This window comes from Gavia stellata, chromosome 7 (assembly GCF_030936135.1).
Source record: "Gavia stellata isolate bGavSte3 chromosome 7, bGavSte3.hap2, whole genome shotgun sequence".
In the NCBI taxonomy this organism is placed as follows: domain Eukaryota; kingdom Metazoa; phylum Chordata; class Aves; order Gaviiformes; family Gaviidae; genus Gavia; species Gavia stellata.
Genome location: NC_082600.1, coordinates 10,130,674 through 10,274,852, shown reverse-complemented (window position 1 = coordinate 10,274,852; position 144,179 = coordinate 10,130,674). Strand labels below are relative to the sequence as shown.

General features: G+C 41.7%; 1 protein-coding gene across 1 annotated transcript; it reads right to left on the bottom strand.

Moving 5' to 3' along the window:
• Positions 1–23,454: 23,454 nt before the first annotated feature.
• NUDT14 (nudix hydrolase 14) lies at positions 23,455–83,962 on the bottom strand. Its single transcript, XM_059819735.1, has 5 exons — positions 83,882–83,962; positions 55,662–55,705; positions 40,891–40,955; positions 35,844–36,081; positions 23,455–25,395 (listed from the first exon to the last, which is right to left on the bottom strand). The coding sequence occupies exons 1-5, from the start codon at positions 83,960–83,962 to the stop codon at positions 25,140–25,142; spliced, it is 684 nt and encodes a 227-aa protein (XP_059675718.1). The 3' UTR covers positions 23,455–25,139.
• Between the last annotated feature and the right edge of the window lie 60,217 nt (positions 83,963–144,179).

Here is a 144,179-nt window from a genome sequence, read left to right as displayed (position 1 = left end):
GCTGGCAGAAATCATACCTGGGATCCTGACCCAGGTATAGCATTACATCGTACTTCGAACAGGTTTGATTACTCACGATGTCCTCGCTAGGTTACCCAGCACTGTCACGTACGGTGAGGCTCTCAGAGCTAAAACAAGCTTTGATTTTGTCATCGCAGGCAGAGCATTGTGTCCTGGGTGCACACAGTGTGTCTGATGGTGCTTTGGGAGCACGGGGTGCAGTTTGCTGGGCTGCCAAGCAAAGAGTGGCCCATCACCGCTACCTGCGGCATAGAGGTGGGCACCCCAAACAAATTCCTGGGATGCCGTTCTCCCTGGGGCTACCCCTTCTCCTGGGGAGCCCGGCCAAAACGTCCCCTCTCAGGTGCCAGGCGGGTGCAGCGGCAGGGCTGCCAACCCCGGCTTGGCTGAGGGGACCAAGCCAAAACCGGGGTGACCCCATGATTTGCCTCTGTGCACATCTCGTCACCCCCTCCACCCCTCAGTCCCTACAGCAAGGAGTTTAAAGTCCCTTCTTTTGCTCTGGTATCCTCGCATCTTCTCTTGTTTTCATTTGCAGTACACAAGCGTGCTGATGATTGTAAGTGGGGACAGCAGACCTTCAATTCTTCAAACTTTTTACAAGAAAAGAGTGCACTTTGCCTAATATGGGCTGCTCCCTGGGCTCTTTGCTTACATCTACAATTTTAAACAGAAGGAGTGGGTTTTGCAGTGGCTTTTATTCCCTCCGTGCTCTCGTTTGTTTTACTGTAAGGAAAATGTGGCCACGTAGTCTTACTTTTTTGTGCAAAGGGTTCGCGTTCAGACAACAGGTGAGATGTAACAATTTAAGTTTGATAGCACATTTTCATAGATTTGATATGCAAATGGTAGATACACACTGAAAAAGCCAGATTCTGCCTTCAGTTCCCGAGCCAGACTGAAGTAGGTGGGCTAACCAAACTAAAGATCTAATTCAAACCTCTAGCTTTGTTTATAGCAGCTACTTTTTCCATCCCGAATGCTCTTAACATAAATTGTTACTCTTTCTTTTTTTTTTGGTAATGCTTGTCTTTTATGTTTACATCCTAATGCAGCTGGGAATTTATTGGCAATATCTCTTATCAGAACTTCTTGCATTGTGCCAAACATTTATTGAGGGATTTTGTAGAGACAGAAAAAATAACTTCATCGTGCAGGGACTATTCTCTGTCCTGTAGCTTAACTTTTTATTAGAGGTCATGGAATCAAGATATCAAGCAACAAAGTGGCTAATGGCTAGAGTGGACTAGGAAAATCCTCTCCTTATCTCTCTTCCTCCCCTTTTCCAACTGAGATAAGTTTTGACAAAATGAAGTTTTAGCTGCATTGAAGCATTTTGGATTTCCTTAGGAAAACCTGGATTTCTTTTATGGAATAGAGAAATGCTTTTTTATGTAAAAAATATTGTTTCTGCTAGCAAAAATGTCTCAGCAGAAATGTTTCAACTATATTTACTAATAGCAGTCTGCCCTCTGTTCCTATCTATTAGTACTTGAAATTAAATAGACAGCTATTAATATAAAGAAGTTTCAGGCTCCGAATTCTTATGTTCAGAAGATTTAGTCTGAATTTTCTTTGTTCATGCAATAATCCTTATTTTCCTGTTTGGGAGATGCACTTGGTTTACCTTCAATGTCCATTTTGCACTGAAGACCTAATCAGTTGCCAGATGTGAACAGCATAAACATGCAAATGCTTTTCAGCATCTCATCCCTCTGTTCCTGTACTGTAGCAATACTCAGGTTGTCATTATAAATACATATATGGCCTGCTGTTGTGATAAACAGCAACAGCTAATGGAGCATCAGGCGGTGCAAGGGAGGGGAGGCCACCACCACGTTGTCTCTTTTGGAGACTTTGAAGGCCTGAAGGTGATGCCTGCATGGCTCAGCGTGGTGGCCCAGGTACCGGCACAGTACGGGATGGTGTGACACCCTGCCTGGATGCACTGGCCCAGGTCAGCAACCCGTCTCCAGGCTCATTAGCTCCAGCCACACTGAGTTTCAGCCAAATCAACTCTTCACACCCCTCCCAGCCACTTGCTCCCGCCCTGCTCCATCCTCTTGGCCATGCTTGTGGGAGGGTACCACCTCTGCTGTCTGGTGAGGACAGCAGCAGAGATCAGATTTGGCCACGGAGAAAATATATTTTGTTTTCTCCTTCCCTGTGTTATTTTCCATCTGGATCACTTTCCCGGGCTGGCTCACGGAGATGCCGCAGAGGCAGGTATGTGTCGGGAGGGTTTCCCTGGCGCTGGTTAGGGACGAGGCGGGGAGAGGTGCAGGGACGCCAAGAGCCAGCCGCGCTCTTAAACGGGACCCCTCACCCCGTCTCTTGGCCCAGGTGGCTGGAGCAGCCTCTGGTGAAACGGAGCCCAACTGCCTCCAAGAGGCTCTTGATTAAGCCATTCTGTTTGTGACTAATTTCTTAAATATCTGCTTTCCTTCTTATGTTCTCTCAAGAGCTTCCCGCTCTGCCGTTGACTCACACGTGAGCAGGTGCTGCTGGCAGAGACGGTGCGTGCCGGTTTCTCCACCCCTGCCTCCGTACCGAGCCCCAGCGCTCCTTGCCTGGCATCCCCCATCCCCAGCGTCAGGGACGGATTCTGCCCAGACCTGTCCTGCTGCCGGTGGGGTCAGAGAAATGACACTGTGAAGTAGCTCACAACACCCAAACACCCATCTAGGTGAAAAAAAGAGCAATTTTGCTGTTTGCTTTACCTCTCGATGAGGAAGAAAAGATTTTGCCGTGGACAAGGGGAGTCTGGCATCAGAAAACAAAGCATTTGCCACCCCAAAACTGTCTCGTCATTTCTGTGATAGATCCATATTTCTAAAGAAATCGCCGTTTTCAGTGCTGAGTACTGCATGGAGCAGGTTATGGTATCGCGGCCAGGCGGTCAGGCTAGGCCTGTGAACAAGTCGGTCAGCTGCATGGCAGGGTTGAGAACTGGATTTAACTGCAGCTGTTACACCACTGACAAATGAACCTGCCCTCCTAACTGAGTCAGTCTTTCTTAAGGGAATGACAGGAGGGGCCAAACTCACATGATGCTGTAATGAAATAATCAGCGGAGCACTTGTTCAAAAATTGCAGATCTTGCATTGCCTGAGACTAAAGTAATTGGGCAGCCTCAGCCCTGTGTGTACAGCTCACCATGCACTGAGACAAGGCATGGACACCAGAGCTGGACCTTGCTTTGCATTTAGGGAGAGGTCAAGGAGGAAGGTAAGGGAAGGGGTTGCATTTCCTTGTGTCAGGCATGGGCAAGGGGATTTTGGCTGCGGTGCTGCTGCCGGGTATGTCCTCTGTCTTCTGGCAAAGCCCTGCCATGATTAAGGCATGATTTGGGGTGCCGTGGGCTATGGGAGAGGAGAGCAGGCAACCATGTTTCACACACCCTCTTTGTGGTGAGGTTCCCTTGGTGGCCCATAGGTCACATCCTGGTGCAGCAGTTCCATCAATCTGGAGACGACAAGGAAGGGTTGTGGAAGCAGAGAACACTGCCCAAACAGCTTCCCAATTGCTCTGCATGGGTGCTGGGTTTGGCCCACTGAGACCAAAAAGGCACAACCCAACTATTTGGGGAGCTACAGCTGCTCCTTTGCTCCTGCAAGCGGTTTGCCAGCCTTGCTCTGCCCTCTCCGCTGCCGGAGGCCCTGCACGGTGTCAGCGAGGGCCATGAAAACCAGCCGTCCCTGCAGCAGCGAAAAACATCATCTCAGAGAGCTCTGCAGCAGGAGGAGAAAGGGCAGCAGTTGCCTGTCTGCAAGGACCTCACAGCTCGTTATTAACGTTTGGTGGCAAGAAAAACATCACCGGGAAGGACTTTCCTCCCCAGCGCAGGGGCATGGCTGTGCTCTGCATTGGGGCTGTGCTGAGCCAGCTGGTGGATCTATACAATTTCCAGACCCTTCCTTGCTCGTCCTTAGCCTGTGAGAGCAGATGCAGCACCACTGAGCTCATTCCTGCTTTTCCTTCCATATTAGGCAGACCCCTAAGTGTCGTGCCCTTCGCAGAGCTAACATGATCTCCAGATAGCAGCAGATGGCACTCGACGGCTTGTGTTGTGTCCACAACTCCTCACGCATGTTTCATTCCGGGCTTCGATTCCACCCCCAACATTGTGCCCCATCACATCATCTCTTGGGGGTGCAACCGCTGGACCATGCTCTTTCTCCTGTTTAAAGATACCCAGCTGCCAACAGTGGATGTGGGCTCCTAATGAGCGGGTACCACTTGGATCAAGCTACTGATGCTGTGGAGAAATGTTCCCCAAAGAGGCGGCAGAGCTGTCTCTTTGCCTTGGCCAGTGGCCTCCCTGTGACCTGTACCAAATAATTAAAAAGACAGCAGAATAACTGAAAAATTACATATATCCTTTGTTCGCCTTGGCCTCCGCTGATGCCTCCTCCTCCCCTCCCGCCCAGTCGGGCTGCAGGGGAGTGAGATCATCCACGCTCTTCACTTGCAGCGGGTCAGCCCTCGCTGGCCCACCTGGTGCTCCTGTTGCTAAATATAACGAGGATGAGTGGCACCGGCAAACACATCTAATTGTCATACGGGAGATTTTTACAGTAGATGTCTCGTGCTGATTTAGTAGCAGTCATCTGAAAGATGGAGCGTGCACAAGATAAAAGCCTTGGAGACGCCTTACGGACACTTGTCTGTAACAAGTGAAACTCGTACAGAAACTCGTCCTGGAAACAGTTGGATTTCGAGCCATTGCAAATGTTTGAAATATCTACGCAACATATTTATCTTAGCTTGTGGCTTCAGCACTGAGTGTGTTCTGCAGTCTGTAACCACGGAGCAAGGGAGTTTTGCCTCTGCCTGGCAGAAGAAATGGCCTGGCAATCGGTTTTGTGTGATTAATGTAACCAAACATTAAGTGTGTGCATGAAATGGAACAAGGCGTTGCTCATGCAACACCCCCCCCCAACCTGGCAATCAATCTGGCTCAAGAGTCGTGAATTTATTTTCTGGTGGGCAGATAGATAAAACCTGTTTTAATGCACAGAGAAGTGACTTAACCCCAGCTATGCAAAAACAAAGGCTTGATTTCATGTGGCTGATTCCCACAAATGAATCCATCATTTTGGCACTTGGTATAAACCAGAAGATGGGAAACAATAGGCTTGCTTGATAACGAAGAGTAGATTACATGGGTCACCTTCTTGGGCTGAAATATACCCTCCGCCTGTGTGGATTATCTTTATTTCCCAGCTGCTCAGGGGGGATCCTCAAGCATGGATCGTGGCAAAGACCAGCTGGCATAGCTCCCATGCCTCCTCTCCTTTGCAAACCCTGCCAGCCCCACACAATCCCCTGACTTTTTGCTTTCTCTTCTCTGAGGGTATTTGGCCTCAACACCCGTTTCTTCAGAGCCTGGGCAGAGAGTTTCACTGCTACCTGCCGAAACTCCCTGTCTTCCCTCGCTGTCGGGGAACGGTGGTGGCACCCTGAGGTCTTCCAGCCTAGTGGGAAGGTCATTTCACATCTCGTCCTTAATGCCTGCAAGGCTAGCTTCAACGTGGATGCTGTGCAAGCAGGAATAATCTGATATTTGGGATAGCGTTCAGATTTTTGCTTTCCCCTCCCATTAGAGAGCAGCCTTTGCAGCCAAGAGGAGAAGGTGTGCACTTAGCTCATAAAAATAAACAGTGTTCTCTGCTGCATTCCTGGACGTAATGTTTGCAGATCTGATACTCACTTGTGCCACTCCGGCAAGCATTAGTTGGCTTAAATACTAAATATTTACATAGTGTGTGTCACGTGCAGACTATGAGGAGGGAAAGCATCATCGCTCCCTCTTACAGGGGAGTTAAGTGACTTGTCCATGGCTGCTCTGGAAAGACCCTAGCAGGACCTAAAAGCCAGCAGACCCCCATGGCACAGGGCTGCTCTCTTTCTCTGAGACTTGGGGAGCCGTCCTTTTGGGGAAAGGTGTCCCTTGCCAATGGGAAAGGAGCAATAGGGAATTCAACACAGGCAACTGGATAAACCTTTGGGTGCCCCATGGAAAATCAGGCCCTTGAGTACACTGCAATGGCATCATCGAGACCAGGCGGCTGGACCTGGTGCACGGCTTAATTTCACGCGGGAGACGATGCCAGAGGCTTTAAAGAAGCAGCTGGCCCCTAACTCCAGAAATGACCCCGACTTCTGAGAAAACTCATCTCTTCCCGCCTGCACAGCAAACAAATTTTTGCTCTTTCTGTTGACAACAAGCCATAAATTATCCTGTTATATAAAAGCGAACAGCAGCCCGAGGAGCTGCGCTCCGGCCAGCTCGCAGGCATTTTGTTTTAGCAGGGAAGGGCAAAACCCTCGCGTTCAAGTGAGATGCCCCCAGTTTACCCAGGTTGTTGCCCAGCAGCCTGCTGGCTTTCTATAGGTTTCTACAGTAAAGGTCGCATAGATGGCTTGGGAATAATGCACTCCCCTTGCTGCATGTCATGCGGATGGAGCTGAAAGTCTCTCAGGACTGGTTGTCTCCTGCATGTTTATTCTATTCAGTGGTATCATGTCAGTGTGTCTGCCTAAATATAGCTTCTGTGAAGAGCATTTCTAAGTTTCCTGTTACAGTTTCACTCGTAGTTACCTTACAGTAAATGGAGGAAAATCAATGTAATCTCCATTACACGCCGCGTCTAAATGTGCCTTGCTGGAAATTCTGCCCGGATTGATTCTCCTCTCATGGAAACGCCTGTCCTCTCTGCCTCTCCCTCTCCCTCGTTTTTTGTTGGAATAAACCACAATTTTATCATTTAAAACCCCCCACTCTCCTTTGTCTGATGTGCCCTGCAGATAAAGCTCTCACAGGAACTGACAGTGCAGAAACCATGGAGTCCCTGCGCAGAGTTGCAACTGCAAAGCCCGGATTAATTGGCTCTGGCATTTGGACATGACCATTTCAGCAGCTTCTACAGAGTAAATTGAGCAGGAGGGTCAAATTCAAGGTAGCCTCCAAATGGCAAACTTTACACTAGAACTTGCTTCTTTTGTCTTTTACAGACTAGACAATCCTACAAGTAGAAAGAAAATGATTGATTTAAAAATGTATTCCCTTTGCTGTGGTGTTTAAATACAGCTTTTTTACCTGTCCCCACTGCCTTCCAGTAACATGCATGTATCTACAGATACACAGAAAAAATACTATTACCAAATCCCTGCAGTGTCGGTGTCAGCCAGTCACCAGTAAACAATCACAGCTATAAAATGATCCAACAGATGTTATGCTAGAGATGAGTAGTCCGAAATAGAAAGTCTAAAAATACATCTGCAGGGCCAAATCACACCCTATTTTTTATGCCGTGCTCTGCCATTTTTGGCCCACAATTGGCTCCTTGGTTCCAAATGTGGGTAGTGCCGTGGTCACCAGCACATGATGGGATGGGGCAGGACAGGGGGATGTTGTCGTGTGGGGCCCAGCCTGCAGCGACGACCCAAGGAACAGTCATTACCCTAAACCGGGTCACTTGAGGTTTAGTATTATTATTATTATTATTATTATTATTATTATTATTATTATTATTTGCCCCTCTAATATCTCTGTAATCCAACACCAGGGGCTTTTCCAATTCCAATAGACGTTCAGAAATGGTGCATATTGATATATATTTTTAAACACTGGGACCTGAGGTAGGATTTAATACCCAGAGGGGATGTGTTGGTACGTGCAAAAAGCAAAGCATCAAAGCTTCAGCTGCTGTCACAAGTCACAAAAGGAGATGACACCACTGTGCTGCCCATGGCAAGGTGGGGCTGGAGCTGGGGGTCCTGCACTCCTGTCATGGGTCCCCAGTCCCTGAGTCCAGCCGAGCCATTTCATCAGGAGATTTTGGTTTTATCTTGCTTCCACATCCTGAGACTGAGCCAAAAGGAGAGCACAGAGCCCTCAGGGGTTAAGCAGCTGCTTTACGAAACAATATCTATCAAAGCCTGGAGACAAATGCAGGGTTATTTTGTGCTTTTTTAAAAGGAGGGACCTAGAAGATCTATCAGCTACATCCTCTCTGCAGAGAAGGGTGCTGCAGACAGGAGGACCGCAACGATGCACCCTACAGAACTGCCACCATCGGGTCCTTGGGGGCTCATTCCTACAAGTGAGGAGCAGATGACACCACTCATTTTGGCCTGCGGTTGTACTATCTCAGGCTGTGATCCTATCAGACCTCGTGAGCCAAACAAGACGAGGCCACGGCAGCAGCTGGCTGGGAGATTTCCAGGAAAAAGAAGCACGCAAGCAGCCTTTACAAATCTGCCTTAACAAACCTGACCCGCTGCTCAGTTCAGGGCCCATGCAAGGAGATTTGGACATGGGGCAGGATGGGGCATTAAAGCCTCAAATCCGGGGTTCAGAGACCCCAGTCCCAGCCCAGCTCTGTGACATGGCCTGGGCAGGAGGTAGCATTTCCCAACTCTCCTGGGCTGTCAAAAGAGTTTCCTGTTTAAAGGTTGTGTCTTCTGCTTGCACTACCATGGAACAGAGATGGATGGAACCGACATAATCCTTAAGCAGAAATGGGACCTGCACAGCCAGAAAGGAGGGACAGGATCAGAGGAAGGGGGAGAAACAGAAAACTCCTGGGAGAGAGTAATATGTTCTACTCTGGTCTCCACAGCGCGTGACCAGCTGCCTTGATAAGAAACAGGGATGGCCGGAGAAGCCCTGGCAGCTTCCATCAGTGCCAACCTCCAGGGCAGGAGGTATGATCCAGAGGACACAGGCAGCTGGCACAGGGGATATCCCAGTGCCCAGGGATGGGGCTGGCTGCCCCTCCAGCCTGCTCAGCAGGACTGCTGTGTGATGGGCCTGAGCCTCCGGGAATATTGGTCCATGCTGGGGCGGCACATCCATCAGCCATGAATCCACGGAGCAGCTGCCCTGTGTGCTGCCGCTTCCCTGGAGCAGACGTCTCTGCTAGAGGAGGTATGGGAGGGCAGTGCCTGTTCCCTTGGGCTGCAAACACTCCCCTGTCTCCATGGACAGGAGAAATGCAAATTACGTGTTTTGATGGCTCTGGGAACATTTGCCTGTAGGAGATTGTCACTGTTGTTCCCCCCAGCCTGTAGTGCAAAGACAACCCTCACACCCCTAAGCTTGGGATGAGATGGGGGCCAGAGACTTACTTATAAGCTCTCTGCAGACATTTCTTCAGCAAGTGCTGATTTCTTGTTTCACAGCATTAACAGACAATTTGATGTGACCACAGGGTCCCCCCTTCTCCACTGCCTTTGCCTGGTGGTGAACATGCTTGTGTCCACTCGGTTTCAGAGACTGAACCATGGGACTCCATCTCTGTGGGGCAATTCAGGAGCTACCAAAGACATGGAGGTGGCTTTGTAACAGACATGTCTTCTAACACACATCACCTGGAAGGGTCCTGGCTCAGCCCCAGCACAGGTGATGGTCCTTCGGTGCTGCCTGGCACAAGCGTTACATGAGCTCTCCCCTGCCCAGAGGACAGCACTGCCAGGGACGCTGCGTTTGTCTGCATCCTCCATCCAATGCCTTCTTGACCTAGGGCACAGGGTGCTGGCTAGGATGCTCATTTTCCTGTGTGAAAGAAAATAATAAAACCAGAGCAAGTTTTAAGGGATGCCTAGCCTGTGTTTATTTTCTTCTAAGAATGCTCATACATCTCTAATTTTTCACAGATAAATTCTTGCTCTCTGTGGTGTTGTTTTTTCAATTTTACAGAGACTTGGAGCAGAACTCATTTGCTCTAGAAAGAATGCTTCTTGCCTCAGCTTCCCGACATGGGTTAAAATCAATAACATTAAAGTTTATTTTAAACACTTTAGTTTATCAAAGCAATTTTCTCGGCATTCCAGCCTGCTGTCAGTTTTTTCACTGTTATTTGCAATGCATTAGGTGTAGTAAAAGAGTGTTTCACAATCCCATCTGCTTTCAAAGACCTTTCTAACAAATGCTGCAATGAGGATATACTTCATTTGATGACCTTGGTCAAAAACAAACACAGGCCCCAAGGTGCAGCATGTGCAAAGGAGTGGATACACTCACAGGTTTTGTTATAAAAAAGGTTTTATGTGTCACTGTCTTGCCAAAGCTGGCTGGCCTTGTGTACACCCAGCAGGACTGCTGCTGCTGGCTAGGAAGCTAACTATTTATTTGGCTCATTTTAAAACCATGAAATATATTTATGCTTTTAAATAAACCCCATAGCCTGGCAAATTTCTGTGCCCGTGAGCTGATGTTTGCAAATACATTAGGCTGTTGTCTCATCAGCTGAACAAATGCATGTGCAAAGTTGCTCAACTGCAGAACTTGAAAGGGATGACCAGACATTTTTGTGAGTGAGAAGAGTTTGGAGGAGGTAAGGTGGGCTTATAAATTTGCCACAGATGAAAAACCTCTGCAGGTAAGTCCCCTAATGAGAGGGCAGTTGGGGTTTATGTGCATGGTGTCCTTCCGTGGTGCAGACCTGCCCGACTGGTGCAAAACAGGATTTCAGCAGCTGATTCAGAGCTGCTGCAGACTTCCGTGGAGTTACCAAGCCATACATGGACCAGGCTTTGAAATTTCCCCCCACTTCTGAAAACCAGGTCACCTCTTGGGTGCTGGCTGTGACATTAGAAGTCTAATTTTAGGCTCTTGGCTGCAACAAGCATCCCTGTAAATGCTCAGGTCCTCTGCCAAGCTTCTGTAGGCTGGAGTGGGAATTTGCATCAGGGAGGCTTTATGATCTGCACTCCAAGTTGGGAATAAGAAAACAAGACACAGAAGGATCATCTGGATAGAGCTACATCTGAGAGGGCAGTACATGCAATAGAAACAGCATTAGTTATATTGGTTTTCAGCACAAATTTTGGGGTCAAACCTGTGACTTTCCCCCATCATTCCACCCTCCTCACAGCAGCTCCCGGCGGCTGCAGGCTACCACCACGCTGAGCATCCCCTGGAGCCTGCGGAGTGGTCCATGCTCGGTGCCAGCACCAGGAGTTACATGTAGAAACAAAACTGAACCAGAGGGTAGGTGTGAGCAGCGTGAGACACTGTTGGCCCTGTTGGCCCTTCTCTCACATCTGCACACAGGGGGAGGGAGATGGGGACCGCAGAAAACACGTCTTCCTGCGGGAAGGAGGTGGGAGCAGGACCCGATGGTGGAGACTTAGAGGAAGGAGAGGACGGCTACAAGCCACCCTATACCCATGGTTTCACATACATAACTGATACTCTGAGATGACCCCTGGGTTATCTGAGGATGCAGATTAGCTAAGTACTTGTTTGCAAAGGACAGTTCTTTTACAGTGGTGTGAGTTATCTGAGATGCAGGCTATATGCATGAAAATACAATACTTTGAGCTCCTCAATTCAGAGCACTGTGATGTAATAGTGAGATACATATTATAGGGTCTTAAATCATGTCTACAGCACTGATTACAAATTCACATAGTCCTGTCTCAGCATGCACCAGGATCAGGGTCAGACCTGGAAAAGATTCTTTGGGCATGGACTATTCAAGTGCTCCAAATTCCTGCTTGGTCTCTGGGAGAGAATGTTGCTTAAGTGCTACCTTCATTTTCCAAGCATTTCAGCTTGGGGAAAGCCTGTGCCACTTGCAGAAGAGGTCCTGCAGATGTTTGGGACACAGCAGTTACATCCAGCCACTGCCACACTCCTTACACAGCATTATAGACACAGGGCAGCAGGCAGAGAGTCAGATCCTGGCCCTACCAAAACTACTGGATTGACTTGCGCAGGCCAGGGCTTCACCAGGCACATTCCTGCTCTACTTCATACCCTTTTTCATTGTTTGTTAGAACCTAAAATCCAGCTGAACAGACCAGCCAGGTACCACTCAGAGAAATGCAGATGTTTTCCAGTGTTCGGAGGAACAAGGACCCCCCATGTCCCTTCATCCCAGGTCTCTTATACCTATTTGCTAGGCAGTGTCTCAATAGCTAACCACAGCACTAACTTCACTCCAGCTGTTTATTCCACATTTTACAGGGAACATCTGGACCACTCCTCCATTTGCCCTCACTGAGGGAATTGTGCCTCTCCAGGAATTCTGGAGGATGAATTGTGCCGCTCCAGGAATTCTGGAGGATGAACTTGCAACTGAGCTACCTCGTGTGAACAGGTGGGCTGATTTCCAGAGGATGTGGTTTTTAATATCGTCTTTATATTTAAATGGCAATATTGAACTTTTGCCGTAAGTTCTGGTCCAATGTGTCATATCCAGGGGGGAGATCCATGAGATGTTTGAGCCAATCACTCTGATAGAGGATCCAGAGACAGCAGGTAAGGAAGGTGCTGTAGGCAATAAAACCTATCCACGGAGAGAAGTTAAACAACCATCCTGACATCATGTATATGCCAATACAGACCCATGCACAGGGATTGCTTTCAGCAGCTGCGTTTTCCAGGGCATATTTCTAATGGAGAGAAAAGCACTCAAACCTGAAGATTGTGACCTAAGGGCAAAAATTCTCCATCTCCCCAAGCCTCTCTGAGAAAACCCTGAATGTATGAGGCTCAATACTGCTAATGAGCTGCTCTTTTTCAAATGAGTCCTACCTAAAGAAGACCCAGTTAGTGTACTGAAGAAGACTTTAGATAGGGGAGTTAATTAGTTTGCAACCCACAGCTGCGAATATCAAACGTTGGGAAAAGCTTGTTGTTCTACCCAACTACAGAGGAAATAATGGCCATGCATTGAAACTGAGAATTACTGGGGTAGCCTCAAGCCAGGGCTGCTGATAAGCAGCAGCAGCAGCAGTAGGGTGGTAAGGCAGGCAGACAACATCTCAAGGAGCCGCAGGGCAGGGCCTCCCAGGGGCAGCTACCGACAGATGCTGGAGACAGAAAAAGGTCCTGGGGGAGCTCAGAGACAGGTACGGCTCTGGAGGGAGGGAAGAGCAATTTTTCTTGCATGTTTCCATCCCCATGTCCTTTTTCTGGTTGGTTCTGTGGTCAGAAGTCCTGGAAACCCTGCGAGTGCTCCTTTTCCTCAACAGCAGATCTGGAGTTAGGTGTTGACAGTTCCTTGTAAGCCGGACACGTCGCTTCAGGAGCCGTGCCAAAACAATCAAGGCAAAGAAAAGTCATGCTATCTTCCTGTGTAGTGTAAATCAACGTAGATCCTTCTCTGACAACAATGGAACTGTATTTATTTGCATCCAACCTGATTTGGCCCCGCGGTTGCAAATAGAGCCATATCATTTCCATCAGGACAGTAAGCAGCTGAAAATTACCCTCTGCTTTCGGAGACCTCTTGAAACGGGAATGCCTCATATTTCCAAGAAAATTGCTGAAACCTGAAAGGGTTAAGCCACAGTCCTTTATCATTACAGCGTGGGACACCTGGACTTCTTGTGGGGGTGGCAAGAAAAGGGTATAATTTGAGATGATCAGAAATGCAACAATGGTTGCTAAGGCCATATACATGCTGCAGTTGAAGGTATATGGACAAGCCTGCACCAGGCTCAGGCTCCCTGGGCTGATGCCACTGAACCTGCAGGCATGTCTGTGCTGGGCTCAGTGGAGCCACCAGCCCCATGGCTGCTCCAGCCTGGGTACCTCCATCCTGCAGGAGCCACACTTCCACGTGAGGATGGAGGAAAGGCTTTCATGGTGGATATTTATGGAGTTATGATCCTTTCTGGGGCCCTCGGTGGCGGGGGATGCTTCATTTGTGCTGTAGCACAAGTCCACCTCCTCTTGGACACCGCAGGGTGACGATGACAGAGAGCTGTGTGCCACCGAACGCTTTCCTCCCATCCCTGCTTGAGCGGACCCCATCCTTTGGGATCTTGTGTCTTCTTTTGTGATGATTTTCATCAGTGCTGACAAGCAGCTATACAATGAATTCAGTGTAAAAACATCCCCTTAGATGGGTATCAACGCGCAACTTACTGGGGAAAACACCTTCCTGAAAAAGAGCCTTTTAAACACAGCTTGGTTTAACCCTGCCCACTTTGAGTGCAGCAGCAAAGCTGCTGCTGATGGCTGTGAGCAAAATGAAGAGCTTTTGGCTTCTGCGTTTATAATTAGACTGAGCAGAAGGAAAAATATTCTGTTCTGACAACTTCAGAGTTGAAAGAAATAGATCTGAGCAGATGTGGATTTGCAGGATAAACAAATTAATTCAATTCAATTTAGTCCCCTCTACTGTTTTAGTCCTTTGTTCCTTGATTTAAAATGTCAAATACAGCACTCATGCTGTATGCATGACAAAAAACACATGCCAGGACAGACACATAAATCTGCAAACAGAAAATATATCCAGTATCCTTGTAGGTCTGCTCTATTTCCCTATCGTCCTTTAACCTTCAGGACCTTGGCTGTTACCCAGCGCTGGTGTTCTACAAAGAAATACTCCATTTACAAAGCTTTAGCAGCTTGCAAGTGAAATGGTTGCCTTTGATGCAGACACCTCTCAGGATTACAGTGCTGCGTTAGGTTGTACTAAATAAGCAGGTTGAGCCTCCCGGTCTGCAAATTCTCAGGTGAAAACAACGTCCCTCATAAAAGTCTGTTTGATGGCGTGATGTTGGGAGGGCGTCGGACCCACGGGCTGGGCTGGGCACTGAGTCCCTCCCTGCACATCCCATCTGTTACCACCCAGGACGGCACAGTCCTTGAGGCTGTGACTTTTCTTGAAGGACTGGAGAGCCCAAGCCCATAAAGCGTGTTACTGGAAATCGCTTGGAAATAAGTTTGGTTGAAAACAAACGAACAAACAAATAAATAAGGGATCGGTCCTGAAGTGGCATGCTCTTCCTGAAAAGTTGAGCTTGGGTTTAAAGGACTTTACTTCCTTTAGAGGTCTTGGAGAGGTCTGTGGCTCCTCTGGCTTCCAAGTTTAGACTGAGACGTAATTCAGCCCTTTTAATAATTGAAAGGCATTTGAGTCTTCTTAGACCAAGGAACAGATAAGCAGCTTTCTGAGTACTAAAACTCAGGCTGGTTTTATAAGGGGCATTAGTGCAATAGTCTTTCTGTGCTTAACAGTGTGTTTTGTAGCCTAATAGGAATATTAGTGTACACATAGGCTTAGAGGAATCGTCTAATATTTTTATTGTTTGGCATTTACATGTCTTTATATGTGAACGCCAAACTATTGTAAGCTGAGATAGTATTATGAGCTGAGATGCATGATCTTTGTTGTGAATATGTGAATACACTGGTACACTAAACAGCAACAGCTAAATGTTTTAATTCAGTAAAGAGGAGGTGAGCACATTCAAAAAGTCAGTGCTCAAACACAGATCCCATGGCAGAGTGTAAATGGATGGATCAAAGAAATGGGTAGAGAGGAAAACGGGATCCTGACCTTCGTGCTGCAACACAGTTCCTGAAGTCCTGGTGCTCTGCTGACCACTTTGTACTTGTTGGACTTATGTACATAAGTGTTGAAAATTTTAGAAATTTTAGAAGAATTAATTTCACCTAGAGCAGCTGTGATCTGCACACAAAAGGCTGGTGGGTGGGCTAAGCACTGCCTCAATTTAATGACCGGGAATACCGTTGAGCAGCTCTGTATCGGATGCGGCTGCACAGGATCTAACATCTCTGGGTGGCACGAAGGGTCAGGCACACATCCCTGCGCCCCAGAACAACCCAGCTGCCCCACAGCCAGTTAAAGGGAAGGAAGAGTTCTTACCCTGTGCCGATGGCTCCCGCTGGCTCCCTCGTCTCACCCCTATAGCTCAGCCTGGTGTTATGTGGCAGAACGTGTGCTGCTTTGCTGCCAAAACGAGAGGAGCTGAGAAGTGGCCCAAGGTGCAGTTGACTGCTTTCCTGCAGTTACTTATTTTCCTATCAAGAGTAAATGCTCTGTGTTAATTCTGCACTGCTGTAGGCTTATTCTGCACGTGCTTTATGAAGCCAGTGAGGAAAAACCAGCCCTGCAAGCACAAGTCCTGCAAAGCTAAACTGCCACACTCAGCTCCGACCCACGAGACCCTCTTTGATCTTTTCCAGAAACCGGACCTTAGAGAACAACATGTTTTACAAGGAAACAACTTTGCTAGGTAAAAATGAGTCACTTGCTGTTTAACGTTAAACTAGTTGTGTTGCACGTTTCCATCTCCTCTCTCTCCCCGCCGGGCAGCCCTCGCTGGGTGCGCGGGTGAGAAGGGCAGAAGAAACGCTGGAAGAAATGTGTTGCTCTGGAAGAAACATGTCGCTCTGCGAGTAGCAGAGCTTGGGGGCCGGGTCTGTGGGATGCTCGTATCTTGGCTCCATGGGCTTGCCCTCTCCAATAGCATTGTTAAACCCATCCTGGAGCAACTACCCCATCCAAGAGGCAGAGGTGCTGGGGGTGGGCAGTAGCCGGAGCCCGGGTGCTCGGAGGCAGGCTGCATAAGCCCGGTTTCTCTGGAAAAGCAGCTAAAAATAGCCGGGGGAGATGTGCCACAGGCTGTGTGCTCCCGATGCCAGATTTGTTTGATATTGCAGCAGCGCTGGGACTCGGGCCCAGGCCATGCACAGCAGCCCGGGGAAGAGGTCTGGGGATCGGGGGGGTGCAGGGCCAGGCAGCCGCAAGCCAGCCACCGCAGCTGGGCTGGGGCCAAAGGCGATGCCCTGCGCTCTGCACCCCTTCCCTGCGAGCTGGGTGCCAGCCTGGCTCCCGTGGGACCCTCCATCCCCCCGGCCCGCACTGAGAGCCGCTCGGGACAATCGTTAGGTCTGAGGAGGTAACGAGGAGGATCGAGGCGGTCTCGGTTTCTTTATCCCTTGTAAGAGGGTTTGCACTATAAGATGATACCTTACTCCAGAGCAGCCTGGTCAAGTGGAAATCAACACTAGCTAAGAAAATGCTGATCATCCTGCTTAGAGACTTGAATTAAAAAGCTTTGCCGATCATCAGCCTTGATTGATAGAAAAAGGACAGGGCATTAGGATCAGTCATGTGGCTTTAGAAGGCAAGACCTTCACCTCAATTTTTTTTGCTTCTTTTCATGTTTGCTTATACCTTCCCCATTAATCCAAGTAGGAGCAGACCTGTATCATTAACTGCAGAGTATTCACACATCACTTTTGTCAGTGAGAAAAAACAAATCTACACTTTAGTGCCCATCTAGGAGCTAAATCCTGTGCTAGAGAGAGCTGTCGCTCTGCTGTGATCAATAAAGCTGTTAGCCTTTGCTCAGTGCCTTGGCTCTGTGAGAGCCCCTGTAATCAGATTTTATTATTTTGATGTATTGGTGTTATTTTGACTGTGCTCATCTGAAAGACTGGGATCGGATTGTGTGGAAGAGCAATAAAAGAAAGAAAAAAATCGAAGAAAAAACCCCAACCCTGAACAAAGGCATTAGAGGTAAAAGAAAGCCATTTGAAAAGATGAAGCTGGCAGCGTGACGGGGAAGATGTAGCAGATGAGAACATTGGGTACGAAGCTGGTACCTGGCTTGGCTGTCTCCTGCGCGTTGCTCCAGCTGTGTGCAGCCCAGAAGCTGCTCAGCGTGATGCCGCTGCTGCAAACCGGGGCTGCTGCAGATGGGACAGCCTGCACCCTTACACTATCACCCGGTCGGGGATGCAAAGGGTCGTGGCTGCTTTGGAGGGCCAACGTGAGGCCGTGCGATTTTCATAAACACCCGGCATCAGCCTAACTCTGCTCCCTTTTTGCACTGGGAGCCCGTTGCAAGCGCCCCTCCCTGCTCTTTAAAGATATTTCATAAATGTCAGACAAAAGTATCAGAGGCAGACGTTGCTCACCACAGCAAATCGGGTTTTCTGAAGCACTTCCATGACTAAGCACAAATCTTGAACGTGACGCCAGCTGCTTTGCCCGTTCCTGAGGTGCACTGATGCTGGTCCCCAGACTTCCCCCACCATGATGGGAAGAGACGGGACAGATCCTGACACCGGTCCCAAAGACCGGGGAGACACGTTGTAGATGTCCCCCTCCCTCTCCCGTTGCCTGCGAAAGGTCCCAGCTCTGGGGGCCGCCTATAGCCCCCACACGCTCGGGGCTCCCCTGCGCTGCCACAACCCCGCTAACCCGCTGGAGTGGGAGCAAATGTGCTGCAAACCTGTCCTGGTGCTCTGCGCATGATTGATAGCAGCATGGAGCGGTGGGGCTGGCAGAGTGGATTAGCAGCTGATGGACCGCTGTAACTCAAGCCCTCGCATCCCTGCTCCACCGCCAGCTCCGGGGTCGGGCTGCGGTATGAACCCGGCCGGGCCAGCTAGCTTCAGCTTAAAGTCTGCTGAAGTTGGGAAGCTGTGGAGGGGCAAAACCCAAATCACGTCTCTGGGGAGACCCGTGGGGAGTGTTGAAGTGCTTACAAAGTCCCTCGCCTTCATACTGAATAGAAAAGAGGAGCGTGGTGTGGGCTTGTGGTACCTCTGGTTTTGTTTTCCTGATTTTATTGGAAAAGGAGCACCCCGAAACTCCAGGGCGGGAGCAGGGGGAGCCCGAAGGACGAAATGAAGGAGGTTACGAAAGGAGCAGAGAGGGTTATCGGCGTGAGTGCATTCCTGCGGGGCCGGGCGGGCCGGGCAGCCGGGGCCCCTTTCACAAACCCCGCGGAGCTGTTTGCACAGCACCCGCCGTTTATCCCAAGAACATTTCTTAAATTGTTTCTAGCACTCTCAAGTGCGTGATTGCGCCTTGTCCAGTTATTTTAGCGATTGCCGCACGAGCAAACGCGTTACCCGAACACGCCATCCCCACAAACACACGGCGGGGGTGCCGGAGGGACCCACGTGGCGGGTGGGAGCTGGAGGCGCGTTCTATTCACCGCCACCTCCGTTGGCCAGGCTCATCGGAAACCCAGTTAGTGACTGTGGCCCCGAAATCCATCCCCATCCCTGGGCTCGTAGGAGTGGCTGGAGCAGCTGCAGCCCTGGAGGGGACCAGCAGGCTGGAACACACCAGTTCCCACGTCCCCGGCCCCTGCCCGCAGCTCCTGGGCAGGCTTTGGAGGTGGCGGCCGGGCTGTGCCACTCACGGGGCACAGCGAGCACCCGGCTCAGCTCACCAGCACGCGTTGAGGACTTTGGAAAGGGCTGGGGATGGGACCGGCGCTGTGCCAGACACCCCAAAGCAGTGGGGCAAGCCTAATCCCCCGTGTTTCCATTGCAGCTGGAGCCAGGTGGGATGTTGTCCTCCTAGGCTTATTTTCAGGAGCATTAATTAACTGCTCTTTTTTTCCAAGCCCCTCTCCACAACTCCAAGGAAACAGGGTTAAAACCAGGCTGTGCTTACAGTGTGATGGACATGCACTCAGATGGCACCGTTCGGAGGGGTCAGGCTCTCACACGGGTGGCCTCGACCCCAGGAGGTCCGCACGCACACACACGCTACTCGGGGCTCATGTGGCACCTCGTCTGTCCCCGGCTGGTGGGATGTGGCCGAGCCGGGGCTGGCTCCTGGCTGCCACAAGCACGTCTGCAGTGATCACAGCAATGTTTTGCTCTTGTAAAATGATAAAATCGTCTTTATCTTACTATTGAATGCTCTGCCCATCACACCCGTACCCTGAACACTGAACCACAGGTGGGCACAAGAAGAGCCCAGGGTTTTTTTTCTGTTAACAAGGTTAGGACATGAAGGTAGCCATCAATTGACGAGGTTGACAGCCGTTCCCGCGTTGCCCATTCCCAGCCCATTTTCATAGTAACCAAGTGTCCAAAGGGGTTTCTCAGAGCACCACTGCTTTTGAATGTTTTATTAGGGACTGAAGCCAGCACAGGATATTGAGTACTTCAGCAGCAAAGCAATACAGTGCATGGCTGGCAGGCTTTAATACGTATCTGATTGTATTTCCAATTATGAGAAATGCACTGAAGCCAGTCCTGAGGCAGGCCAGAGAGCTCCAAGAGCCACAAATCTGGGCCATTTAGCTACGTTATGACTTCTTCCCCTCCCTTGTGATTCATCTGGAGAGCAATTAAAGCCCTTGTAAAAATGTGTTCCCAATTAAAGAATGAGACTGGCTCTGAAGGATTAGACGCATTGAGGAGTAACTTTTGCAGTAGCACAGGATTTGTATCAAGCAAAATCCTGTGTGAACCAGCGGGAATGAAAACTGCTGTTGGAAACCTGCTCCAAAGTCCGCAGCGTCCTTCCTTAAATTAGATTTGAACCTGGACTGGGGCTGGGGCTTTCGGAGCTCCACCTTACTGCTGTGCTGCTTGGGATGTAGCGAAGTAGAGCAAGCAAAATCCTTTTTGGAGCGGCTGAGCCCAAACAGGGGCTAGATTGCAAATGGCTGGTACCTGCTGGCCAGGCCACTCGGCAGCATCCCTGGGACTGCAGGGACTGTGCTGCACCACGTCCCTGCGCTGGCAGCAGCCCTGCCCTGCCCATCACCTCCACCCGGGCGCAGCCACTGAGACCAAAGCTGCAAATCCATCCTGTGTGCACAGGCCTTACTCTGATCCCTCTGAAGCCGCTACATGCTTCAGGCAGTGGCTCCTAACAGCTTCAAACAACCGTATTAATCTGTGACAGCCTCCCTTGCCAAAGCGCGCAGGGCGGCGAAGGCGCAGGGAGCACAGCAGGAGCTGCGCAGCCAGATTTTTATGGCCACAAAGGCCAAGTTGCACCTGCTAACGGTTGTGAATAGACTTGCAGACAGCACCAGGTGTGCCATTTCAACAGATTTCACAACTGGGTGTGCCTTTCATCTATGTATAGAGCCCTGGCGAGGGGCTGAAGCGTGCTCGGCAATTGTCCTAATTTAGCAAAAATCCTATTTGTCCAGTGGGTCGTCCTGCTCGGTCGGCACGTGTACTTCAGGAGCAATTATATCGGTTGCCCTTGGCCTGGCCCCAGCCATGGCCCTGCAGGGAGTCGGGGAACGCCGCTTTTATCGTTGGTGGGGAGGGATGGTAATGAGGGAGCGGGCGAAAAGGCAAGTGGCCGCCTGCCAGGGGAGCACGCTTCCAGCAGCGCAAGGAGCATCCCTGCCAGCCCAGGGGAGCGCGGGCGGCTGGGGGACCCCGTGCCCCATCCCTGTGCCTGCCCCCGCCTACCCACTGGTGTAATTCAGCTCATTTAAAGTGTCAGCCTCTTAGAGACAGCATTTTAATCATATCACTGTTCAGTGCTTAATACCGTGAGACCTGGGAGTAGCTCAGAGCTTGTAGATACTTCACAAATAGGGTCATAAACAACAATAATCAACAAGGTCCATGTACTCGCAAGGTGCTGGTGATGCCTTTTCTGCCACCTCACAGCAAGCCTGACAGCGACATTACGATCAAGATTTTATAATTTCAGGCTTCATTAGAAGTCTGAGTCATAATTTCAGGTTCATTAGATTATCTCTATATCCCAAAGACACATTATAAAGATGAGAGAGATGCTCAGATTTGGTTTTTAAATGCAGACCACTGGATTGCATACAATAAAAGAAAGACGCTGATCTCATGGGGATGGTTGGATGAGATCAGATAAGATTTTTGCAGGCTGGAGTCAGTATTCATTAGCAGCAAATGGGGACCCTGTTTTATTCTGAACTGTCTGCTCTCCATGGACATAAGTGTGGTGGCACGTCCGAAGGATGCGTCTAAAACAGAGACATGAATTCAAGATTCCATTAGAAGCACTGTTTTCCTGCATGGGCTCGGCCAATGTATATTGGATTTGCTCTAATTATGATCTTTGAAATGAGCCCTGATGAGAGAGGTGGCATCTGAATTGCTCTGGTTGTATTTTTGTAAATATGAATCATCTACTGTTTTGAAAAAAAGTTCAAGCCCTTCCTCCCACATTTTCAAACCTTCCTAATTCCTTATAAAAATCCCCACCAAAATTAACAGGGGAAAAGGAAAAGGATGATGATACGGTTGTATTTAATATTGCAAAGCCAAACACCAGACACAACATTGCTTATGCACAGCTTTCTCTGTATTGCATTACTGCTGTTTCTATGGAAAATTCCCAAACTGTGAAAGGAAATCAAAGTAATCCCTTGACCATTTTGTTTCTGTTTGAGAACTACAAATTGTGAGGATGGCTGGGCAGAGCACAGGGCCTGGCTGTAGCATCCCTTGGGGTGTGAAGGCTTCGGAGCCACCGCAGTCCGCCGGGGTTTTGTAGGTGTCTGCCCAGTGCACCCCTGGGGAGGAACAGACTGGGAGGTGGCGGCAGTGCTGCTCAGCTTCTCGCCTGGCCTTCTGCATCACCAAGTGCTGAGGGACTGCCCAGCTCATGCAACTGCCCTCTGTCACCGTTATCCGGAAAAGAAATACAAATTGCATAAAAAATGGTTAGTCTGAAGCCCGTAGCTTGCATCGGCATGGTCGCCTTGGAGCACAGCGGAGGGCTGGTGCTGCGTGGCTGTCCCTGTGCCCTTGCGAGGGCTGCAGCTTTCCTCTCTGCGAGCCGCTCCATGCTGCTGCCCCACGCACCCCCTCTTCCCACGCAGCGACTTCCCGCTCTCATCCCGTGCCTGGGAAACCCCTACTGCTGCTCTGGTGGTGGCAGCTCCTCCCTATCACCCTGCACGGCCCCAGGGCTGGGCTGTGAAGCAGACAGGCTTCGGGCACCTACAACTTGCAAACCCTCCATCCCGCTGTCCGAGTGGTGTGGAACAGCCTTCTGCTAAACAGCAGTAGTTTGGGCAAGATTTTGGCAAGTCTGACACTGCCCTTGGTGCTCCCGCAACACACACACACACACACACTCTTGGGGAGGGACAGTACATTAGAGGCACAGCCACAGCACCTTGGAGTGGGCAAAATATGTGTGTGTTTCAAACCGTCCAGCTCCAAGATGTGCAGCCGAGGCACAACAGGCTGGCACCAGCTGTGTGATGCACACAGAGATTTGTGATGCACACTCCATCCTCCCCCTCTCTGGGTATGGCCATGTGCTCTCTGGTGGCCCAGCAGACTGTAGTTCATGATGTGCACGTTGCATGGTGGCACAAGAGACCCAGCACTGGCTGACCTGCCTCCTCCAGGGGTGGTCTGATGAGTCCAAACTGAGTGCAGGTGCAGAGATTTGAAGGCACTTCTAGACAGACTAATCAGTGAAATGTGTATTTAGTCTGATGAATCACACCTTGAACGCTTGTCACCCACACGGGTGGGTCAAAGCCTTGGGCTCTCCCCAGGGTCGTTAATGCAATGTGAGTGCACGTTGCAAATCACCAACTCCAGGTCCTGGATGCGGCAGGGGAGGGAATGTCTGACTGGGGGAAAGTGCCCACCATTGCATGAAGAGCCTCATTAGAAGCAGAGTTTTGTCCATTTGTAATTCTGGGGCAAATGGTATAAATACATAAATGCTGGTTTGAAAAGTTTCAAACTCTGACCCCCCCCCCTCCCCCCCCCTTCACTACACGGACTTATTTTCCCAAATGACTGCATTATGCAGCAAAAAAGGCTTTTGACATGTATATGCAGACACTTATTAGCTTGACACTAAACAAATCAACAAGCTACTCTGTAATAATTTTGATGGAATCAAAAGAGACACTTTGCTAACTACAGCCTGGAATAAAAGGCATTTTTTATTATACATATTGTAGTAGTTCATAAAGCCTCAGCAGCAATCAGGACACATTGTACTCGGCACCGTAAAGATGCAGTGTAGCTGAGACCCCACCCTAAAACACCTTCCAATGTAAATACATCAGACAGACAGAATTAATTTACTTTTCACGATAACTCAGCCCTTGACTCAATGCAGACCAGGCACAGTTGAACGCAAATGTGTCTGAACTTTCACAAAAGATGTCTGACTCCCACAGATTAAGGCTGCTCTTTCTCCAGTGGCTTTCCAAGGACTTTTCCTCCTTGTCAGTACGAGAACCAGCAAATACCAGCTCTAAAAGCATTTTAAAAAAAATTATTTATTTATACACCTATTTAGATATGCAGTGATTTTAAATCAGCCACTGGATACCATCAGGCATCTGTACTGCATTTATTCCAGTTGCTATATGAAAGTTTGCATATTCATAGTACTCATCTTCTAAACATACTTAGTACCTCAGTAATCTTAGAAGCACATATAATGTAGTCATGTTAATTAACATTAACTCAGTGAATAACAGAAACCAGTGCATAACTAAATTGCCAGACTTGATTCTCTTTCATTCATGCTCTTAATGGTTTCACATGACAGTCTACATCTAAACTACGCTGATAGAACAAATAACATACGTCCTAATTAGACCACTTTATTAAATCAAATTGTGTTGCTCAGTACGTCTGTGCAGGTTGTACGGGCTTCAATGTAAACTGCTCAAATGATGATAAAGTCTCTCAATAAAGCACTTCCGATCATTCAATTTCAAGGAGCGTTATCTGAGGGGTAAGTCCCATTCTTCCCATTTGGGCGATAAGGAAACTGAGACCACAGAACACCTCAGAGAAATCACTTGTATTAGTCACCTCAGAGTCAAATTAAAGGAATTTGGCCTCTCGAGTACCGCTCTAGAGGACAAAGTTGGATCTAATTAATCAAGTATTACCCATAAAACAAAGAAGCATGTGTTCCAGTAGAAGCCCCCATCATTCATCCCTCTATCACCGTCACTGCTGCTCAGCATTACAGTGGAAAGAAACAGAAGCACATCATCTTACAGCTGGTCTATTGTCAAAATGACACATTAGCAGAAGGATTTACAGACATGTTTGCTTATGAGATAAAGGTTTGCATGTTCAGAAATGCAAACATTTTCTCTGTACAGGAGCTATGCATCACAGAGAAAGCTGCTCCCTGAAAGCTGTGCAGAACTCAGGAACATAGTTAGGATATCTGTGACTATTAAGGTTTGCTGCCTCCCCCCCCCCAAAAAAAATCAGAAACGACAGTGAATACACAGCTGCCAGTACGTACAGACCACAATGACAGGCTGGTATAGCAGCTGCACTGAGGTCCTGAGCAACTCTTCAGAACAGTGGCAGAGCAGTGCCATGGAAAAGGAGAACGGGACACATTCACTTAGCCTTTGTGTGAAAATCAACATTTGCTTCTCGGAGGCAAATCCTGGCCCCAGTGAAGCCAGCAAGTGTTTTGCTCATGATGGAAATTGGGTGAGGATTTTAATTCAGATTTTACTTCCAAATTTATTTCAAGGAAGATTTGATCTGTAAAAAGTTGAGTTGATCAAGGCAGGCAGATTTGCAGTTTTCTGTATCCACAGAACTGTCAGGAAAGCTTTTCTTAAAATCACAGTGCTTTGATTTTATTTTTTGGTAGCTTGGGTGCTATGTTGTTTTGGAACCACATGAAGCTGAAGATGACACCCATCGTCTTCGGGAGAGTCTCATCATAAGCAAACTTCATGGAGTCTTCTAAAGGTACTTCTACAACTTCAATCAGCTCTCCTTCTTCAGGCTGGCCACCTCCTTCACCAGTTCTCATCTGGTCTGTTACTTCTGCATAAAATAACGTCTGCCTAGAACCTGTCACACCAACTCCAGACCTGGAAAAAAGCAGAGAGGAAACTTTCTTTTAGATAAAAAGAAGGTAGCTAGGAACTATGAATGGAAACCTGGGTCCTTAACTTGTGTCATTTAAGCAACGTCAAAACGCAAGTCCTTACCCTCTGTTAATGTCATTTAGAACCTATAAATGCAATTTCTCTAATACAGAAATTGATTGCAACTTTCATGGAGGAATACCAACACTTTTGCATACAGTTGCATATGAAATGGATCTGTCTTCAAATATGCTCTGCAACTTTGGAAAAATGTTAGTTTGGGAGAAAGTAAAAAACCTAGGTTTTGAATTAGTGAACTGGTGTTCTATGTATACTGAAGTCAACAGAAGATTTTTCAACTGACCTTAGTGAGAGCTGGACTGCACGATGACTCATGGACATTTACAAAAAACAGAATGAAGCTCCTCAGTGTATCTCTATGCTATCATGCTACATTTTTGCTTGTTTGTACACATATATTTAGATTTTTTACTCTTAAGAAGATTGTATCCATTCACAGCTGGAGTCCTCTACTCACAGACTGTGTAGGTACAAGAATAGAAAGGCAGCCTGAGAGTCTTTCTCTATCCTTCCTGAACTTTAGCCTTGACCCAAATGGACCACTGTAAGCACGCATGTATCTGAAGTAATTCAGCCTCCCTGCTAGATTTGCTACAGTGGATTTAGTTGAGGATAGTTTAGATTATATAGTCTTTCTTCAGCTAGACTGCTTGCTGTGTATTATACTTCTTATTTGTTAATCCTCTATTTCCTTAGGACTATTCATTTAGGTATTATTAAATAAGGGATAAGTACATAATCTACTCATTTAGTCCTTCCAAGAGAATATTCACATCATAATCGCAAGGTCTTAATTTCACATGATTACACGCGACTTTTCACATTGAATCTAGATCCAAAGTTCACTGAAACTATGAATGAGGCATTAGGGCAAGCTGAAAAATTAGCTTCCATATTATTACACATACAGAGGATTCTAAGATTTGTAGCAGTGTTATGATATTACAGTGTATAGCAATACTTACTCAACCATTAGTCAACTAAGTCTTTCAGTTAATCCAGCATAAATCACACCCCATAGCAGGAATTAATCATTTGTCTCTCAATTTTCCCAGAACACTGGCAATTATTTTGTTTGGAGAATTAATAGTGATTATTGAAGTTGGTTTCTTACATCAATATACACCCTTCTTTTAAACACAGAATAGGGAGCAAACCAGTGAATTCTTTTCCTAAAATTACTACTGATACATTCTATGACTTTGGGAAAGAGGTTTCACAACTCCAGGAACATTCCTGCATCTCTACGAAGTGCTCGAGAAACTTAAGCATCTTTGGCACTTCAGGAACTTAGATGGCTGCTATGGGATTTCTTTCATTCTGGGTTCATCACTTTATTTCAGTGTCAGTAGCGGGTTTTTTGAGATACATTTTAACCAACAAAATGTAACCTACTAGGATGCAGAAAGAGGCCAGACTAACAGTTTTCCCTCTCTCTTCCACTCCTTCCTGCATGACCTCCTTCCTCAGTCAATCTGATTCAGTATTTACTTTCCCTGAGGACCTATTTTCTGCAGCCACTGTCCTTGGTATTTGTTTGCTATTCTGAAGACCATCAGAGATGGTTTGCCAATAAAAGAGCCATCCAGGGCTGACAATCATCCACAGACTGTATGTGCCACTGGCACTAGATCAAACGGTTTCTCGGGTCTCCCCGTGCCACACTCCCTTTTCCCTTTTTTGACGGGAAGCTGCCTGGAAGAGCAATGCCGTTCACCAGCCGTGCTGCCACTCACCTCACCACAGCTGAAGATCCAGCCAGTAGACAGCACAACACAAATGCAGTCTTTGAAAGCAGCAGGAGCTGCACACTGGGCCCACCATGCTGGCTTAATATTCTGATCTCATTATAAAAGTAAGGTAGATTCATTTTTCACCAAGTTGCTATCAGCAACCAGCTTGCAAAAGTTGGAATGACATTTTTTATGCTCATACACACTGCTAGTGCCCTTTCTGCTGTGAGGATGATGGCACACTTTACTAGATTCCCCTTGTGTTAAAATATAATATATTTTCCTGGTATTACCAAGCAATAATACATAATGTTAAAAAGCAACACTGGAAATTAAATACTGATTAAGAGCAAATAGATCTATTTCACAATCCATCACGGCTGGCTATTTAAGCTCTAGTCATTCAGTGAATAGTCTCCCCCAGCTTAGTCACCTTGATATCTGTCACTGACCACTGACCCGTGTGCTACCTGCTCCTCACTATCGTAGCCATGTCCATTGGAAGGAGCCTCACTGAGAGAACATGTTTATAATGGAATAGTAGATTGTTTGTTCATTTTTTTTCTCTCTTTTCTTTCTTCTTTTCTTGTGTGAGGAGGCAGAAAGGATTTTTTAATCAACTAGAGATCCGGATCTGTTTTTATATATATATATAGTGATTACTTGTTCTTCAATTGTTTCTCCAAGAATGGCATTTTTAGTAATTAAATAAACATAGGAAGCCTGGAGTTCAGAGATTGTTTTTTGGTAACCGTATACATTTCAGCAGTTTTGGGTACTCGGGGCTGGAGGAGGAAGAGAGGAGAGAGGGAGAAGGTGGGTCTGACTGGTAAAAAGGCAACAGGCTGCTATTACGTTTTCAGTATGCTTTCAGGTTTATCTGTCACTAGGACCTTCCTGTGCTTTTGCATACTTACTTGCACTTTCTAAGTACGATGTTTCAGGAATTTTGATGTGCCTTTATTCATGGTTATATTCCTCTTCCCACTACCTTCCTCTATTGCAAGTCTGTGACATATGCTTTTCCTTGCCCTAGTATTTCACATTACAAATAAAATGCTTTTGCCATGGTCTGAAATGAGTCACCTATTAACAGATTACAGGTATATTCATTAGCTTTGCATCTGTGGAAATCACAGGGGTCAGCACACCCGAACTGCAAGTGATGAGTTTCACCCTGGGAAAACCACCCTCCTGATAAAGGTGTCTCCCTTCCCAGTACACAGGAGGCTTGGTTTGGGGGAGGGCAAGCAGGGTCTGAACTCACAGGACTGGCCCAGGGTGAGACTCTGGGCTTCAGTCTCACTCCATGGGTTTAGCACCATGTTGCCCAGACCAGGCATGTCATGGCTTATACTGACCCAGACCTACTAAGCCTGGCTTGACCTAGCTGATTGTTCCAGATGTATTTTGATGTGTCTGTTCAGTGCTTGACTCTTATTTACCACTGTGGGACAAATGCAAATGATCTATACAAAACACAGCTCTGTTTTCCTTTATCGTGAGGATCAGTTTCCTATGAGAAGTTTATAGTTGTTTCAATTAACAGCTACATGGCTGACAAATACTCTTTGTCAAATCATTAGGGCTTAAGCTTACAAACCGTGTAACTTCAACAGAAAGAGATTTTTAAAACCAAAAGTCTATTATCACTAAACTTTTAGCATTGCTTCAGAGAAAATTAGAAACCTCCATTACCTTTGACAACAGCAAGTCTAAGAATGTAAGCATGTCAAAGTACAGATACCAAAGTGGTATGGTTTTCATCACAATAGTAACTTAAATGTAAGTTTAACACATCTAAACAAGATTGTATGCTGCATTCCCATACTTCATTTTAAATAAAACACTCAAACACTGTGATTAAATCATGCTATGGCTTTCAAAGCTGTGGGCGGCACACTTGTAGGCAACAGCCCAGTGGAGAAGCAGTTCCTGCAGAATGACTGGAAAGTGCTTCTCCTCACCTCCTGCCCAGGGGTGGGAGTGGCTGGCGGAATGAGGCTGCAACTAGAGTGTTTTCTACCTACTTCCTTCTTAGACCAGGGAAGACACAAGAGACAGATTGTCCCTCCAATCTGTTTTTGAAACACGACAATAGCAGCTCTCACAAAGTCTTTGTTTAGCTCTTCCCTTTTATTAAATGCATGAGGAAGTATGTAGCACATGAAAAATAGCTCACAAAACGGGACTTTTCACTTGTCACATCTAAGTTCGTAAGAATAAAGATACATTATGCACATATTTTTTATCACAAGTGGGTAAGAGTATCTTACTGCTTTTCAAAAAAAAAAGTTTAGTGGTGCCTAAAAGCCCACCTTGTCTGTTTGCTGATGCTCAGCAACAGTGAGTTTCTTCTTCAAACTGAGTGTGTGTGCACACACATGTGCGTGTATGCACACATGCACATTGGTAAGCAGGGTTGAAATTCAAAGCATGTACTCAGGATTAGCTTTGCTTCTTCTCATGTCTGGGTGCTCATCTATGCCAACCAATTATTACACTCATAATTATTACATTCATAAATATTACATTTTTAATTTGAAGGAACAAACATGTATGAGAAAACAAACAATATCTTACACTCTACTCCTCTGCTGCAACGTGGGGAACAAAGAAATTGACTTATCATTGTGAAGACTTACTAGTTTAACTCAGATTTCTGATAGACAGCAATTAAAAGCTAAATTTCTCATCATTTCTTAATATTTAACAAACATAAAATCTATAAACAATCATCATTTACCTGTTCCTATCAACACAGAAATACATTTTTTGGTTTTAATCTGACATACTTAATGTGAAAACTCCTAAATGCAATATATCCTTTTATAAGATGTAAGCTATTTGGATACAGAATTTGGGTACATAGTGAATACATAATTCATGTTTACAAATAAATGCAACACAAATCTCTGTTATTTATGCTGAAATCAAGATCTATTTAGGCATGCAACATGTAAACTGATGAACAGTGACATGCAGCTCCTATTGTCACTTCTTAGGACCTTTGTACAGTTCTGACATTATAAGCAGCAGGTGCAGGAAAAAAGCAGATAAGTAATTAACATAAAATTATATTACATTATGCCATCACCCAACAGGTGTACTAGCAGGTGATCTTTCTAATTATAATGCACTCCAACATTTTCAAGGCTATTATTCTTTCTACATAATAACCTGTGAGTACAAACCATTTTTACCTCATTGCACAGGGGCTAATAGCCATAGCACAGTAATTGGAACGTCCAATATTAATTCTCTGAATGCTCTTCTTTGTTGTATACTTTTGGAAAAAAATCAAATGTAGGAACATTAAAGTAAGTACCTATATTAATATAGTTAGGCCCTTAAACTAATCCATCAGATTTTTTTGCAGCAGGGCTGAGAACCTGCAACTCCTGTTGTATCCAATTCATAGCCAAGAGTTTATTACAAGCCCTGGGAGAAAACAAAGATGGAATGAAGGGAAAAGAAAGTTCAACCAGAGCTTCTGGTTCTTTATCCTGATGCTCTGAGGTGTTAAGTTCAAATAATTTTATAAACATTCTTCAAGAAGTTAAAACATTTCAAGAACTAAAAGACAATACTGTAAGTTCCAATGGCAATAATAACATCTTTAACAACAACATATTTCCCTGCCGCTGTCTTGTAGGGAAACAAATCTCAAGGAAGATAGCTGGAAGTACTTCAACCTAAGAAACTAACTCACAGCAGAATTTCACATGGGATTAAAACTAAAAACTACTGGGGTACCATGAGAGATAGAAAATTTATTGTATCTATCATCTGACACATGACTAAGTCCAAAGTCATTCACTTCCAAAATATTGCATTTAGGAAAAAAAAAAATGGAGGGAAGCTCACAGATTTCTTTCAGAGCTTTTAAAAATGAACAATTTAACTGGAAACCATTTTCATGAAGCCTCAGTTTAGAATTATACTACTATAGTTTTAGCTTCATTTTATCATTGAGCTAAATGGTTCCTTTACACCCACCGCATCTACCATCTATGCTATTTTTGACTGAGGCCATGCATACAGTTGACGAGAACTCAACATATCAGTAGGCGTCAAAACTTTTAGGAAACCTCCAAAACTGGATTAGCTGCTGCCAGAACAGAAAACAAACTTTTTGAAATACCAAAATGAGGTTACTTATTGTATGCCAAGCACAAAAGTAGCAATTTGTGTAGCCATGATGAGAAGAGGAAACTCAGCACACAGGTTGCAAACAATACAGATTTTTTTCAGAATGATTCCTGCCTCCATCTACACAGCAAAACGAACCATTTGCATTTAAATTCACCTTCTGGATGACATTTTTCTGTAATAGAAACAGATATTTTTGATTCTTTAACGTGTGATTTCTCTGACCTCCTCCAGTCAAGTCCCTCTTACTATGTTTGTCTTTCTCATTATCTGCCCCCAACCCAGTCTCCCTTCATTGACCCACGCCATACTGTCCTCCTGTTGCTGGAACAACTTGTTCCTAAGACTCTTGCTCAACTAGTGCACACTCCCCAACTCCTGGCTTGTTTCCTGATTTCTCACAGCTACTCTGTGGATCATTCAATGCAATGAAGCCTGAGATCTGCTTAGTTCAGTGTCTGACTTCCATCTGATGAGTATCATGTCACAGGAGTTTTGACAATGCTTAAGAATGGTGTCCAATGGCTTATTTTTATGTGCTTTTGAAATATCTGTAGCAGTATTGTAGTTAACCTTTTCTGGTTAGCTAAAAAACAAAAAAAACAAAATTCCCCCAAAATCACTACTGGAGGCTCTGATAATAAATGAGAAAAAAAATGCTATCTTTCGATTACCTCCAATCTTTACTGCACCCACTGCCTGAGAACAGAGCAAAGTTCTGTTTGAACACAGTCTAAGTACCTCCCTCATGTTCTTAAAGAGAGTTCTTCACCACCATGAACGTACTTTCCCCAAGCCCATTTAGTTCTCAGCCCATGTTTCTTCTCTGCATTGGTCCTTCATCTCTTCTTCCTCTTTTTCTACTCGAGGATTTTTCTATTCCACTTTCCCCCCTAGGAAGTTCTCCCTATACATTGTCCATGCACTCCCCTTAATCCATTAGCTACAGAACTGTATTGACCTCCATAGCCAAAACTCTTTCTCCCTTTACATTTGATGTGTCTTCTGCTTTCCGTGTCCTTCTGTCAGGTCTAGCTCAAGTCCTGCTTTTATTCCAGTAAGGCAATTTCCTTCTCATGACCATGACTCCAGAAAGGGGTGTCATTAGGAATACAAGACAACTCCTTACTTTCAGACCAAAGGGTGTGATGACACAGAAGCCCTTGTTTGTACAAAAGCCTTTTCACTGTGCACACAACTCTGAGTTTTTATCTACAAAAATCTAATAGACTTAACTCAGTAATAATTAATTATAGTTAAATATTTTAATGTGGTTTTATTTGCATCAAGAAAGGAACAACAGCTAACAGACTTGTCAGGAACATATCAAGTGAAGTCAAACAAATATCAACTCTAATAGGATAACAGGTCTTGTGGATAGGGGCAGCAACACAAACAATGTAAATTCAGTTTATCAAGGCTTTGAACGCTATCTAATGTGACAATTTCATTAAGAAATTAGGAGATCATCATATAGTCAGAGACTGAAGAAACTGTGAAATAGGTGCAAAACTAGTACGAAAATGGTACTCATGGAATGGATGTCACTGTCAAACTGGAAATACAAACTAAATAGGATTCCACTGGGGACCATCCTCCATTCAATATAATTCAGTATTTTGTTTTAGGACTTGTATGTTGAAACACAGACTTCAGGTAGCGAAGCCGAGATAGATTATTTATAAGAAGCTAGAGATGGATATTAGAATTAAAAATCATCCCAACAACTTGGAGAAATGGTCTGAAAAAATAGGATGCAATTCAGTAAAGGCAAGTTCAAGGCTCTGTGTTCAGGCAGCAATAACGAACAGCACAAATACAGACAGGAGGTGAATGACAGTGCAGTACTGCTGGAGAAAATAGTTTTGAGATAGGGGAGGCATTGTGGACCATAAGTCAATAACATAATGCCAGTGCAAAAAAGGCAAACGTGATACTACAGCATATAAACAAAGTAATCTGTAAGACTAGGGAAATGATGCTTCCAGTGTATCTGACACTGGTAAAGCCCCTGCTAAAATACTGTGCTCCACTTTGGGCACTATGTTTTTAAGAAATATGCAGACCAGATGGAGAGAAGGCAGAGGACAGCAGAAGGAATGATCAGACATCTAGAAAACACGGTCTAAAGAGAAAGCTTAAAACAACTAAGATAGTTTTGCATAGGCAAAAATAAAATAAAGGGGAGACACGTTCAAACAAGTAAGTGGAAGGTGCAGAAGTACTTCATGTCCACTGGGAAGAGGGTAGTAAGTCACAGGCTTGAAGCGAAGAAAGGGAAGTTTAGACAAGAGTAAAAACTTTCTTGTGGTATGGATAGTTAGACACTTCAGACAGAATGCTTGGAGAGGCCATGAAATGATCAGATTTTAGAGAAAGCACAGATGCACATTTGTCAGAAGTGATTTAAATCCAGCTGAGCCTAATCTTTGTAAGAGGAGCAGTCCAGGTGAGATCCTCCCCAAATTCCTTCCAATTCTCTTTTCTAAGGCTTCTCTCTGATCTGATGCACTGGAACAATAAATAATACAGAGCAACTACTACATGGATCACTGAGATGACAGATAATAATAGAAGTGCATGATGTATTGTAATAATCAATGGATGCATAGGCATTAATGTAATGCTTTATGTCAATGCTTTGTATTGACAGTCACAGCATGAAACAGCATAAACCATTTAGAAAAACATGTTACACTTAAAAAAAGCCCTGAAATGCTTGTATGTAATATAGCCATTATGGAAAAAAACGTCCTTAGCAGACTATAGGGGAACCAATTACTTCCTGTCTTTGCATCAAATCCTCAAGGAACGGACATATATGCCAGTCTTTGGCTGAAGGAAAAAAAACAGGACACTCCTAATAAGAAGACCGTAACATTTAGAATAAAATTCTAATACAGAGAATAGGAAGTCCAACAAAAGAAACTGCAAAATATCATCTTTGAGGCTTCAACCTTTCATATTAATCTAAGAAAGCAAATACTATGCAGGTCCTTCTGACTTCAGCATGGATCTCCATGGGCAGAAAGCTATGCCCACATAGACAAAGCAGGATTGGAGGATTAACGTATGAAGTGTCCTTTGCATGGGTCTCAACAGAGAAAATTCCAACGGTATACTCTCTTTGCATGTTAGTGCAATTAATAAAACAAAACCAAAAAGCAACTGAAAGAACAACCACCTGTAAGATACAAAGACATTTATCAACCAAATAACATACAGTGTTTTAGCCAGATGTAAATTGCTAACGTTGAGTCAAACTTCTACACTGAAGCTCCAAACTTCTACAGCTATAGAAATTATATTCTACTTTTCCTATTTTGTGTTTGTATACACATACATACGTCCATATACATATGTATATATCTGCATGCTATGGCCTGTCAGTGTCACCCAACTTAGGAAATTCTATAGACAGCTTTTGCTCATAAATCTAGCAGGCACTTTTTCTTTCATTACAACAAACCCTTAATCTAGTTTCAAGGAGTTGTAAAAGACAGCTCCTGTGATTCACCCCCTCCCCTCAACAGAAGCCCTGCTTGTTAATCCAGCAGGAAATAACATTTGCCAGGATTGACAGCTGTGGATTTGTATTCAATTCCCAAATTAAAAACCAATGACAGGGCCTAGTTCAATGGAGACGTCAAGCAGAATAAAGAAAGTAAAAAACCTGCTGCTTTCTCTGTAAAATACAAACACACATACATTTTGGATAACAATACTAAAAGCTGGGAAGGACATATAATGGGAATAAAGCTGTGTGCAAAGTTTCTCTTGAGGGGTTTTTTTGTTTTGTTTTGTTTTTCCCCTCCAACAACTCACACTTTGTATTTTTCCTCTTACTTACATATTAAGTTTTCCTCTTACTCCTAATATATGTTTTAAAACATGTTAAAATCTACTTCAATAACTATTTTAAACCCTGCAAAAATATCATGAAAAAATTTTCACAGTCAAATCAGCAAAACCTTCATATATAATGTTAATTATTATCCAATTCAAAGAAGGCTTAATTACAGCCCAAATATGATGAAGAGATCTAATCGTACAAGTTCTCATGCTTCTGCAAAATTGTGTTAATGGTAAATCAGAGTCCATCTTGGGCAGCTTCCATTGTTAAGCAGAATAATAAGAATGAGAGAGGGAAAACGCCTGACATAGTAAAGACCGGCTGTTTTCTAGCACTGTAATAAACTGCTCTGAACAGCTCAGTGCAACTTTCCCAGTTCTAATAGTCTTTGGAATAAATCACAATAGTATTCTTACTGGCAATTCAATCCCGTAATTGTGAGTTTATAATTCCTTAAGTCTCTGTAAATACTCCTCTCGCTGAAAATTACACCTTTCACATACTTTCAGACATCCATGTTCCTCCAACACACTGCTTAAATAAGGGAACAGGGAACATTGATTTGCATTCAAGCCACTTCATCAATCTGCGAAACAACAAAATGCAAAGTGTTTTAACTTACTGCTATTTACCTGTAAGAAGTGATCCTCCTTAGGTCTGTAATGGGAACACGATAGCCACACTCTTCTAAGACTTCCCCACATGCAATTTCTTCTAAAGAAAGGTCTGGTTTGTCCACAATGCCAGCACAGAGTTCATAGGTCACTCCTACCACAGCAGGTAAGGGATCCTCTAGATGAGAGAAGCTCTCCTTGTCCTGATGCTGAAAGACTTGAGGATGATGCCTTTCTACTTCACACATGTAAACAGCTTAAAAAAACCGCAAACAAACACAAAAGAAAAAGAAACAAGTGGGGGGATGTTAGTTTATTCATATTAAATAGAAAAAAAGATGGTACACAAATTTTGCCTGGAAATTCACAACCAGAGTACTTGAGAGTAACAAGGAATTCAGTTGTGTTATCTGTTAAAATTACGACACACTGAAATTGGAATTTTAGAGAACAAAGGTTCTCTTGCCATTTCTGTAAAATTATTCTTTAAACTCAATTTGTGCTTACACCATTTGGAATAAGTTAATGCACACCTTAAAGTAAATACAAATAAAAAAAGGAGGCTAAGTCCCAGAAGCGCCATATAGCTTCCATTTGTCGGGCAATGTGGATATCAGGATTTAATTTAAACTATGCAGTTATCTTGAAGGAAAGTTGGGTTGCACATTATGTACCATGTGCACAATGATGAGTCTTTCAGCCTGTCAACTCAGCTGTTATTTAGAAAGGGTATGAAAAGCATGTATGTTTGTTTGAAGAAAAAAAACCTCTTTTGAACATATAGTTCCTTGCACAGATTCCTGTGTGGAGTCTGAAAAAGACTTCTTGAATTAATCTACAAACAGCTGCCACTGTAAAGCACTCCTAAAGAAAGTGCAAATGCCAGATTTTAGTCCTTATTTAAGCAAAACCTCTCACTGATGTCAACAGAAATTTTGCCTGAGTGAGAACTGCAGGACTGGATGTTAACGCACAAAGAATCACTACTGACAATTCCAATCATTGTAACTTTAGCTTACAGGTATAATCCCACCTGTTTCTTCTTTGAAATTTCCTCATGTCTATCCCTTTGCTTTTCATAAAAGGTTAGCATAAGGGTGTTATAAAACACCCTGAATAAAACTATTTTAAAATTTGAAATTATTTGTATTCCATTAAAATATTTCACATGCATATTTCATACACAGGTAACATGGTTTTCAAATGAGCATATCTTTTATTTCCCATTCTAAATCTTACAGAACTCGTATATAAAACAGCTCAAGTTTCATGGACAACTTTTTGTTCTTCCAGTTACTGGATTTAGCTTATTATTTCTTAAAACTGTGATATACAACAAGGTCCCTAAAGAAATGTTGTTGCATAAAAGTAAAAGTACCACAGTGACTTCTCAAGCACTTGGTCTCTGGGGAAAAGTCTATTCCCCAGAAGTTTGTGCCTAGGCTCTTTCTATAATGCTTCTTGCCTCAGAAGTATAGGATAGCAAGATCAGCACCTGAACGGGAGATATCTAGATCAGTCTAAAAAGAAAGACGAAGTGCAGAAGTTTGCCCCAAAATTAATCTTTCTCCAGAATTTAAAACTTTCAAAGCTGTTTGCAGTAGGTACATCTAGGCCTTTGAGATTCAAACATTTAAAGAAAGGAGCTTCCATTTCTTAGTTGAAAAACATGACTAGACCTCAGTTTTCTTTTTAAAATGCAGCAAGAAGGTGGCAAAAAAATATTCCATGCAGAGTCTGAGGGACAGATCCTTGAAGGATGTCTATTGCCATTATTCTAAAAACTTCTAAAAGCTATGACAATCATCATAAATGACAACTACCTCCAGGATCTCTCTGAGATAAGCCAAATACTCTAAGATTGTATTGCTTTTTCAGTATTGTGTTATCCGTATCAGTAAATACAAAAAGGAACAACGCATATATCCCAGTAAAGGACTTGGGCACCAAACCAGGATGCAGGTAAGAGTGGGGGTACAGAAACATGAAACTGTGATTAAAGTAACTCTCTGTTACAAGTCTCTTGAATCCTTGAAACCCATCCTGTCATTCTGGCAGGCACCTGCTGCTCTCCTTCTCCCTCAGCACAACTGGGCTCCACGTAGATCAAAACCTACATTCCCAAAAGGACCCAATCCAGCAGTCCTCTTCAGAGCAAAACCAATGCTCAAAGCACACTAACAGCTTTCCTCTGTAGATAAGAAAAGAAGCAGTACCAGCCACTTCTGTAAGAGTCCAAAAATTAGAGCATTCACCAAGGAATCACAGTATGAATTCATTATCAGCAGACTCAGAATGGTTCAAACTCAATTTATCTCTCATAGATAAGCAAAGCCTAGAAAACCAAGCTGCTTGCTTGGTCAGGGAACAGAGGAGTCCCCCATACCTCTCCTGAAGGTGCAAAATCGACTGCAGAAGTGATGCACGAGGGAGATAAAGTACCGGATGGAAAAGCAGTCTGTGGCCTTTTTGCTAGGGCACACTCTCCAGCCAGAAACCTGTGACTACTCTTCCTCATCACAAGCTGTCAGTTTATTGCAAGAGCACAAAGAGTTTGGAGAGCAGAAACTGGGAGCAAGAACTCAGCTCCCAGCACAGTCACCCACCCACTTAGTCCCCTGTCTGATTGCTCTCGTCTTCCAATGGCTTGGGCTACTTTGGTCAGAAACTGCCTCTTCATCGTCACTGGGCAGTCTCCTGCATCATCAGATGGACACGTGATGAGCAGCAGCACAGTGAGGACTCAAACAACCATCTAGTGCTCATTAAACATCTTGACTAATTACCCCAGAGCCACTCAGGTGTAAGAAGTCTCAGAGTGTAAACTCCAGTACAATTGAGGTACTTGCCTTCCGTTCTGCAAAGCTGGAACAAGGGATAGATGGCTCAACCCAACTGATCAAATAAGATCATAACTGTTATTCAAAGCAGCCTTGTTAGATGACTTATATACAGGGACTTGATTGCTATCCCTAAAGAGAAGAAAACAACAGTACGGACTGAGGGGTCAGTGGGGTTTAGCTGACTGGGGAACATGCTAGCTTTTCTTTAAACTTCCCATTTCTCTTTGATTGCACCGGTGTTTTGTACCTCCTGGAACAGAACATGGCTTATGATTCAGATCTTTGATACTGTTTCTTTTAAGTCAATGCAAAAATAAACACCACAATCCACTGAAAGGTCATTATACTTCCAGTGAAAAAAAGAGGGCACATGTTCATAGGTGCTAGCCCTAGCTTTTCCCAGGAACACATTATTTTACTGTATTTGAAAATGTGAGGTCAATTGATTACCAAAATGAGCATTGCCCAAGACCTTGGCCAATCAGTCACAGTTGAGGAACTAATATGGAAACTACTAAGATAACACGTGTTAACTTTTTCTCTCTGCTCTTTCCAAATGATTCATTCAAGATGATCTAAGTACACAGCACACTGAAAAATATGGTACTGCCTGCATCACCCTGGTTGGGTGGTCCTGCCACCCTTCAAGCCAGCATGAACTCTTCCAGGCCAGTCAGATAAGCTGTCTAATCCTCAAAATTATGTTTGCAGCCGTATAAGACCTCTGCTGTGGCTGCATAAGGGCTGGTGCTGCCAAAGGGAATGGGGTGGGAATGTACATACAGGGAGGGATGACTGCCTTTATAAGCAGCACAGACTTCAATGGGAAAACCTGATCATGACACCGTGCCCTAAGGAAAGGCAAGCACATATGTCAACCAGCACACGTGCAGGGGATGTGCCTGGTGAGTGAGCAGCAGCTGTTTGCTCACAAGTAACGAGCTATTGCCTTCCTGGTGGGACCCTGATAGGAGCTAGCATTGAGAAAAGACTCAGCCTTAATTTTTGTTTGTAGAACAGGCACCAAGGCAGACAATAACAATGGAATGGAAATACCATTATAGTGATGTGAGTAATGTCAGAGCATGGTTGTGATCACTGAACTGCTCTGAAGTGTCTGACTGACTACTGTCCCCAAGGACAGGTTTCTAAGCAGCTCCAGCCTCTCGAACAGTTTAACTCCAAGAACAGTCCAGTCCTTTGAGGCAGATTTGACACTTGCATAGGGATGATGTAGTGAACGTGTGGCTGTTCAGTAGAGAGAGAGAGAGATATATATGCGCACACATATGAAAGCTTCTGCCTAAGATTGCCTCAAAGAGAGCAATAGCTATATGAGCCATTTTATTCGGCTGGCAAATAAAAGACATTGGATTATTGATAAACAAATAAACAAACACTTTCTTTTTACAATAGTCCATATAGTGCTTCATGAGAAGTATGCACTGTCAGTATAACAGTGCTGCACAACACTGAAGAGCCTGTCAATCAGTGTCAGTAAGAAAGGACAGCATGACACCGCCCTTGAAAGTTTCCTATAAAGTCTACCAGGAACAGTCTTGAAATGGTCTCTTAGCAACAGTCAGTGAAATATCTTTTGATTTTTTTTTTTAATTAACATGCAGTGAATATGCATTTAATTTTTAACTTCCAAAATGTAAATATTGCTTTGAATTAAAATAATTGATATAAAAACTCAGGAAAAAAAGGTATATTAACCTGAATTCATGATAATAACTGGTAAAATGAAACTGACCACATATTGATGAAAAAGCGTACAGTCCTAAATTTCCCTCATTTTAAATTCCCAAGTATACAACGCACAGTAACACGTTAAAAAAAAGGATATTTAAGACAAAAAAAAAGGAATATTGTGCTTCTGCACAGAAGCTGCCTACTAAATACTAGATAGGTCAAGAAGGATCTTCAAATAAAAGCAATCTATTGCATGATCATTGTAGAGCTGTTTGTAATATCATCCAAAAGAGGACAATGACTAGCCCAAAAGCAGAATGTAAGGCCACCCTGATAATTTGTTTCATCTATAATGGAAATTTCCCTGGTTAGAAATTCTGAACAACTGAAAAGGGTGGGCTATCATACAGAGAAACAGAATATAGAACAAAGATTTTATCACCACAGATGCACCAACTTTTAACTGCTAAAACCTTAAAAGCTTGCTTCACTAGAGAGCAAAAGTAAATCTAAAAAAAGAGGATTACCTGGGCGGAACTGCTTCACCACAACAAAGCACTGCCGAGAAGTATTAAAGATCAGGATTGACACACTGAGGAGGAAGATAAAAAACAAAAGATCAATGCTTTACGAAGGATTAATGCAGAACTATTAAACTTACATCTTGTGAATTTAATTTTAACTACTTAAATACATAGAAGATTTATTACTAAAGCCACAATGCAACAAGATCCTTGTCCAAAATCCATCAAGAGGGATAGATAATGGGTCGTGTTCTCAAAGCCCATGAGAATTTACCCAAAATTAAGTCTCTTGCCATGCAGACAAAGTAAGCCACCAATCAATTCCTTTTCCCCAACAGAAAAAAAAAGTTCAACTCTAAGAACTTTGCTACTAGATAGTAGTAACAAGGAAAAAAATCCTTAAAAATAAAAACATTTTCTTCCCTTACATCAGTCCCAGATTAGAGTAGTGTAACTCTTAGGCACACTCAGGTCTCATTCAGAGTCAGAGACTTCTGTATAAGCACAGAGCATCTCCTGCTGAGCTTGGGCCTTAAAACAGACACCATCCAAGTCAAATTTTGTACAAATTTAAACCAGAAGCAGTTTTAACTGTTATCACATTCAGTGGTTTAAAATTCACATTTTAATCTTTCCCCTGTCCTCTTTGGTTGTTTGAAATACATGTCATAGGGAAACCTGGCAGGCTGAGTATTTGGCGATGAAAGTGTGGAGCACTGATGTTCCCTGCTCTCCTTTTCACTTTAATTACTCTCAGATTTTACTAGTTAAAAAAAATGAAGACAAAAATCTCTCTCCTTAGTTGGTATCCCATTAAAACCTGCAAAAACAAGTGTATGTTTTGCTCATTACCATGGTAGCGTTCTCTCATTTGTTATGCCTCACTGTATGCAACTTGAAATGTAATTCATTATTCTATGAATTCTACAATAGATTAGACTTACAATGGCATATTTGCAGAGTTGAGTCAAAATTTCAACTTTCCTGTAACAGAGTTGTATATTTATTTTCACCATTTGATTTAATAATGAAGTCTCAGGCTGCCAGAGAAACTGCTATTTGATGATTATTAAAAATAATGTTAATGTTTATTATAATAATATATTAAAACCAAAACAGAAGGGAGAAGTCCAGATGTTAACATTTATATTCATAGTTGCTATTCTCAAAGACCCGTACTGCATATTGACGGCTTCCTGCCCCAGGAGATGTCATTTGCAGGCAATTTTAAAGCAAACGGTTTTAGCTTTCAGAGAGGCTGGAGGAGAACATTCACTCTGTTTACTGGCATGGGGGTTTCTTCTGACTTAACACCGGAATAACTGGCAGTTATGGTGTAAGTTGCTAGAAGAGATGAAGCCTACAACGCTTTTAAGTTTATTTATGTATTATTCTTTGATCTTGTTTTTTCCTTCGCATGACTGTTCGTCTCCCCAAAGCAGTATTTTCTGAAGGTAGACACTGCACTAAATAAAAGGGGAAAAGGAATTACTGCCACTGAACCTTTGGTTTTTGTCCATGGGTCTAAGGATGTGCACTGCCTGAAACTGGAGACAGCAGCATTCTAAAGCTGAGGTTAGAGAAGAGTAGAGATTTCCTGAAGCATGCGGTTGCCCTTTACCTTTCTTTACATCCACCACCCCAGGCTCAATCTTTCACTTGGCTTGCCTTCTTCAGCACGTCTCATTAAATAACTCATACCAGCTCATTAAAAATGGCTCAGCTATTAGACATTATTTTTTCCTAAGAGTCAATCACTTGAGATTTTTATGGAACAGATGGGAAAATTAAAAACAATCTGTCAGAATTAAGGAACAAGATCAAATTAAGCTGGGAAGGAGTAGCAGCAAGTTATTACAATTGTCTGCTTCTCACACCATCTTGAGATGCGAGGGTACAGAAATGGCACAAATCTGTAGAACTTTCTATTTAATTACTTCTAATTTTCTGAGATACTGACAAACATTTTTGAACATAAATTTACATTTTTTAACAATCTACAACACACAAGTTCTAATATTTCTTGTCAGAGTTGGAGAGCCATGGAGGAGAAAGTTCAGAATTGCACCTTCTTAGGAGGAGTGTGACATTACAAATGCCATTTGGTATTTCTTATTCCACAAGAAACAATATAACATGAAATATTTCCACAGGTCACTAGGTCTGTAACTTCTGAAAACCCATTAGAAACTGCATTCAGGACAGTTATTTGACTATTACAGAAAGTTAGGGCAAGACTGTTCAATTGATCTAAGCGGAGGCTCCCCTGAGACACTGCTTTCAATGGGTTTCCTTATTGATGGAACGACCCAAATATATGGGTTCAGCTGTTTGGCCTGGCCTATAAGGTAAGGAAAGTACTTATCTTCTGGAGTTTTAAATCATCATACAAAGAATTCACTACAAAATTATTTCAAGATTACTATTTTTACAGATGATACAGGCTACCAAAAAAGAACTACTACAAAATCAGAGTTGCACATTTGTCTTTTCAGTGGTATCATACCACAGGATATTACAAAGGTATTCGATGTTTCAAGGCAAGTCCCTTTAAAACATTACAACCAATCCCATTTTAGAATATTACATATGCATCTATAAGTTTTAAAGTGAGATCAATAAAGAGTAAACATTAAAATAAAAAATTACAACATTCACAATGACTTTTGGGAACATCTCCACAAATAAACGATACAGAAGATAAACAAAGCCCAAGCTGTATATTATCAGAGAAAAATCACACAGAACCACAAGAAGAGAAAAAAAAAAGCCCAGCCAAATTTCCTAAAAAAGGCAGGAATCCTAGACAAGAATTTAATCTGATGTGGACATCAAAGGTCCTAACTTTGCAACAGGCTTCATGCACCCATGTCCCAAAGAGGAACACAAGACCACTTTTTTGTTATTTTTTATGAACGAAAAGAATACTCAGATGTAAAAGGATCATGATGGATCCAAAACTTGCCTCTATACCTTAAAAACAAGCTATAACACATCTGCACAAATGAAACGCTGTCTCAGCTCAGACCTACCAACCTTTTCATTCTGGGTGGCAGATTATTACTTTTTACCATATTCCACTGCTGTGTATCTTTGCTGGCTATTCCTCCAGCAGCTGACACTCAGGGAGATCGCTGCTGTAAAAGGAGAGGTCATTAATGCAAACGCAATGCCACTAAGCCACAGACCTGCACCTGGGACTCAAAGAGCACACAGCACAGCTGTTGCACACAGGTATCACGTTCAGTACCTGCCACCGCCAGTGGGCATGCCACCTCTGTAGGCAAGAGGTGGCTGAGAAGAAAACTCTTTGAAATGTGCTCTATGTGTCATTCAGGAGCTATAATTTGCTTCTGTAAGACGTAGATCAAGTTGGACCAGTGAAGGAGACTTGGCTCCTTCGCACTGCATCCGTCAGTGGCTGCTTTAGGAACTACAACTGAACAGAAGGACAACATATTAAGAGATGACACAGGTTTGTACAGTGTCTTCCAGGGCTGGTGAAGAACACAGGGCTGCTCAGCTTTCAGCCCAACTCCTCCTCTGCTTCCCCCTGCAGTAGCTCCTGCTCACTTCATACATACAATAAATCACTACTCCAATTACAGGAGACTTTTTCCCAAGAAAGCATGCATGTAAACAGGTTACTGTGCAATATTGTAGGATACTGTTCTTTCTATAAATATAGGAACAATTAGGGTAGCCTTAAAATAGTTTAAGAAAGTTGTATCTAAAATGTCAGCAAGACATATCTACACAGACCAGCTAACCTGTACCTGAGCTTTTATTGTACTCAAGTTTGCAGTTAACGTGTGCCTGGTCTTGGTATCTAACACAATGTTTTCTGAAAGGGATTCCAACTATTCAGTCAAGGATCTCACGTAGCATTTAACCATTTAAACTTCAAAGAAAATGCTGTCTGAAATAGGTAAGTATTAGGATTCTCTGATGGATATTTGGCTTCCCTAAAATATCTAAGTCAATGTGCAGAAATTACATACAACTGACCCATGGGCATCTGCAACATGGGAGTCCAGAATCTCAATTCCTTCTCCACCTTTAAGACTCTCTTTGAAAGGGAAGATATACACCTGAATACAACCTTTACAGTGGAAAACACCTCTTATAAGAGTTTAGAAAATTACTCCGTTGTGTGCCATTGGCCTAGAAAACCATTTCCAAATTTTTTCCTTCCTCCAACATAGTACAGCTCTGTATTTATTGAACTCATAGTAACTGATGCTTTATGACATTCCATCAGAGCAGACATTTATCTAGAAGTACTACTACAACTTCAAAAACTCAAACCTGAGAAAGGAAGGTGGTGTTTCTAGGAGCAATGTAAAAAAACACAGTATTTGACCACAGCAGTGACGAGGCAGGGGACAGATGAAAACTGACATCCAGTTAAAATGTGCACGCACATATGGACGGACAGAAAGTTAATTCTTTTGAAATACATCCTAGCAATTAAGATCGGCAAACGAGCTTTGCCAAAGCCACAAGAACGTGTACTTCTAGAGCTCCAATACTTGAAGGAAGGTTTTGGGGGGTGGGGTTTAGGGCATTTGGGGTTTTTTTGCGGTTGGTTTTTTTTTTTGCTGAGGGTTTTTTTTGCTTTTTGTTGTCAGGGTTTTTTAGGTAGAAATGTAATTTCACCTTGCAGTCATCGGTTTGGTAATCTATCCTGATGATTTGTCTGTTGTTGACCTGGGCTACAGTTAATCCACAAGCAACTGCTAACACTTACTAATTGCTTTTCATGAGACAAACTTTAAAAATCCTTTAATAAATAAAGATTGATTCAGCCTTTCATTATTCTAAGATGTGACTTAATGCATACTTTACAAATGTGAATTTGCAAAACTAAGAAATAACTAAAAAATAATCACAGTATATTAATAGCAAAGAAAAGGACAAGATTCTCTTGTGTTTCTGTGAATGAATTAAGACTCTCAAGGCTGGAGATGAGGATTTTTAAAGATAATCTTGTACTAATACTATAGTATGCTAAGTAATTGATGAGGTAATACTGGCAAAGAAACCGACCTTTCTTTAATCATTGTAAGAGCAACTCAGGATCTCCTTGTGTCTAGCATGGGTATGTGTGTGTCACACACAAACTGCGATCAGAATTGAATAATGGAAGATAAAACACCTCAGAAAAGACGGACGTTATCATTGAAAGCCAGGGCTTCCCACCTATTAACCTCAGCCACTTCCACCTCCTTTTAAAGGCTAAAAATTATCTCAAAATTAGTTGAAAGTCTGTTTGTGCTGCTTAGAAACAATAATCTCAGATCCATAGTGGAGACTTTAGGAAGTAATGTTATTTGATTTTAAAACAATGCAACAAGCAAACCAAAACACAACACCAAAACCCCTGCAACACTATCAGAGCCTGCGGTAATTCAGTTACCATTCTCAAAGACGACAATGAAAAAAGAATGGCAGATTCCAAAAAACAAACACAAAGATGGCATGCAGGAGTAAAAGCAAGTAATTGATTTAATCACTCCCCTTGACTGTCAACAGATATTTGGTATTAAAAATCCCTTTGATACAATCAAAAGAAAATAATCAAATGTAGTGTGCAACTACAGAAGTATTTAGAGATGTATTAATCTCAGCTGTAGAGCATGTGACTATAAAACACACATGTAATATTTTTGCCTCTATGGCTTATACGGGAGAAAATGTCAAGACTTATGAATCATACTAGAAGGAAAGTGAGCACAAAAATAAATAAATAATTTAGAAGTCCTATAATTATTTTAGCTTTAAAGCATAAATTTGTTTTTCTTCTTGAAGTTATATGAATTTGGCTTTCCTTGTTCATACAGTGTTGGCAAACTGATCTTTCATACTGTTTTCCATCTCAAGACTATAATTCCATCTAGTCTTTCTAAAATTTTATGTTTGAGAAATGCACCAGATCAGTATTAAAGCATGTTAGTGAACAAGTGTCCTTTGCTTGTTCAAATCAGAAATGACTGCGCTTTCAATTTTAATGTGATAATCAAAAAAATCCCAAACTTGTTTGAGAGCTAACAATCAAAAGTAATTCTTTGGGAGGATTCATCCTTCAGGAGGGCCTACTTCATCTTAAATTATTTCAAAATTTTTTTTGGTGACCATGAGAAAGAATTGCATGTAGCCCCTGTGTTACGTCTGTATTCAAATTAACCATCAATTTCAGTTGGACACGTCCCTGAAAACTTCTGATGTAGTATCTAAAAGTGCTGTCTTCTTCCTTTTATCAGAGCAGCACCTAGTATTTTAAGCCAGAGAAAACAGTCCCTTCGTTTTCAGAACAGACATCTAATAAAGCTGTACTCTTTGATTATTCTCCAGTGCAATTCCTTTAGCTTCCCAGAGCTTTAACTATAATGCAGATAGTCCTGAGATTAAATGCGTGTGCTTGCACAATCTTTACTGGTTCATTTAAGTCTTCCTTCAAAGCATTTTACATTTTTCAAAGGCCAACACCAATCCAATTGGCTGCTTAAAATGCAGCCTATTACAAAAGCAAAGCTATAAGCTCCTGACAAAAACATTCAGCCTTTCATACTAATCACAGATAAAGTGGATTTGGCAAAAGATAATTAGAGACATCTAGAAGACTTCTGTGTTCTGATGAAATCTGAATGCTTTCTCTAATACAACTTAAATATTTAATACTAAGTAAAACCAGAAAAAAGTGATGAGACATGTATGGTTAAGAAAATAAGTATTACTTTGGAAAAAATCAAAGGGAAGATTGGTTTCAGTAAACTGAACTGCAGTAGGAAGTTGTTCATGACACCATAAAGCAGGAAGCATATGTTTCGTTAATCATCAGACCAGCGGAAGAATGAATTAAGAAGTGCTAACAAATCCATATACATGCACTTTTAAAACATAATCTCTATCTATTTGTGAAGTATTAATTTGTACCCAACCAGAGAATACGATGCAGGACAACTTATTTGGAACAAACAATCCTCCCAGCACCCTGTTTTCATACAACAAAGAAAAAAATAGAAAGTAACTTCAACTGCAAGATAAATGAGACATCAAAGCACGTTGCTCTCAATACCATGCTTTAAGTGTCATATCTTGGCCCGTATCCCAGGATACCCTTGGAAATGTCACACTGCATCTCAATGGGATTCTTTCAACAAAATATTTTAATAAATAAATTCAGGTTTCATTCTAATTTATTTGATTAAATAACGCTCTCTGGGCATTATGTGCAACAGATGTCAGAGCCTGATAGACTTTTGTTCCAATTCCTAATTATTTGTGAAACTGCCGTTTATGAATGCTACCACATAATAAGACCAATAAATAATGAATCTAAAAGGCCTAAGTATGACTCCATTCTGAAATGGCAAAAATCAAAATTTTAAAACAGGACAGCCCACAAAATAAAAAGCTTGAGTGTTCTGCCCTAGCTAAAGTAAAGGACAAACCAACAACTTTGTTTCCTACCTACCAAAACCCAAATATGAAGTGAGTAACACAATCTTTTGCTAGGTATAAATGTATAATCTCACTACCCTTAGTGAGAAACATAGACTAAGAAAGTCAGTTGTTCACAATTTATCTAATTTCCCCATTTTGAGAATAATGGTTTCAATAGTTTCCTCTGTTCCAAGAGATATTTTCAGATAAAATTCTAAAAACACAGGCACTCAGATTATAGAACATTTCCTAGCTTTCCTAAGATTATTTGTACCAATCCCAAATGCAGGCCATGACCATGCTACTGTCTCTAAACCATGTAAAACTTTGGCACTCTTCAGACAGAACAGGTTTATATCAAAACCACCTGGAAGCAGAGGGAAGACTCTTCTTGATTTCACTGACTGTAAGAAAATAAAAATACCCATTTATTTTGCATATTATTGTAAATACTAAAAAATGAAATTCCTAAAGTTGTAAAAACAAGATGCCTCTAATCTGGCTACCAGAAACCTGTATTTAGAAATTTATGACTACTCAGCCAAAACTCCTGTGTACCTGCTTAGTTTTAGGAATTTTTATGGATTCCATTCTAAAAATTAGGCAAACATTTAACTTCCCAATGAAGCAATGCCCTCAATAAAGATTTTATTGCCATTTTACCCTATTCCAGTGATAGTGCAGAGAAGAGTTTATATGCTATATGGTGCTTTCAGATCACATATTTTACAAGGTGAAATGAGAATCTTAATATTTGGCTTTTGATTTTGTGTTTTTCTCGGATAACTTTACAGCATCAAATACATTTATTTTTGCCTCGTTGCTATGATTTTATTTAGATTGGATCCTAAGGTAAGAACATAAGAAGACATCTTAAAAGACAGTAAATATGCCTGCAGAATTCCTGGCACATAAGCAGAGGATCTGTCAAGTCTTCACTCAAAAAAAACCCCAAAAATGAAGAACAACAAAACACAAGCATTAAGTGCATTTTATTTGCAAATATCATATGCAAACAAATCGTGTAATTACTTGGATTGAAGGAAACTAATAGGCTACTACTTTTTTTCCTTCTAATAGCAGGAAAAATATCATTATCCTGATAGCATCCTTGATAGACAGATATCAAGTCTAGACCTGAGTGTTTCCAATGACAGTGATTACAAAACATGCCTTCCTAGATTGTCTATTGCCTATTGGTAAAAATGGTTTCTTAGTATTTAATTTAAAAAATACTTTCCACATGAGACACTGTATCTTGTTCTGTCATTGATTACTGATGAAATTAAAATTTTTCCGGCCTGCTTTATAACATTCCTTTACATTTTTGTGATAAGTAGTAATTTTTCTCTTCAGTTGTGTTATCCTTTGCATGAACATGCCCAGCCATCATTACCTTCTCTCAGCTATTATTTCCTTAAACTTTTCATCATTTTTGTTGTTTGTTGAATTACATCCAGTTTATTTTAAACAGTGCATTATCTTCTGCACTATCTTTGAAGATAATCATGAAAATTCCACACCACTGACACCCTGGAGGAGACATTACCAAGACAGACAAGGTTTACAGCACAACAGCACATCATTGCACATAAAAGGCGCATGCCACCCAAGAAAGATTTTTTTTTTACCTATAAAGATGTTAAAAAGCTGTGTTTTACCCATTTTAAAGCTACTGTGATAATTCTTGCACAAAGGAAGCATCTGAGTTAAATTTCATGGTGTCTTATAATACACTAGGACATAAACTAGAAAAATACATACAGGATTCAGTTTCCATAAAGCCCAAATGATCTTGCATATGAAATAGGAGAAGGAATTTAATCCACTCCTATAATGTGGTCAGGGCACATGACTTCCACCCTGTCTCCATAGCTGCCTGCTACAGCCACGGAGCCAGAATAGCAACCCCAGCTCCTCCAGGCTACTCGTGTGGCTCTAGCTACCCATCACCTGGTCGGCTCTTGTGGCCAGGGCCGGTGATATGGCAGGCTCCCGGCGCAGCTGTTCAGCGGCAGCGTTCCTCGCTCTCCCCTGTGCAGCCGTGCTCCCCGACTTCAGCGGCGTGCAGATGCCAGCACTTGGCCAGGTAACTTCCGAGCACAAAGTGACCAGTTGAGTATATTCATCTTCCCGTTCTATGTTCATTTTTAACTTGCCTCAAGAACCTCTTTCTGTTTACCCCCAGCGCTGGTACCTGCAGGAGACAACATGCCAAGGTGCAGACTGCCTTGGTTTCCTTCACCCTGCAAACTCCCTCCTGACAGAAAACTACATTTTTCAGTTTTCTTTGCAATAGATAAAGTATAAAGCATCTTTTCTGAGCAAACAGTTAAACTAAATAAGGAAGTAATTTGTTTTAAATGTGAAAAAACCTAATCTCTTTACTTAAAAGAAGCCAATCTTACAAGGCAGAATATTATTTGCTCCTCCTTTTAGAGAGATAAGAAAAGACTTAAAGTTTTTTCCATTAAGAATTTTTAAGTCAGGAACTATTACTGAGCCACTCTGACATGTTTTTGTAGTTAAGAACACAGCATAACAAGGGTACAATGCACATACAGAGTTGTAAGGTTTTTCGTCCTAATGCCTTTTCCTTGTCACATGACATTTTCAGGGTTAAGAGGAACTCACTTTACAATCTTGCACGCAATTCAGTCTCCTCAAATTATTTTTTCTTTTAAATGTAGTGTACTTTACAGTGAATTTTTCATACTTTTAAATAGAGAAGTAGCCATCATTTTGCTTTATATCCATTCACAATGTGATTTGAAAGCTGTCCTATTTGTCAACTAGCAAAAGGTACGGTTATGTTCCTGTTCTTGAACGTTATTACTCAAAGCACAAAAGCGAGCACATGACTGTACACTGACCTTCATCTGTTTACAAATTATGTCTTTTAAAAGCCTTGAATCTGTTTAAGGGGAATTGCTGAAACCTGAAACGAACTTGGTCTATTGCTTTATAAAGTAGATGAATGTAAAACTTAAGTATTACATTTCAGGCTCTTACTGTACTAAATATAGCAAAATTAGGATGAGGGAGAATATAACTGGAACGTGAGCCTGGTTTTAGAGAATAATTTTTTGTTACAGGCATCGATGATTACTTTGTGATATTTGGTATGTTTCTATTTCTGACAGAAAAATCACCATAAATTTGCAAAAGGAAAATGTCCTCCTGATCAGGTTTTTTATGTTTAAAAGCAGTGACCTTAAAAAAAATTAACAACTCCTCCCCCCGTAAATCACACCACCAATTGCTTCTTAGACTTGGGTCTATCAGAACTAGTTAGCATTTTAAAATACGCCTTGCATTTAAATTTTCATCTTTTGCACTCCACCTGATTTTCATAAGGATACGTTTAATAATGAGCAAACACATCAGCTGAGTTTTTAGAGGAAAGTAAACTTAATTAGAATAGCAAACACTGCATAAAATAACTGCAGAAAACATTTTTTGCTGTGTGTCACTGCCTAACACAACAGGCCAGAACTATGTAACACTTATGAGCACCACCTCAATTAACTTTCTTCATTCATTTTTAGTAATCTTCACTGTTGTTTCTAACAATGTAATAAAACCTTGCAATGAGCTCTGATGATGTTCATCTGCATATTTCAAAGAAAGATTAACTTAAATGTAACTCCGCAGGACAAGAATGATAGTAATAGAAAATAGAAATAGAAAAATGGCTTATACGTTGACAGATTTCTTGACAAGTTTACAAATTTTTGACAATTGTCAGATGGGAACTGTAACACTCATTAAGTATTTAATCTACTTATAAAACCTTAGAAACCTTCAGGTTGTAAGAGATTTTTCGACGTCATCTGATCCAACATCCTGCTCAAAATAGGGCTAACTTCTAAGTTAGGTCTGATTTCTTGTCCAGTCAAGGTTTGAATTTCTCTAAGGATGGAGGTTCCTCAACCTGTCTGAGCAAAGTTTTCCAGGACTTAACTACTCTCCGTGGGTATGTCTTTGTGTCCTGGGTCTTCCTTCTGTTACAATTTAAACCTAAATATGGTAGGAAATGCTGCTGCTTTTGTCTATACTGACAATTGACTTTTGACAACACAGGTTGTGAAGGTTTGCCTTGATAACAGTTTATCATGTGGGCAGTAATAATTTTGCAAAAAGTATTTTTTTTTCTGGCATAGAGGGATTTAGAGCAGGCAATTATATGTTCAGCACAAATGACAAACTGAATAAAGCAGAGGTGACTCCAGGACTGATACCCTATTTCTGAACAGTCTTGATATTAAGAAAGCTCAGCAGCCACACACTGTAGACTCAAGCCCAGATCTGCAATAACTAAGAAGAAAAAAAACATGAAAAAAAAAGGACTAGCTAATAAAAAAATCTGCTATTTCAGCTTGTGCTAGTGTCACCCCAGCTTGTGTATGGTTAAATGATCTTGTCCTACTGCAATATATTGTGAAATTTTAAAAGGAGGTGACTCGCACTTAAGGCAAATGACATGACTACTGCAGTCCTCATGTTTTTGTCTTTGTATAATTTAATCAGCTGTTCATCTGAACAGTTGGACAGGATAAATTTATACAAAAATAACTTCATCTCTCTTGCTAAATATTTTCCTGTATTAAGTCTATAGTCTGAATATCTGTTGAATATTGGCTTATGTTGATCTCATTTGAAATGAGAAAGAACACTGGGGCCCCAAAGGAACCCAGCACACAAGCTCTCAGTTCACTGTCATACAGCAAGGCAGTCAGTCTTAAGCAAACGTTTACTTATGCTGATGAAAGAGGATGACATGAGTTAGGCTCAATGTCTGTTTTTATATGATTAGCACAGTATTTTTTGTGTATTCAGTATCATTAGATTCATTATACATACCAATTATATGCAAATATAGAATATATACATATGTGTACTTTACAGAGCTGGCATTCCAATGTGTATGTTCAATTAAGGTAAACAGCCTTTTTTAAAAAATTTGGAGCATTTAGCATTGTTAAAGCATTTTCAGAAGTAAAGTAAGTTTTGAGTACTTTTGAAAAAGGGGTCTTAATTATAGAAAAGGGATCTTAATTATGGAAAACACCTACAATCTTCCTGAAGAAGACATATGCACTAGGAAATACTGACCAACAGGGCATGCGTCCCGGAAACCCCTCCTCTTCTTCAAGATTTTATCCTTCATTATGAGTAATGAACCTCCAAGAGCCCTCTAAGTATGAAGTCCTCTATACTCTTCTGCAACTAGACAACGTGACTTTTCCATATAACTAGCATCACAGATGTACTATTAAAATACAGTAAAATGTAGGGCTCCAATGCATTATAAGGAATTTTGAACTGGACTGATCTATCTGATAATAATTGGCTTCATGTTCACAAACAGAATTTATCTAAAACCATGAATTTCCTATACAGAAAGTTCACATTATTACCTTTGGTGTCAGAAGTTGCATTGAATTTACTTGTGAAAGAGCATTAGACATTCTACAGTTCAACAGTAGTCACTAATAAGTTAGGATGGCAGCTGTTGTACATCTGAAGCTAACAAATGTTATGTGACCAGAGATGACTGGCATGACATGTGGCCGTAGCCTTTTTATACAGTTATGTTCTCAACTATTTTAAAAATGTCCACAAAAGTCCTTCAGAAATACTGTTCTCAAGAAGTTCATGGAAAACTGATCCTTTAATATTTACCCCACTCAGTTAGTTGCATATATTCACACATTATCACAAAGCGATAATCTGGTTTAAACAGAAATAATAATACAAATTATTCATCTGGAAGTCGTGTTCTCAGCACTGTGACTTGAGGCTGGATTCACTTGCTTGAAAGTACAGGGCATATATTAAATTTCCAGCAATCAATTATCATTTCAGCCTTTGTATCTGTGATTATAAACCCAGGCACATGCCCATATGGATAGATAAAGTGCAAAGACAGAACTGTCTTCCAGGCAAATTCCAAAAGCAAGTGTGAAGTTCAGTATTGAAATAAAACTCCCTTTTCTGTCCTCATTCTCAAGCAGTACAGGCATTTTTAATCCGTCTAATATTTTCCCAGTCTTCCTGGAACTTTTACCTTCATAATCTTTATATTGATAAAAAGTGTTGCTATGACTTTATGTCCATTTCAGGTAACTTCACACAAAAAGACTCACTGTAAGGATTTAGAGGGTTCCAACAGAGAATAATTTCCAAAAATGCAATTGATTTTACCTACTTATTTCACGCACAAGAAGAATACATGTCTCAACATGGTTCTGGTTATAAGTCGCAATTTCTTTTGCCATTAGTGTTGTGCTATATTTTTACATTTAATAGATTTAAAAGCTTTTTCTAGGGAAATGTTGTTACCTTTGCTTTTTATTTTTATCTTCCAGTACCTGAATTTTCAGTGACTAGATTAAATATTTATACTTTTAAAAAAGACATGAATATTTTAGTATTTAATAACTCTGAGACTGGGTCTGTTTCATATATATCCTATTTGTTATAATTTTGCATGAACTGATCTTTGAAGTCAGGAGTTAAGTGTTTTTCTTCCCTGGTAGGAAAAATACAATTGGAAGGACAGAATAAAGTTGCTGGCCATCCATTTCTTCCCGTGTGAAGGGTTTTGGTGTATAGAATGGAGGGCCTGAAAGGTTTCAGACATTTGTAAAGTTACTTAAATTAGGCTTTGCCTAAAACATTCTTATATAGCAGTGATGGAGATGATAAATATAAAAAAGTTAGCATAATACTAGGATTTACTCAAGCATAAAACAGAATGTCTACCTTATTCCAAGTAATTACCAGTGAAAAAAATCAAACAGTATGACCACAACTTTAGGTTGTTTTTTAACAGTCTTTATATTAGGACAATTCCTGGGATTGTATATTCACAAGTGAGAGAGTATGGTCACATACCTAGGACTAAACCATTTAACGGCACAAATAACAACAGGATTTTGTATGTGGGGGGCAGAGTCCTTCCTTCAGGTGATATATTCACACTCAAAAAATAAAATTTCATACAATCCAAACTTTCAGTTCCATCTTCTATGTAATCATTAAAATGTACAATACATCATGTGCCAAAACTCTGATATTTGAAAAGTCAAGCACAGACTAAACTTACTGAAAACATAATAAACCATGAGATTTTAAAATTTCTGCTAATTCTGTCTAAAAGAGTAAAGAACCATCTGCAAGTATTACACAAGAAGTTAAGAACTGAAGAGGAAGTTGGAGGAAAAAGAAGTAACTCCACATCAACAAGATTTGACCAATGGAAGAGAATACAGTATGAAAAACAACATAAAGACAAAAGGGAATAACGTGATTCCATCTGTTACCTGTCATGTGTCCTCATAAAATCCCAGAACTTCTTAGTGCCATTCTGGGGGGAAAAAATAAATAAATCCATCAGCAAAATTAATTCCAAGTGAAAACTGACTGTAATGAAATTTAACAAAATTTTAACAGGCATTTCTTTGAAAACTTGGTATAGCTCGTTTTATTTATGAGACCATTATTCTGGATTTTGACAGTAAGTATTATAGATGCCAAGAATTGTCTTAGGACAGTTCAAAATCTTAGATCCACAATATTATGCTGACAGCTAACTTAAGACTGTGGTAACATTCGTGCCTGATTTTAGCCACAGCATAAACTTCAGATGCCCAATCTAATCATTCAGGTCCTAGGAAGCTATAAGCAGCTAAGTTTTAACCAGTAAAATAACCCATTGATCCAAGTTCTTCCATGTCCAGAAACAGTCTTACCTTAGGAGGACAGCTCAGCACTTACCTCCTAACTAAACTCATTTCAGATCCAGGAACAAGACATCCTTCCCTCTAACCCCTTACAAGGCCCAACAGCTGTTACTCTGCACTGCTTGTGGTGGTGAGGATACTATCAAACAGTAGGCTTGAAGTCACAGCACTCACTCAAAAACTGGGGGACTTAAAATGGGATTCTTTTCTCAAGTTGGGCCAATTTCTGTCCTCTGCTATCTTAAAAGAACGACACCCACAGCTGAAACCAATCCCTGAAAACAAGCATTCTTCCACAGTTACAATGAACATGTACACACTTGCTTACGTTCATACTCTATCTTCTATAATCACTTACATGAATTCATACACACCAGTTAACAGAGACATGTATATAATTCTTTACCCTGCTTATTAGAAGTGTGATGGTATTTTTCAGCTGATTTCCCTCCTAGGTCAGTTTTAAGACTATGTAAGGAATCAGTATGCAACCAGAGGAAATTCTTTTTGATACCTTTCTCTTATTAGCAAGGCAAACCCCAGACCTGCTGAAAACCAACATACCTAAAATATGCTTAATGTGAAAAGCAGCACAAGCTCTCTATTTTAAAGTATGGTTAAATGGAGGATCAAACCCTGAGCAACTGGTTAATGACTTAAAGCAGGTAAATGTGAACAATGAAAGAAGAATCAAGTTCAGTTGGTGGGTAAAGGTGCCAACCAATATAGACAGGCCCTTCAGCTCTATTACAGATGTCATGGCTACCAAGTACACAACAGCTGGTGGGGATTAGATAACAAGCACTCTGGTTCAGAGATTAAGCTCCTGAGCTTTATGAGTTTACCAAGCTTTTTGGAAGAGTGACTGTTTGCTTGCTAGCTGGGTTTTCCTTCATTCCCACAACTCTAATTATAAACAGTTGTTCACCTCAAGAGAAACTCTAGTCTACTCTTCCATTGGTGTCTGCACATACCTTCTGTTAGCATTGACAGGAATCAAACGCATGCATTAGAAGAGAAGCCCTGTCATTGTTTAAATGCAATATAATGTTGAAAGAGAAATAAAGACAGCAAATTCTCAGTGTGAACTGAAATATTAAAGCCGTTGTTTATCAAGCTGAGTGTACATCCAATCCATTCCACCTGGTGAGGGATAGAGGAACAACTTTGAAAGGACTGTGACACAACACATAGTTGCAACACTTGAACTTAATAGCATAGGCTACGTTGTGTGGTAAGATAATTTAAGGTATTAAATGTCTAAGGTCCGCTCAATCCTTTTGTAGGTTTATTTCTACCTGTAAGACATGTACTTGCAGGATTTTCTCTTGTTTGCAGCTTGCTGTGCAATTTTCTATTTGACATGAGTGAGCTGGGAAACTGTGGACCAAGGATAATGTCTTCTGCATGTACCTTCATATTGATACTCCAGTTTCAACCTTCCCTGCTCCAAACAGTAAGATGTGCTACCATCATCCATTCTCCCTTTGTAGTGTCCACTTGGGAGAAATGCAGATTTCCAGCTGATGGAAAAGACAAAAAAGCCTGAATCAAGGCTCGGCTTGCATTAATTTAGGCTACTGGTCCTGTCATACCACTTCCTAACATATGATCCTAGCACCAATCTTCCTGCCTCTTTCCTCCTGCCATCATTTTGCAAATTATAGAACCTGATTGCTTTAGAACACTTAGGAACCGGTTTCAAATAGCTGAGGAAAATTACACCCTAGAGAATGATCCTCATCCAGATGGGATCCATCAGATTTGAATGACCTCTTCTCAAGGATGAGCCCCATTAGCATTAACAGAATCTACCTCACAGACGTGCACATAATTTTTAACAGAATGTAAAAGAAGGAACTTAGTACCTAAAAAGAAAACAATCAGAAAATAAAATCTGTATTTTCTAAGTGGCTGGACAGCACATAAAGCACTTTTTCTAGAACATCACTTGATTAGTTTAAGACCCAAATTCAAAACCAGCCACAGGCTAAATTAATTTGAGTCTGTCCATTCAAGATGTTGGTTATCATCATACATTCTGACTGGACAATGTTTGTTAAGCTATTTTCTACCTATATTTGAATAAAAAATCATTTCATATGATCAACCTGCACCTGTCCAAATAAATAAATCAATAAACAAATGAAACATTCCAACATCTCATTGTTTATAGTGGCAGAAACTCAAATGAGCCCCATTCATGCCCTATTGTCCAAGTCAAATGTAATTTGAACCCAACCGTATGGAGTTGAGTTTCTATTGTACCCAATGCGTGGTTCTTTCCTAACAGACTAGTATGAAGGTTGCTAATTATTAATAGCATGTAAACAGTTACCAATGGTTCTTATGCTGCTTTACATACTTTACAGAACATTAATTCTAACCAGTTTCTGACCAAGTATATCAAACTGTATGTAATATCTCTATCTTAAGACAAAAATATTAATTGCTGAAACTGATCAAGATTCATGCTTTTAAAAGCCAAGTAGCCATGTAAACTGTTCCATTCCATATACCCTGATCTTTGACAATGCTCTCCTATCACCACAGTTACAGGTAATTGGAAACAATTAAAGGTATCAGTGGTCAACTCCCAAAAAAGAGAAGTATCTTTGTGAAATACAAAAGCTCTCTCAAACCCTCAACACTCTTCATTTTAATAAACAGAAGTATTTGCATTATTTTAAAATAGTCCATTCTCCAATGTCTAATAAGGAACAATCAAAGTATCTCTCAATGAAGTGATAGAAGTAAGTATAATTGATTGCTGGGAGATCTAAACACTGATGATGGGAAGGAGAAAGGAGTGTATTACTACATTTGAGAAAGATTTAAAAAATCATTCTTCAAATAGGAAATGTGTCCTGTGATGTTTTATAAAGACAAATATGTCAAAAGTGTTTTATATTAGTTTTTATCTGTTCAGAATAGCAGTTCTGATACTGCAACAACCTTGTATAACACATATTTCATTTGGTAAATCTTTAATCGCAAAGTAATCACGCCCTGGTTCTGTGCTCAGTGATCAGGTTCTGTGATGTTGCAATGCTGAACTAGTGCATATAGTATGTGTAAATTAATAAAGCTGTATTCCAGGAGAGGCAGCACGTGAGACAACTTCGTTTCATATTACACAGAAGACAGATTACTTACATAAGCACAAATTGCATAAGAAAGCCGTATGAGGTCAGACGAGATGTCCATCTTGCCTGTCTCTAACAGTGAAAGGAAAATCTAAGAACAGAGGAAGCATACTGCAATGCTTCCCCAGAATACTCTTTCAAGCCTTTGACAAAAGGCAGCTGATGGGTGTCCAAAGACAGTCCCTCAAAAACGCATCCAAATTAAACACATCCCCCATGCTGAAAAGCAAGCAAAAATAGCCATTTCTATACTATCTGAATGTGCAATAGCATGTCACAAGTCCTGCTCATCTTGTCTGTAAGACTGACTTGATAATGGCATGGACAACTTAGTCATAATTACAACAGTATGCTATCAGCTTGACAGTCTGCACAAGGAGAACTCGATTCCTTTTGGTTCAAGTGATTCCAGGACAATCATGCACTGCAAAGAGCTCTCTGCTAGACAGGTGTTGACAGTGGATGCAAGTTCTGCAGATATGACCCCTACCAGTGGAGAGCTGTTCATGATGCCACCCATACTTGATCTTTACTTTCTCTGTCCTCCTTCCACCCTTGAAATCATTTTCCTAAGACTCTTCCTGCACCTGCTCATTGCCATAATTACATGCAGGAGCCTGTTCACACCGTCTGTTACAGATAAGTTGGACTAGGCTGCAGCTATAATCAAAATACCATTCTTTTTCCCACCTACACTCTCTCGTTTCTGGCTAAAATGCCTTAAGAATCACTGCACCAGGGATACCTCTGTCTTCTGCTTTCCTCCACTACCTTAGGCAATATAATGTCTGAACAACATGGTCAAATTGCTGTCAGGATACCTACGCAAAGGATAACTTTTGCTTACTAGAGAAACTCACCTAAGACTTAGCCCAGGCTAGCCAATAAAGAAAATAAATAAAAAGGACATGCTATGCTAACGATGGAGGAAGAAACATTCACTGGCACTGATCTTATGGTGATACGGGGTGTGCTCCACATGTGACAGACCCTGGACAAGCTCTGAAACAAGTCACCTAGGATTTTCCCTCTACTTTTCACTTGGGGCAGCTAGAATGCCTTCCTCCCTCTTTTCCCCGAGGGCAGAACCCATACATGGTGTGCCACCTGAGAAGCCCTTGAACCAGCTCATAGGTCAGGTAAATATGCCTCCACATGTACCAATACTCAGCTCAGCATTACTCTGATACCATCCTGGGCCTTCAAAAAACCGCCAACCCAAACAAACCAAACACCCCTCAGTTTGGCTGTGGTCTCTACCGTTGTGTACAGCCCTGCTGGGACTCACAATTTCTCTGTAGATGCAGCTTTTTCAAATGGAGGGAGTAAGTACTTAAACACAATGTTAGAGAGACAGATGTAGGTCTTTCCTCAAGGACCATCTCCAAGGATGCTCCCAAAGAATGGGATCTGTTTATAAACAATGAAAGTGAATTAGAGCTGTGGTGCCCCAATTATAAATAAGAAAACCTGCACCTTTCCAATGTTACTGAGTTTCAAGATGAGGAAGAGAAAAGGATAGTGGTGCAACAGGCCATGCCATGCAGCTAAAGGTAACCTAGGTACAGTGCCACACTAAGGGCTGACATGGCAGAAGTCTGTAAAATCATTAATGACATGGAGATGGTGAATATGAAACAATTATTCACTATTTCTCATAATATAGAAGCATTATGTCATAGCTGGCTACCTGAGGAGAAAAGCTAAGGCTTATCTGGGCACTGAACTGTCTCCTTTCAAGGAACCAGTGCTAAAGTCCAGCAGCTGCACAGAGAAGTTTGCCTTGCTTGTTTTATGTATAAAACAATTAACTGATAGCTTCTGAAAGACCTACTGTATTACATATATGTTTTAAACATGCGTAATTAAAGGTTTATACTTCTTAGATTTTATTAAAAGTTTTATTCTCAAGAGTAAACTGAAAACATGTTAGTGTAACAGGTGCAAGAACACTCACAAAACCTCTTTAAATGCTTCCTTTCACTCTATGAAATAATTGTTTCACAACATCACACAAGGGTGTCTAAAATGAATCCTCAACATGCAGGTTTACAGTAACAGATTTCCTGTAGTTACACTGTTGGGAGTTCAGACCATTCAACAAATCAAAATTTATGTTGGATTTGCACTGATTTAAATTACTTTTTGTAATGAGCTCTGGACAGACAACACGTGACTAAAGCAGAAACAGTCTTCACCCAAAATCTACTTAAAGCTTCTCCTATCTTATTTGCCTTAATTAAGTATTTAATAATTTAAAAAGCGACTGAATTAAGGGCACTGCCCTATGTCATCTCCCATGTTTATCCACAGAAAACTTCTGCTTGGACAGATAAAGCCAAAGTTGCCAAGAACTATAAAGTCACACCAAAATCACTTCAGTAAAAAGGGTTCATACCCTGTATTACACATTTTTGAGGAGACTGGTAACAGGCCATGCAGGCAGATCACTTAAAATGTTGGAGACCTATGTCCAAAATAAGCAAACTAACTTCACATATGCCACTAAAAGAGAAAAAAAAATCTGTCCCTGACAATGATTAACTTCTTACTGTTTACATTACAGGAGAGACAACACGACGTTTGGCGACCCATTGTGATAGGCACTAAACATATGTAGTGGGAACAGTTCCTGTTCAATGATCTTACAATTCAGTTAGAGCCCAGACAAAAGTTGGTGTAAACAAACAGAGGCAGTTAAGGAAAAACGACAAATACATTATGGTATAGATAAGCTACATGCAGAAGTTATGAGAGTTAAAGTGACAAACAACAGTCATGATCCCCTAGCCTCTACCAGTTGGACTGGGTTTAAAGCAGTCATCCAAGAAGCACATGTTCCATGTTTGTGAAAAAATCCAACTTGAGAAGTTGAAGCAATTATAACATAAAAATAACTGTCCTCAATGCTCTATTTACTCTGTTTCCACTCTCCTAAGACACAAAAACAGTTAATGTCCGTAATGCAAAGGGATTATGACCATTCTTCATCCAATAAAATAACACCACTATAGGTAAAGAAAAACAGATAAGAGAATTAATTGGCAAATAACGGTCTTAAACCAAAGTCAGCAAAGCCAAGCAAGTGTGAGGTCCCTGTTTAATGATTTACATGTAACAAAGCAGTAAAATTCCCTAGAGGAATAATCAGATTTTGCTTTTTTCTCTTCTCAAAATTTTTTTTAAGGTATGAGGGCATTTTTTTCTTTAAAAACATGTGTAAAACTTGTTTTTCTATTGCACTCACTTTCACATTCAACCAACCTTCTATAAATTTATCTATCAGTTTAATATCAATGTGCACAGCAATGCCTCTATCTAGAAATTCACTATGCATTTTCTTGTTGAGGTGTCTACTTGCTGCCCAGAACCGCATGGCAAGAGAAAACCAAACTTGTCACTTTATTAGATGGGTTTTTGTCAGGTTAATGCAGATGAGCAACACGCCTGGGGAATCCAGTAACTGCCTCATGAAGACAGACAAAAATCTGCACCAATGCAGCCAGCTCCTGCAGCCTCCTGCCACCTTTATTTCCTTAAGTGGTCTTAGCTTAATGCTTTTCAGTCATATTCACCTTTTTATGACCAATAAAAGCTGCCAAGAGGTAAAAAAAAGCAACTCACTAATTCATTACTTTTCGGTTTATAACATAGATGCTCCTACAATGGGAAAATATGCCCTGAAAGATGTGTATTAGCTGCTGCTTCTCCTTGAGTCACAGTTCTTGGGCTAAACATAGTGGACTCCCCCTATGGTAAACCCAGCAAGATTGGAGATATTGGATGCCAAAAGTTAAGTCCTCATCCCTCTGTAAATGAACCTTTCCCCTCCTTTCTCCACCTGCTACAGAAGTGCTCCTATCAGTTGACATTTCCTTGTTACATTTCTTTTTTCAGCTTAATGGAATCTGATGTCACATCTGTAGCAGTTTTCAGTGGAAACGTATGAGGCTTTATAATCGAATATAAACCATTTCTTGCCAGCTGAATTATTAATGCTATAAATCTTTGTTTTGTATAATCAATACACAATGTTTCCAGTGTCCACAATGATGTGCCCAGAGAAGCTGTACTTCCAGGCCAAACTCAAGACTGAATACTTTTTGCTTTTCACTTTCCTATCATACAATTAGTGACCAAATTACCTTGCACTGTCTGAGTATTTTTCGTAGTATTTTAAACACTATGCCGCGTACAAAAATTATGTAAATAAATAAAAAAATAAACCACCAGCTTTAAGCCCCAAAAATCCATAGTTTAGAATTTGTTTAAAGCATTAGGAGTCAACATGATACTGTGAAACCTATATGAACAACAGAAATCAAACAGAGAGTGACAGCTAAAGCAAGTTTGGACTTGTGAAGTTTTCCAGATAAGGAGAAAATAAAATATTTGTTCCATATGCTTTAAAATTTTCATTGCTTCCTGTTGAATATTTTTATTGGATTATTAAGTTAGTGGGGTGGTTTTTTGTTTACAGAAGCTAGAGAGCTGCCATGCTGTATCTCAAAATCTTCTTCATCCACAAGAAAACAGTGCAAAGGAACAGTCAAAAATTCAAGGACAATTAATATTCAACTTTTTAATCGAAAAGAAAAACCCTGTCCTGAACAGACTATTTTGGGTATGAAATCTGTTTGAAATAATGACTTATCACAGTTTTTTTTGTCAACTTTAAAGATTCGATTTGTGAAAGCAGGGAGAAAGCTGTCTTCTTTTCATGTAATTACAGATTTCATAGAAAGTATTACATAACTTTGAAAATGAAAGGAAGCACTTTCAGCTGGCATAAAACCATGCAACTCAATTTAGAAAAATAATAAAATCAATAAAATCACTCTAATTTGCATTAGTTGAGTGCCTGGCCCTCTTTTTTTCCTTTTGAATGTATGCATCAGTAGTAGGGAACTGTCTTATGCTTCGCTATCTCATTACACAACTACTAATTTAAATGCAAAGTGTTGCTATTAAATTCACTCAGTCCTAGGGTGCAGTCCCGTAACAATGTAAGTCAATCGAAAACCAGGCTGCCCCTTTCTCTACCCCAGCTGCACATCTCTGCTCTACTCCTACCCTATCACTGGCATTTGTGTAACCACACAGCAAGCTGTTCTGGGAACTGATCTGATAAAAAAAAAAGTGCTTTGCTATAAAATCTGATGAAAAATTTGATTTTTAGTCGTCAACATGAATATAATGGCATTATATACATACCAAGTTTTCACCAATGACTATTAACCAGAACAGCCTTGGTCTATTTAAAATTAGTCCAAGAGGATAAAGATGCATCTGATAAGGAGTGTTCTAGAGAAAGACACATGCACACAAAAAAGCCTAAATTACAATTTCAGTCACACCCACTAATCCACACCATCAGACTGCACACACTGGAGTAAATGAAGCCTCATCTTCAAAAGCAATTTGCAGAATTACTTGCTGATGTTGAAGAACTACTTCAAAAGAGTTTAAGTGTTATGGAATTTTACTGTTTTTTAAACAAGCCACTGTTTAAGCTCAAGAGGAAGGGGGGGGAGTGTTTGTTTTTTAAACAAAGCTTGTAAGATTTCATTACTAAACTATCCAGAATGTTTATTTTAAAAGCATCATGATTACAAATAATGGCATTTTGCAGTTTTTAACTTACCCTTATTCAAATGTTTCAGTTAGAAATGACTGGTTTTACTGCCTTTGTGGAATCTGCATCCAAAAATACACAAATTGATGACTTTTCAACAACATTAAAAATGAACGTTCTAGCTACAGCACAAACACTACTGCTGCTAACTGGCTTTAATTGACAACAATTTCAGAAGTAAGACTAAGCTAGCAAAGTTCATGGGGACAAATCATCCTATACACTAAACAGCAACGTGCCAGCTGCAGCTGACACAGCAGTTCTGGGCAGGGCAGGGCAAAGCATCTGTGGTCTCCACTACACTCATTTTATGTATAAGGATATCTTGAACAAGAGACAGAGGTGCTCAGCTCCATGTGATAGCAAACTGTTTGAGGCATGGACTTGACTTCTTATCTGAAATTAGCTGGAAGACATAAAGGTACTTCTTGAAGAAATCATAATGTATACCAGTGGAGACCACACCAGCGATACCTCAAGAGACATAAAACCTAAGGTCACAGACTGTAATTTTTACAACCCATATCAATTTTCTCTTCAAAGTGAGGGTTATTCTGGTAGGAGTTTGTAATGAAACTGCAAACAGATGGTTATGGCAATAGAGTTTACTGTTCAAAGGTGCAATTTTTTCACACTTTAGGAGGTAAAATAAACAATGGAGAATGCATTAATTTATTCAACTGTTAATGCAACAGGGCCAAGCCACTTTGTTCATTTTATCTACATCAACTGCCAGAACAATTACAACTAAGATACTTGATGTGTAAGTAAACTTTCTGGTATAATCCTCTGGAAGTTTACTTTTCAGGTCGCAGTTTGTTTTTTGTGTGTACTTTTCAACAATGGAGTTGTTGCAGTTTAGCTTGGCATCCAGCTATCAGTACAATCACTTACCTTTGAATGAAATTTATAAAACATGAGAATGAAGCATATGTAAGTACACTAAATTAAGTCAAATCTCCTTTCCTTGTTTTTCTGTTTTTAATATACATTATTATTAAGAACAATTGCATACACATATCAAACACGCTTTAGTCCAAGGCAAATACGTAGTACCATACTGAAATCTAGACTACAAAGAATACGGATATGGTGCTTGTGTTAAGAAACACAATATGCACAAAGGTCAAATTTATGACTTTTCTCACATCATTTTACTGCCAGGTCAGCATATGATTTAAGGATATAAATTGAGATACAGATGGGGCTTTCCTAGTACTAAGTTAACTCCAATTCCATTGATAGGAACCAATTGCTAATAGGTAGAGTTTTCAGACTCTAGTGTTATTGTATATAAATGACAAAATTCAAAGCAGCTATTCAACTGCTCTGTGTTTTACATACATTCCTGTGATATTATTAAATTTTGCTGCATGTATTTTCCCTTTTTCACTAAACTGTGTTTTCCCTTTGAAGTCTGTGATACACTTTCTTATTTTGCAGGATAAAATGAACATACATTTTCCATATTTACAAAATTAGTAACACTACTTTTTCCACAAAGTTATAGTAAAACATGAAATCTGAAACTTTGACTGGACATAGTCAAGGAATATATTCCTAATACTGAAAGCTGATTTAACAGAGATAATATCATTTGCAAACTATGCATTCAGCTGACATGACAGCAAAATACTTTTGTGTAAATACGTACTGTACTTTCAAACAGATATATTACACATCTCACACAGCTACTTATACCCATACTTGCTGAAAACCTGCACAGCAAAGGCCATTTTTGTAATCTTTTCCCTGTATTTTTCTGTCATTGTTAAAGAAAAAATGTCACACAATTTGCAGTAACAACTTATTTGCAAAATTACTATCAAAGGGACAAAAACTCAGGAAATTTAAACCACTAAGATTTCTTTTGCCATACTTTCTGCTTAATCTGACCTAAATCAGCGCTTCCATCAAAATAGTATAACCTTTCCTTTCCCTATTTTCTGCATTGTCTCCTGTGTGCAAACAGCACAAACATTTCTGCAAGTACACACTGAGCCACACTAAAGATGTCACCTGGTTAAATCAACTCAGCACAAAAACACTTCTCCATTGCCAGTCATGTTGCCATCGCATAAAGGTATGTGCCACACAAAAGAGGGGACAACTGAACCTGTAACTTCATGTCTTACATTCTACAATTCTGATCTGACAAACAATTAAGGACATACTAGACTTGACGATGTCCGATGGGATTAATACCTGTATCTTTGAAGAGGATCAGAAGCTAAAAGCAATTGAGACAATTGTGAGTAAATCATGATCAGAAATTGTAATGTTTTATCTTCTGAATTCTGTATCAGGACAAGCAAAAGTGATACTAACATTAAAAGCACATCCCTGTGGAAAAGGAGCATAGACTATTTTTTTTAGTTTATTGTACACGTTACACATCCAGTGAACATTAAGGGAAATGAAAAATAAAATTCCCTGAACAACCTAAGAAGCTGAGAAACATAGATCCAGGAGGCACATCTGCTGGCTCCAGCTAAAGAGAATAAAAGCCAGGGAAATACCTCAATCAGAGAGCTGTTGAGAACTCCTAGGCGTTCTGTGTTTCATTTCTTCTTCTGGAGTTTTCCTTATTTGTATGAATTGTTACATATTCATTGAGTTAGAAACAAACAAACAAACATGGACTTTGTAGTTCAGTAATAAACAAATCTGGAGAACAAGAGACATGGGTTCATATCCCTGCTCCAATTTATAATAATTCATGAACAACTCCGAAAGACGAGATTTAAGGAAGCACTTTGTAGCATTCAATAACCTTCACTTTTAAGGCACTCACTGGAAAGACAGAAGATCTGAATTTAGACCTTACTCTGAACCACTGTCATTTCAGGCAAACACCAGAACTCCCAAATAACATCTAAACACCTTTATTGAATAATGTCATATTCTGTGGTGGGACTTAAACTGCAATATTTGTCCAAAGATTACAGAACTATTTCTGCTCTGCTAACTGATGAAGCCTTAGTGAAATTCAGTAAGACTGATTCTGGCAAATTTCTTTGGAAAATGGCACTTACGCTCCTAAGCCACTAAAGACACCATTTTCTAAACTGCTAAATTTTACTGAGACACAGCTGATTATAAGAAAAATAAACTTTGTTTTAAAATTTTTTTAAAGAGACCAGAAGAATGAAAAACATCTCCAGGAAATCTGTTTTAATCTTTTCTGGTCCATTGGCAGCTGCTTCTTTTGACCACAGAGTTACCAAGATAAAGGGCCTGACTCTGAAATTTCAGACCAGTGATGTTTAATGACAGGCCGGGGAAATAATTCTGCACTCATCATAACATACCTAGATCAATTATGTCTGTAGTAGCTGTTTCAAGATAGAGTGAGATTCAATATAAAGTACCCATTGCAAGTCCGAGACCCCAGAGTAGATGAGAAGTCTCACTTTATAGTCTTGAACTCCTTCCCATGCTCATCCTGTGCACTCATTAGTCAAAATATCCTTTCAGCCCCTTAGGAAGAGGACTCTCCAAATGATACATACTGGACAAACACTGCTTTGGTCCAAATCACATTCCCACAACTCGTGATTCCCCTGACCACTTACTGGTATAGCACCCCAAAGAATTTGGGACTGCTCGTGTGAGCTGTCGTGAAGACAACCTCGTGTAGAATCGCTGACTCAGAGAGACATGTACCCCACTGACTTCGCCAGGATTTAGGGCTCTCACCTCATCTCTGCAGGCACAGCAGGGAGAGAAGCAAAAACAAGTATAGCAAGTAGAAAGAGAAAACGAATCTTAAAATCATCAGTCCCAAGGCAACCACTACGCCTACAACCATAATTTCTTCTTCTTTCCTACCCTAGGTCATGACCCTCAGCCAAAAGAGGAAGGAAAGAAACTGTCCTTTCATCATTAATTTTGCTATGCCATTCAAGAAAACAACACTGACAACACCATAAAACCACAGTTTAAGTTGCCACTGGTATTTCAGCCAAATGCTAATCGCCACCATCAATTGTCTAATATTTCTCATTACCTCTTTAGTCATTCTAACAAATTCCACTGCAACTTATACAGGGTCTGATTAAAATCTTCTCTGGTTGACGAAGAGCCAGCAGAAAAAAAAACCCTATCCCTCTTCTACCACAGTACCGGACCACTCCATTTTTAGATAGATAATAAAGCTGTATTCAAAAACTATGCTGTTGATGAATGCTGTTCTAATTTCAGAAACAAAAACTACTGACTACGTCACCTGAAGCAGAACACTGATAAGAAAAAGCCTGTGTGTAGACTGTTGTATCATTAAAACTGGATTAAAAAAAACCAACACAAAAAACAATCTGTCATGCATAACTTCAAAGTTACTTGGTTTTGCAAATGTAAAGCAATAGCGTGGATCTCGTACGCATGATTTTAAAAAATAATTAACAAACTTATTATTTATAACTTACAAAGGACAAAATATTTCTGATGCAGAAGTCAAATCAATGCGGAAACAATATAGCTCAATGAACTGTACACCTTGCATCATGCACCAGTCTGGTACATGCCAACAAAGAACCAGCATTAACAAGATTGACGAAGGTTAGCAAGCAGCACTTGCAAGATCCTAAGTTTCAACAAAGTTGGGAACAAAGCCAGGTGCAGCACCACAGTGTCTCTGTGGTGAAGTAAGAGCAGGGAAGGATGCCTTCTACACACCTCAGTCTCATCGGAACTCAAGGTTGACGCTTACTGCAAGTGTTTTCGTAGACAAGGTCCCAGGCTTTCTAGCATGTCTTCTCAGCAGTACTGAATACTGTGAGCATGTTAAAACTATTTGTTGCCGTTTCTGTTGGCTCCTTCAACAGAATACCAAGACATCTTAAGCTCTAAGACTTTATCCCGAGCATGCAATGGCATGAACCCAGCATACACAGAAGAGCCTAAAATCTTAGACAAAGAATGAAGTTCACAAATTCACTCCACAGATTCAGCAGGGCTGGTCTGATAATGAAGAATTAACTTCCACGAGTACTACAGACAATTACACACCTTCCCTTGCAAGAGCAAGACACTCTTTTCTGACCAAAAAGTATACAAAACATAGCACTGCAGAAAGTTGTTTCTTTTCTCTTTCATCCTCTCCCCAAGGCACAACTGTTAGGTGTGGTTTGTCATCCCACTTAATGCACTACTGGAAGGCATGCCACTGCTCTATCATAAGGGCTGCAGAAGAATGTGCAGACAGAGGGGAGGGAAGACACAATGCCAACTGGCATTCATCTGGGGTTTTTGAGAAATACTTCAAAAGCAAATATTCCAACAGTTTTTTCCGTTTAGTGAAATAGTTTCCCTGACTAGCTTTTTTCAGCCCCTGGGTGTGATTAAATCTCTACTCTCCCACACCCCCCCAACATAATTCTTACACTTAAATCTTGACATTTATATTATTACTTTTACAAATTAATCTTTCTCTATGGATTGTACCATAATGCTCTAGGGAAACTCATATGTTCCCATGAGTCTTGTGAGAAGTCTGCCAAGTGCTCCTAGACAGATCAAAGAGAAAGTAACGAGAAAAAAAGAAACAGGGTTCTCCCAACTGACAGGTCAACCATTTCTCCTCAAAAAGAAAAAATAATAGTTAACAGAAACAATGAGGGAGACAATCAGGTTTCAAATTTGATGGAACTATCCCATAACGTACTACAGTGGTCATTTCTGTACTAATGATTACTGACTGGTTTCACTGAATAGGCGGCCAATAACCTCACATTATTCTTTAACTTATCTGAGTGGTACAAATCAGATGAGTTACAGACCAAATTTCAGGCCGTACAAACTGCAGTGCTATGGAAATGTCACTCTAAAGAGCAACACAAGCCTTGCAGACAAAGTTAGCCAGAAACTACCTACCTATGTCCAATATTTTAAAGTGTCAGAAATGTTACAATGCTGAAAGCTGAGTGCTAAGTGCAGACATACATATGAAATTCTAAAACAGATTTGCCAAAAGACTTGATAGCCAACTTTTCTTCTAATCCTGCTGCTTCAAAACCTCAACAAGCTTAAGTGACCAAATAATAACAAAGGTATGTCTTAAAGCCAAAACAAAACTGAATGAAGCCAACAGTGATAGTTTATTTCAGCAATTCAAGATAAGAATATATACAAGAGCTATATAGGTTCATATCCTAAATAAATGTTAAAATTATGTACAATGCTATACTCAATATACAAATTTACCTGTTTCCCCTATTTTATCCACATCTTGACTTCAAGCTCAGTTTGTCAGAACATGTAATTTCTGGTCAAAAAGCACTAACTGTTGCAACTCCAATCAACTTACTTTCTAAGTAAAAAAAAAATCTGTTAGTCAAATTGCTTTCGACTTTGCCTAAACTAGGATTAAGTAGAAATAATGCAAGTGAAGACCTGGCCTCACCAATGACAGCAGCAAAAAAACCTTTGCATTCAGCAAGGCTGGAATTTCCAAAGTTTATAGAAATACATGCTAAGGATCTTAGTGTCTGGCGTTTCATAGTCCAGACCTATTTATAGTCTAGAACCTTTTTATGCCACAAAAACAAAATGCTACATCCATTCCAAGTTCACAAATAACTGTTATAGCTAACTAAAACATCAGCTAAAATGACAGATATATTTGAAAATAATTCATAAAATAGTAACACCAAGTTATCAAATTCTATGAAGTTGATTGCACAGTCAATATTCCTACTCCTAATTTAAATGCTCTTCTACATCACGAAAATCTTACAGAATCACTCAAATAATGTTATGCTTTTTGATGATATATACCTTTTCTATGCACATCATGTGCAGAAAATCCAGTAATTACAGTCATCACATATTAGGCTCTTGGGAAAAACAATTTTCTACATTAAGAATCAGATCTAGAGTCAGAATCATGCGTAGATGTAGGTGTTTAACTCCAGAAAGAACTCACGAATTAAAACTGAAACTACAATATTGAACATTTCTGAAATCTTAAGATGGATAGTGAATAATGCACGGTGTGCTTCATCAGCTTGCTGAGGAATTCTTCTAGTCTTTAAAAACAATTGTTTGTATTTGATTGCTAAATATGCACTCTGATCATATGCAGCATGACATATCAGAACAAGCATTTGGCTTAAAAGAATGAAGCTCAAAGTCTCAGTGGAAATGTTGTTTTCTATGCACACTTTTTTTTTTTAAATTAGATTTACTACACAACTCTAAAAAACACACTATTTACTGTCTGGGAGGACTGTGGAGGGAAAAGAAGGTGGGGAGAGGAGAGGAAAGTGAAAGGACCAGGTTTCAGAAGAAACACTCATGCAATTACTAGATGATACACAAATGCATTTTGCAAACACTGAACACACAGAAGACATCTTATACGCTACAACACAAAGAAAAATACATAAGAATTTGAAACGCTAGGTAGTTAAAAATACCAGAAGAAGGCATCCTTAAATACAGGGGAGAGAAAATTAAAAGCACAGTAACCACCACCTACATTTTTAAGCTTGTGTACTTTTCCCTCTGTACATTAGGAAAAAAAAAAGTCTTGGAAAAAAAAATAAACTTGCACACATGCACACACACACAGGGTCACAAAAGCTATGAAAGAGATACTTAACACAGGTGCCTGAGCAGATGACAAGCCATTAAACTTTCACCTTTAGGTAGTTATGATGATCTGATGTCTCTTTATGATATCTCCCATTTTTTTAATTAAAATCTACAATGTGTTTAACAAGCAATTCTTTCATCAATCTTTGATGTGTTTTACTTATAAAGCAATGACAGTTTTCAGTTCAGTCTCCTTAAATTTCCAGAGAAACCATTTTCCACTCACTTGCTTTGAAAGCCATTAAAACAACTTGATGAAGAACAGCAGCAGGGGGCTAATAGAAGCCAAGGCTTAGTAACAATCTTTAGGTTTTTCTCTTAAGACTTTCTCACAGACCCTCCTCACAAAGATCCTCAGGGCTTTTCAATCCTCTCCTTTCTCCCCACCCCCCAAAAAAATCAGTTCAAAGTGACAGATGCAACTAGCTCCAGGTTTTGCTATTTTCTTAATTTCACTTTTACCTCTCAATTTTGATAGACTCAACTGAAATCTGATTCCCATAGCGGTGATCATCTCCTCATGTCTTCCCGTTGGGAAAAAATAATACACAGAAAGATTCAAGAAGTAATTTGGAAATATCTTCTAACCTATCATCTATTCTGAAGAGAGCACTGGTACAAAGAAATGTACCTGTTGCTTAAAAGTCAGATACAACTGGCATTCAATTAATTGAATTAATCAGTGATTTATTGATTAGTGGTTTATATATAGTTCTATGTTCTACTGCAGTACCTTCATAATGACAGTGACCCTGTAACAGTTTAAATCTTGGGATATAAACTAAAGAACTATGCAAGCCAACTGCAAAAAATCTTCAACCACTCTTTAAAAATGGGAACTGCCTGTAACAAATGGTAAGTTCTTTGGTTATAGATTCATGCAAATATAGAAATCAAAGTTTTATGGAAAACAGAACTATTAGGATAGTACTTATGCTGATAAGAATCAGTAAAGCATACTTTTTGATCTATGTTTTGCTGTGCTCACCACCGTTTATTTCTTTATTATTATGGCCACTTGAAGTACAATCTTTGTTGATGACTAATTTTGGGAAACTTCTGGAACTCCAGAGCCCTATGGACTCTTCAATTGCTGTATTCAAGTGACGCCGCTGTGGTCAAAATACCACACATGGCACTTCTGCAACATGAACACCTACTTCCATGAAGCAGGGCTATGGGACATACCTGTTCATCCCAGATTCTAGTTACAATCCCTTGTTCTTTCAAAAACTAGAGCTACAGTTACAGTACACATGGCCAGGAGCAAACAGAGACTAAAGGAGGCCAAGTACACTTCTCCTCATCTTGAGGACTGGGGCAGCACATACAAGAGATCTGAGATCAGGAAAAGACAGATGGTGGGCATTCCCATTACAGCTAAGTCACCTCTTGTCCTTACATCACTGAGCTTTACGTTTTCCAGTTGGTGACTCTCACAGTTTGTGTTTCTACTTTATGTTAGCAAGCTCACATTTGTAAAACAAACTGGGAGAATACATTGTGGAATAAATTTCTAGATGTCTGAGAACAAATCTTATCAATACTTTCTCACAGCAACGTCAACAGGCATACTTTCTGCATCCCCCCCTTCTGCTAAAGTAATACACTATTAAAATGCTAATGTGAGATCTGTTTTTTTAATGAGATTTTCTTTAAAAAGTAAAAAAAAAAAAAAGAAATTCTAAGTCAGTGAACTGACATACAGTCCTATTGGTAAACAGGCAAAAAGTTTCTGTTGGCTTTCTGAGGTAATTATGTCATAAACATTGGAAAAGGATCCATCAAGAATATAAACTAAAGAAGTTAAGGAAGTACAGCAACAATATCCTAAGGAACAGGAACAGTTACATGTAATATTCTACATGCATAAAATCACTTTACAGAATTGAAAAAATGTAAGGCTGGAAGGACCTCACAAGATGACTCAGTACAACTCTCTTTTAACAGTGGCAGGACCAAACATATGTTATGTGAGTGCTATATAATACATGCCCTATATAGAATATGCACCTGAGCATTATCCAGTCAGAGCCTCCATTCAGGCTGTTCCATCATTCAAACTATTCTACCATTTGTGTAATTTTAGCTCTAAAATAAATACTTGCAATACTCTATGTGTAATAGCACTGTAAGATTGTTATGCTAGAAGTATATGACCTAGAGTTTGTCATGAATGCTACTGTGGAATAACCATTTAATTAAAATTACCATTAGGATTACTTCTTTCTGTATTAGTTTTCAAGTATTAATACTTACTTCTCCAGGAGGGTAAACTTTTTTTTCCCCGTATTTTCTATTTTCAGAGAAAGAACATCTCTCACCTTTAGGAGTTTAGCCTCATTTCCCTATAATGTATTCATCACCGCTCAGCACATCTGTCCCAGCAAATCCCATTTCCTGTTCTATTCATGAGGCTCAGCAACCTGGAGCTTTAGTGATTGCCGCCACACTTTTCCCATGGCCTTCTCACCTCTCACCCCCCCCAGCACCCCGCTCCCATTGTTTATCATCTGTTCTCCCCTGCTGCAAACTGCTGTCAGATGTTCACTTATCCCTAATCTTACTCACTGCCTTTGATATTCTTTCTAATCCAACAACCTGTCAACTGGGGCATCAGCCCATGTCCAGACCAGCTGCTCTGTCACAGGCCGTAAGATTCCCTCTCAGCTCCAAGAGGTATTTAAAGGATTTTGACACAGCAACCGCAACGTGAAACAAATAATTAATGCTGTTTTGATCAGTGATCAGGGCTTTAGTGTGACATGAGCTGACCACTAAGAAAAACTGAGCTTTACTTTGTTTAAACTTCAGTAAACTTCACTGTTACTGTATTAACAAGATTTTGATCAATGTCTGAAGGACAGTACCAAAAAGCTAAGTTCTTTAACTTGTTTTAGTTAAAAATTATGAAGAATAATTAATCTGAATGCAAGTCAGGGTGGCAGTTAACTTTATATGCCTGCTGTGTAAAGCATGCTTATTTATGCAACATCAACTTGTGTAGAGTTTTCAAAGCATGGGAGCTGACCCTTTAAGAGCTACAACTGAAAATACAAATGTATTTTAAATATGGCAGCAGTTGAGGTAAAATTGTTAGTTAAAACACGCTTGTATTTTCAGGACTATAATAAAATACAGTTTCATCCCATATAGACCACCAAAACCAGACATTTTAAAGAATATTCCCATTTACAGAAAATGTCTAATTTCCATAATATTCAGATTTGCTATAAACACTTAAAATGTTACAGTGTTCATCTGCTTTAAAACATACCAAATACACATAATGTCATAGCTGAAATGATGATTCAGATCACAGATTTTTTTGTACTGGGAAAAAGAAGTTTCTGCTATTTAAGCAAACATACGTATTTTGATCCAAACTGAAAAACAAATAAAGCATTTAGTTGTGGAAGAACTTGAATACTACTTTATTTCTCAGATCTAACTACAATTACTACAAAAGAGATGGTGACAAGTCAAAAAAGCCTACTTTATACCCTACAGTAGTCATTTTTCATACAGAAAAAATATAGTAACATCTCAGTGACGGACTTTATAACATGGTTCATTCACTTAGAACTAAACCACTTTCATTCTTAGGGCTTGTCTATACCAGGACATCAAGAAAATGAATCTGAAATAAGTACCTTGATGAACTTGAATTCTGCTAGTTAAACTCCATTAAACCCCTGTGTGGACACAGTCATTCAGTTTAGTTTACTGCTCCCTTAGGGCACGCACTGGAAAGTTAACATGGATTAAGGTACGGTATGAATTCAAAGTGCAATCATACTTTGAAAATGGTTTAACGTAAACAGAACCAGACTCTTTGTTGTAGAATGAGACATGGAGTTAATCAGTAAAGTCCTGTGTAGACAAGCCCTTGCAGATGAGGCTACTGGAGTGGTATTGTCAAAGCCCATGGTTTTCAATCTCTTCATCTGCAGACCTGGAAACATCTTCCAATGAAGCTGCAGACGTTGGTAGCACATTAAAATCTGCTGATAATTGATCTGCTCTTCTTAGTTGACTCACACGGATGACCTACAAGTAGTCCAATGGCCCTCAATGAGCTACGTAACAGAACTTGAAAAATACCGGTTTAAGCTAACTACAACTTACATACCTCCTCCTAATACTCAGTCTTAACTTCACAGCTATTGCACAGTAACCCAAGTAGTCTAGCTATTGATGACATTAAATGAGATTTTAATGTTCATTTATGCAACTGTAGACACATTTCAGCCCTGTGCAAGGATATTACAAAAGGTGCTCAACAGAGCCTTATTCTTTCCAGTAAGTGATATTTGCTGTCGTAAGTTTGTTAAATCGTACTATGAATGACCTAAAAATGTGAAGTTTTGTCACTGCCAACTACTTTTCATGTATTTACTTAAAAGAACCCTACATTCACTTGTCAAAGCATGCTGGATAAAGAAATTAAGACTAATACAACAATATTCACTAAAACAAAACCAAGTACTAGTGTTCTTTTCAACTACTACTCTTACTAACTAATTCTTCTCACTTCCCCCTTTAGTAATTCATAAATGTCTCATACAAAAATGACTTGTACAAATTTCCAGAGTTGAATTCAAGGTATATGGCAGAGCCAGAAGCAGATGTGCCTAGATTCCTTAATTTCTTTTCTTAAACCTGTGCTGTAATTGCAAAGAACACTGTTTCTCTCAAAGGAAATTATGTTCCCTCGATATTTAACTCCCTAATGCTGTCACTGCAAAAACGTCACATTTCTTTTCTTTCATCCATATGAAAAAATTACACTGCACTTCAACCATAATTCCTGGTTAACACAGCCGCAGTCTGATCAGTCAGGTCAAATATCTGCCTCATCCAGGATCCTACCTCTGACAGAAGCCAAGATGCCTAAGGAAGACTATACTGTTAAAATACTCTCAGCCTCCTGCAATTTGCAGCTCAGGGACTTCCTGAGCTAGAAGCGGTATGTTTGCATTTAAGATTAATACTATATACTGACAAAACAGACTTGACAAACTGAACTGCAAATAAATGTATTACTCAGTACCATATTTCCTACTACTGGAGCCTTTTGAAGATTCAACAGAAGACTTACTTGTTTGAACAGGTAACTTAAAAATCTGTTTACTCCCTCAACAGCATCATTTTTAACTGTCAAAATAGAAAAGAATGTTTTATGTTTATAAAAAATATTCCAGAGAATATTTCAGGCAGCTGGGCACATTCATGTTGCTATTACCATATAAAAAAAAATTCTGAATGTAAAATCAGATTGTTAATATAATTGTAACACTGCACCGCTTTGCTTTTTTCATCTTCAAAGTTTTCATGACATTAATGATACAGGCCTTGCTTCTCTCTGCATGTATACATAGAATCGGGGCTTTAATCTTCATGACACCTCAAAGACAGTTAAATTGTAAGGCACAGAAACAAAGTGGTTGCTCATGGTCACAAAAGAAAGCAGTAGCAAATCTAAGATTAGAAATAAGAAAATCCTTCTTCACTGATGAATTGCACTCTACTCCTGAAGTACATTTTCTACCCATTATAAAGTTCATGATGTGCTAAAATCTACAATAGTCTTGAAAATTACTTTAGGATGACTGTAAAACTCAAAGAGATTATAATTGAATTCTCTTAACACTGAATGAAAACATCACGCATTAAAATTAAATTGAAGGGAGCATTTTTCATGTTTAAGTTCAAATGAATGATTCTAAACATTAAATCAATAAAGGAAATGTGACGCTGAGGCACTGGACTACTCTGAAGCGCAGAAGGAACGTGAAGCTCACAAAAGAGCAAATAGTTCCAATTTACCACTACTGACTGTATGGTTCAGTCGATATGTATGGAGTTTTTGAGGTTTATCCTACATAATTGAAACAGATTCCCATTCACCATTCCACAGATTCGAAATACAAACTCACTTAAATACATACTGGGAAAATTACTGACAGTTGATATTAGTCTAGTAGCAAACTTCTAAAAGTTCCTGGGCAGAATGTATGTATATGTTTATACAATGCGAGGAAACAGTGGCAAGAGTTCCCTTGCCAAAACACCCTTCAAAACCAAAGCTATAGGAATCTCGGCTAGATCCACAAAGGCTTTGATATGTGAGCTCTGGGCAAAAGTTTCTGCAACAGCTCAGGATATTATTCCCCCTAAAATGATGCTCTGCCTCCCCTTGAAGGATACTGTCCCCAGCACAGAGATCACCAAAAAGAATATGCAAAGGCACTTCACTTAGCCCTGTGCAAAGCTCAGTAATTCAGCTTAAAAGGCTGATGGAGGTGGGTTTGAACTGGAACAGCAGAGTAAAAGCTGGAGCAAAACCACTTTCCTTTCTGCTGATTCTCAGAAGGTAATAACCGAGAGGCAAACACTTGCATGCAGCAACTTCTTAAATTACTACAGCAAGATTCACCAGAGCTCTGTCTGTCAAAGCCCTGTGTTAGGGTCCAAATCCAACATGCAGAACCACTGAAATCCCTGCTCAGGTGCTGATTAAGAAGACTACATTGAATCCAGATTCCCATTTGGATACTTAATGCTGTCCAAAATCCTAACAAGGCTGCTCAACTGTTACTACTCAGAGTCTACTTCACGACTTAGTCTCAGCAGAATTCTTAAACTTGGTATTTTTTTTGTCCGTCTCATATATAGGCCAGTGCCTGGCTAACATATACAAAAAGAGTGCTGAAGATTTACACACAAATGTGTTTCCCAGCAGTGAGCACGCTCTCCTGTGATGTGGGAAGTAATATTAATTGAAGCAAGATCTTGCAGCCTGACTCTACCACATCCCAGGGAAATGCCCTAGCCCTTGGGCATTGAGTTAATCTCTCATTAGCCATCCCTCTGGTCTCTTGAATAAATTATTTATGAAAAGCAGAAAAACTTCAATAGGAAAAAGTGAAAAGAGATTTACCATGGAGCTCTGGTAAAGAAGCCAATTCTTCAGGAGGTGATATATGTTTTTTTAAAAACAAAAAGCCACTTTAGACAACAAATCAATTTGCTTTGGGGGCAAGTACACATTAAAACTAGCCAGATGCTATCCTGTATGTGAGATAAATGAATTCTCTTCTTTCAGTACCAAGCAGAACAAAAATATGTCAACAGGATTCCTACTAACAAAATTAAGAGGATATTCATCAGGCTATATGAGGTACCTTGTCCATCTCCCACCCTCAGGCCACCCCACTTAAAATAACATGGCTTATTTGACTGAGGGCCCCATCTTGAGGAAAGGATTGACAGCTGAAAATTCCAAGTAGAAAGTGAGGTCCATTTTGAGGAGCTGTTAGACGTCTATTTTGAAAAACATAGTTTTAAACTGTACCTTACTCCTCCACATTGGCCCTAACCAAATCTGCCTACAGTTTGCTGAATTCCATGACTCCTTTACTGCACTTCCATTTTTACCTTTGCACTATACAAAGGCAGAACAAATAATTTAAAAAAGTGGTTGGTACAGTGATTTGTCTGGAGACCGAGGCCACTCCCCATACTTGGATGCCTGACACCAAGCTGCATGTTGCCTCCATCCACACGGTCCAAAACCTAGAATTCTTTCAGAAGAGTGTACACTTACTTTTATGCTTTGTGAGAAACATGCAGAGCTCATTACTTTTATTTAAAACAATATGGTGGGCAGAGGAAGAGAAAGATGAAAGTCCTCATACGAAAAGATCTCATGACCCTCTCTATTAGAAGAGCAGATCCACTGTGGGCATAAATTGCTGTAACTTCAGGAAATCCTAAGAATTATGACAATCCTCACTACAGTTAAACAGCCAGAAACCTACATTTTTTTCTCATGATCTTTTGGAGGAGTATTTCTATATGTAATCAAATGTAACAGGTCCAATCCAAAGGACAACTCAAGCTCTTGGAACAAGGGAAACTTAGGACTCGAGCACAAACCTAGAAAGACACTGATGGAGTTCTGTCTAACATGATAGTAACCGCCTGATTTGATTTTAAGTACATACAACTCCGTTCCTGTGTGCATTCACAACTGCTTGTCCAAACATCCAGATATCCAAGGAAAATACTCAGCGGGCTGAAACACTAATCCAGTCTTTGGGCCTACAATTTTGAATGTGTTAAGTTCCTCTGACAAACAGGTAGATGACCATCTGAGTCTATGGCTCCACTCTTGATCAGATGTGACCACGATCTTCTTCAGATGCGTAACCTGTGTGGGCTTACAACAGTATTTCCTCAGCATTTTGTTTAGATTTCACCCCCCTCCTGGATCTCCTTACAATGTCCTGTGGATTTCTGGTGGTCTGCAAACCTGCTAAAGCAACTGTGGTTTACAACTCAGTGGAGTGTGGGTTGAATGGATAAAATTAGACTTGGAGGGTAAACTGTGATATAAATCGACTATATCTAAATCTATGTTTCAACTGTTGAAAACTTAACTGGTTTAGCTATAGTGATGGGATCAAAATTACCACCACACCAAGTAGTGTAATTTTTACAGGAAATGTCTTAGAATCAATGCTGTAACATACATGTTCCTGATGAAATGTCTACAAATCAATACTGTAACGTAAGTGTTCATGAATGCTTAGAAATAATCTTATAATCACATGTATGTAAAAATTCTTTCAATTTCCTGTTTGTACAGAAAAGCAGTAGTTGTAAAAAACCAAACTAATAAATAAAAAACTCTTATTCTATATACATACTTGGACAGAGAAGTTATGTTGAAATATCAATGCCTATTTTAGGAACATATCTGTTTGAAAATAGATTTCAAAACCTCAGTCTTCAAGGCCTAAATTATCCATCAATATTATATAACACAGAAATATGCATCAATTAATCTTCTTCAGATTACAATGAATTATAAGGGAAATGTTATAGCTTCACAGAAAGTACCTGTACGATCACCTCAAACCTTCCAGTTACAGCATGATGCCACATATTGCATAAAGTAAATAGCCAAACTAGTTTCGGTTTTCATAGTGCAGCAAATGCCATTATTGAAATTTTCCTCATTTAAATTGTTCTGTTATTCAGAAAGACTTTTTTATTAGATTTGGCTTAAGTTCAGCAAGAAGGTGCAGGGAATTCATGAGGGGGGGAAACTAATTTTACTCTAACATAAAGCACCAATTAGAAGAAAAGTTTCTTTTCTTTTTCCAGCTAGTGAATAAAAAGAAGTTGGACGAGGGGAAGATCTACTCAGCATAAAACCATTAAGATCAAGGGCTGGATTTCAGAAATAATTTTCAGTTTTAAATGAGTGATGGAATTTTCAAAAATTCTTAAGCACCTCACTCCCTTAAAGATACTTAACTGTTTAGGTATTTGATGGGGTTTTCAGCAGGCCTAAATGCCTTTGAAACAATTAGTCAAATGACTAAAAATATTTAGCATTTCCTCTGGTTAGTAAGTCAGTTTTTAAATGTAAAATGTGTTTTTAATAAACGTAGGGCCTGTCTCCCAGGTCAGGTGCAGACGGTTGTGCACTCATTGAGCTTATGCTCTCAGTAAACTGGACCCAAGCCAGCTTCTGTACAGATGCCATATAAACTACATTTGCACATTCATTTTAAGACAGTGCTGCAGCCAAGAGAAACAACCTCTGCCCTCAACCAGCCCCCAAACACTCATCCCTAACCACCACATTACCACCTCCCCTCTGCCAGCATAAGCATTTGAACTGAATTAGAGACCTTGTTTAGGTTAAAACTAACTTCTTTTTTGGCCAGATTAGGTTTGACCTGCACCAGATCCCTGATCCAGCTCACTATGTTGCTGCACAAACACTGGTACAGGAGAGGAAGTAGCAAGACGTGCAGAAAGGGCAAGTCTACTTCTTTTGGTGGCAATGCTGGTCTCTGGCAAATCACAGCATGTGACCAAACACACTCGTATTTCTTCTTTACCATACTCACTGCATTTAAGTCACTTGTATTCAATTAAATGTAATTTCATAATACAGTTTTGTACATTTTAATTAAATCTCATTTTTCATGTAAATAGAGCATGAGTCAGAAATGAAAATGAAATTAAGGAGTAAGACTTGTCACTTATAAACTAAGCCATCAAAAATTCAGAACATGAAAGAATAAGAATGTTCTTCATGTTTTCTGATACCTAAAAAGAAATAATTCAGTGTAAAGCTTTCAGCTGTTCACAAAGCAAAATGTTTTACTTATCCCAACCAATGAGAAGAGGGCTTTCTTTAGGAAAAACATGTACAAAATATATTAAAAAAGGTAAAAAAAATCAGTTAATCTGCTTTGATGCAACCTATCTGAACACTTGCTTTTCCTTTTCTGTGTCTTATCTCACTGTTGGACTTAGACACACCTCCTCCATATACATTCCCTCTTCTGCCTTTTCAAATGATGTGTTTAGAAGCGAAGCAAAGGAGTAAGAGATGTGGTCTGCAGCGTGCATTTCTAGGGCTGTCCAAATTCTTCTGCTTTTCCACTTTCACCCCTTGACCTGGGTAAAACCTCACCCTGGACCAGCCAATGCTGCATCGTCAGCTAAACAACTGGTTTTGTGCATGACCTTGCCCACAGAAAACGTTCAAGGAACATGCAGCACTTTGTGCCACGGAAAGTGACTTTCCTTTCACGCCTTGCATTCCTGCCACTGTTGGAGGTACTAGTTCTCAGGGATCCTCTGCAAGGTGACTCATGTTGATATAAACATGATAAGGAAAGGGATTTCCTTCCCCGCTTCGCACGTGCCGGTGCTGAGGGTGGCCTCGCAGAGCAGCAGTATAACTTTGTCGATCTAAGTTAACAACCTGCCACGCAGAGGGCTGCCCAGCAACAGGCTCGATCTGCAAACTATCAGCACCAAAGCAAGGCCCAAATCAAGAGGTGTCCCGTTCAAAGGTGAACCAAAAACCCAGAACAGGGTTAAGGACACATCCCCAGACCCCGGTGAGGTACCAGGCACCCGGGGGCTTGGCGCACCCTTGGAGGAGCTGGAGTTGGTGGCACACCCCAAGGCAGTGCCCTCCACAGGCACCTGTCTTTCGGGCTACCTCGACCGTCCACCTAGAGCCCCACCTTCCCCGCCGGCCAGGGAGGGCTGCGGTGGGCGAGGAGGAGCAGAGCAGCCGCCCGAGGGGCGGTTCCGGGCGGTGCGGGGCAGGAAGGCGCCATGAGGCTGAGGCGCACGCTCCTCCGGCGACACCGCCAGTGTCCCAAAATGGCGGAGGCGGGGGGTTGACAGGACACCAGAGGGGTCCACGGGCCCCGACCGGCCCTTCTCCTTCGGCCTCCACCGCTCCGCGCCGCGACGAGGCGCGAGAAGCCCCGCCGCCAGGCCGCGGCGGAGGGAAGGGGCGGGGGGACGGGACGGGACGGCCCGGCCGTGAGGGAAGGGCCTGGGCGGGCGCCGAGGGGCGAGCCACCGGCGCCACTCACCTGCCGGTAACAGAGGCGGAAGGGCCGTAGGTAGAGGGAGGAGGTGCAGGGTTTGAGCGCCAGCTCCTCGATGGCCTCCATCCCTGCCGGGGGCTGTGGCCGCCAGCAGGAGGAGGAGGAGGAGGAGGAGGAAGGGGAGAGGCGCGCGCAGCCGCTGGCGGCCGGGCCGAGGGCGGCGGGCAGGGCCGAGCCCAGCCGGGCAGGGCGCGGCGCGGCGCGGCTGTGATGCGCGCAGAGCCCGCGGCAGGGCGGGCGGCTGCCGGCTACAGCGCAGGGCCGGGGCCCCGGCGCGGTACGGAGCCCGGCAGCTCCCTCCCTGGCAGGCCGGCCCGCGTAGCGGTGACAGGACGGAGCTGCGGCGCCTTCCTGCCCCCTCCCCACTGAGAAGAGCCCCAAAACGGGGACGCAGCAGCACAGAGGGGCCTCGTCGCCTTTACTCTGCAAAAACACCTGTTTGTGATGCTGTTTTCTCAGAAGGTTGGCCAATGTTCTCCCGGGGTCAGTTATTGCCACGTTACACCAAAATTCATGGGGTACTCTTACACTGAAAAGAAACAAGGCCCCCTACTCTGAAGACTTGATGTAACCTCCCTGCTGAGTTTTGCCACAGGTCATCCCAATCCTGGACGTAGGTCAGGTTTTGCAGCGTGAGGATCTTGCTGTTAAAAGCGTAATCCCTTATGCCTGTCTGCGTGGCAATTTCTTGTCAAAATTGGATTTGTATGAGTGGGGTGGAAAATGCAGGTGCGAATACAGATTCATTGGTAACTGCAATGTGTCATTTGGTGCTTCTCAAACTTTCTTTCTCAGTGTCGGCTTCCAGTTGTGGCCATGCACCCAGCTCATGGCAGAAGAATAAATGCAGCTTCATTAGACTCCTCTGGCTGTTTTCAGGGACAAAGTTACAAAGTAATTACCCTCTCCCCTTTAACTTCATTTTTTTAAACAAATCACTATCAGATTTAACGATTTCCTGATTCATCATAGGAGTTTGGTCATTGTTATCCAACATTACCTTAGACTCTCCTTGGTGTTTTAATATTCCTGATAATGATTTTCTAGATTCGTGAGCCAATTTGTCATGGTCATTATCCCTCTGATTTGTGTTCGCTTTCCATGCAGATGTTCTAGTGTACAGCTATTTTAGTTGCTATATAAATCAAATTATTTTGTCAATATATCAACCACACTGAGAATAATCTGAAATTTTTTGCATGTTTCTTTTTTTTTCTCTTCTAATCTACTTCCACGGCATCAATAAGAAAGTTCATTATCTTGTGACATGGTAGTAAGAGTCTTAGCAGTATGGGTAAAAAGAACTGATCCAGCAATTACAAAACTCTCTAAGAAGTAAATGAGGCAGCACTTATGTTGCAGACTTCTTACCATCAGTTCTGATAACGCAAGTGACAAAATAAAAAATGTTTTGTGGGACTGAAAACTGGTGTGTTTTAAAAAGCATATTTACAAAGCTATCATAACAAATAGGCAACTAAATGTTATTTTATTAGCTGACTGAAAATATTTGTGTAACCCTATTTGCATCTTTGAATATGCCCCTATACATCTGTTTTTTCAGAATGATCTTGAGGTCATTCAGAGCTCCTGGGAACTAGAGCTGTATTTTTCTATTAAATTATTTCAGTCTTCCAAGTCCAATTTAAGTATAAACACAGTTTCCATGCACAGCGAGTTTACAGTATCTCTGTTTGCTTATGTTAAAAGTTACCGGCTACCCAGGTCGGTTCAGCCAGTTAGGTTGCCCTCTTCAATAAACATTCTGACACCACTTTAAGGTTTTGAGTGTGTGTGTGTTTTGGGTAACATGTCATAGCATGTGATGGATTGCTTGTTCCATTCTTAGTCTTAGGTGGGAAGCTTTTGGGGTTGTGATGTGTCACAGACCTGATCTTGCTAATGTACCTGGAACAGTTGAGCGCAGTGTCACAGGAAAATGCATTGCAGGGTGCTCTAATGTTACAATTACAACTAAAAGTTGTAGACTTCTTTACTGGAAAATGTTCTTTGTGAATACGCTAGCTGAACTAAGGATTTAACAGGCTGAGACTGAGGACCTGCCTTAGCGTTGTCATTTTACAGGTGAAATCGGAGTATGAAGATAAATAGGGAAAATATGCCCTGCATAGTGGGACTACCGTTGAGCAGCTGGGCCTGCATTTCGTTATGATTTTTCATTAAGGCCTAGATACCTGGTGCAGCCATAGGCTTTGCTTTTGCTAGCCCAGGAACGCTCCTGGGAAGGAAATGCCCCTCACCTCCCACTTACTCTAATGGACAATAACGAAGGGGAATAACTTACTTTTGAACGGGTGAGATGCACTCCTGCTTTCGTGTTCCCTTGCGCTACTTTTGTAGCTTGCCTATGCTGACTGGCGCAGTGACTCTGACCTGGCTCTAAATGCACTGGCTTCACAGCGAGAAGTATGAGAGGGTACGATGCAGAGACACTACTCGGCAGCTCGGCTCAGGGGTCAGGAGGGCTCTGTTCACACATAAAGTCCCACCAGGACAGACGTGCCCACCCTGTACTCAACACTTCTGATGGAGTAACTTGATTCCAAAGGACATTGAGAGACCAGGAGTGTTTGCTCAGACAGAGTGTTGCCCCATATGGATTTATAATCTCAGATAATGATCAGCTTGCAGATCTCTGATCTACTCTGTTGTGTGTTACTTGACATCCCTGTGTGTCTGCTCCTTTTTTAAAGCAGAAGTACTAGGGCTGGTGTTCCTCCAGAAACTTGTGAAAATAGACATTCATAATTCCAAGGTGTTCGAGTACTGTGTTCGTGTCCATCAGCTTCAGTGAGATGGTTGTGATACTTAAGTTTAAGCCCATGTTTTTTAACTGATTGCAAAATCTTTTGCTTTTGATTAGCACTACTCCATACAATATTATTTACGTTTCTGTGATACTGTCCCTAGATCATCGGTTCCCAAACTTCTTACATCCTGGATTACTCTCCACCATCACAGTTTCTTTCTATCCAGGTTTACCATTACACTTGTAATTGAAATAGCTGCCAATGATAGCTTCCACAAACCGACTGTCTTGTGCCGTCACATCTTCCTTGCTAAGTGTTACTGTTAATTTGACTCCCAAAAAACCAGGAAGGTGTCAGAATGATAGATTGCCTTTCACTACATTAAATACATTCCTTTATCTTCCTTAAAAGTGGCTTCTGTATTATATGTTGTTTTCTTGCCTTTTAAAATAACATATATAACATTGTGAATGTTGTCATGAGTGGTTTCCTCATGGATTCTTTAGTTTCCTGGAGCTGCTGGTCTCCTGTTTTAAAATACTAAAATCTAGATGTTTTGCCTGCACAGGCTCTAATGGATCTGAGAATGGTTTGTGTAACAGTGTGATAAACAGCCTAATAAAGAAAAGCAAAAAACGTGAGTAAAAGTTCGTTTCTTTCCTGGAAAGAAAGATCAGCGGAGTAGGTGAAGAGGCAGAGAAGAAAAAAGAGAAGTGTCCTGTCTGGAGCTGAAGAGTCTTAAGGGAAGATTCATTGAGATTTCTTATAAAAAATGCAATGTTAACATTAGTGTTAAAAAGGAATTCTTTCCGCAGGGTAAGGTTCTTTGTTTAATAGACTTCTCTTTCCTTCAAAGCAGTGTTTGCTCTGTGTTACTTTGTGAGTAACTTTTATTACCAGCAAAATATCCAAACAATTTTTTTGTTGTTGTTTTGAAAAAAATCCCCTTGAACTTGAAGTTTCCACCAACACGGTCCTTCCCTTCCCTTTAAACACAGGCAGATGCACAGTCCTTGGGCATGTACTTTGCAGAGGGTCAGGTTGCATCCTCATTAACAGTTTTATTGCTGTTTGCTTTGGGACACAACAGGGAATGTCTCCCGTGCAAACCTGGTGCTACTGCCCTGCTCCTGCCCGTGGCGGCTCCTGGAGCCAGCGCACCCTCTCGCCTCCGCCTGGGCGCATGGGTGTCAGTGTGCAGGGAGTCAGGATGGTCCTTCGCCACCTGCCCCGGTCCATCTGTCCAGGCAGCAGCCCCACTGTTTGCCACGGGTGGGCACCCAGGAATGTCCCTTGCAGTACTTCCCTCTTCTTGCTGGAGCTTAGCAAAGTGCCTGAGCTGCTGGGTTCATTCATGCACAGTTTGGCAGCACATTTTCCGTAGTGATTTTTGTGTCTGTGTGTGTGCGTGTCTGCATGTGTGCTTTTAAATTCAGTCAATCCTTACCAGAACCGCTTTGCTCTTTCACATGCCATTGCTCATGAACAAAAATCACCAAGTCCTGAGCCATTCTTATCTCCAGAGGGCTCCTTAATATATTGCAGAGTATCATTACTTTCTTATATGTCTTTTGATATTTGTGAGTACTGTGGTTACTAAGATACTGCAAGTACAAAAGCCTCAGCAACTAGAGGCATGCTGACTTGCAATTCTCAGCTTTCATTTTTAAAAAATTATTTCTAACCCTCATGGTTGCGGAAGAAAAACCAGGAAATGTAAACTATGGCAAACCTATGGTTTGTGAGCTGTTAAGCATGGATCCTGTGCCAAGGCGATGCCACATACAAAGTAGAAAGGCTTTGATGTTGGGGTGACAGATAACCTGAATCCCCAGCTCTGGACAGAAGAAAGCCAGCAGAGGCTGCTGAAGCCAACGGGTGCTGGCTGACCCAGGATCCAGCTGCGTGCCTGGTTCAGCCCCATCCAGCAGCAGAGCCATTGTCTTCTGCCTAGAAACTGCTCCCAGAACTTCCTCCTCCTCCTCAGCTCCCCAGGCCACGTGCAGTTTTTGTTAAGGTTGCATAAGGGTATCAGGAAGGTCGAACACCTTTACTATAAAGGCTTATTGAGACAGATGGATGAAAATGTCCAAATTCAGTATATTTTGTAATCTCATTTTGGGAATCCTTACGGTTGGCAGCATGAAAGTTTGCCCTCTTCATGTGGGCCATCCTTGCATTGCCACAAAGACGTTAGTTTCGAGTGCCTTTCTGGGGATCAGAAGCAGGTTCTTTCTGTAATGAAGTGGCCGTTGTGAAGTTTGCCTTCTAAAGTTTACCCCTTAGGCTCCTGCAGAAAACCAAGCTTGAAGCTGCCAATATCTAGCTTTTAATTATTATTCAGTTCTGGGGCATAACCACCCTGGTTACATTCATGAAAGTCAGGAATCGTGCTTATGCAATTCTTCTGGCATTGTAAATAGAGCCCTAGAGAAATTTGTTTTTATTTTAGTAGTAACATTCCTGAGAGACAACTTTTTTTAAAAAAATAATTTACATTTCTATTATGAAATATAAAATTAGAGGTCCACACTGCAGTACGTAACATTATGTTCCAACAATTTTATTCACCATCAGTTGTTTCAGAGCTGCTTTAATCACATGAATAGCCTTGGTCTGAAGAACTCAGAGTAATTATTCATGTATGGGTTTGCAGAATTTCGTTCATAAGGACTGACAGCGGGATCAAGACAAGAATGGTGTGTGGTATTGCTGATGTGCACCACTCCAAGTTAGAGGAATATTTCAGTTTGTTTCCCTTAAATGTTTTCATTAACTCCTCCTTGTTTTCAGAAAACCAAAGTGTGTCTCTTTTAATGAGAAAGGACCATCTTGGTCTTTACTTTGCAAAGTCAAGTCCTGTCTCGTGGCTGTAGTGGAAAACTCACCTGTGTCTAGTAGAATAGTGTGATTTCCCAGAAGAGCTGAAATTTATCCATCAGCCTTGTGAAACGAAGGGCTGATAAAAAGCTCTTTTTTCAGTGCATATCAACATTAAAATCCTTGAACTAAATATGGTAAGAAAAAAAAGTGAAATATATTCAGTATAAATATAGATATAGGTATCATGACATTTAAAATCGATCTCTAAAAATAGTGGAGGGAAAAAGCTCTTCAACATAAATATGTGACTAATATCTCAACTAAACAGTTCATAAGATATTCATAATATAATATGACAAGTTGCAATATGGTATAAAGTAGAGAGAGGGAGGTGAGTGCATGGGAAGGAAATTCTGATTTCTAGCTTTTCAGCTGGGGGAAGAACAAACACATAGTCTGTGAAAAAATAAGAAACAATATGCATGCAAAATTTAGATACTTTTAAATTATTTTAATTACTATCCAACAAACGTTGCCTACAGCTAACAGAGTGAAAACGATTAGAGGGAAGACTTTGATTTTTCAATAAGCTCGTCTCTAATGAGGGAAAAAAGAAAATGATAACACCTTGTTGTTTGTATTACAGTACCATGTACAGCTACAATCTGGGTCTCATTATGCTAGAAATGGTTCAAATGCAGGTAGAAAAATGGTGTCTTTCCCAAAAGAGCTGCAAACTAATTCATACAAAGGAACAAACAAGACTAACATACAGTAATAAGGAACAGCTGAAGGAGAGTAAAGGAATAAGAAGAATCTGCTTTTGTTTGCCCCATATGTATGCAATAGAGCTGGAAGGAGAAAAGTATTTTGATTTCTCAGGGAACCTTGATGTTCCAACAGTTTGAAATTGTCTGTAAAAAGGACTGGAGCCCAAGTTGTTGGATACTTGAATGTTGGCCATGGCTCTAGCCATGACCCTGGTATCTCTGAGCTCTCCAATCACCATGACACTGAGCTATGCCTGGTAGCCTGCCCTGGACTACAGGCATTATAAGCCCAAGGGTCCTTAATCTGCAGGCAGTTTGCCTAGCAAGATTTGTTGAAGCTGTGGGAGCTGGAAGCCCTGGTCCTCAGGAGACTACCAGCTGGGCTGCTCAGAAGCCGGGGCTGGCATAGTTCCAGTGGAAGCTCGCCTGTTTTCCGAAGGAATTTAATTGAATACTTGTCTGTATGAAAAGTTTCTGTTCGGTAAATTGAGACATTCCAAAGAAAAAAAATAGTTGGAGGGTTTTTTTTTTCCACCAGATGTAGGGAGCAGGTACCTGGCTTCTATTTTGACATATTTAAATATAAATACGTGTATATGTGATTTATGTGATAGAACGGTAAGGAGACAAAACTGGCCATTTTCCTGCCTCTTCTTCATTAGGCATGCTGTATTATTTTTGTATTTATTTGTATTGCAGCAGTGCTTAGGGATCCAGAACTTTATTGTGCTCATCGGTAGCAAAACACAGAATAAAACAGCCTAAATGGTTTTGTGAGATTCTTGTGGTTAGCAGTGAGTTGGAGGAGAGCTCTGAGGAAGGACAGGGTGAGCTCTCCACAACTTAGTTCAAGGGGGTGTAACTTTTCATCAAAGAACATGTGTGATTGAAGAACAGCATGGAGAATGGAGCCTGGAGAATGGAGCCTGGGAGCGCTACAGCAGTGTGGGATATGGGCTGGAGATACAGGGCAGCAGAATTTCAGTATAGGAGAGCTGAAGTTTGGAAGCAATATAGGGGTCAGACTGACTGCATTGAGGTAATTTAGCAAATAACCTCCAAGCAGTTGAGCTGACCTGTTGTTGAGAGCTCGCTGGAAAGTTAGAGTTTGGGTCTTTAAGAGATTGGGTCTCCATAAGAATCAAGGTTCTGAAAAATAAAATCCTAGGCATCTTACACTGGACTCTCAAAACTGTTGGCATTGACATTTCCTAACTTTTGAGTGCTTGACTTTGAAACCTTGACAATTTTTTTTTTTAATAAATGTTCTGCATATTTAGACATTTTCAATTCTTCAGTTATAGTTCAGCAAAAAAAAGAAACAAACCCACAAAAATCATCCCTTCCCCTCCTTTCCTATTTGTACAGTCTTGCTGGATTTATTATTTTGCACTGTGTTCTTGGAGGCTGCAGAGAAGGTTTCCAGAGCATTTCAATTGCAGATTTGGGCATTAGTATGCTCACAGTAAAACTGAGCCCAGGAATATCCAACCCTAATCTTTGTCGATCTCCTGGAGTAGCCTATTTTCACTTCACTTTTGCAATGTTCCCTCTCTTAATGCCTCTTCCTTGCCTGCAGCCACTTCATTAGAAAGCCTGCAGAATGGAAGAGGTGAATGTATTTAATGTTGATAGGTGTCAAGACCAAAGGAAAGACATTGCTTGGCTACCTGCTTGTGCGTAAGTATGATGCACCTTAGCTAAACAAGATGGACAAGGCACGGGGCATTAGGATCTGAAGTTGGTTTGTGCTGTGCAAGGGGCATCATTGCTTTTAAATTGATAGGGAGCTATTCACTGCATTGCTTTTTTTGCTGAGACTAGATCCAATATTCTCATAACTGAGCAGGGTCTATGAAGAAAATGCCCTCCTTCATCAAGATCAAGAATTATATATTGTTTTAACCATAGTGCTCTACAATAACTACTACAGTTTTCCACTTGGTATGTTAAAGATATACAATCCATGTATGCTAATATATCTGCATGAGAGATTGTCATGACTTAGAGCCAAACTTTGGCAGAAACAATAGAACAGACTCACAAACAGGTGGTTCTCATCACTGGATGCATAGTGCTGTATGTATGCGTTTTAGCCTTTTGCCTAACACCCTGATCCTGTAGAGAATGCAGTTCTCTCTGGACATAGATGTGGATGCATTTGCTGGAGAAGGTAACTAAGTACTTCCTTCACTGAGGCATCCTGCTTGGGACCTGTATAAATATCTCTAGGCAATCAGGTAAACCAATAGCACATAATCTGTCATTGCTAAGGACAGCATTCCTGTTTTGTGTACATAAGAAAGGAAAATATATTTAGACTGAACGTGGATGTTCTGTTCTTCATTCATGTGTGACCAAACTCTAATCTCTTTCAGTCTGCCGTAAATCCAAAATAACCAACTGAAGTCAGTGCAGTTCCTGGGGATTTGTGCTACCGTAAATGAGAACAGAACAGAGAATTTTTTCTCCCTCTCATAATAGTGAGAAGAAAAGCTGAAATGTTAGGATGGCTATACTTCTTTGCTTTGCTCACATCATAAAATGGACATAATTTAAAACTTCTTTTTTTTTTTTTTATTTGGAATATAACAGAAAGAGAGCCTTGATGGTTTCTTATTTTACAGGAATATAAACATTAAAAGTAATTTTTCTTTTACACATGAGTTAGGAAGCATAATTTACTTGAAAGGACCCTATTATATACTCAGTACAGTATTTGTTTATCTAATTGAATAGAAGAGCATTTACTGCAGTTTCAAAGTTAAGCCAATAAACATTTGTCTTTGTATTGCGGCAGGGATGTTTGGCAATTGTATTGGGCAACACCCATTTTAATTTGGGTTTATTTTATAGTATTGACGAAGCAAAACTGCAAGTTCATTTTCACTCCCTTGCTTGCACTGTTGCCACAAGTTGGGTATTTGGCAAAGAATTCTTACAAGTTGCCTGTGTTACTTACATCGTCCTTGTTTCCAACACCACCGGGTCGCCTCACAACTTTACATTTTGCTTCACATATCCCTGGATACATTCTGTGTGCAACAAGGCATAGAGAAATGAGCAGTAGGATTTTAAATGGACCTACGTGTATAATTCCTGTTAAAATCAAAAGGAAAGCAACGTAAGACAAACTGAACTGTTTTTTTTGTGAACCACGCTTACACCAAAACATCTGTCCATCGACTCTGCCGACTTCAAATCCAGGAACACCATGTTTATAGGAGTGCTTAAAAAGCCTTTATTTTCACTGTCAGTTAGATGATGCTGTTGGCATTCTTAGACATAAAAATATTTAAGATTGATGTATTTATTTTTTTTTACTCTGTAAATGGCATTCTGGATTGCGCTGCCTGTATCAAATAGCTCCTGGAACATCCCTCCTAATCAGTTCCTTTTGGGAGCGGGATCATCGCGCTCGTTCTGAAGCCGCGCCAGTGCCTACAGTGCATGGGGACTACAGATGAGATCTTTGTTACAGAAGCATGAGATCAATTCACCATTCCAGGCCATGTAGTAAGTGCATTCCTGACTGAATGTTACATCGTTTTTATTTTCCTGGGACAGCATTGCACTTTGTCTCCTCACTGAAAGAGCTATGTTCATTAGCTACAGGAAGTCCTGCTAAACATCCATAACGTTCCATTAACAGCTGCTGGTAGATCTTTGAATGCCCAATGATCGGGGAGAGTTTGCAAGAGATTTGGTGCTTCTTTGCTGTGATTGTTTTCTGCAGCATGCTTCAGAATCAAAACTTATGTAAAAAAAAGGGCAGTTAATCCTTAAGGTTGTGAAGAAAACTTTTAAAACATGCACCAGATGGAAATCAATGCAGTAGTGTCTGCAAGCAGACAGATATGCTGAGAAGCAGTCTGAAGGCTGATACTATTTGAATTAAAGGAAAAAGAGCTGCAAAGCAGTCATGCAACTTAGATATCGTCAATACAGTACAGGGAATCTGCAAGTCTGCTGTGAGCCCTGTCTCGTTTTACATCGTTGATAGGTTTGTTTCTGCCAGTGACTCAAGAGAAACCCAATTTTCTCTCCTGTTGATTTGTGTTCCCTCTGTTTTATACAGACAACTCCCATTACTTCCTTTGGCAGTGCACACGGATAGCTGACTCAGTAATGGAGCTGACCGGAAAAAAAGATTTCCAATCTATAGAAAATAAATTTGTATTTCTCTACTTTTTTTTGCACTTCCCCAGCAGGGACAACAGACTGCTAAACAAAAACTGTTTTAAAAGCTCTGGGTAGAAGAAAAACATTTTCTCACAGCTACAGAAAGAAGAGAAAAGATCATGACTGATGAATGATGAGATGTTTGATTTCAGCTGTTTTGATCACCATCTCAGTGGGTGAAATTTAGCAGGGTTTCTACAGAACCTCTCCAGAATAATCTGTTGTTCATGTCGCTAGGAGTGCTGCATGTCCAGCTCCAATCCAGGGTATGGGACAAACTCTCTGCTGACATAGTGTTGCTGGTTTTGGTAGAGGAAAATGAATCCTTGCATTCTCCTGAATGTCACCTCTGAAATGGTAAAAAAGAAAGAATTTCCAAGAGAAAAGGTGGTTTACAATGTTTATAAGGAAAACTGCATATTAAATTACGTCTCATACCTTTGAATCCAGAAGAATTCCCAATGTCAGCAGGGAACAGGGGATGTAGTTTCAGGGAGCTGGATATTCCATGGCCCACAGAGGTGATGTGGGCCAAAAGCATGTGAAAGCACCTTCACTCCTGGTCCCTACAGCACAGGAAAATGCCCATAACCGTAACAACCTGCTCGTGAGTGAGAGCTCGGCCAAATGAATAGCGCAGACCTGATGGAACTGGTGGCTAAAACAGGTAGGCAGCTGATACCAGAATAGACAGTGCCTACGGAAGGGAACTGCCCTAAGAGACAGCAAAGATAAAACAGAGGGATACTCAAAGAAATGCCCATCTGATGGGTGTAGATGTTTGCATGCGGCACCTTGCCACAGTCCTAGGTGCCTGGCAGCCCTAGGTTGTTGATGCTTTTAATAATGCACATACAAGACCCTACATGGTGCCATTTGCTTTAATAGTAGTAATTAGTAGACCAGTAGAATAAACAAGGATTTTATGAAAATGAGGTCTGATCCATTCATGGATGGCTCTGGGACAAAGAATGAATCCCATGCTTGACATCAGTCAATGCCCCCTTCAAGATATACAGTGTCCAGTATATGTTCTGCCAGATATTACTGCAAGATCCTTGCAACAAACCATTTATTTTTGTACATTAGCTACATCGCACAGGTAGCCTGGGCCTCAAAAGCAGCTCCGTGCTGGCAGTAATACCTGCTGTATTCTCCAGCACAGGCAGGCAAAAGAGCAGGTCCCAGCTTCTGCTCACAAAAAAATTGCAGTATCTTTGTATGCCTGGTTTTTGCCTAATGCAGCCATACAGGGAGATGCTGTATTGCATTGCGATAGCAACAATTAGTGGTAGGAAGCTACAGTGAGGCAAGTCGAAATGAGACGTAAGGTGTATGTTTCCGACAGTGGGGATCATTCACTACTGGAGCATAAGTTCCAAGGGAAACTCTCTCCTGGTAGCTCATAGTTAATATGATGTTTTTTGGAAGTTTGTGGAGAAGTTGACAGATTCCACCAAGTTTCAACTGTTACGGGCTGTATGACACAAGGCAAGTAGGGATTTACCTGGGGAGAAGTGCATGGCAGAAAACATGTTGGTTCCAGTCCACCACTACCTCCTGTCTCCTCTTCCCCGGCGTGTCTCCTGCGTTCCCAGCAGAGAGTCCCAGGACAACGTGCAGCACTGGCTCCTGCAGCTCAGTGACAGCAGGGCTGCTCCCTTGGTAGGTGAGGTGATGTAGGGGAAAGATTTCATGTTTCTGCCTCTTCACCCTTCCTCTTACCCCTTTCTGTATTGATTTTGGGGAGTTAAGTGCTGCTGGGAGAAAAGGGTAGGAGATTTATCTTTAAAGGAGATGAATCCTAGAACAGAACAAGAGTCTTCAGGCTGTTACTTCTACCTGGTCACAGATAATAAAGTAAGTCTCTGCTGTTATCAGATGCTCAGCCAGACAGGATAAGACGCTTGAAGCCTTCAATTGTTGTTAGTATCTGCTGTCAGCCAACAATATAAAAAATGTAGCACTCAAGCCCCAAAGTCCTGGAGATTGGCCATGACATAATGAGGATTCATAATAAATAAGCATTTAGGTTTGCCTGAGTCTTAAAGGCTTTTGTTTTTTCAGCACAAACTTGGAGGCTTGAAATGAATTATTTAGGTGAAAGATGAGTCTTTCTTAAGATTATGAGTTCTTGTCTTGATATACTTAGACACCCAGTACTGTAGGATAAAGAAACATATCAGAAGACTTGTGATGATATCCTTAAAACTGGCAACACTGGATGCTGTCGTACCAGAAAATGGGACTTTTGTGAGAGTGAAGATGAAGTCCTGATTTCAGTTGCAGAAGTAATTTTAACAGGCACTCACACGCATTTAATAAAACCAGATTTCCACCTTTCCAACTGCAGTTTTAGTCATAGCAGCATATTTTGCAGTTCCCACTCAAGCCAAGCTATATGGGATAGTAATGGCAATGTTGTTGAAGCAGTGAGAGTCAAATCAAACACCATCACAATCAATCTCACACTTCTCAGCTAGCAAACTGAGCAGGAAAGTGTTAAATCTCCTCCAGCAATGCTGTAATGGGAGATGCTCCAGTCATCTTTACCTCCTGTCTCTTGCAAACCAAGTAAAGGAGTAGATCCTCCAAATTAGGTCATCTGTTTGCTTAATTCTGAAAGATTTTTATTAAAATGAAAAGTGTTGTCTGTTTCTTCTCACAGACAGAAAACAAACATTGGCATCTAGAGTGGTGGAAGATCATACTTGGTGCTGGGCAACTTGATTAAAGTGTATTCCTTGTAATAAGCGGTGCCTCCCTTATCCTGCCATTGTGTTCAGACAACAACAAAAAGAAAAAAAAAAGAAAAAAAAAAGGAGGGCCTGCCCTTTCCCATTGTATAGTCACATTTTCCAAGTTCAGCCAAAATGGGTTTTATAAAAAGCTTTAAAAAAAAAAAAAACTGAACTTTGTCTTTTAATAAACCACTAAGGCAGCTATTAAACGAAAGCAATCATCTTGTGCATTTTGCATATAGGAAAACATGAAGTTAGTGCTCTATCTAACCTACCAGAGGAGGAAGATTATACTGATTAAAACGGTCATGGCATAAATGTTATCTGAGCTTTGCTTAAAGGTTTGCTACTAAAATTGAAGCTGAATTTTACTTAAAACACTGGGAGAGTCTATAGAGGAAGAAATGATTTGCAGCAGAATAGAGTGCATTTGTACTGTTATATTTTTATCACTGCCATCACCAATACCAACATCTATATCTATCTACCAGTGTACATTAAACTAGCAATCCACATTATTAGCTGTAATAGCCCAATTCAGTCAGCTTTAATGGGAGAATCCCAGAGTCTCTGCATCATGTTTGCCATTACCCAGAGACAGTTGCTTGTGGGCATTCACCTGTGTGCAAACTGGTGAAATGAAAAATTAAAGTTGTGCATCATATGCTTACATTTTGGAACCATTAAAAAGAAGCTGTAGTTAGTAGACAGATACAGATATCCTCAAAAAAACCAAACCAAAGAAAACCTGAGTCTTAGACTAAGCCATCTCCTCAGCTCTGTTTTGTGGCACTTTTCTTTCTTTCAAAGACTTAGCAATGATTTTCCTCGTGTCTGTATATGCTGAGTTTTACTGTGCTGGTTCCACCGCCACCAGACTCAGTAAACAAGGATGTGCCCAGGAAAAACAGACATGGTTCAAAAGATCTGTGTTGCCAGCCAAAACCTGGTTAGGTTAGTGCGGGCTTCTAGCAGCCAAAATAAAACAGTTGTGCAGAGCCAAGAATTTCGAGATAGAGAGGGCTGGAGGAATTCTAAGTATGCTACAGAAGTGGAAGCAACAGGACTTGGCAAAATCCTTGATCTAGGTAGAGAAACAACGTGTCTTGCTAGCCAAACAACAGGGTGGTGTCGAAAGAGAGGGTGAGATGGCAAAACCCTTGGGCAGAGACAACAGAGGATATCCAGGAAGGGGTGTTTGAGACCTGGGTCTGGATGGAGATTAAAAGTTAGCTCTAACGAAATACCCATTTGCTCAGATTTTTGGTTCAGTGTAAATATAAATTCCTGACCTAAAATTCTTCTTTAGTATGATCAAGGGTTCTGTACTGACCAAATAATCCTGAGAGCCAACAAAAACACAGTGTTCTTGAGATATACATAGATAAATATGTATGCCTCCATCCATACTCACATACATGTGTGTGTTAAATGGAGATGGTTTTGACATAATAGTTGAAATAATAGAGACAAATATTTCATACTAGAATAGTGTTAAACAATTACAGTGAAGAATCTAATTTCCTTGTGCTTAACTTTAGTTCTGTATTGACACATTTGGTTTTAGGTTTTCTTCTTTTACTTCCTTATTTTAGGGTTAATTGCATTCCCTGTAACTGCTTCACTAATTGAAAGAAATTTATCTGTGGAACCTGCATCAGCGAAGCTTAACATATAAATGCTTGTGCCTGTTTGGCAAGAGAATTAGCAAAGTGATGTGGATATTTTTGTAGTCACCAATTACACACTAATGTGTATTGATTGAGAGGAAAGCAGCGCACATACATACCAATTTCTCAGCACAAAAGAAAAATGCACTCAGCCAATATGGCATTTTTGCTGTATGATTTTCTTTGTTTCTAGCACCAAGTTCAATATAAAAGGCAGGTACTTTCAGTTAATTAAAATTACACATTTTATCCAGGAACACATCAATAGATAGGCGTGTAAAAGGTAGAGATTTTATCTCACTCAAAGAGAACATGGGTTTGGTTGACTCTTACTCTTTGAATTTGTGTTTGCGGCTTATTACCATTGTAATCAACAAAATATAAATCTCCTTCTAAGCGCTCGCTTGAACCTGACAGCTCTGAGGGAGCATTTTACAGTGGGACCCCTCCATCCAAGCCCCAGGACCGCTCAGGGTCTTTTTTCTTCTTGCATTGGAGCTGCCAGGCCTCGCAGATTTGGCATTGGGGTGAGTCAGCAAAAAATAACCCCGCGTCGCTCCGCTGGTGTCTGGCATCCAGAGCCTGGGTTGCCGTAGCAGAAGAGATGCACGTGCCCCTGCAGAGCCTGGAGCCTGCCGAAGGGCGGAGACACAGCGTGTGCCAAAATATGCAAAGAATTGAAATGAAGGTTCTCCTAACCCTATACAACATGCATTTTTAAAAAATGCCTAGATCTCTCATCAAAGTAAAATTTAATTAGGGATATTATTGCATGCCTTCTAATTGGAACAGCTTGTGACAGAGAAGTATTTGGGAGGATTTCAACCTGACAACAAAGTGCAAGTGTTGTGAGTGCTCTGCTCGGTTGGAAATGCTGGCTGGCATATCCACGTGCACAGAGAGCAGCTGAATGGCAAGGGTCAGCGGGACTGCCTGGGTGCCCAAAGTGATTCGCGTGCAGAAAAGTTATCTCAGAGCTCATGCTGTAGTCACAATAAGACACTATTAAGATTCCTCTGGACTACTGAACGAGAGTACGTCACTTCCCTGTGAGCAGTAGTGAACACGTTAACAAGTCATATATAATTGTAAGTGAAATCTTTTTTCCAGAAGTATAAAGGAGCGATCAAGATTTTGCCTTATCTTGCAGTTACTGTCCCAAACTTGAAGCCAGTGATGCCAACAAATGAATGAACAAGTGTGCAGTCAGTCCATAAAATTTTATTCTCGTGATACCCAGCCATGAGGGTGAGACACTAGCAAATGGATGAGAGGAATTCCTATAGACAGGGCAGTAGAGAGAGCAGCAACATAGACAGGATTCGGGCACAGTTAGGGAGGGATTGACACCAGGAGGGAAAAGATGCCTTCATTCTTCTGATGCGATGGCTCTACACTGCGTGGCCACAGGAATAATACCCCAGGGGACTACTCACCCAGACAGTCTGGCTATGGGCCAGGTATTAATTTCTCTGGGTTCCTGTGTGGGAGCAGGGAAAGTGAAGAAAAGTGTTAGAAATTAAAATAAGATGAAGATGTTAATGATGTCTGCCACAGCGTTTCTTCTTAGGCAGTATACTGCTCGCACAGCCCCAGAGTAAATGCAGAAACAAGTTTATTGTATTTTATTTGTACTACCACTAATTTTCATATTATAAAATATTCTGTTTTTTCTTTAATTCATTTCTTGGTAGAAGGGGAGAGTAGATGGAAAGATTTATTTTAATGCAGTGCATTGAGAAGAGCTGTTGCCTGACATTCAGTAGTTAAGTTATGAAGTATCGGACAGTGGAGTAATAAAAACCTACTTGGTTTGATCTTGTAGTTAAAAAATGATTAAAGTATAGAATTGCATGTGCCGACATTAGACCTACACCCACAGAGAGATTTAAAGCTGTTGGGGGAAAAAGGAAAGTTGAAAGACAGCTTAAATATAATAATTCAGAAATTGAGCTGCTTTGTTATTTCAAAGATGGTCAGAGTAAAAGGGATTTTTCATGCCCTGTTTGTTATACTAGATCTAAGAACATTATCCCAAGACACTTCCTCTTGCATACAACCAAAAAGCTGAAAATTGCTAAGAAGAGGGAGCATATCAGAGAGCTGCATTTCCATATTTTCTGTTGAACTGAACTCAGTGAATTGCAGCCTTGAGGATTCCTCTTCTCCTCTTGGTACCTCCACGCTGCTCAGGGTGACCCCTGCTCTCCCTTCTGCTTGTGTGCTACAAATAGAAAGGACTGGAGTATTCAGTAATATAGTTTGCAGGGATGAAAAGCTTTCTTCTTTTAATTGTATGCATATTGTCATCTCCCAGGCACATGAAATTACCTTGTGGAATTGCAATTATGAACTTATTACTGGTTTATCTAATTGTTAAAGAATACAGAGACATGTTGAGTTGGGTTTCTGGCCCCTGCCATGTAAACTGCTCCAGTGAAGGCACACCCTTACACCCACACACAATCCTTATTTAAGTCAGTAGGAAGCCTCTGTTTTTGCATAATCATTTTGTAGCTAGTATAGAAGACTTAAGAAAATGTATTAGCTGATGCTTGCAGGATTACATCTGCCCAGCCAGGCTTCTTAATTCTTTTGTAGTGATGTCTTTGCTAGTGCAAAGTCAGTATTTGATCTTGCGGTGTCCTTGATTATATTAGATAATTTTGATTCTCTGTCTAATTACAGATCCTTAGCATTTTGTCAAACATTCTTCAGTAAAAGGAAAGACTTTTATGATAAAAAAACACAGGAGCATTCATTGGAAATGACCCCGGAGATCAGACAGAACATTAGATCAAGGACAGTGAATTGGGTTTCAGTAGCGCAGTGTTCATTACTATAGACATGATGATCCTGATGAGAAATTGCAGTTTGACTGATGTTAATGTTGCTGTTCTCTGAGAATACAGACCTAGGAAACACATCATGTCATCTCTGACACATGAGATATAGAACAAGAAGACTTTAAGACTCAGCTTTCTGTAGTCAGCTTTCATTTACACAGGAATAAACATTTTTGCATTTGAATTGACTGCCATGTTGGCAATGCCCCGCTGTTCTTCTTCTGTATTCTTCACCAGATGTTCATTGCTGAAGCACACACTTCAGAAAACATGTTGGTTTTAGGGATCAGTAGGATTTTTGTAACTCACTGTTTTGATACACATTGCCCTTCTCAATATCAAAATTTAAACACCGTGAGTCTGGCTGCTAGGATGGACAAGAAGCTCATTTTGTCCTTCCAACCAGCAGGGATCCACTTGCCATTTGAAGAGGTCCTAGACTGCTACAGGACAAGCTCCTGAGGCACCAACATTGCCTTTTGGGAAAGCCACACTCATCTTCCCCATGTGAACAAGGGAACCTTCCAACCATGTAGAGTTTTCATCATGTTGTTTCCTGGAAGGATCTCTTCTGTCCTGGTCATCTGCAAAGCACGCTGAGATTCACAGTGGGAAGCCACTTCAGATGAGAAAAATAGTGTTAAACTCTCAGATTCTTCTGTCTGAAGGTTTGTTTCCTGGACAGTTTTGAATTTTCATTCCTCCATGAGATGGAAAGTGTTCCCAGAGACAACAACCTGGCATGATGAGACAGGGTTTGCCTCTTGGAAGTGCATGTGCATTCTCCAGCATCTCAGTCCCTTTGGTGCATTAGACCTTGGGGGGCCTTGAGGGACTAGTTTAGGCTATCGCTTAACCTTAAGTTAGTCTTAACAACAATTGGAAGTAGAAGCATAAAAGCATGATGTAATAGGGGTTAGGTTTAAATGGGGAAAAAAGTGACAGTTCCACAGAAAAGCATGGCAAAGGAGATCTCCGTGTCTTGGCCAACTTCATCTGCACTGACAAATGTTATCTGGCTATAGGGATATGTCCATTGAGAAATGGGGACTCTCAGGCATAGCTGTAAAAGAGAGGTGCCCAGTCAGATTCGTGGAGAACAGGGCATCACATGCCTTTGGGTTCCTCTGAAAATGGATAACACGAGGTATTTACAGTTCGGTTCAGAGGGTTAAGGTTTCACTTGGGGTTTTACCACAGCATGATAGAAATGGACATGTTTAAATGGTCAAATACTCTATGCCAAATGCAAATAAATAACACCTTTAATTTAAAATAGCAAAGAACATCTTGAAACTTATATCTACAGGAATAAGCCCTCTAGCTAATAGTAAATGACTATTTATAATTGCCTGTTGGGATGCCTGACATCAGATGGTTGTACTAGTAATATGAGAACAGTATCTGACAGGTTGGGAAAAACACATGGCAGGAGATGGGAATATTGATTTGTAGGCAAAATTTGGAAGCGGGGAAGGGAGAGAACGGCCAAGAATGTGCTTTACTTTTTAAGAAAGTGACATTCCTACCACCAAAACAAAAACCTGAGAAAGAAAGCACATTCCAAAATGATATCATCACATTCCTTCTATACGGACAAACACGCGGCACTGTAGCTGCTGTTTCCTGCGTTTGTGATTTCCCTCAAAGAGTGTTTCAGAAAGAGATGTTTTCAAATAGGAAGAGAAATTCAGTTTCAGTGTCCTTAGGAGTCTCTTGGCAAAGTCAGACCTTCTCTCTGAGGCCAAGACTGGCTTAAATAACAACGCCTGGGTTGGATAATACACCAGCTTATAAATTTGTGATGTAGGTAGACAGTAGGTTTTCCTCTCTTCAGTGACACTTTATAGAGACTATCCATATATTTGGAGCACCAGCTCTGATTTCTGTTGGATGCTCTAGGCTAAGCAAATAGACTCAACATGAGATCTTTATTTGTATTGTATTGAAACAGAATCTGCAAAATGTCTTGGTTTCCAGGTTTGCAAGCAGATAGGAGGCCTGTGAGGCTTAAGAGGATTTGTGTTAAGGTGACTCACTGAGTGTAGCAAACCAGGGCAATACCTGACCAGGGTTGTGGTGGTTCTGCATCATCAGGAGACTGGAGCAAGCCATAGTTTCTAAACCGCCACCAACCACAAATTGAGACCACAGGGTTATGCAGGAACTTCTGCATGAATTTCTCTGCCCTGGGTTACGCCAAAGGTCAGATTATCAGATCACGAGATCATGACAGCCTCTCTGGCCTTAAAGCCTGTATGATTACAAATCTGTGAATTGCAGTCATTGCCCAGATTTACTCTTCTACTGCTAGAGAAGGCATTCAGGCCTGGGGAGCTATGAATGCATGGGCTGCCACAGCCAGAGATCAGCGTGGGGCTTTCTTTGCCTGTGCTGTACCATTTAAGATAGATAGGGAGGAAGGGGAGAGGAGACAGATTCAGGTTCACGTGGAAGTAGTTCACAGGATAGCAAATGTATCTTACAAGAGCAATGTAGGCAGAGTCTCACCATGACTGCAAGGCAGTCTTGCTGGTTTTCTGCTCTCTGCTGAATTCCATTCTGGTATAACTCAGTGGTTTTCCACAAAGTCGCCCCTGCTGTGACTGAAGGGAGAAAAAATTTAGACCTGATGAATTAAGAAAGGAAAAGACCAAGATTCCTATGCTTTCTCGGAGTACAGACTGCAAAAACATGGGTCTATATATGTTATTGACAGAGTGTGTTATTCTGAATTCTGTTATTATGAATAACACAAAGCATTATTCAGAAACCCTGCATTTTATCATCAACTAAGTGATAAACTCCTGGGAGATTTCCTTAATCATTTCCCCGTATTCCTACCTTCTATCATTAGCATCCTAAAATCAGCATTCAGGCACTGCCACTAACCTCTTGTGTGATTTCTGACAACCTAATTCTTTCCTTTCCTTTCTGTTCCTGTCATCTTTGCCATACCACATCTCTCTCACTGATTTCAAATGCAAGACTTGTAGGGGCAGGGTCTGCCTCTGTAAGTATGAAAAGGTCTTGTTCTCAGTCAGGGTTGCAGTGCAAACAATAATGAGAAGTAATATTTATTTTAAAAAGGACAGACATTTACCCAATCCTTGACTCAGGCTGATAGCCCAATCTTCATACCAAAGAGGTCCATTTTGTACAAGTGATGCCAAATTATGGCATCTTCGCTCACACCAGGGTCATTGTAAAATCTCACTTGGCTTCAAGAGGACTTTTTGGGTGAGAAACCACCTACCACAGCAGAAACCTGATTGTCCAGCAGAGAGAATTACCATGGCAAAACTCTGTCCCTCAGAGACTTTCCCAAGCCATTCCCCTGCTGATTGCAATCTAACTTCAAATCCTATTCTGCTTTTATATAGTGTGTGATTCCCCCTCCATCCTGCTGCCCCCAGACTGACAGCTGTTCCTGCTGTCCTTGAAGCACTAGGGAAACGTATGACTGGCGTGTAACTCTTCCTCTCCTCAAAGCAAATGACAAGGTTATATGGCAGTTGCATGTTTCCTTTGTTATCCTTTTGTTTGAAGAAATAGGAGTTGCACCTGACTAAGTCTGCAGAGGCATTCAATTAAACAAAGATGTTTTATTTTAGCAACTGTTTAACGAAGAGGAAACCAATAGACAATCTTCTCTTCCTCCGGGTGAGGAAGGCATTGACAAATGCTATATTTAGGTGCGAACTGTGCAACCTGCAAAAGGATTTCATCCAACTTATTGGGAAATGAATCCCCCTTCATTTCTAACAACATGAACTTCAGGGAATGTGAGCAGCTCACACTGCACTGGAAATTTGTGTTCCTAAATGCATTTGTGTTAAAAAAAAAAAAACAAAACAAAAAAAACCAACTGGGGGATAAAAAAGCATTTTTAGGCAAGCAAGTCTTCTATCTAGGTCATAATTTGGGATACACTTGTTGACATAGGAAGGCAAGGTAGCTTTTTGCTCTTGTTCCTCTCAGGGCTGAGATAGCCTAGGGGCAGTGATGGCTGAACGGGACTGGATGCGGGACTGTGCACAAGGAATGGCGTGCTCCATGGAGCTCCATCACCAGGACTAAGTATTGGCCTCAGTTATGCCAGACAGCCCTCCTGAGCTGCAGGGCTTTGGTATATTTATTGCTGCTGATGATTCGTAAGACACTTGTGAAGACAACTGGTTCCTCATATCCCAAACAAGTTTCCAGGGCTGGGTAGTATAGCTGTAAACCAAGCTAATTAAAGGTAATTTTTTGTATGTGACAGAAAAAAGCTGATAACATCAAACCCTAATGGAGAGAGATGGGAGAATTTCCCTGAGCTACGTGCTTTGCTGCTGAGAAAGCAGAGCTTGGCAGATGGAGGAAGATGGGACTGATTTCCAATTTAGCCTTCTATTAATGTTTTATGATTTTAAATTTAGCAGAGTAGTTCACTTTTCTGTGATCTTTGCAGGACTCCTACTTCCTTTCTGTGGACTACTAAAAGGTATCTGTAAAAAATATCTACATATACACATATCAGAAGTCTGTCCTGTCCAAAAGAACAAGGGAGTCCCAGTACAAATTCCACAGCAGCTGCCCTTCCTACCAAATGAGGCTCAACATCCTCACTCTGTCAAAACTTCCTCCGAACACTGTGGCTTAGATCCAGGTCTGGCTGAGTCCAGCTTTTCAGGTATGGACAAGTAAGAGAGAGCAGAGGACACAAGTTGTTCTTTCTCTCTCAAGCTGGCTGGGCAATTAGGCTCTTGGCAGAGAAAAGGGCGAGAGATGCAGTGCGAGTCCTTTCCTCCCTGCTCTGCGGGGGCTTGAGCTATAGGCCGTAAGATTTTATCCAGTGCATTCTTATGGCACATGGGGAGTGCTCTGGCATCAGACCATCGAGGCATATTGATGGCATCCTGGGATATCTCTTTAGAGAAAAGCAGGAATGTAAAATACATATCCACCCGCCCTGGGCACTAGGGACCATCTGAGAGATGGATGCTGAATCATTCTGCCCAAAAAAGGTACACAGAGTGCACAGCATGAATTGCCTTCTGCCTCTCTTTTAATTGATTGTAATTTAAAATATATCATGTAGAGAGCTGGCTTGCACTCAGCAACCTGAGATTTAGGCAGATAAAGTTGCACAAAAAGCATTCAGCTCAAAGGACCAAGATGGGAACAATGGGTGATTCCTCTGGGGGCACATTTCATCCTATGCTTGATACAGTGTCAGTGTCTCAGGCTTAATCCCTGGGAGCATCCCCATTGCTTTCATGCTGCCAGCCCCTATATAGGTTGAGGGGTCATTGGGTGAAGAGTTAGTACATGCTTCCAAGTTAATTGGGGTTTTGGTTATGCTGACATGAATCTAGAGCAGCTCTTCCAAAGCCAACAGCAGTTGCTCTCTGTCTATGCTGCTGACACTCAGAAACCAGTGAACGAAACACCGTGAATTTGTGAGCTTCAATCAGCAGTTCCAAAAATGATGAAATCCTACGAGGTAGTGTGTTAGCTGAAAGCAAGCAGAAGGAAACCCAAAATATAAATATGATTCTGTAATAAATCAAAAAGAAAAACAGACTGAGGAGGGAATTTTGCCCAGCAGGGTCTCCCCGGCAGGAAGGGAATCTTTATTTGAAGAAACATGACTTCATTGTGTCGATTGTAGCACTTTTTCTTATCTTGTGCTATTGCACAAAGAGAAAAGAGGCGTCTGCAAGAAGGCCTAATATGCTGGTGCTAATTTAGGTGTGACTGGGTGTAAAAACACAATCCTTTCAGAGCTGGGGTAAAGTACTGCTGGCAATTTAGCGCTGCATATCTCAGGGTCTCAGTCTGCTCGGACCGGCTTCCTGCCACTATCCGCCATTATGTATCAGCAGGAAATTACACTTTTATGAGTGATTTACCTTTAAACAAACACTACTACACAAACAATATGGTATTGAATTTGGTGGTTTGCCTTTTAAGTATTACAGTGAAAGATTGTAACAGCTGTCTAAGCTGATAACTACTACCTAGGATAAGAATATTGTTGACTGAGTTATTAGTCAATTGTTTAACTAAATCTAGCTGCATCTCTCTCTTTTAACTGTGTGACATTTACAGTTTCTTTAAACAATATAGTTCCTTGAAACACGCATATAACTGGTTCCTTGGGTGGGAACTTTATGAGTAAAGAATTGTTTCGGAGATCAGATCACACTTTTAATTTAAATTTTTGGGTTTTTATTTTTATTTCTTTATTTTTCTTAGCAGATTCCTGGAGGGAATCATCTCCTAGAAGTGAATTTCCATGTGGCTTTCTAAGTTCAGCAGATGAGCCGCAACAACAACTTGTGGCTAAAGATGACTAAACTGCGTAGCTGGATGAATTTTGGCAGAGAAGGATTGAGACAACGTAATGAATACTTGATGATCTGAAAGGTCTTTTCCAACATAACCGATTCTATGATTCTATGGTTCTATGAATCCACTGCTGATCTACTGCTGTGACTTTTGTAGGAAGGTTTATCTTAAGATGGGTGTTCATTTTGCGAGGTGCTGAATGCCTGCAGCCTTGGAGGAGACTTTCAAGTCATTGCAAAATAGGACACAGCATGTGTGGAGGAGGTTGACCTTGCAAAATTCTTATTCTGTTTTTGAACAATTAGGACTAACTTCAAGCCCAGTTGAGACTTCCAGACTTTGAGGCTCCAGAGTTTGGACTGGATCCAAGGCCCAGTGAAGTCACCTGGAGATTTTCCATTGACTTCACTATGCTTTGGACCAGGCACTTTGAAAGGCTATTCCCATGAACTCAAATGCCTAAAGCCAAACATGGCTTTACACAATTGAAAATCACCTGCTTTGTGTGTTTTCAAAGGCAGCTCCACCACTCAGCAGTAACAATATAGAATTGGGTTGAAAAGGTGAAAATAGATGTGGATGTGGAGTGACTCTTCAAAAAGCCCATGGCAATGCTCCAACGCAGCAGCACTGAAAATGAGAATTTTTAATACAGTCTTTTTTATGGTCTTTCCTGAATTACATTTAAAGGAAAAAAGATCATGTCAATATTGCAGAACTAGAGCTCTCTTCATGTTTTATGTGTTTGAACAATGCTTGCTACATTATTTGAAAAGAGAAATATCTTAATGCTTCAAGGCATTCCTTTTGTTGAATCAGTTCTACTACCATTTTAAAGCCAGTTTCTTGATATCAGGTCTGGTGATACTCTGGAATTGATCTATAGCAACAGCCCATTTTCAGCAAATCACACCTGGAGTGGTTTGCCCATTGCGGGAAGATTCAGTGCTATGCTTCAGAGACAAGCCGTTCTCCGCAGCTTTGCATCTGGCAATGGTGTAGTTCCAAAGAGCCGGTCTCATCCCTGAATTTCTGTACAATCTACAAATAAAAGCAATCTCATCTCTTTTGTCCCACCATTAGTTTTTTGAAACCACAGCTCCCCTTTGCCTGTAAGTGCTCTTTGTAACAGAAACCCTGACTTTTTAGGTCAAGCCAGTATCACTGTCTTTATGGTTTTTCTTTCAAACAAGGTGAGTTTGGAAAATTCTTTGACATTTGTGTATAAAATATGTGGGTCCTGATGTGAGTGCCCAAAAGCTTAGAGAAGTAGGCCCTTCTTTTTCATATTACATGGATGAAAAGGAAGAAAAGAAAGCTTACAGAGTCTTTATATAGCCTTATAAGCCTCATGATCTACTTCTATTGCTTATTTCCTGCCCACGTCTAAGTTTTCAAAGCCTCCTTTCTTTGTTAGAGAGCTAATTATTTTGGCTAGTAGGTCAAAGCATAGATGCATATTGGATTAACAATGCCCATTAACTCTCCCTCAGCAGGTGGAGGATTTGATTCTGATCTGCTTGATGCTGGTGTAAAGGAAGAGTCATGTCCTGGAACCAAATGGATACGCCACGGTACAAAGGAGGATGAGATCAGAAGCAAACTCTATTACTGCTATGAGCAGCTCCCTGCTGATGTAGCCATCTTTGAAAGAATCATAGAGACTTACAGTTGACTTTTCAGCTCCTCATGTATTTTGGGGCACAAGAACTATTGGTCACAGAGAAAATAAATGCTCTCTTTTCAAGCTGGTTTCCTTTTTTTTGTTTTTTTTTTTTTTTTGTTCTGAGTCCATACCAAAATGGGAAGAACTGCAGGTGATGATGAGTTTGAGGTTCTTAAATGCACGAAAATGGCAGAACAGTCTTGCGCACAAATATAATGGGGCACTTCTCTGTAAAACAAGTTGTCAGAAGTACTGCCTCTTAATGCGGAACAATAAAATAATCTTTTCAAACAGTTTAATGGCCAGGATGAATGAAAGAATCTGTGTATGCTTTACAAATGGCCTGATTACTGCCAACTCACATGCTTGCTCTGCAGTTGTAGTACATTAGAATTTGAAGTAGGATGTTGTTAGCAACTCTTTGCGTGGGGTGGAATTTGAATCAAAAGCTATAAATGACCTGTGACAGCAAAAATGAAAGTGCAATTGCTTTCTCACATGACCTGTTTCTTTTAGTGTCATTAAACTTAATTAATGATTAACCTTTGGTTTAACAGTGCTTGTCATTTCATAGCAAATCAAGTAGAAAAAATGTTGTCTACCTGAATAATTCCCGAGAAAATGTCTCTGAGGTACGTTAATAGTTTGAAAGGTGAGAGGCTCGCCTAAATTTGAAGTGCAAAATCACTGGGTGCAATTGAGGGAATGAGAAACATCTGACTATCCATTTGACTTGTAGAAATTCTGTATGCAAACCCAGATTTTAGGAAGATCTGGTGTCTCCTTGCACGAAACGGACAGTGTTCAGCTCACTAATAACACAGGAGAAATAGTAATGAATGATTTCACAGAGCCTTCATCTCGTTTAGGTTGTTTTTGCATAATAACTTTATGTAGTAAGTATACACAAACAATGCTTCCTAATCCAAGATTGTCTGGATATGGTTGTGTTTTTTTGATCTTCATTGAGATCAAATGAGTTACGTTACTTTACACTGAATTACGTTCTAGCTGGAATGAATTTCCTTTTGGCAACCAATTAGGATGTTTAAAGAATTTACTTTCATTTCTTGATCTCAAAAGTATTTGTGGATGGTTCACATGGGCTATGTATTACTGTGCCTAACTGCTATCAGCCTGTATAATTATCTCATTTGCATATGCTAACAAGGTACATTATAGGTATAGTGTTTTCACATGCCTTTTATCCAATTAGCTCATTGTACCCACCAGTCTTGTGTTCTCCCCCTCTGTCACCAAATTAATAAGTTGTGAATTGAAAATGGTTTCATTCATATGGTGTGTCTGCGCAGACAGACTTCACTCAGAAGAAATGTGGCTTCTGCTGTTCACAATCTTTATTTATTCATTACCCATGCGGGGAGGGTCTGTAGGGCTCCCAGATAAGCTGGGGAGCTTGATGTGGTAGATGCTGACCGAATTCAGAATTTCACAAAAATCTGTGTGCTAAAAAAATCGAACTCCCAGAATGACTTCTTGTCTTCATCAACCACCTTTTGTCTCAGGGCACATGGAATGATTAACCTTTGCTTGCTTTCATTCATTTTGTTTTCAAAAGGAAAAGTTGCACACAGTGAGGATCCCTTTCCTCTTTTTTCCTATATCCAAGTGGTCCAATGCACTTTGTTCTGTATTACTAGTTCAATCCCATTGAACTGGAATTTATTCAGGTGATACAGCCACGCTCATGTGCCTTCGAACGCAGAATCATACCCAGCTATATTTATTTTAAAAGAAGAGGATTTGCATGTAGATTTGTACCAGAAGGATAAAAATTTTAAGAAGTAAATTTTCTTCCTAAAATATGGGCACAAAATAAGTATGATCCTGCACAAGAATCATGGTAACATCATTACCCTGTTAATACTGTTGCAACATGATGACCAGCTGCTCACCTAGTAGCTTATTCACAACAGTTTGCCGTACCAGCATGCCTCAGAACTTGCACATTCGCATTTTCATGTGTACCTGCTGCAGACCAGCTAGATTTCATTTCAGACTACCCAACTTCCATCGCAACTGCTGCTGGCCAGCATCAACCAAGAGTACTTTCGGCATGGTCAGTGGAGTCAGAGCAGTGTCGGGGAAAGTATAAAGGAGAACAAGTTAGGCTTATTATCCCCAGTGCTCTTTTGTATCTTACCTTTTTTGAAATCAGGAGTACTCCCGAGGAAAACCGCAGTGTCAGTTTTCTTTGCGAAGGAAGGGTGCGTTGCACTGAGGGGTTCTCTAAACTGCCCGCTCTTGTCAGTGTATTCAAATGACCTAAACCGTCAAGTAGGGGACATGTTGAATACAAGTCCTATATGTTGAAAGACCGGTATGGATACACTTTAGGAACATCTCATATTTTATTGTTATGCGATAAAAACTCACTAACCTCATTAACTCAATGATAGCCTAATGAGTCAATGGAAAAATGAAAAAGAGAGAAAAACTGGGGCAACAGCAAGACAATAGTATGCAGGCAAGAGGGAAATGAGTTAAAAGAAGCGTGGAGAATATGATTTTCAGTTACGCTGTTTTCTCCTTTTCCCTTCTTTTTCTCTCGTCCGTGTCACTCCAAGGAAAGCAGCTGGCATCTGTAGCCTGTTGTGCAGATGGGTTGAGAGGAGCACATATTCCACTACGTGTCTGGCACGCTTCGAAAGTGGCTGGTGACTGATTGTGTATTTGCCAGCAGCTAGTGATTAGGGAGACTTGCTGTAGCCATAGATGTCTGGCAGCACACGGGGTCAAAGAGACTGAGGGTACGAGGAAACATTGGGTTCATACCTCTCAAAGAGCTGACCACATATGCTGCCACTTGGTAGACACAGCCTGCAGGGTGAGTAGGTTCCTTATCGGGACTTGCCAGTTTCATAGGAGTCCTAAGTTTCCATTTTTGTTCTTAGGCGTACGCACTGTACGTACACCTTATGAGAAACAACGCTTGGCCTAAACAGCTTGCAGTTTAAATAGGCAGGAGCAGCAAAGGATGGAAGAGGGAAGATGAAATTCCCCATTCCACAGGGAAGGAACTGAAACCTGGAGAAATAACATTGTTTGGCGACACATGAGAGTTGTGACAGGGGTGAAAATTAAATCCTATTATTGCAAGTCCTTGTTGAGGGTCTTAGCTTCAAAATAATTATTTGCCTGGATGTACGAGGCATACATCTGACTCTAAGCCACTTGATTCTTTCCTCCAATAAAGCAGGGTGCTACTCACCTTGAGCATAGGTCAGATGCAAACTTCACTGGGATTTTGTGCCTCTCCCCCCAGTTTCCACTATAGCATCCCTGTCATCATCACTCGGCAATACAGTTGGGATACAGTTCTTACTGTTTGCAGGAGGCACAGCAGCTGCTTATACCTTTCACTGGGCTGCTCCCTGCCCACCCAGCCTGATGTAGGAGAGAAAATGAGGCACAGATGGGCTGATGGAAAATGACACTGAGAGGATCCTGACGCGGCTGGAGGGGCATTCCTGCACAGAGCCAGCCGCTGGCGGGCAGCTTTGCCACTGTCCTTGCCATGGAGGCGGGAGCACGGCACGGCTCAGGGGCTCTCAAGAGCCACTCACTCGTTTCTCTGGAACAGTACCAGCACAAAGCTGCAGCAACACGCTGGTGATTCAGACCCAGTGTGAACAACGGGACTGGACTAGTAACTTAGCTGCATGCCAAGAGGGGCTCTGCCAGAAAATTCACCACCAGCAGCATGCTTGCACCACGTTCAACTTTACAGACACCTTTCCAAAACAAATATATCTGTTTAGAATAAAATTCAGCTCTTTGTGAAGCCGTGTCAGGCTGTGCTGATAGGGGGTGTTTATTGAAAGTCACCAGCTCTCTGGTGTTGAGCTCTCCAGCGTTAAATCAAATCTTTGCATTTCTCATCATCAAATGAAGAGCCCTCTCGAACCTACAGTGAGGAGTTAAACTTGTGGTGAACCTCAGGAGGTGCTAAGGCAGAATATCTGCCTCCCTTTCACCCAGCATTGGGTGAACTTTCTTATTATATGACTTATGCACTTCCACTGCTGTGGCCCTGGTGAGTTGATCTGGTCATTGGTCACGAAACCCCCTTCTGGCCTTGGTTTCCCATCAGACAATCCCAACCATTAGGCTGTGATAAAAGACCCATGGGCTCTGACAGGACCTCAGCCAGCATCAAGTTACTGGAAACCAAAGAACTTTCTTCTGACCCACCCTCACACCTCTTCTGCACTGACACTGCTCCCAGGTGACCCAGGAACTGAAGGAGGGTTTTGAACACCAATGGCTAAAGCAGCACAGGCAGGTGGGTGTCCATGCTCTTCACGCAGGACTGAAGTGCCCAGGCGGTGAAGACTAGCTCTCTGGCTCTACCCTGGGCAAAGACGAGGAGACTGCTGTGGCAGCACACCCTCCTGAGCAAGAGGCAGGACCAACCTCTTGCACCACAGCGCGAGAAACAGAGGAATGAACTCAAACACTTGTGTGAACAGAAGTAAAATGGGTGGCAGTGAATGGAAGAGGTCAGGATTTCTGGTCAGTGTAGGCTGCCTTTCTCGGCAGTGGGACCGACTATGTGCATCAGGCATGGTACCTCAATCTTTGGTCAGTTTTTATACATTATTCATTTGTTACAAATTGCTATTGCATACCCTGATGTTGCAACGTCCCGTCAGCCGCCACCGGCAGCAGCAGAGATGGGTTTAAATGCCTAGTGATTTCATCAGGTGTGATGGCTACCACCAGCCTGAGCCCCAGCCTGGAGGCCTAGGAAAACTAGTACCTTCACCCGGTGCTTTTATTAGACAAAGCTTCCCACAGACAAAGCTTGAGTTAGTGTATGAGGAAAGAAAAGGAAACGAAAAGCTGGCATAGCCTCAGCTTGGAAAACCTGACACTCAAACAGCAGTCCCCAGGGAAAATACCCTAATTTGGGGCAGCAGGAGGAATTGCTGGGGATTGTTTTGTGCAGGGTCGGGAACGTGGCCAGGCCAGTGCCAAGGCCATGGTGAGAGCAGCCGGGCACGTCCCTGGCCGGGGGAGAACAGGCGATGTAGAGTCGGGGGCTCCACGTGGACCTCAGATGTGGCCTGTGGGTCTCGGTGTCCTGGAAGAGCAAGTCTGGTTGATCCGAGCAGTAACACAGAGGGAAGCAGTGAGGGGATTTGCTTCAGACTTGCTTTCTCCCTCGCAGAAGTAAACTATTCAACCCTATGCATTCCAGCCCCCCGGGGGGACATGCCACCCAGTTCGAGAATAGGTGCATTAATAAACCAACAATATCTGCGTCTGCATCTAGATCTAATCTACGGCTCCTAAGTGAGATTCACTGTTTCCCACCCCCAGCAGCATCTTGGCAGTAGTTTTTGAGCTCAGTTCTCCACCTGCAGTTTGAACATCCCGTACGGCGGTGTTCATTCGGTGCCTGTTCCTCCTTCGCCACTCCTGTTGACTGGCATTGGGGAAGTTCAGGTGATCTCCGGCCCTTCAGGGAAGTGATGCCTCTCCTGCTTTCACTGGTTAATTTAGCCAAGGTGATTCTGGCTCGCTGGATAGACAAGCCCTCGCTGGATTTCCTCAGCTAAGCTGCAGTCCTTAGCTGCTTCACTAAAAGCTCTCCACTGGCCATTAATTTGGCACCAATGTTTCCTCCTGAGGTTGCTGTCAGGTTCGTCATGGTCTCGCAGTCTGATCTCTGTGGAGTCCTCCAGAGAGACCTTGTTGGCACACAGGGCTAAGCAGAGTCTCCCTTCCCCAAGATGCCTTCCTGCCACCTCTCCTCCTCTGTTTGGTCTGAGCTCCAGCTTCACACAACAGTGTTTAGTACCTTCAGATTCATTATTTAGCTACATTTTGGCCAAAACACTCTAAATATTAATGCAAACACGGCCTGTCTCTTTTAACTGTTTCCCTCTGCTTGCTGATAGAAACAAGAGGAGAGATCTTCCCTGGGGACAGTCTGCCCATCTGGAGTATTCAAGCTTTTAGAGGCTGCTTTTCATCCTCTTCCCTGGCACTTGCTTCTTGCAGGGCTGGGCTGCATGTTCACAGGTATATGACATTACTGATAATACTGCAACAAGCTGGCGTTCATCAAGCATCTTGGAAGAAGGCTGTCTTTAAAAAGGCAGGTAGGGGCCTGTGCCATGGGAAAAATGACCAGGTTTTCTAATCACTCATATGGAGTTATCTGGACACATGGCTACCTTTCATCACTTATGCTGATGCCAAAAAATGGATTATAAAGCCAACATGCCTGTTGAAATGTCTGTGTGTACTAAGCTGTCATGGACTTGTTTTGGGTCAAAATAACACATGTACTCCATTTCTTTGTTTTTAATTTTCCCTTTTTTTTTTGGTTTTTTTTTACTGTCCTGATTTTCTTGTGAGATTGTGAATAAAGAAGACACAACTCATCCACAGAAAATATAAGTAATATTGCCACTATCCAACACTGCTTCTTGAAAGCCTTGCATAACCCAAAACATAATGTAATGGTAGAAATAAATACAAACATCTAGGTCATTTTTCTCACTAAACACTTCAGGAAATACAAACACAACTACAGCCTCTTTATCACCACTATCTCTACCACAAACATAAAAACAGGAGAGTAGCCGTACCAGGTCACGCCAAGGTCCATCTAGCCCGGCATCCAGTTTTGGGCTGTAATCATAAGCAGATGCTTTGGGAAGAGAAAGGAAAGGGCAAACCTATAAGATACGTTCCCCTGATACTCTTCCAGCACCCAACTATTCTCAGTTCAGGGACTCCCTGAGCTAGGTGTGGTTTCTGTATGTTTAGTAACCTCAGTGCATTTCTCTACCGTGAACTTGTCCAGTCACTGCTTGAACCCTTATAAACTTTTATCATCCACAACATCCTTTGGCAAGCAATTCCATAGATCTACTATCTACTGCATGCAAAACTACCACTTCTTGTTTGTTTTGCACCCAGTTCATGTACGGCAAAAAACAATGGACAATCCATCCCTATCCACCTTTTCTGTGATTAAATTAAGAAGTCATGCAAATTAATACCAATGGCATTATTCAGATTTGGCTTTACATCATTCATGGAGCTATGCTGACATATTCCAGGCTAGCAAATGCTCATCTTCTGCAGAACTTGCTTGGAAAAGGCACAAAGCCCTTAATAGCTAATAAAAGAATGCATTCAAAAGATTTTCTGGCCTATACAAATAACTCTGACCAATTAGGACAAGATGTAGGGCTTTGTTTTCCATTTCGTGGCACTAATGGAGTTACAGTTGGAGAAACTGCGTGTAAAGCTCTATGGGTTGGAAAGGAAGTAACTTCCATTACAATCCTATAAAAAAAGAAAGAGGTATGGTGCAGCTGGACAATGTAGTTTTCAAAGGTATGCTCCAAGAGACAGAAAATAAAGAATATATTAATTCTTAAAATGTCATTGTTCTAGGATCTATCATTAGTCCTTACAGATTTTCCTGATGGTGAGGAGTGATATGGCTCTGCTTTGCTCCCCAATGAGTCAGTGGTGTGCACCACCCCCCAACAGTTATGGCTTTTCATTTATCATTGTGCAGCATTTTGTTCCCATTCTTGTGTGTTTCCCTCTGCTACTGCCATTTGTGTCATTCCAATCCAGGCATTTTTAACTGGGATGCTAATAAGCAGCAGCAAAGCATGGAGGCCCACAGAGAAGCCAGTATATCCTGTGACTCCAAGGGGAGATCTGCAAAGAATTGCAAGGAGGATGCCAAGCCAGCCGGAGCTGGGAGAGTCACTATGGCAAGGGAGGAACAAGAAAGGGAGGAATAAAGGAGAGAGCTTGCCACCTTTCCCTGCAGGACTCATGCAAAGTGCTGATAATGTGTGTTTTATTCATTCCTCGCCTTTGTTCTCTAACCATCTCTTGAGAGACATTTCAAAGAAAGGGAGGTGAGGAAGAGACTAAAAGTCTCCTTTTAGATTGAGGAATGCAGGCTCCACCCTTGCTCCCAGCTCCATCCTTTTTGTGCTGCTGCAGCTGGGGAGTCTCCCTTGAGGCTCTAACTTAAACCTGGGGTTGGTCCTCAGCCAAATGGTCCAAGGATCAGGGGAGCCATTTTCTTCCCTGAGCTCAGAGCTGGCCTTTCTTTACAGTGTATGGAGCTGGGGGGTGGGGGTCAAAGATCCCTCAGAAAAGAAGAGGACTCCATTTCTTGCACCATAGGGGAGCTGTAAAGATGTAGGGGTGATGGGAAATAACCTGATAAATGTCAGCTCCTGGTGCGGTGCTGCTGTGCAGAATGTCCTGAACACGCGCAGGAGGAGCCATGACCTGGATTTATTTCTGTGCACAAAAGTGTGGGGCTACCGTGGGAATGCTCTGTCCTGTTTCCAAGTCTGCACTTCAAAAAAGTTGTTGACAGATTGGAAAAGCATCAGGGAAAGGTACATGAGCAATCTGAGATCTGGAAAACTTTATGGTAGGAGACTGAGAACTCAGTGGAATTTGTCTGTTTGAAAGAAGGCTAAGGGGTGACTTGCTTGTGGTCTGCAAGTATGAGCATGGGGAAAATGCAACAGATGTTTCAAGCAGAAAATAAACCCATAATAAAATCCAGTGGTTGGTTGTTGATGCTAGACACATCCAGAACAGAAGTCAAGTAAAAATATTGAAGGTAATTAACCACTACTTACTAGAGTAAAGTTGGATTCTCAGTTTCTCTTTAAATCAAAGGTAGATGACTTCCCAAATTCTCGTCTGCAACATCTAAAGATGGAGAAGAGCTCCTGGGAGATGATTTTCTATCAGGCTTATACAGCAGGTCAGATGATCATCATGGAAGCTCCCGTGACAAAACTGAATGTCCAGCAAAGTTGATCTTCCATGGCAGTCCCCTTTAGTCCTTACTCTGACAACCCTTTTGTGACCCTGGGTGCACTGGGAAATCCATACTGTTCATATTCACATTGTGTTTATATACCACAGAGAGATGAATGAGAGAAATGTTTCCATGCTGGGTAAACAGAATTAAATCTCAGTGAGATTACAGCATTCAACATCAGAGCCTCCGAAACTGAGATAAAGAATAAAAAAATAGCCCCCCTTTTTTATTACACAATGGGTCTGCTATCAAAAGTAACTGATCTGCTAGCAATGATATTAAAATATATCGCTATTTTTAGAAAATGTTGTATTGCTTTTGGTTATAGTGTGTACCCTCACCTAAAACCAATGTGATCTGTCCTACTGGGAGAGGCGAGCGTTAGAAATACGTTGTGTCTGGTCACTTGAGCGCTGGGGAGATCCACTGTGCTACCTGGAGGCTTTGGCACTGTTTGGATTCAGATCTCCATCAGTCTAATTTTCTTAAAGAAAAGACTTAATGTGGGTGAGTTCACACACATGTGTCTGAGAAGGAAGAAAGAAACTCCTTTTGCATATTTGGCTTAAGATGGTTTGGAGGCGAGTGTTGACACATCCATTCTGCAGTGACCTCTGCTGGCAAGGGCAGCACCCGTAATCTTCCTTCAACACCACGCTGTTAAGGGCATCTGCAAGCATATTTTATTTTCACCTTTATCTGAGCCTATCGCGTTACACTCGGTGTCATTAGCACAGGGCAACACAGTTAAGGTTGTGGAGCTGTCATACAAATGTAAAAAAATGCCATGGGGCATATGAAGGTGGTAGTTAAACAGAGATAGTAAAATCTGATTAATGGCAATGATAAAGGAATGTCAACATATGCCAGTCTCGATGATTAAAAAAGAAGGTAGCTGGAAATTAGCAATTGTTACAGGTAGCTTAAGGATATTGTTATTTTTTTCACCTTTTGAAACATCCCTACGGGCATATGTCTGCCAATGAAATCATTGAGATATTTCTCCAGTACGTAAGGAATTGTTGTCATGCAACAACTCATAAAAGATGCCCCTTGCTCTTCTGGAGGGATCTAAGCTTTTAATGGCAGAGAGTCTCTGTTGCTATAAATCAGATTAGTGCAATTTACTTCATCACTTGCTTACCCCAACAGAGAATCTGGCTCCAAATCTCTACATTGCAGTTGTCCAAGAGCACCTACCAACACTGGGTTAGTTTCTGGCCCTTAGACAAATCCCCAGTGTTCACTGTTGCAACTTGCCTTCTTATATCTGATTCTTTTTTTTTATAACTTGTTTTTCTTTCTGTGATCATCATTTTTTTGCCATTTCAGAAATTTGTTTGCAGCCCTACCTGTAATCAATAAAGCTGCATTTCTGTGCAGAATGCAGAGAGGAGCAATGTTTCTAAGTACTGTCCTCAACTTGAATGCAAGTGGAAATGTTAAAGACTCAGCTGCCTGCCTGTCCTGAGCATTCCCCCCCTTACCGTCACTGTCTAAATATGCATGGCTAGTTCTAACTATGAACGGGAACTCAGAGCCAGAGCACAAACAGAGCAAAGAGAGCAAAATTAGCTTACAAATTAACATGCAATGTGTAACCTGAGTTTTGGCTATGTGTTTGTTGGTGCTCTCTGAGAGCAGCCAAAGATTGGTGTCTGTGGAAGACGATGATAACGGGGCAGCAGATAGTGGTATTTCTCCAGACCGCTCTGCTAGCCACCAGTGACTAATCTGACCCAGGTGTGGCAACTGGTAATGTATAAGGTGTTGATGAAAAATTACCCATTTTCCAACACTTATATCTGTAATGCAAAGGACAGCCCTCAGCTTCTGGAGACATCCTGATCTAGAAGCAGGAGGCTGCAAGAGCCCTTCTACAGAAGGATACCCCTCACTGGGCCAGTTTTTCCCCATCTCTTTGGAGTTGCAGCAGCAAACGGAGGTGGGATGCATTCCCTCTCCTGCAGGGGATGAGGCTTACATATAATGGTGACCCCTGAGTAAACTGTGCAGGGCCAAGAGCTGGAAGACAACATAAAGGAAGAAGGAGGCCATATGACTCCACCATACCTTGGCCAGGGCGCTGGAAAGCACCAGCAGACTACTGGGTTCATGTGTGCCGGAGGTCTTCCCATGGTGAAGCCCTTCAGGAAAACTCAGTTTTGCTCCTCTGTGGCAGAATGCCCCGCCACCTCCAAACCACTCCATGGGGACTGCCAGGAAGAAGTGGCACATCAAAACGTAAGCACTGCGATTTCCCCATGTGCCCCCCGTTAGACAGCTCCCTGGATATTTTGGTCAGGGCCAAGCCACCGTACCCCCTGTACTGGGAACAGGCCATCAGCCCAGCAGCCTTGCCACCTTCTCGCCCTCCTAGGTGACTCACAGTATATTATCTGTATCACTGACAGTCTCGGTTAGTTAATGTGGCTCTCCGGGGGCTCGGAGAAGACTCACAGCTCTTCAGGTCTCTTCCTGTGAACTCCTGGGACTCAATGAACTTACCCTGTTGCAGCCGAGGTGCAGGGGAATCTCATAAATCTTCTCCAGCCCTATTGTATGTTGTTTAGTGCATGTTATCACATTCGACATCTCTAGTTATAGTAATCACTTTAAAAAATGTACTTCTGTGATGTCAGTAATGAATCAAATGCCTTTGTTTCATTAGCCATAATAATATCTTTGGTTTCATGTTCTTAGGTGTTCCTCTTTATAAACCTCTCTCATGATGAGTGTCTCCTCCTTAGCACTCAGTCACTCCAGATGCTTTAACATTGCTGATAAGGTGTTTAATGGAACGACTATGAAATATTTTTTTCTTGTATCAGACTGGGATCTAAAAGGGTTGGGATCAGCATCAGGTCTGCTTTGCAGCTGCAAATATTGGCTCTGCTCTTTGAGCTCTGTAGCTGCTGACTGACTCTGGAGAGCTGTTAGCCTGTGCTCAGTCTCCACACCCTCTGCAGTGCAGAGCTTCCTCTGCAGCTCCCATCCCAACTCCTGCCTCTGTCCCACACCTCGTGTGAGGTCTCCTGTTGGTTTAATAGGAATAGGATCAGTCCCTAGAGGTAAGGAAAACTCCTGACAGTCTGTAAAGGAAAAAGAAGTGAGTGCACAGACAGCGTGGATTTTGGTAAGAGTGGAAGAAAAAAAAAAGGATGCCCAAACCCAACACTGTATCTGTATTAATTAGAGAGTAACAAAGGTGAAGATACATCTGCAAGACATGTCATTACATATTTCCCACTGAGAGCTGGTGTGTTGGGACTTGATCTGTCACAGCAATGTTCACTGAAGCAACGTACATCAAGCTGACTGGCGAAGCCTGGTTATTCAGTATCTCTAACTTTGTAATTTGTGCTATTACTGTACACTTCAGAGTCATGCTGTACAACAGGGACTTTCTTCTCCTTTTCTTTTTCTCCTGGGATAATTCCTTTTTTAGTTTTTAAATCAAGCAAAAGAAATTAATTCTGGCATACTTCTGGGAGTAAAATGATTGTATAAAGTCATTGGCAAACAATCTCTGCCCAAACATGCATGCAGAAAGCAAGTTCTCACAATTATGGTTAATGCAAAATGAAGTCAGATTATGGGGGCCTCCAGCATGATTTCTAGCATGATAATGATGAGAAGATTAGGCTTATCACAGACAAAGCTTGTAGTGCTGAGACTTTCAGTAATTCAAAAACAGCCGCACTGCTACAATGCACTTAAACTGCTTATCTGCAGCAAGATGTTCGCAAATACTGTAGCTTTGAAAAGTGAGCCAAAGGAGGGCTTTTCTGCACAATTTTACTCCGCAATACAGCAAAATGCTGAAGTGCAGGCATAATTTCCAGCACGTGGAGCAGCTCCACGGGCTCCGCTGGGAAGCGCCATGTGCCTAGAGGTGCACAGGTGCTGCTCATTACCTGGGTGCTCAAGTGGTTTGGGTTTTTGGGTTGTTTTTGGAATGAGGCCTTATCTGAACCTCCTGCAGCTCTGTGCATCTGCCATGGGAAGGCCGGGAAGTCTCGGAGAAGAGCCTGGCAGGAGCCTGGAGCAACACTCGCCCCCTCTTTTGTTTAGCAAGGAACTGCAGTGCAAAACCCAGAGCTGTTACGCCCTGGTAGAAGGTGAAGTCGGCAGAAAGTGTTTAAGTGCTGGGCATGGCGTGGGTCCAAAATCCCTTACACATCCATATTCTCACCCTGTGTGGCACAGCTTGGAGACGGGGCCTGTCTCAGAAGAAGTGAATCCGAGTGCAATTTCCTACATCCCAATGAGGTCCTGCCAGAGTTATGTAGCCAGTGCTGGTCTGGCCATGGCAGGCCCAGGGTCCATTTTAGCTCTTGTCCTTGTCATCGCTTTTTCTTTGCAGCTATGTCAGGATTCTCGACCTCATAGTACCAAGTTCTTCAGCTCTGGTCATTGTGTCTGAAAACTTCTGCCCCTTTGACTTGATCCCAGTGAGGGACTGCCCACACTGGCAGAGAGAATCCTCTCTTCTGGGTAACCTGAATAACACATGACAGCGGGACATGAAGAAATACAGCCTCCAAGCAGCCATGGTGTGAATTAGCCCAGCTGGAAAAGAGCCAGGCTGCAGGAACAGCAGTGCTGAGTCAGACTGAGGGGTCACCTAGACCATATCCTGTCTCTGACCAGCCCATAGCGGATGCTCAGCAAAAGAGCACAAGAGCAGGGCAAATACAGCGATATTTCCTCCACTTCATCCTTCCAGTTTCTGGCAATCTGGAGTTCAGGGACTTCCTGAGCCAGGGCTGTATCTTCATCTCTGCAGTCTAGGAGCCTTTGATGGACTTTTCTTTCAAGATTTTTCTAATTGCTTTTTGAACCCGTTTATACTTTTGGCCTCCACGACATCCTGCGGCAACGGCTGTCACAATGTGGTTATGCATTGGGTGTGTTTGCTTTAAACCTGACACTTAATCATGTAAAAGCTCCCCAGTCCTTGCACTATGAGAGGCATGTTTTTATCACATTCTCCAGGCCATTCCTGATTTCACTTACCTCTCTCATCTGTTGTCCCAGTGGTCTCTTTTCCAACTGAACAGTCCCAGCCCATATGATACTTCTGTATTTTGAAGTCTTCCCGTACCTTTGATCATCCCTGGTGATCTCCTGTGAACCTTTCTGCTCCTACTCTGTTTTTCCTAGGCACAGCAAGCAGCCCTGCCCGCAGTGGTGAAGAGGGCACAGACCATCAGTATACACAGCAACACAGGGTTGGGGAGAGGCATCTTTTTGTTTTCTCAGTTTCTTTCCCAATAGTTCCTGATATTCAGTTTTTCTTTCTGAGTGCTGCTGGACCCTGAGTTGCGTACTTAACAGCACTATCCACAGTGATTGCAGGGTGTCTTTCCTGAGCGGTAATAGCTAATGTAATGTCCATTACTGTATAGACATTGTTAGGTTGGGATTTTTCCCCTGTAAGCATGAGTTTGCATTTGTTATCATGAAACTTTTATTTGCTATTTTATCATTTGCTAATCTGGGAGTGCGCTCACTGCTGGAGTGAGATTTTCTGTGACTCTTCACAACCAGCATTAGTTGTTTTACTGTTCACAGTTAGCATTAGCTTTTTACTAACCTAGGCAAGATTAATACAGGGCTAGTGCTTAAAGTCCCATCTCTAAGGGTGGTATTGGACACAAGCCATCAAACTTCGGGGTTTGTGCTTGTATGATGCTCTTCTCTGGACCAAAGATGTGTTGTACATCTCAAAAGGAGAGATGGCACCAACAGACTCCCTCATTTCTTGAATTACAAACGCCAGTTCTTACCTCATCATCCTACAGGGAGTACAGAGTTGAAATGCCTGATTAGTGAGATGAGTGTAATGCACACGCTTGGGGCTGTTCCAGGCACTGGAGCTAATCCAGGCTGTGGGGTACAGTGATGGGCCTGGAGCTATGCAGGCTGCAGATTGGATTCCAGGTTGAAATTAAGCTATTGATTTTCTTTATGAAGCTTTCAATATACCAGGACACTTACATTTTGAAGGCACACCTCTTCTGATGCTGGTCTGTGACAATGGCAAAAAATGTGCAGGTTTAACCTTGAATCCCATGGGTTACTTGTCGGTTCTGTCTCATCCCGTAAGCTGGGATCTTCTTTCCCCTATACAGTTTGACTCCGTAAATCCTCCTCTGTGCTGTGGAGGGCCCATTGATCGACTGCTACATTGGCAAGTAGGGACATGGTGAGGCTGGGGATGATTTTTGAGGTTTACCTTTGATCGTGATTGGCCTTTGCAGGGTGGGAAGAAGAAGTTGGCTTTCCTTGCGACAGATGCTGGGGAGGCAGAGCCAGGATAGGTCATTTCCTATGGGAGCTCATGGTATGAAATAAATAAGGGGAAAGTGAGAGTGAAAGACACATTGTATAAGATGTACAACTGGCAAGATGCCAGCATAAATATTCATTGAGTATGTTAATTAGCAACTAATGCTGTTACTCATTAACTAATTTATTCAACAAATAGCATTCAGGCCACTCTAGAACACTGCATACTGTTACTGGTAAAAGGGGTATCAGTTTCCCTGGCTGTCACCTGGAGACATTGATACTCCCCCATCTTTGCAAGTACTTTGATATGTGGAGATGAAGACTGCTGCATGGGGCCAGTGAAGCACAGTATATCACTTATAGAGTAGGAGAAGTCCAATCTTATTCCCAGCAACATGCATAAGAGATTTAATTCATTAGTTCAACCTCAACTGGAGAAGAATGGCAAGTCTATGACAAGACTTCTGTTTGGATGACAGCAGTAGTGTGTAGGTTGCAGAAAGTCTGCAAAGGGATGGATGGGCTCCTCTGTGAATTTACTTTCTTTAAAAGAGAGGAAGCAAAGGTAGAATAAAGAGTCAATACAGGGAGTTTCCACCGAATCTGGTAGGACCTGGCTGTCAAAACTACAGCTGACAGCAAAGAGTTGCAGAAGAGGTTGGCATTAGTGAGTGACCGGATGATAAAACTGAAAATGGAATTCAGTGTTGGAAAGTGCAAAGTAAGGCACTTCAGAGAAAAACAATCTAAATATTACATAAGTAATGAGGGCTTCTAATATACCTATTACCAACCGGGAAAGGGAAACGGGAGCCACTGGGGACAGTCCTATGAAACTACCACACCACCAGTGCTCAGTAGTGATCAAAAAGGCAAATGGGATATTAGTAATTATTGGAAAAATAATACAGAAAAAAAAGAAAATATTATTAAGCCATTACTTAAACCCAAGTACCTTCAAACGGTCTGGTCCCTCCATCTCAGAAACACAGCAGAACTAGACTAGATCTGTAACTGTGATAGAATAGGGTATGATAGTTATGGAGGAATAACTTCTATGCAAAGACTGAACAAGTAGACTGGAATCTTCCTTATGAAAAAAGCAATGATGAAAGGCAACATCTGAGAAAAATGATTTAAATCCCGAATGGCATAGAAAAGGTAAATAAAGACAGCTGTTCTTACAATAGAAGATCTGGGAGACATGCAAAGAAATGATCAAGCAGCAAACTCAGACAAGAAGAAATACTGTTTCATACCACATCTAATGGATTTGTGGAACTCCTTGCCCAGGGTGTTGCAGAGGCCAAGTATATAACTGGTTTCAGAAATGGAATAGAAACATTCATGATGAAAAATTCCTTTAGTGTCTATTGAATGCAAAGGTTTAGGAAGTTGTTGATTGCCAGAAGCTGGCAGAAGACTATGCCCACAGGAGGATTACTGTATTGCTTTGGATGCTCTCTACAAACCTGCTGCAGGTCAGAGACAGGGTCCTGGGGCACCTGCACTCATGGGTGACCTTGTGTAAGAAGTTTTATGTTGATGCTCTGCAGTGAGGATAGAGATCCCTTTGAGGTCCCTTTCACCTCATCTTCTCTAATTAGACATTGGAGAAGAGCCAAAGGATGAAAAATCCTGATCTATCTATCTGTCTGTCTGTCTATCTATCTACCTATGTATCCAGATAATGTGTGTCATTTAGCAGTGGCTTCAGCTTCAGCGTGTACCTTACAGTACTTAAGAGAAATGTACCTTGACATGCAATTGAGCCACCAGTGGTACGCTGTCATATACAGCAGATGTGGATTGCACCACAGTACTAACAACTCGCCCAGGTAAAGTAGTGGGCTGATCCTTATAGCCTGCTCCCACAGCACTGTCTCTGTAGCAAGATACTCAGGCAGCAGTGGCTGTGCTAGGAAATTCAGGTATGGCAGTAGCATCCTCAGGTGCTGGGCTGTGACTGCCTGCACTAGCAGACCGTTAGAGCATCCCTGACATGAATTTGGCCCATTCTAACTCTCTTCCTGGGCACAGTACTTAGACCAGTCCAGGGACCATTTCCAGTAAGTGATTGCCATGTGAACACTTTTAACTTCTGCTGGTACAGAAACTGCCTTTTCCATGCCAGCTCACCACAGTGCCCAGGAACACTGCTGGGCATGTTTAATTTACCAGTGTACATGTAGATTCTGTCTCTGGATTCAATTACAGGATAAGGTCCGCAAGGACAGGGCAGATGAATTTGTGAATCAAAGTGGTGCAGATTTGTTGCCTATGAACGACAACATTTTTACACGAGGCTGAAGGAAGAGAGACTACTCAAAGAAAACCCCAAAGATTCTTATCTCAGCTGTAAGAAATGTGTGCATTTTGGAACTACATCACTAACGATAGTAGGATGCTCAGCTGGAAAGTAAAGGAGCTCAAGGACTCTGAACCTCAAGGGGGAATGGCCTGGAGGAAAATCCTAACAAAAAAAAAGGAAATAAAGGAGCAAATGAAACCATAGCTGACATTTACACAGCACCTGAGACAATGACCTCCTAGCAGAGCTTCTTAGAACTGGTGTATTTTAAATAAAATATAAAGTAAAGTAGCAATTAACTAAAAAGACAATCCAAGTCCAGCCCCTACAACAAGTTGCAATATGTAGAGAAATATGTATGAAATTCTTTGATGGGGGTTTAAAGTATGAGATAAAAGTACTGTTGAGAAAACAGTATTCTCTCTCCTATCTGGTCCATCACCACCAGTGACTAAGTCAGTCGTGGTAACTGCCTAGCATTTGGTACTGCTGATTTTTAAGGTGGTTGAGACTGAGGGAGAAAATGTAAATGCATGCTGTTCCCAAAGTGTTGGTTGCATTTTATTAAAGCATGAAAAATACGAGTGAGCTGACATTACTCATACTCAAGCTGACAAAAAGCACTGCATGACAAGATAATAGCTGGCCCTCTTCCTGTATTAGCAGGTTGCGATGACATAAACTTAGACTCTCAGAGGAGTGTGGAGCTTTTCTTCCTAATTTATACTATGCTCTAACTTTGAGGCTGGGTAAATCTACACCAAGCTTCCTGCACAGAGCTCTCATGTTTTCTGGTGTGGGGCAATGGGGGCAGTGGGATGGATCCGGCACACTGGTTCATGTGGCAAAGGAGGCACCAGGTGTGATGGGGAAGAGCCAAGAGACCTGGGAGGACTCTGCGTAGCATGGGAGCAGGAGTGGAGGGGCAGAAGCTGGGTCAGAAATGCTCAGGCTTTGTTCTAAGAGATCCTCTGTGCTCCCCTTCAGGAAAGCTCCCTCTTGCTTTCCTATATTAATTTGCTGGCCAAATCAGAATCACAGAATCATTAAGGTTGGAAAAGACCTGTAAGATCATCAAGTCCAACCATCAATGTTTTCTCACACCACACAGGCTCTTTTTTATTATTATTTTTGGCAATATTTTCCAGGTTTATTTTGAATTTGGTGCGATGGCTCACACCCAGCAGGTCTCTCTTTAATACAATGAGGAGTCTTCTCTCTTTGGATAAAGTCCTCATGGGAGAAGATTTTAAAGTAGCCCAAGGAAGGAAAAAAAAAAAAAAAGGATTGTTTTCTTTCAAAGAAGAGCAACATGTATCTACGAATCAAAAAGATTTTTGCAGCCTACGCTTAAAAACCCTGGAGAGTCCCTCGCAGGGAGGATATCACCTCAGGGAGAATCCATTCCTCCCTCCTTCCAACCCCTACATGCGCTGGCTCCAGGTGCAGCTGAAGTTTACCTCTGCATTCAAATAACTGCAAGCCCTGGCTCCAAACCCACCCAGCCTCTCTTGCCTCCTGTGGGAAACTGCCCCCCAGCTCAGCTCGCCGGATGCGGGCACTGGCTTCCCCCACAGAGGGAAAGAGGGTTGCCAAAGCCCCTGGGTGAGCAAGCGTCTGGAGGGTGCCCATCATCCAAGCCCAGGCCCCCATCCATGATGTGGTCAATGTGGTGAAGTCTCACTACTGGGGCTGGAGGAAGAAGAGAGGTGGGCGGTTCATACCTGAGAGGTTTTCAGGGATATCGCAAATCCTAGGGGATCTACGGAAAGTCAAGCCCATCTGCAGGGGCTGGACACCCCACACCTTTCCCCCTGCTCCCCATCAGCCAGCCTGGAGACAGCGCAGGAGATGTGGTGGGGCTCCAGTCTTTTCTGGCTTTTCCAGGTAAGCTTTGGGAGGCTGTCCTGGGGACAGAGCTGCTCGGTGGCCCTGCCTTGGCCCATCCAGCCTGGCATCCCGTAGGGACACCATCTGCAGACAGTGTCTTCACTAAGGTCCCGAAGGAAATAGTTGGCAACCATGGGATCACATTTGCCTTTCTTCCCTTGGGAAGGTCCTTTCAAGGTATTACTTTTGCAGATGAATCCAGGCCACATAATTCTGTAACTGTGTGTGTAACAGAGGTGAGGGAAGTGAATGCTTTTACCATCCTCCCAAGAGAGATGTATTTCAAATAATGGCAAATACTGTAATTTCTAGTTGTTGTCTATCTCTATTGCGTATCTTTCCTCCATCCAGTTACCGGAATAAAGCATATCCTTTAGTAGCACTGAATATAAAAAGCAGCCCCATTTTCGCTCAGAGCAAAGACATTGAGGTGGTTGTCTGTTTTATCTAGTGTAATGTGTGAAGGCTTTTTAATGTCCCACAAGGTACATCTCTTTAAAGCAGCCTGTCAGCTTTGCACTTTAGTCCATTAGGCTACAAAATACAGGAAAAAGAACAGAAAAATATCTCTTTCTGAGCTACAGTTGCTTAACCTGTTTCAGTATTTACATATTTAACAGCAGACAAATAATGGCTTGCTCACTAGCAAGGAGTTTGATTTGTGCCACTTTTATTTTCCTCACAGCTTTGTTGGGACCTGATTGCCCATCAACAATGCACTGGGGGAGATATGTCATTTCATATGACTTAGCTACAAGGCACATCTTGGATTTCCAAATGCTTTCCTGCATTGTTCCATTCACAGTATATGGTGTCCCTTTTGAATAAGGACAAATATTTTTACATATGCAGGTCATCAGATAACTCAAGCCAGTTCTATTTTGATTGGATACTGAAGGACCATACTCAGAAACTGGTCACATGGATTCCCCCTCCTGCCTCATTGTCCATACTTCTTGACAATCAGTCAGTTGTCCTTCTTGGCTTTTTTTGCTTGGAGCAGCTGAGTAAAGCCACATGCTCTCTGGATAATCAAACAGCTGATCCTTGAAGCTTGCATTGCCAGTCGTGACTCAGTAGATATGGAGACACTGTCGCTAGCTGGCCTTATGATATGCTCCTCGTGGCTATTGAATAGGCAGTAGCACAAAGGGATGAGGAAAGACATTCAGGGCACATGCACAAACCAAAAGTATGGCATGGCAAAGCATGTCTTTGTTTATGAGGGACATGTAGCCTTCAGCCACGTCTTCATTTGTTGCACCTGGATGTTGCATCCCTGAATATAGTAGGCCTGCACTTACGTGTGTCACCCCTAGATCCAGCTCTTCTACATCCTCTCTTTCAAATGCTTATCTTTTGCAGAGAAAACTTGCTGGAGATCCATTGCCCGGACTAAGGACAGAAAACATGCACAGAGACCCCATTCTTCCCTTTAATGAGATGCCATCTCCATTTAACTAGTTTCTGGCAGAAGTTTCAAGCGTTGCAGATCTCACATTCCAATTACATCAGTTGGTATTTTGCTCTTTGGCAAAGGCCACCAACTTCAGCAGCTTGCTGCATTCACTAACAGTAGCAGAGATTACCTACGAAACAAGGCGGCAGGCCTAAATAAGCAAGTTACACGCAAGGAGCCAGATCCTTGGCCCAGCTGGGGCTGCTTTGCCCAGCTCCGGCAGCACAAAGCTGTCACCAAGCCAGCCCAAACAGCTGTTGGAGGATTCCCTTGGCGCAAAAGAATTCCTGAATGGCAAAGAGCCACTAAAGCAACTCCTACACAATCTCACTCACTGGTCCCCAGAAATCCCTGACAGCTGGGACGGCACAATGGGGCCAGAAGCACCTGTTACCATTCAGAGCAGCCTAAAGGCTGCTCTATAGGGCAATGAATGGCAAAACGAGCACCCAGCATCTTTGGGAGCGCACAGAGGCCTGCCTTTATCACCTCGCATCCACAGCCGGAGGTGCACCGTGGGAATATTTTTTCAAGGCACTGCTATGGTAGAGTCAGAAACTCAAGGTGCTCCATACGTGACGTTCATATTTGAGGAGGCTTGGGCAAGGGAAGAAGGAAGTCTGAACTCCTGCAAGGGGAAGGAGCCTGGAAGCAGAACCAGGCTTCACAGCTTGACACCTCTCAGTGTGGATCCACTGGAAGCCTCAGATGTGAGCCTCCTTCCCGGAATTTGGAGCCGTCTATTCTGAAAGTGAATATTGTAGCTTGGCATCTTATTTAGTCTGGCATTTCAGGTAAATCGCACAGTTTTCTCTCGACCTGCAGTCCCAGCCAGGCCTTACCAGAACCTTTACCTTCATCTTTCTTGCCCTCATGGTCAGCTGGCTTTTGTCAATTCCCTGTTGTCACTGACCCCAAAGAGTCATGTCACTCCCAGCTTTCCTCTCAGTCTAATACAACCCCCTTTTTATTCAGTGCCTATCTGCCACAAGGTTCCTCACTGATACTCTCTTAGGCATTCTGGTCTACTCAGATTTTGGGTCTGACATTGTCTGAACTTCATTAATCCTTTAGCACATGAGAACTGATGAGTCCCTTAGAAAGATGGAGATACCCCAGGAGAGGATGCTGGAAGTACTGGTTCCTCCAAATGGCCATAAAATGCTCTGTGTTATGGTATGCTTCTAGAGAAGGTGTAAAGCAGAATGAAGCCCCTGATTATGCTCAGGTTTGGGGGCTAATGTTTAGGCCAATTTATCTTTTTTTCCCAGGATCAAGTTATGTCTGATTTCTAAAATAAAATCTGTATAAATTGTGCACAGTGAAAAACAAAGGAATCATTTATTACTTTTATTTCATCATACACAGACTGAATTCCAAATCAATAAATAAAAAATTTCCAGCTCTGTTAATAATCCTCTCCTAATGCTCATCATGGGATTCATCCCCAGCCCTAGACAGACTTCACTCAAATGACGGTATCAGCATCAAGATTTCATGCAGCATCTGAATGGAGCATTGTCTGTGTGCTGTGCTTTTAACACACTCTTGCTTTTATTAATTGGGTACTTAATAAGAATTTGTGAGGAATCCACCTTTCATATACTGCCAATGTGAAAGGGATTAATATTGAAGAGGTCTAACAAAGGACACAAAGACAGGCCCTGACCCAGAGACCTCCTAATCAAGGATTTAGACAATGCACAACAGGTGAATACCCCGGTAGGATAAATGGAGACAGGAAGGAGGAATGGAAGACAAGAGCATTTGCCTAAGCTAATAATCACAGTGATCTCAAGAGTCACAGGTGGTCACTAGCTGAATCCATGATTCAACAGCCAAAAAAGTTTAGTCCAAAAGCTTATAAGATGAATGTGCTCTATGTGAGCACAATTCAAAGCATTTTAAAGCCACTGGAAAGACTCCCATTAATGAGGCCTGAGGAGCTGAAATACTTAGTTCTTGGTTTTAATCATTATTGGATGCAAAATTTGCGGATGCAATAAAGGCAGTGGTTTTACAGCATATTCTAATCCCTTGGTAACTATTCTCAGCAAATACCTCTGTGTTCCCCAGGTCATAAATTACCTGTCTCTTTCCTTCTGAACCACATGGACTAATGCCCTTCTGGACTCTGCTTTTACTATCAATCCCTTCTGACACCAACAAGCCACAGGTACCAACTACTTTTCATCTCAAGCGATATTGCCTCCTGATGTATTAACTGAATTCAGAGCAATAGTTTTCAACTTGTACCTGGTTTTGAAGATTGGGACTTTCTGAACTGAAGTTCAGTGGTGTGCCTAAAAACTTGTGTAAACCTTTCAAGTACAACAGCTGGCCTAATAAAACCTATTCCCTTTCCCTACAAATTTTGACCTTCCTAACTATTAATTGGATGTTCAGAAATTACAGATTTTCTGCTTTTATGGAAAAACTGTTCCCAATGCAAAGCAAGCCTAGCATTCTAATTCATCAAGCCAATGATTTTCCGTTCTAGCTCAGAAGATAGTCAATCAAAATAATGTGGCTGGGATCAGGTAAGCGTGCAATCAAGGAGTGATCAGAAAAGGTGGAAGAGGACAAGCAATATTCAGTTTAAGAAGAAAATAATTACTCTATGTTGCTGGTGAAAAACCACTCATTTCAACAACAGTATGTCGCCAAGATGTTGCAAGATGAGTTAAGAAATGATAGTTGTGGCCTGCAAACCTCTGGTTTTGCAGGCAAGGAAGAGTTTGCAACCATCAGTCTTTGTTTTGGACAGGTTATATACTCCCTCAATATATGCCAGAGGGACATTGCTGCCACAGAATAAAACTCGCAAAAGAAAGTCCTCAACAATTTTGTGTAATACTGTAGCATATAGATATGGCAGATATAACCAACAGAAGTAACCAAATGCAAAGCCAGTGGAAACAGACTCACAGCTCATGTCTGCACTGCAAAGAGTTGCTGGTATAGCCACATCAGGCAGTGCATAGAGGCGTCCCTTCCTCACACAGGTCTTGCAAACAAAAACCCTTGCTTTGCTTTTCTGGGATACCACATTTGCCTCTGGGCTGAGGGTGGAGGTGAAACAAGTCACACTGCCAAAAGCGCAGTTTTCCTGATATAAGCTACATTCACAATAAGGCGTTTTGCTGGTGGAGAATACTGTTAAAGCTGTATTGGCAGAGTAGAAGGATGTGGACCTGATCTGAGAGAAGCTGGCAGGTTTGCATACTGTGTATTATCCCTTTCCAAGCTTCTCTTCTGAATAAAAAGTGGTGTGGAATCTAATTTCCTCTCTGAATAAAACATGAATATAGATAAGCCAAAGTAAGGACCCAAAGACCACAGCAGCATACTTCCTTGTGCTTCTTACTATTCAACATCATGGCAGCTCACATATAGAGCAGCTCTAGAAACCATCTGTCATTGAGCAGCTCTTTATTCAAATGAAATCAACTGTGAAGTAATCATGGTTCTCATTTTTATTATCTCTCCTTACAGTGAACTTGATTAAAATCCAGCGCACGGTATGCAAACAGGCTGTTGTAAATTTGTACTCTGACAAAAGGGGAAAGAAAGTGATCTGCCCACGTGCCTAGAACTTTGTCATTATACATGGGGACAAAAAAAGGAAGGGGCATACTGGGTTGCATAAACAAGTTTGTCCGGACACAAACTGTCCTAGCCCTATACAAAGGCCACGTCTGCTGCGTGACACCATCAGAGGGGCCGAGAAGAAGCTAATTTTACTAGCACTTATAAAAGGCTTGGGCATGTTCTGAATAAACTAGATAGCCTGGCTTCAGCAGCACGTGCTTTAAAGTCTTTTGCCCAGGAGGATGATCCGAGCTTCTGAGGAATGAACTCAAAACAGACGTGATTCTCCTTTCACTTCTGGCGGTGTAAATGGGGAGTGATTCCATTGTATGGCTGCTATGAATGAGACTGGGAAACAGTCCCAATCAGTCAATCATTCCCTGCTTTGTCTATTCATTAAACCCCTCTTCTCCTCTGCACAGATGGCCAATGTACTATTGTACTCTAAGAACTGGCCAAGTTAAAAAAACAACAAAAAAGAATATGCCTGACAAGTCAGCAATAAATGTTTGTTTTTCAAAAAAAGGGGCGTATTAGCCTGCTTCTACAGATAAGGTTTAAGCTATACATACCCACATATATGTAAGTAGATACAGATATATATATGCATAGATATACAGAATATATATAACATACAAACACACAGACATATGTGTGTATGTGTATATATATATCTTGCTCCAACGCCCACAGATTTCCCAGCACAAGGCAAAAGGTGTGATTTTTTAAAGTCATGGTAGCTATCGCAGTGTTAACAAACCTATCTTTGTTCCTTGGGAAAGGCAGAGACTGCAAGCAATGTGAATTTGGTAGAGCAGCGTTTTGCAGCCGTGCTGCCTAAAAGCAGGTGTGTGTCCAGGAGTACAGCCATGAACTACATGGGCTGTGCCGCAGCTCCTGGGACTGCCGGCTGCAGACAGCAGGCACTGGGCTGGAAAGGTGGAGGATGGAGGAGAGAAATAAAGGGATGAGCAGAAGGTGATGCCATGTAATTCCTGCCAGTCTCCAGGGGTATAACCAGAGAAGAGATGGTGTCTGTCACCCAGCAGTCCCCAGCCAGGCTGTGTGACACATGAAACAGGGTCTGGGGAAGACTGGGCATTAAACCCAGCTCTCCTTAACCCTACAGTGCTCGAGTATCAAATCTCTACCTTCTTCTAGCAAAATCATACAGAATAATTACCTGGGATTAATATTGACACAGCTGTCAGTTCACCCCAAAGTCTGAGGAATTATACCAAGGATGACTTTCCCACATTTCCCTGGGACATACTACGAAATTCAATCCCTGCTGAAATCTTAGAACTCTGGCTAGTCACAGGTACCCAGAACACGTTTGGTGGTTATAACGTTCACACCATGGGCACTCATGTTTGCCAAAGTGTTTTACAGTATTCCCATCATACCATGCTGCTGAAAGGGTGATCCAAGTGCTATAGTCTGAGCAAATGCTCCAATCACCTGCACCCACCCGGTAGCTTGTTATTAGCTGGCATAAAGAAATTCATCAACAAACTTCTTGAACAGCTTGAGTCATGACAACGGTGTGCGCAAGCCCATGTACAGATGGACTATACCTAGGCTGTTCAGGAGGCACTAGCCACATAGATGGATCTGAATTTTTTAAAGCACTGTCTGGGGCAAAACCTGCTTGTGATAAGACCAGGGTTTGTTGCTCAAGTAAATCTCTCAGGTTGATTGTGTTTTGTGACAACCCCTGCTCAGGTCTGCCCTGGGTAGCTCCCAGGAACAGATACTCTCCCTGTAATGTCCTCAACTATGTTAATCTGCCGTTTCCCGGACTGAGGTTGTCTGTAGGGTCTGGACATGGACATGTCTTCCTAACCTGTGTGCTTCTTGCCTTGGCACCCAAGGACTGATCGTCACAAGAAGCTAGGCACAAGTCATATGTCAGTTAGGATGCTGTTTCTCATCTCATACTGAAAAGACCATGTTTTTAAAGATTTGGAGTCTGTGTAGGTGTCAAAAGGGTGTTCTCCATCAACTGTTGCTTTGCAGAAAATGTGTGCTGAACCTGTTGCATCACTGAAACAACTATGCATGTAGTAGATGTACAGAGGGAATGGAGTAGTTTGTGCTGTCTGAGTGGCCTCTGCTTCCCAGGCCGGGCACCTGGAACAGGTGTCCCTGCCTAAATCATGAGCTGCGAGCTATGGGGAACTTTCCTCCCTCCCTTCCTCTAGGGCCCTTGATGCCCTGTAGACATAATTCACTAAGGATGGATTTCAGAGCCTTATCATTCTCAGAGAAATATCAGACCTGCTAAAGACTGGAGAGTTTCATGTTAACTAATGAGTTTTCAAGCCATTTTTGTCTGGAAATTTTGAAATATTCTTTGTCAAAAATAAGCATAGGGAGCATTGCTTACAGATAACAGGATGTTCATGGTAGCTCTGGTATATGTCATTGTTTCCTGCACAAACAAAATGTTGCTACAGTTCTTCAATGAGGAAAATGATGCCAATAAAGAGAAAAGAAGGGAAAATCTGAGACAGCATGGGGCATCTCTGACTATACAGGATGCAGCTGCAAGAAGAACAAAATGTCTGTTTTGTCTGCAATAGGTAGGAACTCAAATATGCAGCACCCAAGAAATAAAGGGTTTTACCTGGGCAATAAACAGAAGATGGTGATTACTTTGGAGCTGCATACAAATGCTGAGATTCCTTGGTGATGATTTCATACCTTTTCCTGAGGCATGCTCTGCTGGTACATAAAAACAGTATCTTCCCGTGTCCCTCAGGGATTTATGTTTTTGTTAGTCACTCCAGGTGGGACTGTGGGCAGGGTCAAGCAATCCACCTAAAGGTGAAAATGTGGGAGCAGCTTTCCCTCCCGCTTCTTTTCTGGGGGTTTCATTTGCTGCGTTTTTAATAATGAAGACCAAACCAAAACAAGAACGCAGCATTTCAAATGTTTAGAAAACACAGGGCCCTGCTTAGATGAAAGCAAACTGTGTTCCCTCATCAGGTGGATGGAAGTCTGCGCCCTCCTGTGTTTATCTGCTCCCTGCTGACCTCAATTCACCTTCATGGCATTTAGGGAATCTTTGCTACAGGGCTCATGTATCAAAGGCTTCAGCTTCTGAACATCTCATTGCCCTGTGCTTCATCATACTAGGTTGTTTCACATCGTTCCATTGATCTGGTGGGCCTTGGATGTGGGTCCTTTGTGCCTTTTCCAACCAGCACATTGTGACTTTTCTCAGCGTTGCTGCCTTACTTTGGACGTATATAGTCCACCTCTCGTATAACCTTGGGTTCTTTAAAAATACCAGCACTTGGAAACAAGTCCCAAGAGGTCTCCCACGCCCCGCATCAACATAACTTCACCATTAGTTAATCCACACAGAGTGAGAGGTAGCAGAAGAGGGGTGGTGAGCTGCGTGGAGTTGGAGACAGTCAGGAACCAGAGGAAAGGAGGCTTTGGGGTTCCCCTCAGACTCTAAACAAATAACTCATTCTGCTGTTGAATGGCAGGGACTTTTTAACAAATAATCTAGAGGGTAATCTAAGGGCAAAAATAGAAGAGGTTCAGATTTGTCCAAGCTACAGACCAGCCCTGACACGGTCAGACAGCTCTCTGAGTGCAGGATACACACAGCTGCCACACAGCACTTGGGAGATGTCTCATCATTGAAGAAATAAGACATGTCTAAAAAAACAAGGTAAAAAGCCTGGCTTCTTGCTTTAAGTATATATAATCCGGATACATTTATTGCTTGTGTAAAAGAGTGACTCACAGTGCTGGTACGAGGTAAGCACAGCTCTAGAAACCTCTTTGAAGACCACCACTGATAGCAAAGAACTTTTTTACTTCTGTCCTGAAATGTCCTCTGCTGTCCCAGACAAGGGCTTCTCTTCAGCAGACATCACCATTTCCAGTGAACTGAACAGTAGTTTTACAGCCTGTGCAAACCGGAGTATCCCAAGGAAATTAAACATAAACCTATAAATTAAAATTACTTTTTAAATCCAACTTGTAGAATTTACCTTTATACTGTATTTTATTTCAAAACAAACTCAGTGCTCCTTTTGCTTCAGGCTGTATGTCTCCTTAATACACATTCTAAAGCTTAATCTCACATTCTTCATTTTCTTTAGTAATTATATGCATAGAGTCACCATCTCTCCATAGTTTAGCACTGCAGTAATTACAATTATTTACAAGATCAACTGAAGATGACCTGACATGAAAAAAGCAGACCTGAAAAAGGCTTACATGCCCCAAACCTTATCTTTGTTTTTCCACCCTTATCAGTTGGCTTAATAAAAAGATACTATCTTACCTTCCAAACAACTGCCTTGTTTATATCGTTAGATCATCATGACTTTAGCAACTCTCACATCTTGTCTTCACCTTTGGAAAGAGAGACATTATTCGTGTTGCTGCCTATAGCTTCTGTACTAAAGCACTGTCTTTCTTTATGTCACTATAGCTATACAAGGAACTAATTTGAGCAGCTGAAGAGAGAATCATAGAACAACTTAGGCTGGAAGGGACCTCTCAGTGTCACCTGGTCCAACGCCCACTCACAGCAGAGCCAACTTCAAAGTCAGATGCAACTTCAAAGTTAGATCAGGTTGCTCAGGGTCATATCTAGCTGAGTCTGGAGTATCTCCAAGGACGGAGACTCCACAACAGTCAATGATCTGAAGCACTCATTGCTCTCTTGAAGCTTTGTGATACTTAAATACATCCCACCATGCAGCTATTTAGCAGTGAGTTAATGGGAGTTCATGTACTGGGCAATACAGTGCTAGTCCTTGGTCCTTCGGAGATGTTGCTGTTGCACATGCATTCCTTCTTGTTCCTTGTGAAGAAACAATTACCCTCAGCACTGGAGTGACTAGTAAGGGCAACGTGAGTTGCTGGTACTTTCATCTTCACCTTTGTTTCTCTTGGTTTCAGGAAATATTTCCTGCCAGTTTATCTGAGCATTTATCATATTTCGATATTCTCTTTACCCAGAAAAAGAAGAAACCCCAAAAGTCCCAATAAAACCTCAAACAGTGGAGCTATAATTAAAAAACCTTATAAACTTCAAAATGAACCTGAGGCAAAATCACAGAGCAAAAAAACCCATGTGCTTAATCCAAAGACTGTTTGCCTGCCTTTGCTTGCCTCCAATTTTACCTGATCTTCATTGACCTGAAGAGAGTTTTCAGCTATTCCACTGGCATACTGCACATTTGTATTTAGAGCGTTATCTGAGGTCCTGTGGACTCAGAGCTTTTTTCACTCATCCACAATTACTTTGGTTTGGTTTGAGACATCACTAGGACATTACTCGTGGACACTGTAGTATCAAGTGAGTGGATAAGAAGCAGAAATGGTGGAAGTGATCAGGAGCAGTGTTGCAGACAGATGATTTTGGCCAGGGGAAGGAGTTTACATATGATTTATAGGGGGAAAAGTGTGAAGCACTCAAGGGTGTGTCCTGTTCTAGGAGATCACTATTAAAGCAAATCCATATTCATAAGTGGAAGTCATCAGATACATGTAAAAGAGCACAGTTTGCTCTTTCTAGCATTAATGTCATTAATAGTTAAATGAAAGCATATGTATTGTTTGTAATGCTTGCCAGTATTTCAGTGTATTGATTTAGGTCTGTGTAATATATTTCAGGAATAAAAAAATCTAAAAAGTTTGCATCAAGTCAGGGTAAGAAATCTTTTGACAACATTTCTGATAGATTGTTGATTTCACCTAAATTAGTTTGGATTTTGCTGCAACAATTCTTCTGCTAAAACCTTCCAGGTTTTCAGACAGCAGCCCACATTTTCAGATAAAGGATTGACATTTTCCACTGAACATTGTTTTAAAAGCAATTTATTTTTCACTTTTGCCAAATATTTACAACAAAGTATTACCAGTTTTCTGCTGACTTCTATTTGGCCCTGTCTTTGTGAGAACCAAAGCCCATTTTAAGGGATTTGGATAAGAGTCTAATACACTTGCAATCGCTTTACTCCCACTCAGCTGTCCTAATTCCTGTAGTCCAGATCTCTGCCCCTTCCTGATGAGTTGACTGTAACATGACTCATCTCCTTCTTGACCTACCCAGCTGTTCTTATTTCATTTCCCTTTGCTGGGTCAAAGACAATCAGATCATTTATTTCAACCTTTCCAAAATGAAGGAAAACTAAAATTTTTAAAGGGCAACATATCATGACCAATGAAACAATTATGTAGTCTCATACACAGATTTGTTGACCTGGATTTTGAGTAGGACTCAGATATTTGATGTTGATTGATAACATTTGTAGGTATTTGGATTAAGACAATACCAGAATAAGCATGACATATCTTTCTGATTTTGTAAGGTCGAGGAAAAATTTCCTCTGTGTAGCATTACACTGGGGCTCAGTGCAATACAGCGACTTTTCATCTTCCTTTGAAAGACTAATTAGCAGCCACATCTAAAAACAAGTAACTGGCCCTACTGAGCCAAAGGTCTAGTTTTTTACTGCAGTTCCTTTATATATCACTACAGAAATATCAATATAGCTTAAGGCCAGCCATTCAGGTTTCTGTCTACCTGCAGATTCTTGTCATGTTCTCTTTTTGCCAGGTCCTTTGGAGGAATTTATTATGGTAGGCATCACCCTTGTCTTGGGTGAAACATCATGAAGCAAAGATAACAGGATGGGAGAGTTAAGCTGGGCAGGAAAGAAGGATTAATGAGGGGAATGGAAACAGACTGGAAAGAGGAGATGATTTATTTCAATAGGTTAGCCAAGGCAGGCAATGGGGTTTTTTTTTGTTTTTCTGTGGCTCAGTGTCAAAAACTTCATTATCAACAAGCAGACAGGAGAAGAAACAATTTGCAAAACATGAACACCTCAGCTTTATGTGTCTGGCATAGATTGTCCTGAATTTTTTTCCATCTATGTTATTTTCCTCTTCATAATAAAAAAACAACCTAATGAAAGAGAAGTAGCCCAGGACAACAAGATCGGTGTGATGTATCCACCCGTCCTTTCTTTGAAAGCAGAAACCTCTGCTTACTTCTTGTAGCACTTAATAAAGGAAAAAAAAAAAAAGAAAAAGACAGACCTTGCTTATATGTGAAGTCAAGTAGAAGGCCAGCTCTTGCTTGCCTTACTCCCATGAATAAGCCAGCTGAACTTGCATATTTGGTGTGAACTTGAAGTGAGTGAAGCTCTGGAATGTACTCCTGATTTGCAAAGGGAAGTCAATCCCCAAAAGAAGCTTCACTTGGATCCAGGTGCCCCTCGTGTGTAAATACAGATGCAAAAGCAGTGGTAAGCAAGCCTCTTCTATTGTGTAAATTAGCTAGTTCTAAGGTGGGGATTTAAGGGGAACTTTGTCCTGCAGCGGATAAAAGCGAGTTAGCTCTTCAGTACAAAAAAAGATTCAAGGAAAGAATGTGCAGCTAATCCAGATGAAAGACCTACAGGCAGTCTTTAAAAACATGTTAGTACAACTGCCTGGGAAGTTTCCAAATGGATACCACATCTTGAACATCTTTCACAGCTTTATATCTGCCTTCGGTATGGAAATGAGAGAAGGGAAATGCTGATAGCAGGGTTGAGAGGAGTAAGTTGGGTACTTCAAAATGCAGTTGTTGTTCTCTGGTGTTCTCCTCCCCTTAAGCCCCCCACAACAGTTTCTCATTTTTACAGAGATGAATCTGTGCCCTGCCAATTGTCTACCTCTGAAGGGCAGGACTAGTGACAGGTTTTCAGCCCTAGATCTCTTTTGAGATGTGAGTTCTCAGCATCAAGGTCAAAAGCAGGGGTCATGATCCCTTGCCTGCCTATCTTTCACAGTGCTCCTGGCTACATGTATTTCTTTTTAGACATGGCAGATGGTGAAATACTAAAAGTACAAAGGATTACCCAACCCTATTCAACAGTCGAACTATTTGTGTAGTATTGTTATTTTGGGTCAGAGGCAGCCTCATGACACCCTCACTATGTCTTTCACTTTAAGCTGCCCTTAGATATGTGAGTTTGGAAGGCTAACGGGAAAAATAGGGTTCTTTGCCCTGTTTCAAAAGGCTGAAAAGCATCCCCCAAAATGCCTTTTCTGCAAATTTTAACATAAACAGAATCTATGACTGTTTACCATAAAAGCTATAGTATTGCTAGTTTGAAATGAGCCATGGGTGTCCAGAGCATTGCTAATAGTGTATCAGCCCATGTTTTCTTTAGGCCAAAATACTGAAGTCTGAATGAGGTCCTAAATCCTTACTTGAGACTAAAACTTTAATGGGAGTTCTTCACAAACTAGAATTGATCAAAAAACTGCATTGCGGCTTTACTTTGGTACAACATGTGAAAGGAGAAGGCCGTCTGTCTCATTTTGTTGGAGTGCTGATAATTAGGTTTTTTCCATATTTTAAGGTTTCTTGAACATAGTTTATTGCTGAACTCTGAATCTGAGAACAGAAAAGGTTTTTGTATCAAACCAGAAAATGCCTTTACTAATTTCATGTGTTTTCTAGAAGCCTTTAACAAATACTGCAGGAAGATATAGAGTGAACTGCTACTGTGTTGATATCAGTTATGATGGAGCATGTTTCTGAAACTTCTAAATCTTTCCAAACCACTCACAAATGTCAAAATACTCTCCATTTTCATCAGAACCACAAAGGCTCTAGTGGAGGTGCGTGCACATGAGGACGTGCTGCCAGGCTATAGCTTGCCCTCCACGGCAAGAGAAGGCCACAATTTATCCTGTCATTACAAGGAAAAGACAGGGGGACAAGGAGTTGGGCTCCCATTTTACAGAATTGCAGCCATGCTGCTTGCAGGCTGCTGTGCCTTCAGAAGGAAGAGGTATCACCAGAAAAATGAGAGCAATGTCTCAGCAGCCAGGTGAAGAGGTACAACCACTGCTGGAGCAAACAGTGCAACTGCATCAGGCACCAGCCACGAGGATGGAGTGGAGGGCAGAGGTAAGCACCAGCAAGGGGCTGAAGCAGATGCTGCTAGCCCCAAGGTCTTGGCCACCCCCCTTCCTTTCGCCGATCAGGAGAGGGTGCGCTGCACTCCCAAGGGAAGATGGGCACAACCTTGCGTAGGAAGCTACTGCTCACAGGTGTTTTGTGGAAGTCGCAGAGCTGACGGCAATGTTGGAGCGAAGCACACGGTTGGATTATCTCACTGACAAAGATACAGCGTTGGCAGCTGATGCAAAGGGAGGGAGCATCTGAGAATACCCACACCCAAGCCCTATTCTCACAGACACCAGGGTAAATCTGAAATGACTCCAGAGCTGAGTGAAGGTTTGATACTGTTTATAACACTTCGATCCCTGTTAGCAATCACCTAGTGCAAAGATGTATTTTGAGCAATATCCCATACCCAGACACAGGCAAATGTGAGGGGTTTGCTTCTTTTTTCCTCCACGTGAACGCAAAGCTTTTGACTGTCATTAATGAGGATATGAAATGACAGTAACACCAACAGAGTGAAAGGTGGCAATTTCTTGGGCAATGGAAATGTCACCAGGAGTATATTGTATTGTGGATAATTGTTCCATAATACAGACCACATAAAAGGCTGTGGGGCTACCTTCAGTTTTTAAATTATGTTTGCTGTTAGCAGAAAGCCACAGCAAATCTAAGACCATAATTTTGTGCTCGTGCAATGTTTTGAAAGCTCTCACATGAGCAATCAAAAATTTACTTCTGAATACCCACAGAATTCTGCAATGCAGGTATTTTTTAGCATGCAAATCTAGGCACATTCAGCTGAATGCTGTCATTCTCAACCTTAGGGGCATAAACAGGGATTGTTCTGTTAAACTTAACAGAAGATACTGAAGCTCTGGTCCCATCCTATAACTTCTTGGAAATTGTCTCCATCACACAGAATGTGAGAGAACTGAATCCCCTCAGACCAGTGTTTTTCAAACCATATTCTTATCCATGCGAATATTCTAAGTTGCATTGGCTGAACGCAAACCATGTATTCCCACCCACTAAACTTCTAGCATGTAAAAATAAAGTATCAGTTCTTTTTGCATCCCAGACCAGAATCAGGCCCAATGTATTTAAATAACCCTGGCTTTAACCTAAAGGT

What these genes read in the sequence shown, in the direction of transcription:
- NUDT14 (XM_059819735.1), bottom strand. Translation starts at nt 83,962, where the DNA reads ATGGAGGCCATCGAGGAGCTGGCGCTCAAACCCTGCACCTCCTCCCTC. An exon ending in GGTGAAGCAGTTCCGCCCAG is followed by an intron (nt 36,082 to 40,890) that starts GTAATCCTCTTT and finishes GGTTTTTTTAAG; the next exon opens with CTGTTTACATGTGTGAAGTA. An exon ending in AGGAGGATCACTTCTTACAG is followed by an intron (nt 25,396 to 35,843) that starts GTAAATAGCAGT and finishes GCTTTTTTCCAG; the next exon opens with GTCTGGAGTTGGTGTGACAG.